At 49.7% G+C, this 140,376-nt stretch overlaps 7 protein-coding genes across 11 annotated transcripts; 4 read left to right on the top strand and 3 right to left on the bottom strand.

The window, feature by feature from the left end:
* Positions 1-1,761: 1,761 nt before the first annotated feature.
* On the bottom strand, positions 1,762-4,298 carry C17H8orf33 (chromosome 17 C8orf33 homolog). The gene is made up of 9 exons (XM_065895176.1): positions 4,272-4,298; positions 3,937-4,078; positions 3,529-3,531; positions 3,231-3,433; positions 3,103-3,142; positions 2,857-3,005; positions 2,573-2,657; positions 2,266-2,412; positions 1,762-1,901 (listed from the first exon to the last, which is right to left on the bottom strand). Exons 1-9 carry the CDS (start codon positions 4,296-4,298, stop codon positions 1,762-1,764), a joined length of 936 nt encoding a protein of 311 aa, XP_065751248.1.
* A 7,657-nt stretch (positions 4,299-11,955) lies between these two features.
* LOC136136961 (zinc finger protein 252-like) lies at positions 11,956-25,221 on the top strand. The gene is made up of 4 exons (XM_065895192.1): positions 11,956-11,988; positions 12,356-12,482; positions 13,164-13,277; positions 22,931-25,221. The coding sequence occupies exons 1-4, from the start codon at positions 11,956-11,958 to the stop codon at positions 25,219-25,221; spliced, it is 2,565 nt and encodes an 854-aa protein (XP_065751264.1).
* An 18,226-nt stretch (positions 25,222-43,447) lies between these two features.
* ZNF16 (zinc finger protein 16) lies at positions 43,448-52,148 on the top strand. Of its 2 annotated transcripts, XM_065895288.1 has the most exons (3): positions 43,448-43,607; positions 49,400-49,402; positions 50,383-52,148. In XM_065895288.1, the coding sequence occupies exons 1-3, from the start codon at positions 43,448-43,450 to the stop codon at positions 52,146-52,148; spliced, it is 1,929 nt and encodes a 642-aa protein (XP_065751360.1). The 2 variants fall into 2 exon arrangements, with proteins under 2 accessions (XP_065751360.1, XP_065751361.1); XM_065895289.1 differs by lacking the exon at positions 49,400-49,402.
* Positions 52,149-73,596: 21,448 nt separating this feature from the next.
* ZNF250 (zinc finger protein 250) lies at positions 73,597-84,879 on the top strand. 2 transcript variants are annotated; one of them, XM_065895303.1, is made up of 5 exons: positions 73,597-73,638; positions 73,840-73,966; positions 74,073-74,186; positions 75,843-75,905; positions 83,555-84,879. In XM_065895303.1, the coding sequence occupies exons 1-5, from the start codon at positions 73,597-73,599 to the stop codon at positions 84,877-84,879; spliced, it is 1,671 nt and encodes a 556-aa protein (XP_065751375.1). The 2 variants fall into 2 exon arrangements, with proteins under 2 accessions (XP_065751375.1, XP_065751374.1); XM_065895302.1 differs by having other exon boundaries at positions 73,825-73,966.
* Positions 84,880-105,087: 20,208 nt separating this feature from the next.
* ZNF34 (zinc finger protein 34) lies at positions 105,088-116,565 on the bottom strand. 3 transcript variants are annotated; one of them, XM_065895299.1, is made up of 5 exons: positions 116,506-116,565; positions 109,695-109,730; positions 109,279-109,405; positions 108,770-108,880; positions 105,088-106,713 (listed from the first exon to the last, which is right to left on the bottom strand). In XM_065895299.1, the coding sequence occupies exons 1-5, from the start codon at positions 116,563-116,565 to the stop codon at positions 105,350-105,352; spliced, it is 1,698 nt and encodes a 565-aa protein (XP_065751371.1). In that variant the 3' UTR covers positions 105,088-105,349. The 3 variants fall into 3 exon arrangements, with proteins under 3 accessions (XP_065751371.1, XP_065751373.1, XP_065751372.1); XM_065895301.1 differs by lacking the exon at positions 108,770-108,880; XM_065895300.1 differs by lacking the exon at positions 116,506-116,565 and having other exon boundaries at positions 109,279-109,360; positions 109,695-109,727.
* A 1,464-nt stretch (positions 116,566-118,029) lies between these two features.
* On the bottom strand, positions 118,030-120,198 carry RPL8 (ribosomal protein L8). Its single transcript, XM_065895338.1, has 5 exons — positions 120,052-120,198; positions 119,830-119,971; positions 119,364-119,582; positions 118,451-118,566; positions 118,030-118,222 (listed from the first exon to the last, which is right to left on the bottom strand). Exons 1-5 carry the CDS (start codon positions 120,187-120,189, stop codon positions 118,064-118,066), a joined length of 774 nt encoding a protein of 257 aa, XP_065751410.1. The 5' UTR covers positions 120,190-120,198; the 3' UTR covers positions 118,030-118,063.
* A 474-nt stretch (positions 120,199-120,672) lies between these two features.
* ZNF7 (zinc finger protein 7) lies at positions 120,673-135,224 on the top strand. The gene is made up of 9 exons (XM_065895175.1): positions 120,673-120,844; positions 123,944-124,147; positions 124,244-124,442; positions 124,556-124,648; positions 124,846-125,030; positions 125,143-125,256; positions 126,921-127,088; positions 131,444-131,560; positions 133,236-135,224. The coding sequence occupies exons 1-9, from the start codon at positions 120,673-120,675 to the stop codon at positions 135,020-135,022; spliced, it is 3,039 nt and encodes a 1,012-aa protein (XP_065751247.1). The 3' UTR covers positions 135,023-135,224.
* Positions 135,225-140,376: the final 5,152 nt, after the last annotated feature.

The raw sequence follows: 140,376 nt of genomic DNA, 5'->3' as shown, positions 1-140,376 counted from the left end.
GGATGGATCTAGAGTCTGTCATACAGAGTGAATTAAGTCAGAAAGAGAAAGACAAATACCGTATGCTGACACATATATATGGAATTTAAGGAAAAAAAAAAACTCATGAAGAACCTAGGGGTAAGACAGGAATAAAGACACAGACCTACCAGAGAATGGACTTGAGAATATGGGGAGGGGGAAGGGTAAGCTGTGACAAAGTGAGAGAGTAGCATGGACATATATAACTACCAAACATAAAATAGATAGCTAGTGGGAAGCAGCCACATAGCACAGGGAGATCAGCTCGGTGCTTTGTGACCACCTAGAGGGGTGGGATAGGGAGGGTGGGAGGGAGGGAGATGCAAGAGGGAAGAGATATGGGAACATATATATATATGTACAACTGATTCACTTTGTTATAAAGCAGAAACTAACACACCATTGTAAAGCAATTATACTCCAATAAAGATGTAAAAAAAAAAAAAAACACAGGAACCTGATTTATAGCCAGTTGGTCAGAAGTATAGGGAACAACTATAGGACTCGTGACTGGCATGTGAAGTGGAGGGGGGGTCTTGTGGGACTGAGCGCTTTTCCTGTGGAATCTGATTCCATCTCTGGGTAGACAGTGTCAGAATTGAGTTGCATTCTTGGACACGCTGCTGACATCCAAGAATTGCTGTTGGTGTCGGGAACCCTCAACACAAACACACACACACATTGGAACTGGATCCACGAACCTCTTTTGCAGAGGTGACACAGATTTTTGGCCTGATCAACTAGTCGGGCAGTAGTGCCATTCACTGAAAAGCAGAAAACAAATGGAGATTTAGGGACTAATCGGATGTTTGGGACATGTCAAGTTTGAAATGCCTGTGAAACAGCAAAATAAGAGATGTTGAGTAGGCAGGTGGGCTCCAGGTATCTATCTAGTCTGGTCTGCAAGTTTGGGAGACACCACCAAAGATGGCACCACAACCACTGAAGAGGATTAAGCCCCCTTGAAAACCCAACTTAATGCAGAAGGCCTGGGACTATCACCTGGAGCAGCTGACATCAGAGCTTGTCCACTGAGGCTCAATGTTAGTGTCTGGCTGGGATTCTTAGGGCAGGAAGCTATCTGCTCCTCAGAACAAAGCCTGGGCTGCTGGGGGCTACGATGGCTCCCCAAGGATGCTACCTGCTCAGGAATGAAGGCAATACAGACAAAAGACCAAGCACTGGGGTGAGAGCCAGGACCCAGCAGTGCCATACACCACCTCATCTATATAGACAGTTAACACACGCTTTCACTCTTCCACTTTTGTGAGGGATACTTTTATTATGGCAATAAGACACAATGGCATGGAGCTCTACACCACCTGACAGAACATCCTCCCATAAGTGAGCACCAGTGCATAACTATGTCACTTCCCTACTAATCCTTATTACCAACATCTACTTAGTCTGCTCCTAAGCCTGTTAAAAGAGTCCTTCTACAACATGCTAAACACTCACTTCAGTTTACTGTAGAAACTTCTGAACGGACCTCCCTCTTCTGGCAGGAGAGACATTTCAGCTGAAAACCTATAAATGGGGTCCTGGACTTGTCTGACAGTCAGGTCAGTACCCAACATGCAGGTCTTGCATCTTCCCAACAGCCATGGCACCAGATTCACTGACCAGCCAGGGAGAGAGCAACCCCACATCTGTCTGACAGAGCATTCCTGGAAAGCTCTGCACTCAAGACAAACCCCTGCACCAACTGCAGAGGAGGACCGTTCCAGAATGGGGAAGAGGCTAAAAGAAATTGAACCTAAACTCTTCATCAGGAGTGTCTAGGGTGTCCTTGGCTCTCCCTGTTAGACGAGGCCTGCAGACCCTTCGGCTCTTCTTTCTGGCCGCCTCACCTACAGGCTGCACCTGGACTGAGTGGGCAGCTGTAAGGGAGGGGAGAGACTGTATCAGAATTGAATGATAATGGCTAATGCTAACTGTGCCCATACAACTCTATCCCCATTGTAAAAATTAACTGACTTACTTCTCAAAATTATAAGGTATCACACCCCCTTGAGAATCACAGAGAGATTCACTAACTCTCCTGCCCCTGCCTCCCTGGTCCAAGCCCAAGTTCTGTGTTCCTGAGATCCAGGCTTTCTCTCTCCCTGCTCCCTGACGCTCCTGAGCCATCTTCTACCCCCGCCAGCCCTACTGCTCTGGGCTTCCTCCTTCCACTGCCCAGGCTCTTCCTCCCCGCCCCCTTGAACTAGGCAGGTGTGCACCAACCAGTTCCCAGGTCCTCACCGGTCCTGAGAGCCCGCAGGGCCATGCACCACTCGGCTTCCATCTGAGCCCTGTAGTCCCCGAACAAGGAGCGCATCAGCTGCCTCTTCCGGGGCAGGGGGGTTCTTTGGCTGCGCAGGATTCGGATTGCCCCAAGAGCTTGCTCTTCTGCAAATGAAAACACAGGACTAGTAACCTTCTCTATCCTCACCTCCAACTGTCCTACCGCAAAGGTAACGATTCCACCCCTTGGGAGCACCTGCTGGCCACAGGACTGTCACCGTTCACCCGCCCCCGCCCCCCGCAACTCTACAGACAGGCCCCTCACTCTGCTTAGGGGTGGGTCTCTGCATCTTCAGCCCCAGCTCCAGCTTTTCCACGCACCAGGCCAGTTCCCGGGCCAGCTGCTCCGCCTGTGGTGGATCGGGGATAGTGGCTGTGAGAGGGTACCTGGACCCCGCGGCCTCCAGCCCCATTCCACAGGAACACAAAACTCCCCGTCTCATCCTCTCCCCGCTTTAAATCCGCAAATCCGAGACTACACCCACCGGCGGATTCCCACCCAGAATGCACCCCGAGGCTCCACCCTTCCCGACTAAGGCCCGCCCTTGCCTGGGCCTCCGCACTTAGGGGGGCTTCCTCTGAGGCCGGCGTTTCTGTGGCTTTCCCGCCTCCATTCGCCGCAGAGGCCCCACTCCGGGTTTTCTTCTTCTTCTTTTGTTTCTTGGCCCTGGAGGCAGCGTCACTGTACGTAGGGTGCCCTAAGCAGACAGACTTGATAGGGCCTTACAGTGGAAGGACTCGGGGCGCCAGGAAGCGGCGGAGGGAACCGGGGGCTGCGGGGTGCGCGGGCAGTACCTGGGGCTGCCGATGTCTCCCGAGCAGGATGTCCTGGAGCCTGGAGAAAGGGGGACAGTACGAAGGTCACGAAGAGCCACCAAGGGCCCAGGGCCCCGACACCGGTGCGCCCTCACCGTAGCACTCACCGCCATGCGCTGCAGCCGCAGCCAGACCCTGAGGAGGGCTTCAGGACCGACGCCGAATTCGCTCCCCGCGAAACACGTCTGCGTAGCAGAGTTCCGCAGAGCGCGGGCGGCGCGCTGGGCGGGCCCGGGCCTTTCGGAGCGCGGTGGGCGGAGCGTGGTGGGCGGGGCGCGGCGGGCGGGGCCCGGGCCTTTCGGAGCGCGGTCTGCAGGAGACCCTCCCCAACACTGACAATGTTGCAGGTACTGCTCTGGATGAAAGGGCTACGCCTACACAAGGGAATGTGCCCTTAAAGCTCACCTGCTAGTGGGGAGGGAAAAGCAGGTAAACAGACATGAAAAGCTGTCACCCAGAGCGGCGCTGTGAATAACAGCGGCCCCAACGGGGCGCCGGGTGATCAAAGTCCTGCGAGGAGTAGCAGCCCTGGAGGGTCTGGTCCGGCAGCGGAAAGGAGGGCGGGGCCGAGGTGCAAGGCGAGGTGGGGGAGTTGCAGGGCCCTGGACCGCAGCGGGAGGCGGCTTCTGTTGTAAGCGCAGTGGAAGCACTGGGGGACGTTCATCCATCCGAGGAGTGACGCGGCCTTACCCAGATGCTGCTGTGTGGTGAGGGCCCAGAGGGGCTGGGGTAGGGGAAGGGAGGACCTGGAGGGGATTCAGAAACAGGAAGACCCCGCGCACCTGCTGGCGTCCCGACGTGGGCACCATCTACCTGCCCTTCTGCGCTCCCTGCCCAGGGCCGCCCCCCCAACCACGCGCCGCTCCTGGCCCCGCATCACAGGCGTCAGGAGGACCCGGGTGCCGTGGTGCTGCTTGAGAGGACAGGAGTCTGAGGTGCTGCTGTCCGATGATTCCTGTCAGTGAAATCGGCGTTGTTTCCTGAGGCGAGGGGATGGGAGGTCTCAGAAGGTAGAGTTTGGTCATCCCAGTAGTTAGTCCCGGGTTGGTGAAAAAGTTCCTTAGGTTTTTATGTAAAAACAAAAGACATATTTTTCATCTTCACCAAGAACTTTATTGAACAACGTATTCACCGTTTTGTTCCACTACCTCCTGCCATTTTTCAGGCAACTTCATAATTGCGTCTTCCCCAAAATTCTTATCTTTTTGAGCAAAGAACTGTTCCAGGTGCCTTTTACAGTCTTCTGGGAATGGAAATTTTTTCCATCAAGAGAATTTTGTAAAGACTGAAATAAATGGAAATCCAAAGGTGCAATGTCTGGTGAATACGGGAGCTGAATCAGAACTTCCCAGCCAAGTTGTAACAGTTTTTGCCTGGTCATCAAAGAAACATGCAGTCTTGTGGTATCCTGATGGAAGATTATGTGTTTTCTGTTGACTAATTCCAGACGCTTTTCGATGAGTGCTGCTTTCATTTGGTCTAATTGGGAGCAGTACTTGTTGGAATTACTCGTTCGATTTTCCAGAAGGAGCTCATAATAGAGGACTCCCTTCTAGTCCCACCATATACACAACATCACCTTCTTTAGATGAAGCCTAGCCTTCAGTGTGGTTGGTGGTGGTTCATTTCACTTGCCCCACGACCTCTTCCGTTCCACATTATTGTACAGTATCCACGTTGCATCACCCATCACAATTTGTTTTAAAAATGGAACGTTTTCATTATGTTCAAGTAGAGAATCACACGCAGAAATATGGTCAAGAAGGCTTTTCCGGCGTAACTTCTTGTGGAAGCCAAACATCAAAGCGATGAACAGAACCAAGCTGCTGCCAATGATGTTCAACGCTTGATTTGGATATTTTGAGTATGTCGGCTCTCTCCCGTGTGGTATAACGTTGATTGTTCTCAATTAATGTTCTCTGTTTGATCGCTATCAACTTGAACTGGTCTACCCAACCATGGAGCATCGTCCAGCGAGAAATCTCCAGCACAAAACTTCGCAAACCACTTTGGACACGTTCGATCCGTCACAGCACCTTCTCCATACACTGCACAATTTTTTGTGTGTGTTTCAGTTGCGTTTTTACCTTCCTTGAAATAATAAAGCATAATATGCTCAAAATGTTGGGGGTTTTCTTTCTTCTCCAATATTAAAATGGCTACACAGGGACATCCCTGGTGGCTCAGTCGTTAAGAATCCGCTGGCCAGTGCAGGGGACACGGGTTCGAGACCTGGTCCGGGAAGATCCCACATGCCGTGGAGCAACTAATCCTGTGCACCATAACTACTGAGCCTGCGCTCTAGAGCCTGCAAGCCACAACTACTGAGCCTGTGTGCCACAGCTACTGAAGCCCACTCACCTAGAGCCCGTGCTCCACAACAAGAGAAGCCACCGCAATTAGAAGCCCATGCACCACAACAAAGAGTAGCTCCCGCTTGCCGCAACTAGAGAAGGCCCACACACAGCAACGAAGACCCAACACAGCCAAAAAAAAACCTAAATAAATAAATTTATTTAAAAAATGTTTTTAAAGTAAAATAAAATGGCTACACAAAAATTCACCAATTTTGATAAGTTTTTTTAAGTGTATGCTGATATGACTGCTGTTGCAATACAATCTAACAAAATTGTTTCCAATGAAGTTAAAGACAACTAAGCACTACTATAGCCATCTTACAGAAAAAAGCAAATGAACTTTTTGGCCAACCCAAATAGCTAATATATTAGCTATTTACTGAGGTGTAACAAATTACCACAAAACTTATCAGATTGAAAACAGCAATCACTCTTTATCTCATAGTTTCTGATGGTCAGGAACCTAGCAAAAGCATAGCTGGTTGGTTCTAGCTCAGGCTCTCTTTGAGGCTGCTTCACCTTTTGGAGGAAGACCAAAGACTTTTTAGACATATTTAAAAACAACCACAGTTAGGATGTATTTCAGTCCTGGGAGACTGAGGTTTTGGTGGTGAGTGGACTCCAGACCCTAAGGGGCCTCTCCCTGCCTCCTTTGGCTGTGAAACCCTCTATGACTTGGCCCAAAACTGCTTCCTACAGAAGCCTTCTCAGCCCAGACATGTGTGCCTGAGCACAGGCCTCACACCAGATGCTTCCCCTTCCACAGCCTCTATTCCCAGTCAGCCACTGAATCCAATCAGTTTATCTCCTAAGTAATCTCCACCCCTACCCACCCCCACCCCCCAATACACACCATCTCTGGCCTGAACTGCAATCAAGTCCTCACTCATCTCTCTGCCTGCACTTTCACTCTCTTCTCTTTTTTGAACCACCCTGTGGTGAGAGTGGTCTTTCTAAAAACAGAAAACTGTGTTGCTCTCCTGCCTAGAAATCTTCTATTTCCTCCAGCATAAAGTCCAAGCTCCTTTCTTCCAGCCAGCACATGCCCCGTAAGTCATACAGAGGCAACTATTTCCAGACCTCACTCTGCTCTGGCCCTGCTGATCTGCCAGCCTTCCGAGCCTCACCCCCCACCTCTCCTTACAGGCCCCTGCAGCCCCCACGGCCCTCTGCCCAGCCAGCCACCTCATTTTTCTTCCCTGACAGTACTAGCACCTGTTCAAACCCCCAGACTCAGACAGTAGGTCCTTGAAGAGCTCTAGAGAGGAAAGCATAGACAATCTAGTCCTCCATGTCTCTAAGTCCCCAAATCTCCTCTACATTGCCTCCCACCCTGGCATGTAATAAAGGCTCATAAAATGAACAGCAAGTCTTCATCTAGCTGTGCCTGGCTGTCTGCACCTCCACAGCCACTGCAGGAATCATGCCTAGCATTTCACTCTCAACCATCATGGCTGCTTTCTGTCTCTTGAGACACACTAGTCTCCACTGACACAGTCTTTCCTTGGCCTACTCCCCTGGCCTGTTTAGAAAATATACTATATATTTCATATGTGCAAATACAAATATTTACATACAGCCAATTCTCATCATCCATGGTAGTTCTCTAAAGTAGCTGAGAACACTGAATTAGGGAATAACAAACCGTTGCTCCTAGGGGAAATAGAGTTAGCTTCCTCGGAGCCTCTGGTCACGACATTTTCATCAACCAATCAATACATAACCTTGTTTTATGTGTGTTTCTGCTTAAAGATACCTTATTTGATATATACTGTTGATTCATAAACACTGAACTCAGCCAACAGCACTATGGCTTGTGCTGAATGAAGTTCATCTAGCACGCTTCCTCTATAAAGGCATCACATCACAGCCCTCTTGCACTTAGGGACATTAGACAGCACTTCAGCACTATGCTTGAGGGCCATTTTAAACAGTGAAATCCCCAAGAAAAAGCATAAAAATACAAAGTGTGGCAGTTAATATACAGGCACACCTCAGAGATATGGCAGGTTCGGTTCCAGACTACTGCAATAAAGTAGATGTTGCAATAAAAGTCACACGAATTTTTTTGGTTTTCCAGAATATAACAGTCTGTTTACTTACACTGCAATATAGTCTGTTAAGTGTGCAATAGCATTATGTCTAAAAAACAATGTGCATACGTTAATAAAAAATATTGCTAAAAAATGCCAACCATTGGGCTTCCCTGGTGGCGCAGTGGTTGAGAGTCCGCCTGCCGATGCAGGGGACACGGGTTCATGCCCCGGTCCGGGAGGATCCCACATGCCACGGAGCGGCTGGGCCCGTGAGCCATGGCCGCTGAGCCTGCGCGTCTGGAGCTCTGCAACGGGAGAGGCCACAACAGTGAGAGGCCCGCGTACCGAAAAAAAAAAAAAAAAAATTGCCAACCATCATATGAGTCTTCAGCAAGTCATAGTCAAAACATCAAATATCACTGATTGCAGATCACCATAACAAATATAATGATAGGTGTGAAATATTGCGAAAATTACAAAAATATGATACAAAGACATGAAGTGAGCAAATGCTGTTGGAAAAATGTGCTGTGCTATCAGTTTCTGTCTCATGTATTTTGATGCTCTGTTGTTAGGTGCATACACGGTAAGGATCCTTGTGTTTTCCTATAGACTTGATCCCTTTATCATATTTAATACCCCTTTTTCTCCCTGATAATTTTACTTGCTCTGAAGTCAGCTTTGTCTGAAATCGATATAGATACTCCAACTTTCTTTCCATTAGTGTTAGCATGGTATGCCTTTCTCCTCCCTTTATTTTTAATCTATCTGTGTCTTCGTGTTTAAAATGGGCTTCTTATGGACAATATATAATTATATGTTATATGTCTTATTTTTTTTTACCTGCTTTGACAGTTCAGTCTTTTAATTGGTGTATCTAAACCATTCACTTTTTAAATTTATTTATTTATGGCTGTGTTGGGTCTTCGTTTCTGTGCGAGGGCTTTCTTTAGTTGTGGCAAACGGGGGCCACTCTTCATCGCGGTGCGCGGGCCTCTCACTACCGCGGCCTCTCTTTTTGCGGAGCACAGGCTCCAGACGCACAGGCTCAGTAATCGTGGCTCACCAGCCCAGTCGCTCCGCGGCATGTGGGATCCTCCCAGCCCAGGGCGTGAACCCGCGTCCCCATTGACAGGCGGACTCCCAACCACTGCGCCACCAGGGAAGCCCTAGACCATTCACTTTTAAAGTGAGTATTAATATGGTTGTTACTGTTTTTTATTCATTACACTTGTTTCTTTTAAAAAATCTTTCCCGCTTCTCCTGCCTTCTCCGGTTTAATTGAGCATTTTATCAGATTAGATTTTTTTCTCCTATTTAGCATATCAATTATACTTCAAAAAAATTTTAATGGTTGTCTTAGAAGTTTGCAATATATATTAGGACTAATGTAAGTCCACCTTCAAATAACACTACACCGCCTCACGGGTAGCACAGGTACTTGTAACCCAGTGTCCCGATTCCTCTCTTCCGTCCCTAGGACACCGCTGCCACTCACCTTACATGTGCGACAGTTACCCAATACACTGTCACGAATATTCAATATTACTCTGAAAAACAATGACCTTTTATTTTGCTTAGGAGTAAGACAAGTAAAAGATTTTATTTTACCTTCACTTATTCCCTCTCTGATCCTTTTCCCTTCTCTGGGTAGATCCGAGTTTCTTGTGTCACTTCCTAATTCTCTGACGAACTTCTAAAACCTCTCCCGAGACAAGTGGGGCCAGTGGCATAGAGTCCTCTGAGCCGCCTAGAGCGACCCGACAGAACCCTAGGATCTGATTGGCCGGTAAGCTGGCGACGGGGCGGAAGTTCCTAGCGGACGTTTCCGGCCTGGCGGGTTAACCCTCGCCGGCCTGGTGTGTGGGGTACGTGTACCTTTCTCGGCGGAGCCGAGGGAGTCCTAGCCTCCCCTCGCGCTGAGGTGCCTGCGGCGCTGCGACAGGCGGGACGGCGCGGGGCTGGCCGAGCCGAGGGAGCGCCTGTTCGTGTGGCCTGAGGGGCGGGCCGGGCGGAAACCCGCGCGGGGGTGGGGTCCGGGCTACCCCGGCGCGGAGGCGGGGCGGCGGACAAGAGCCAGGCTTCACGGAGGAGGCGAAGTTTAGGCACGGTCTGGGGATGCACCGAACCTGTGCTTTTTCTCAGATGAGAGAGAGTACCTTTCACTCATTAGGGGTAGGTTCAGTGAAAGGATGAAGTCGCGAAGTCTGTGCAGCGAGGGGACGTTGGTGCACATCCCGGCGCTGAACAATCCCAGGGCCCATTCATTCGCTCGGTGGGCGCCCAGTACGCACTGCCTTGGTGATGATTAAGATTTACTGGGTTTTGTTTGTGGTTTGCGAACACTATGCGAAGCACTTTATACATTTTTCTCACTTAACTCAAAATAGTCACTTAAGGTAAGTGGTGATGTTCTCATTTTATGGTCTGTGGAGAAACACGTCACTTACTCGAGACCCTTCGTTAGGAGGTGGTGTATCTGAGATTGGAACTCAGTCTGGTGGAGCCCAGGGCCTATGCTTCTAACAGGAGTGTTACGTGCCTCCCACATGAGGCTGAAAGGGGAGGCAGAGTGCATTTGGAAGGACCACTTGTGCACAGCACGCAAAGGGCGTGAGCACCAGGGACCTGTCAAAGGCAAGCCCTGGCTGAGGACCGAGAGGCTGCCTCTGGCCTGGGTGGCCTGAGGAGGAGATTCCGGGATGGCCCAAGAGAAATGAACTGGGCATTAATAAGCTTGGGTTCAGCTGTCAGTTAGAGCCCAACAGAGGCTTAAGTGACGAAGGCAGGGCAGGCAGGGTTTGTTCTGGGTTGTGTCTCTGAGGTTCCCTGGGTTTTACCCTCATGGTCACACTAGACAGAAGTGTTTCTCCCTGTTTCTTTTTTATCATCAGGGAGGAAAAGCCTTTTCTAGAAGCCTTTTTGAAAACTTCCCTTACATCTTGTTGACCAGAAGATGGGCCTAGGGCCAAAGTAGCTGGGGCCAAGGAAAGCGGGCACATTTCTACCTGAATTAAGGGGTCTGTTTGCATGGAGCAGGCTGTGGGGGCAGAGGCTGACTGTGTATCAGAGGCCAGTTGGGAAGGTTTTCATGGGAGTGACACCCCGTGTCACCTGTCACCCTAAACTATCACCAGATCTGTGGTTCTAAATGTCATATGTATGCTGACAGTTACCAGTGTATACCCAGCCAGCTTCAGCCTCTCTCCTGAAATTTGGACTTGTGGATCGAAATGCCCTCATTCTCCACTTGTAGGTCTGATAGGCATCTTGTACATAACATGTACAAGACAACTTTTAATTTTTATCCTTCAGATATACTTCTACAGTCTTCCTGGGTAATTGGAGATTTCATCATCTCAGGTGTTTGGGCCAAACATCTTGGTGTTTCATCCCACATCTAATTTGTCAGCAAATCCTATTGACTGTACCTTTGAAAGGTATCTGCAGTCTGACTGCTTATCACCTGCTACCACCATCTGGTCCAAGACACTATCGTCTCTAGCTGTGTTATTGCTGGGACCTTCCGGTTGGTTTTCCTGCTTCTACCCTTACACCCTCCTCCCTGCCCCCTAGTCCATTTTCAAAGCAGCAGCCGGAGCAGCCGCATGTCAAGTCATAACACTCTGCCCAGACCTTCCAGATGCTCCTAATCTCATTCAGAATAAAAGCCTAAGTCCTGTAGCCCTAAAGTTACCCCACCCTCCTCTGTCTTGCCCTCCCCTACTCTGCTTCAGCCCCTCTGACCTCCTTGCCCTTCCTTGAACACGTCAAGTATGCTTGCACCTTGCAACCTTTGCACTTGCGCCTCCCCATGTATCAGGATGTATCTCCCCTGATACCTACTTAGTGCCGGCCCTCACTCCATCCATATCTGTTTTGATGTTACTTTATCAGAGGTGCCTTCCCTGGCTGCCTTTCGTGAAATGTCTCCTCCCAGTAGTTGCTGCCCTCGTGCTGCGTGTTGTTTCTCTTCCTTATCCCCTGACACAAGCATCATGTCTGTCAACTTCCCTACGGCTTGTGCACTGCTGTAGAGTAGGAGCTTGTTCTTCTTGTCCTCAGCTGTTTGCCCGCTGCGCAGGATTCTCCTGGGTGGGCCTGAGATGCAAACCGTCGTCTCCCCTTGTCAGGTGCACCGCCGGGGACCTGGCTTTCGCGTGTGGCCTTGTTATGCTGTCATACTACGGGCTGCTGAGGACGCTTCCTGGGGGGCAAGGGAATATATAGTCTCAGGCCACTGGGTGCTGAGACCATTGTTCCTTCTTGGGGATTTCAAGTAGCCTACAACTGGGTCTCTGCTGCCACAGACCTCTTGAGGTACAGGCGCGGAAGTCTCAAGTTGCTGTGGGGAGCAGAAGGCGGGTCAGGCTCCATCACACTCTTCCCTTTTGCTACAGCTCTGCCTGCCTCCTCGGGACAAGCTTGGAGACCCAGTGATGGCCCACAGGCAGCTTTTTCCTGGGCCCCAGGTGAGTGGTCTTCGTGGAGACGCCTCAGTGTGGCCTCAGCCCTTTCCTGGCTGGAGTATCCACGGTTCCCTCTGAGGCACTGGTCTCAGGGTAGTTGGCTCCCTGTCTTCATTGATGTCCTCAACCCTTGGGTTCAAGTCCCTGAATTGCACTCTGGACTGTGTCATCTCACCCCTGGACTGGGCACAGAGGAGGGCAAGGAATGGGCAGGTAAACACGAGTCAGAATGGTGTCTGCCCCAAAGAGCCCGCTCTTGTGGGGAAGGCAGTCTGGTGCATGTGCTCAGAGGGGTTTTGCCCATCCTGAGCCTAGTGCCTCCCTACCCCCAGGCCTGTCCTGGGGTTGCAACAAGATCTTGTCATTCCAGGTCTTGGTTTTCTTCGAGGAAGTGGCCGTGCTCCTTTCCCAAGAGGAGTGGGGCCATCTGGGCCCTGCTCAGAAGAGGCTTTACAGGGATGTGATGCTGGAAACCTATGGGAACCTGGTCTCGCTGGGTGAGGCTCTTCCCAGGAGCTCAGCTCTGGACTTCCTGCTCCATGAATGGCTCTGGGAACTGGGACTGGGGCTGGGCTCAAGGCTCAGAGGCTTCTCACCCCCTGGGGCCAGACATGGGGCATTTGTGACCCTGGGCCCAGGCAGGCCTGGTCTGGGCAGAGGAGGGGACAGGTGGTGCCAGGGACTCCCCCAGGTTCTTTGTAGGAAGTATGGGAGAACATTATTCATTGAACGCCAAGTATATTCATATCCCCTCAGTTAATCTTCATGCATCTTCGAGGTTGGTGGTAGGATACATAGTTTATAGGTGAACCTGAGACTGACAAATATTCCTTCATTAAGTTCACACAGGCTGTCAGGGCAGATCTGGGCTTTGCATCCATTTAGCTTCAGAGCCCTGCTTTATACCTGCCTTATACTTAGTTTGCTGTACATCAACACCTCCTCTACCATGAGTCTTCTGCCATGATGTGTTCAGGCCCCAAGTCTGTCCCTTAACTGTGACCCCCAGAAAAGCTGGGTTTGACTTTTCTTCAGCTGGGACAGAGGCCTACTTCTGTGTCCATGCTTTGGAGACCAGGTGGCAGGCAAGGTCATGACAGCACACAGACGCTGCCCATGGGGCCATCCTGCCCTGGACCTGGATGAGTTGTCAGTCTTGCTTTCTTTCTCTGGAGCAGGACTTCAAGGTTCCAAACCTGATGTCATCTCCAAGCTGGAGCAGGGGGAAGAGCCATGGGCCCCACACTCACCAAGAATTGAGGGGAGCTGGATTTGGAGACGCAGGCGTGCAGGTGAGTCTGCAGGAACACCCCCACGTTCTCGTGCGCCTGCTGGCAGGTGCCACCACTTCACCGGGCCAAATTGCGTCACCACTAGAGCTTTGCTTTCCTTCTCCACCTTCTTTCTCTTTTTTGCTATTAATGGCCCCTATTCTGTGCCCCTGAATGGGGTCATGTTTACCCTACCCTAGAAGATGCTCTTTCAGTTCCTGAAAAGAGCTTGGGTGTCTCCCTAGCAGCTGCCTCCCTACCCTGGCTGCCTCTCAGTCGTTTCCATGTCACCCAGTCCTCAGGCCTTGCTGGCCAGCTCTGCCTTGGCTGCTGGAGACACCACTTAGAGAGTCCACCTGGAGGCTTGCCATCCTGCCCAGACTCTCACCCCTGCTGTTCACTCAGAGTTCCCAGGCTGATTCTGGGCTTCGGAGAAACGCGTGACTTAGGGCTGCTTCTTGTGTGGCGAAGGATTTGGGCACGTACATAGTAAGCGGAGCAGAGTTCCTGTGCTCTTTGCTGCATGGCAACTAACATTGCTTGGCCTGTTGTGCATTCCTAGCACTGTGCTGGCACAGTGAACTTACACAATCCTCCAGCATCCCTGCAGAGTCGGTGCTCAGGAAAATGAGGCACAGAGAGGTTCAGTTGCTAGCCCGAGGTCACACAGCCAGCCAGGGACAGAGGTGAGTTGGATCTCAGGTGGACTGGCTCCCTACCACACGCCTTTTTTTTTTCTTTTTAAAAACAGCTTTTTAAAGGTATAATTAGCATATAATATGCTATGCATATTTTTTAAACTTTTTTAAAAATAAATTTATCTTATTTATTTTTGGCTGCTTTGGGTCTTCATTGCTGCGAGCGGGCTTTCTCTAGTTGCAGCGAACAGGGACTACTACTCTTCGTCGCAGTGCACAGGCTTCTCGTTGCAGTGGCTTCTCTTGTTGTGGAGCACAGCCTCTAGGTGCACGGGCTTCAGTAGTTGTGGCACGCGGGCTCAGTTGCTCCACAGCATGGGATCTTCCTGGATGAGGGATTGAACCTCTGTCCCCTGCATTGGCAAGCAGATTCTTAACCACTGCGCCACCAAGGAAGTCCCTGCTGTACATGTTTAAATGTACAATTTGGAAACATTTTTGCATATGTATGCACCTATGAAACTGTCCACTATGGTAGAGATAGCAAACATATTTATTACCCCCAAAAGTTTTCTCATGTCTCTTTGTAATCCCTCCCTCTCACCGCTTCCCACCTCTATCCTGAAGCAATTACTGATCTTCTTACTGTCACTATAGATTACATTTTCTAGAGTTTTATATAATTGACATCATGGAGCATGTATTTTTTTTTTGCCTGGCTTTTCTTGACTCACATAATTATTTTGCAATCCATTCATGTTGTGTGTCAATAATTCAGTTCTTTTTTATTTCTGATAGGTATTCTGTTGTATGGATATACCACAATTTGTTTATCCATTCTCTGTTAATGGACATTTAGATTGTTTCCAATTTGTGGTTAATACAAATAAAGCTGCCATGAACACTTGTGTACAAACCTTTGTTTGCTTGGCCATACATTTCCTTTTCTCTTGGAAATACCTAGGAATAAAATGGCTGCATTAGGGCTTCCCTGATGGCGCAGTGGTTGAGAGTCCGCCTGCCGATGCAGGGGACACAGGTTCGTGCCCCGGTCTGGGAGGATCCCACATGCCGCGGAGCAGCTGGGCCTGTGAGCCATGGCCGCTGAGCCTGCGCGTCCGGAGCCTGTGCTCCGCAATGGGAGAGGCCACAACAGTGAGAGGCCCGCGTACCGCAAAAAAAAAAAAAAAATGGCTGCATTACATGGCAGGTGTTTATTTAAACTTTTAGGAAACTGCCAAAGTGCTTTCCAAAGCAGTTGTACTATTTTACATTCCCACCAGCAAGGATGAGAGTTTCATTTCCTCAACTTCCTTGCCAACAGTTGGTGTGCTCAGTCTTTTAATTGTAGCCACTGTGATGGATGTGTAGTGGTATCTTATTTTTAATTCCCCTGATGATTAAAGATGTTGAGCATCTTTTCATGTGCTTGTTTTCCTTCTGGATTTCTTCACTGGTGAATGTCTGTTTAGATCTTTGCCTATTTTTTAATTGTGTTTTTCTTTCCTTATTGTTGATTTTAAAAGAGTTCCTTTCTAAATACAGGAATGTTCTATTTACAGGTCCTTTATCAGATATATACTTTGCATGGATTATTCTCTCACTCTGTGCCTTGTCTTTTTATTCTCTTAACAGTGTCTTTTGAAGAGTAGAAGTTTTAAATTTTGGTAAAGTCCAGTTTGTTAATTTGTTCTTTCATGGATTGTGCTTTTAGTGTCATATCTAAGAAATCTTTGCCTAACCCAGAAGATTTTCTTCTTTGAAAAGAAAATTTTATAAGTTAAAATTTTTGTGTGTTGCATTTAAGTTTTGATTCATGTTGAGTTAATTTTTGGTGTGACGTATGGATCCAAGTTTAATTTTTTACAAGTGAATGTCCAGTTGTTCCAGTACCATTTGTTGAAAAGACTATCCATTCTCCACCTGCACTGCCTTTGTACCTTTGTCAAAAAAATCAGTTGTCCATGGGAGCTGCCTGATGGTCTAGCGGTTAGGATTTGGCACTTTCACTGCTGTGGCCTGGGTTCAATCCCTGGTTGAGGAACTGAGATCCTGCAAGCTGTGTAGCACAACCAAAAAAAAAAAAAGAGTTGTCCATATATATGTGAGATTATTTGGAGCTCTCTGTTCTCTTCCGTTATTCTATTGTCGATCTTTATACTCCGACACCACACTGTTGTGGATGCTTCATTAAAAGTCTGGAATCAGGTAGCATTTGTCCTCCAATTTTGTTCTTCATTTTCAGAGTTGATTTGGCTATTCTAGATCCTTTGTATTTTCATATGAATTGAAAAATCAGCTTATTGCTATCTGAAAAAAGTCCTGCTAGCATTTTTGTTAAGATTGCATTGAATCCATAGATCAGTTTGAGGGAAATTGACATATATTGTTTTCTAACCCATGAACAAGATGTATGTCTCCATTTATTTGTCTTAATTTCTCAGTAGTATTTTACACTTTTCTGTGTACAGGCATTTTACGTCTTTTGTCAGATTTATTCCTAAGTATTTCATATATTTTTTACACATTTATTGAAGTATAGTTGATTTACAAAGTTGTGTTAATTTCTGCTGTACCGTTATATATATATATATATATATATATATATATATATATTCTTTTTTTTAATTAATTTATTTTATTTATTTATTTTTGGCTGCATTGGGTCTTTGTTGCTGCATGTGGGCTTTCTCTAGTTGTGACGAGCAGGGTGTACTCTTCGTTGCAGTGTGTGGGCTTCTCACTGGGATGGCTTCTCTTGTTGCGGAGCACAGGCTTTAGGCGTGTGGGCTTCAGCACATGGGCTCAGTAGTTGTGGCTCACGGGCTCAGTAGTTGTGGCTCACGAGATCTGGAGCGCAGTCTCAGTAGTTGTGGCGTACGGGCTTTGTTGCTCCGCGGCATGTGGGATCTTCCCAGACCAGGGCTCAAACCCGTGTACCCTGCATTGGCAGGCGGATTCTTAACCACTGCACCACCAGGGAAGCCCTCTTTCATATTTTTCATGTTTTTGTACATGGTATTTTTTTTTAATTCCAATTTCCAGTTGTTTATTACTTATAAATAAAAAACAGAATTGATTTTTGGGTGCGTACCATGGGAACAGTAGGCATGTAGGGGAATGGGCCCATGATGGCAGGAAGGAGTTAGGGGTAACAAAGTGCTAGAAATAAACAGGTGGTACCATGGCCTCTGTTTCTCTCACCTGGATTTTCCCTGATAAAACATAACCAGTTAAACTTACTTTTAGGGTCCCTCTTAGTTTCTCCACATACAATGCACCACCCTCTGTGGGGCACACAATCTGTTAAACATCATCCCCTGGTGACCCTTTTTTCTATCTTGTCTTTCCTCCTTACCTGGACTAAGAAGTGGTTCATCTCCCAGGAGAGGTCTGATGTCTGAGCCCATAGTGTCCAGGGGAAGAGAAACATCAACCGAGACAGAGGTGTCCAAGGAGAGGTAGACAGGACCACGTCAGGCTCTGTTGGATTTCTTATCCTAGGAGGGTGAAAAGCTATGGAATGTGTGTTTAAAAATAATTTATTTTTGTGCAGTGAACATGTGTCATTTTAGTAGAACAACAGAACTGATCCCTGTAGAGAAGTGTGGTGACAAGAATAAAACATCACCCCAAATCTTGCCTTGCAGAAACGTTCATTCTCGGCATTAGGTGACAGTATTTCATGGACCCCAGATGCATTGGCTCGACCAGATAGAAGTTTGTCTCCCTCGTGTAACAGCGTCCCTGTTTGGTGGATTCTCAGTTTGACATGCTTGTTAGGAGGCCAGCTCGTCTGTCTTATTTCTCCGCCACCCTCTAGAGCGACATGCCTAAACACTCACCTCCAGGTTTAACACTGGGTTATGGGAGGAGAGAGTGGAGGAGGCCATTTCACTGCCATGGAGTCTATGACCTTGTCTGTGACCTTGAAGTTGCCCATGTCACTTCTACTCACATTCCACTGCTGAGAATTCAGTTATGTGGCCACAGCTAATACTGTTATTTTCTTAGTGGTTGTTCTGGAACTTACCGTGTACATCTTAACTTATCAGAATCTACTTCTGGTTTATACTAACAATTGCAGTGACTATAGAATAGTTATTCCTATAGAACGCCATTTCCTCTCCTTCGTTTTTGTTTTTTGTTGTTGTTTTTAAATATTTATTTATTTATTTGGCTGTGCCAGGCCTTGGTTGCAGCATGCGGGATCTAGTTCCCTGACCCAGGGAACCTGGGCCCCCAGTCTTAACCACTGGATCACCAGGGAAGTCCCTCTCCTCCCTTTTTGTGCATTGTTGTGTATCTGTGTGTGTTATAAATTCAACAATACATTCTTATAATACTTTATATAATTTTATGTCTGTCGTGGGAACTAAAAGAAATGAGACCAGCATATATGTACACAGTTTGTTATATCATCTACTTTCTTATTTACCATTTCTCTTCATTTGTTCCTGTGCGTTTAAGTTACATCTGCTGTCGTTTCCTTACTCCAGTGTATCTTTCCTCTTACCCACCTCCTTTGTGCTGTTTTTGTCGCGTGCAATACATTTCTATCTGTGATATTGTGATTTATAAGAAGAAGTATGTATTTGGTCCTCATCCCGTTTCTGGCACAGAGCTCCTAAAACCCTCGGAATTTCCGAAGTAATGAGAGTAGTGAAAATTGCTCTGTTGTTTTTGAAAATGCCCTAGCAGTCCAGTCCAGTAAAATCTGCGCAGCAGTATTTTTAAAAGTCAGTCTTGGAGGTTTGTTGTGACTCAAGGAGGCTGGATGCAGAAAGGAATCCCCCACCCTCTCAGCCACACTCACCAGGAATTTCACCTCTTTAGGTTGGAGTTGGAGGGGATGATAGGTGCTGGTGGCCTAGCCTGATGAGATGTGGGGAGCTTCCCCTGGGAGCTGCAGGGAGAGGGAGCCCCTTCTTGGCCCCACCCAAGAGGAGTAGAGCATCTGTCATGCTGAGCTGGGTGGGTGGAGGTGCGGCGGGTTAGGGCTCACATGCCACACACTCTTGCTGCTCTTGCCAAGTTTTAGTAGATTTTCTTGAAAAACCGTTTCTTCATTTGCTTTTTGCTCTTGGGACAATTTCCAGAGACATTAAAATGGTTGTTAGTTGGGGTTGGGTTTTTTGTTTTGTTTTGTTTTAATAGTTCTTGCCAGCTTTGTTTTGCTGTGACTTGGATCCATGGAGTTTATTACACTGTTATCAAAGTGGAATTTCCTGACTTTCAATTTTGAAGAATATTTTTGCTGGACGTAGAATTCTAGGTTGGCAGTTGTATTCTTCAGTACGTTAAAAATATCGTTCTGTCTGCCATCTTCCACTTCTGAAGTCGAAAAGTCAGCCTGCGATTTTATTTTGCTTTGAAAGTGATACATCTTTTTCCTCTTGCTGCTTTTAACATTTCTTTTTTTGGTTTTCAGCAGTTTGGTTATGTTATACCCATGTGTGATTTTCTTTGCATTGACATTACTTAGGGTTCTTCGAGCTTTCTGAATCTATAGTTTATAGACTTTTGTCAGTTGTAGGAAAATCTAGGCCAAAATTTCTCAAATTATTTCTTCTATTCCTTTTCTCCTCTCCTCCTGGGATTTTGAGAATATACACATTACACTTTCCACCTTGTTGCACCTGCTTCTTATGCTCTTTTCTGTATTCCCTGTCCTATTTTTTTCCTTGCTGTGTTTCAATCTGAATACTTTTCAGATATTACTTAACGCACCTTTCAGTTACATAATCCTCTGTTTTGTTACCTGCTATCTGCCAATGTACTGTCTTGTCTGTTGAACTCTTAATTTCAGTTTTCATTTGATTTCTAGTGAATTCTCTATCTCTTTGTTTTCTTACATATACTAATCATGGTTTGTTTGTTTTAAGCTGGTTCTTGATAATATCTGAATTGCCTGTGGGTTTGCTTCAATTGTATATTTTTCTCCTGGTTTCTTGTCGTTTAGTCTTTTTTTTAAAACATGATTTCTGATATTCAGTTGTATCAGTTATTATAGATTAAAAATTATAGAGGCTTTATGTGATGTTACATTCTTGAAAGAGGATCAAGTCTCCTTCTGGCAGACAGATAAAATGCCATTGGATCACCTTCGCATGTTAAGGGGTTGGTCTTAAGCTTTGTTAGGGCTGGTCTGATACTCAGAGGAAAATTCCCTACTCATTGTTCCCCTTTGAGGAATGTTAGGGACCTGGTTCATTATTCTGAAAACCAGTAAATAAAAGAATCAAGGATTGATTCTGCTTTTACTAAATGGGTTATCCCTCAGGATAACTAGACAATTCATGAGTAAAAGTTTCTTCATAGAAACGTTAAGGGTTTAAAAAAAAAGGTCAAACCTGAATCCTGAGATACCAGCTAAAAATTCTAAATACAGAAGACAACTAATCCTACCACCTCCTTCCTCTAACCCTGTACAAAGAACACCCAGCAGTAAAATATCTTCTACCTAGGGCAAAAACAAAGGAATTGCCTCAAAAAACCAAATAGCCCTAGGTAAAGACTTGCAAATTTTGGCATTTGGGGGTGCCCTGGACTTATAGCCACCATCTTATTCAAATGCCCTTCTGATTCATGAATACCCTCATTCATAGAGTTCCCAAGTATCTTTTTATTGCCTCAATTTAAAATACAAACAGGCATCAACTATAATTCAATTTTTAAAAGAACTAAAAAAATAATAAAAGTAAATTAAAAATAAACTAAAACACAAACAGACAACCAAGGATCCCTGACATCTGAAGCAGTGTGAACTGGTGTGAGCCGTCGCTTCTTTTTTTTTTTTTTTTTTGGCTGCTTTGGGTCCTCGTTGCTGCACGCAGGCTTTCTTTAGTTGAGGTGAGTGGTGGCTACTCTTCGTTGTGGTGCACGGGCTTCTCACTACAGTGGCTTCTCTTTGTTGCAGAGCACGGGCTCTAGGTACATGGGCTTCAGTAGTTGTGGTGCGCGGGCTCAGTAGCTGTGGCTCGCGAGCTCTAGAGCACAGGCTCAGTAGTTGTGGGTCACGGGCTTAGTTGCTCCGCAGCATGTGGGATCTTCCTGGACCAGGGCTCAAACCCGTGTCCCCTGCCTTGGCAGGCAGATTCTTTTTTTTTTTCATAAGTGGTGGTAGGGGTTTATTTATTTATTTTTGCTGTGTTGGGTCTTCGTTTCTGTGCGAGGGCTTTCTCTAGTTGTGGCAAGCGGGGGCCACTCTTCATCGTGGTGTGCGGGCCTCTCACTATTGCAGCCTTTCTTGTTGCGGAGCACAGGCTCCAGACGCACAGGCTCAGTAGTTGTGGCTCACGGACCTAGTTGTTCTGCGGCATGTGGGATCCTCCCAGACCAGGGCTTGAACCCGTGTTACCTGCATTAACAGGCAGATTCTCAACCACTGTGCTACCAGGGAAGCCCCGGCAGGCAGATTCTTAACTGCTGCACCACCAAGGAGGTCCCGGAGATGTTGCTTCTTGACTCATAGATCACTCTGTTCTGTGGTCTCTTTTTTTCGTCACATTCTTCATTCTGTTTCCTACCTGGTGAAATAGCACTTCTTGACAAGAATCATCTTTTTAAACTCTGGTCCCAGGATGTTGAAGACTCTTAACTCCTCAGATACTCCTGACAGAAGCCACAGGAATTCAGGACCTTTACCATCCGCAACCTGCCCCTTCAGACTGCTCCTAGGTTTCTAGAATGAAGTATTGTTTGCTTTTTACCTTTCAGACTTGAATGGTAAAAATCAGTCCCTTTGAAGTACTGGGCGTAGTTCTGCAAAGACAACTTAGCCCAGTGTTAGATCCCACCCAGTTAATATTTTCAGCTCAGTCTCTCTGTTCTGGCTAAACAGTCTGAAAGTGACAGCCCTAATAATAACCACTGTTTACAAAAGAGAGAGTCCATTGTGCTTTCACAGTCTCTCAAAACTGTGAGAGGCTACCCTCTCACAGGTCTCACCAGGTTGTCCTTCCACTGGTCTTTGTAGCCACGTGATTCAGTGCTTTTGGCTGGGTGGTTTTGTTTTTGGTACATTTCCTTTCACTGTTCAGTGCTTTTGGCTGGGTGGTTTTGTTTTTGGTACATTTCCTTTCACTGAGTCTCAGAATTCAGTTGTGTCACAGTTTTTACAAATTTTCAGGTACTTTTATCCATTGGGAACATGTGGTGTGGACTGTTGTACACATTTGGCTTTTTTGCCTTGTGCTATACCTGCTATTTGAATGGGTAGGTTGCTTCTTTGTTTCTATTTTCCATGATTTACTTCTGTGAAACCAACTTGTCCACATCAAATAATTTTTCCCATTATGTGTTACTCAGTATGCCCTTCATTCATTATATATCATTTGTGATACATTTACTTTTCAACAAATGTTTGAATTCCTGTTATGTATAAGCCACGGAAGATGCCTTTTTTACAGAGTGTGCAGCAGTGACATCAGTGTAGGTGCTGACCATCCAAGCCTCCACCACTGACTTCCCTCCTGACTTCCCCATCTCCCTCCTTGCCTTCTTTTTTTTTTTTTTTTTTTTTTTGATGTGGACCTTTTTTTTTTTAAGTCTTTATTGAAGTTGTTACAATATTGCTTCTGTTTTATGTTTTGGTTTGAGGCATGTGGGATCTGAGCTCCCTGACCAGGGATGGAACCCTCACCCCTTGCATTGGAAGGTGAAGTCCTAACCACTGGACCACCAGGGAAGTCCCCCCTCCTCACCTTCTGAGGGCGCCTCTCCCTCAGGTCACACCTCGAGGTTCCTGCTGCATCTGTGCCTGGTTAGCCCATCTGAAATGGAGGCATTTCACCTTGGGTTTCTTCCCTCCCTCCCTCCTTCCCTCCTTCCTTCCCACACCAGCTTTCATTGCTCTGAGAGCATGCTTCTCTCTCCTCACCTTCTCTTTTCTCTTCCCAGTAAGGTCATTTTTGGTTTTGCATTCTGAAAATCCAAATCCTCCTAGGAGATAATTGTTTCATATAAATGTTTCTATTTATGCTCTAAGTATTTCCCATAGTAAAACATGAGTAACTCTTTTTTTTTTTTTTTCAGGTTATGTTTCTAGGAAGGAAAAAAAAGAATTGACTCCAAAGCAGGAAATTTCTGAAGAAATGGAATCCCAGAGAACAAAATTAGAAGAGCATGTAAGGAATATTTCCAAGGAATCTGATTTTGAAGAGATGACTAAAACTGAGGGAAAGCTAAATAATTGCTGGGGGAAATATGCAGTGGAGGGACTTAAGAAGGATTTCCCCCAGAAGAGTAATTTCAGGCCAGTGACAGTGACACATGTGAAAACCCCCTTGGGGGAAAGAGGTCCGAAATTCAGTGCAGCTGAGGTAAACTGCGCTGCAGACGCAACTTCTGTCAGAAACTGCAGACTGTCTTCAGGGAAAAGTCTCCACCAGTGTGTGTCATGTGTAGAAAACTTCCAAACGAGTAAGGACCTCACTAACCTCCAAAGTTTCTGTGTAGGAGAACAAGCCTGTCAGGCAGATGTGTTTGTGAAAGTGCCCGGGCAGAGTTCAGTTTTCAGTGAGAACCAGAGGATTAACAGTCCAGAAAAAGCCTTTGAAAAGTGTGCTGTGTGTGGAATAGCTTTTGGTCAGAGTAGAGCTCTCATTCAGCACCCGAGAATTCACAGTGGAGAGAAGCCCTGCAGGTGTGAGGAAGGTGGCAGAGCTTCGCATGCCCGTCCCTACGCCATGCAGCACTGTAACACTTACACTGGAGAAAGACCCTGTGAGGCTAACGAATGTGAGAAAGCTCTTAGCACATGTCCGTCTTACATTCAGCATTGTAAAGTTCACACTGGGGTGAAGCCCCATGAGTGCAGTCAGTGTGGAAAAACCATTAGTCATAGCTCTAACCTGATCCATCATCAGAGAGTGCATAGTGCAGAGAAGCCATACATGTGTGTGGAGTGTGGGAAAGCCTTCCAGAGACAGTCACACCTCACTCAGCATAAGAGAACCCATTCTGGAGAGAAACCTCATGACTGTGCTGAGTGCGGCAAAGCCTTCAGCGCACGATTGTCTCTCATTCAACATCAGAAAACTCACACAGGAGAAAAGCCCTATGAGTGTAATGAATGTGGAAAATTCTTTAGCCTGAACCGAACCCTTATTGTTCATCAGAGAATCCACACTGGAGAGAAACCCTATAGGTGTAATGAATGTGGAAAATCCTTCAGTCAGCACTCACAAGTTATTCAACATAAGAGGGTTCACACTGGAGAGAAGCCTTATATCTGCAATGAGTGTGGGAAATCCTTCAGTGCTCGCCTGTCCCTCATCCAGCATCAGAGAATTCACACTGGAGAGAAACCTTATGGGTGTAATGAGTGTGGGAAAACCTTCAGTCAAAAGGGACACCTTACTCAGCATCAGCGAATTCACACTGGAGAGAAGCCCTATGAGTGTAATGAGTGTGGAAAAGCTTTCAGCCAGAGTTTTAATCTCATTCACCATCAAAGGACACACAATGGCGAGAGGCCCTATGAATGTAACGAGTGTGACAAATCCTTCAGTGTTCTCTCCTCCCTTGTTCAGCATCAGAGAGTGCACAACGGAGAGAAGCCCTATGAGTGCCACAGCTGTGGAAAGGCCTTTAGTCAGGGCTCACACCTAATCCAGCACCAGAGGAGTCACACTGGAGAGAAGCCCTATGAGTGTAGCGAGTGTGGGAAAACCTTTGGACAGATATCCACCCTAATTAAGCATGAGAGGACACACAATGGGGAGAAGCCCTATGAGTGCGGCGACTGTGGGAAAGCTTTCAGCCAGAGCGCACACCTCATCCGCCATCGAAGAATTCACACTGGGGAGAGCCCTTACACGTGTAGTGACTGTGGGAAGGCCTTCAACGTCCGCTCCTCCCTCATTCAGCATCTCAGGGTTCACACTGGCGAGAAGCCTTATGAGTGCAGTGAGTGTGGCAAGGCCTTCAGCCAGCATTCACAGTTTATTCAGCATCAGAGGGTTCACACTGGAGAGAAACCCTACATGTGCAGTGAATGTGAGAAATCATTCAGTGCACGCTTGTCCCTTATCCAACACCAGAGAATTCACACTGGAGAGAAGCCCTATAAATGCACTGAATGTCAAAAATCCTTCCGACAAAGCTCTCACCTCATTCGACATCAGAGAATCCACAGTGGAGAGCGACCTTACATGTGTAGTAGATGTGGGAAAACTTACAACCAGAGAATATCTCTTATTAGTCATGAGAAAGTTCACAGACTCCACGGTGGAGAGCAAACCTGTCGGCGTGACGAGTGTGGGGAGCTCTTTGGCGCACAGGCAGCGTTCATGCAGCACCGGAAGGTTCATAGTGGAGAGTGACTCACTCTGTCTGATACATTCTTCACAGTTTTACAGCAGGAGAGTTCTACTGATAAGAAAGCTCACTTTATGACTTTCCTTTTGGAAATTCAGCTCTTAAGGAATTAAACTATCTCCCAATGTGCTGTTCACTGAAGGCAGGCTGCTGAATTATGTGGTAAATGTTCCAAGGTAACATGCCTTCTCTCAGACCCAGAGGATGGCTCTCTGCTTGAGTGTTTTAAATGAATGCAACTTAAATATACTTTCCTAGATCATGTTTTTATAGCACCAGACCTTAGTGTACAGTTAGGTGTTTCATTTGGCCCCTGTCTTTCTTTTCTTTCCTCTTCATCATCTATTTCAGCTTCAGGAAAAGTAACTGAGATCCTTGAACTTTCGAGTGTGATTGGGTTGGGGTTTTCTTATTTGTTTGTTTGTAGGGCCTTTTCAAAATGTTTTTGTTCTATTTTGAGGGATATGATACCTTTAACTTCAAAGGGGTTGTCCCTTTTCAGCATCCAGTAATCCACAGAGGTGAGAAGGCATATGAGTATAAGTAGAGTTTGTTAAGGAATGAGGTGAGGCTTGTGTGTAGATTCAAACTGTTGAGGTGGTGCTAGGAAGTCAGGTGACTCATGTAAACTGGGGTTTCCTACAGGGTAATTTGAAAACAAAAAACCCCATGAATTGGAGGGGTGGAATAGGCATAAAGTAGACATAGGCTCGCATGGGACCTGGGACACAGCTTACAGATTCTGTTGGTATATTCTAGATCCACTTCTGAGGGAAAGGAGGTGAGTGGTTGGAGCTGTTCCCTTTCACTGGGCGGCCTCGCACCAAGCAGACTCTGGTGAGGAGGGCAGGTCCTCCTGCTGCCAGAGGACAGGACTCCAGGTGAGGCAGGGACATGGCATTAAGCACCTTTTCATGGGTAGGTTATCGTGCAGGCTGTTTGTCAGCCTTGGACCCCTGTCTGCATGCTGTAAACATGCTTTTGTCCCTCCTGGGAGCTGTATTAGTCAGTGGTATCTCAGTGCCTGTGGTCCTCCCACCTGATGCTTGAGGTGATGCTAAACCTCCTGGGAGCTGATTTCCTGAGCACAGTCTTCAGAGTGGCTGCCCCTGGTTCATCACGTGTGGTTCACTGCAGTGTCCTCAGAACCCCATTCTCCAGAAGTTTCTATGGCACTTCCTTCTGTTTTTGTGGAGGAAAGATTAGCATCAAAATGGGCTGAAAAAGGGTTATAAATATGAGAGATTCAGCAGAAGGAGTCTGTGAGAGACAGTTCTAGAAACAAATCTGGGAATTGAAAGTGGCTGTTGAGAGTCTGATGAGAAGCTGGTACCGTGTGTGAACCCTTGAGAAGGGGCTAACAGGATCTGGCATGGGCTGCAGTGGGACGGTGCTTTATAAGGCAGGGTAAGAATAAGGCAGGGTAAGAATGGAGTAAAAGAGGAGCAGTGGATTGCTTAATAGCTGGACATTCTATTCCTTTATAGTATCCTTTTCAATAATAAGTTTATTCCTATTTTCCTGCTTTATTAAAGAAACTTTCTCTTAGAAGTTAACTGACCTTTTTTCCTTATGTTGACTTGACCTATGGCTCAGGTCTTATTTTCCAGGCTCTTGTCTATATAGCAGTAGTATTGGTCTTCACTCGTTTTAGAATTTTGAGGAGCTGATTGAAAAATCTGCCTCTTAATGATACTTCTCCTAAGCACACTTCACCACAAATAGCTTTGACATTTTTTAAAACTGGAATTAACACACTGTGATAATAATGGTTATCATGTGCTAGACAAAAATTCTGACTGAGTCAACAAACCTTTACCTTTTTACCTTAGTATGTGCGAGGCACTGTGATGAATGCTTCTCCTGGGTTTTCTCATTTAATCCTCACATCACTTCAGTGAAGCAGGTACTTTTATTAGCCCTGTTCCACAATGAGACTGAGGCAGAGAGAGGCTGCTCGGGGGTGGCTCTGGTACCACATGGCTCTGCCGCCCACAGTTGTGGATCCCCCACTGGGCACCTGCCCCAGGCCCACACCCGCTGCACCCCCAGCACCCCAGGCAGGGAGCTTGCAGTCCTGAGGCTGACCCATCTGACTAATTCTGGCCCATTGAAGTTGTATGTTTCACTTAATGTGGTTTGGTGGATAGGTCTTGTAGATGTGTCATCAATGAAGGAAAATGGGAAAATGGTCCAAAGTTGGGAGCCTCTGGCTTGTGACTTTACTAATCATTGCCCGATTGCCGTGTTCCAAAAAGAGAGGGCATGTCTGTCTTTTCCTGAGGTGACTGGACACCTTCATCTCCTGAGCTGTGTCAGAAGCTCCTCCCATGGCTCTCCTGGCTTCAGTCTGAGATGGGGCCTTGGAGCTTTTTATCCAGTTACACCTTCTGCTGTAGAGAAAGGACTTCTGGGAGGAAGGAAAAGAAGTTCCCTGTTCTTGCTCCAAGGATCTCCTTGGCGTCCTTGCAAGAGACACAAGGACTCGGAGGCTGTGGCAGTGTCTTCCTCGCAGCCATACAATTAGAAAGCCAAATCGGGAGGAAATATGTGGGGTTTTTTTCTTTATACATTCATCTTTACATACGGTGGACAGATTACTTAATTGAGAACCTCAGCTTTTATTCTAATTCTCTGTTTTAGGTTGTGTGTCTAAAACGTCTTTATGAGTAATTCCTGCAGTGAGTTTGGATTATGTCTTAGTTTTCGGTTAAATGTTTTACCCAAATTGTACTGAATTTTATTTACATAGCTAATGTTGTCCATTTCATTCATAAATATCCCTGTTAGCCAGTCTTACCTAGCTGGGCGATGGCATTAGTATTGGTTGGAGCCAGACTGTCTCCTGACGGTTCGAAGCCTCTCTGTGCTGCATGGTGAGGAGCACAGGGCGCCCATCCACCTGGTGCCGCCTGGCGTCTAAACCCAGCCGATTACCTGTGGTTGAGAAGGGTATTTCGGTTTCCCCAGTTGATGCGAAGAAGCTGTTTCTAAAGGAGTTTTGTGACAGTGCCAGCAGATGTACAACCTTCCAAAATCCCCCCTGTGGCCCGGGCTTTCATCACCTGAAAGGTACTAGAAACAGGGAGATGAACAGTGGCCAGGACAGTTTTGACATTCAGGAGGTTGAGCTCTGGTCAGCAGACATCGTACCGTCTGTCTAGCACTCATCCCGAAGACACCCCTATTCCTGCTGCTCTATTTGGTCGGGCTCGATACCCTCACACGGGGAAGAATAAGGATATTTTCAGGCCCCCCTGGAGCCGCTGTTCTGGTGAGGTGACAGGTGTTCTCTCTCACCTACCTGCTGCACAACAGGCGGGTGAAGTCTCCTGCCTTAGATCTCCATGTATTGGTAGTTCTTGCCACAGGCTGTGTGGGATTATGACTGGAAGGAACTCAGGGCAGTTAATACTTGGAGGAAGACATTGTTTACTACTCATTGAACTAGTAGAGTTGGTTGCAGTTTGGTTGATCTGCTCCCCATGAAACACTTTTGTAGCCTAACTGGACTTGGGGGCCGGACATTGGCAGTAGGTGGGGTTGGTGTGGGGGTGTTGAGAAGGGCCCCTACCTTCAAGCTTGTGCGGCAGGAGCTGCCCAAGGACTCAGCCTTCCTGGCAGACAGCCGTCACTATGAAGGTGTGGGTCATGGGGCCCAGCCAGGACCTGCTCCCTGTGTGGGTGTCAGGAGTGTCGTATTTGTAAATCCAGAGTTGTTTTGTTATTTCTGGTGTCTGCCTATTGCCAGAACATGGGATTATTAGGTAAAATTCCCAGAGACTTCGGGCGGCCTTTGCTGTCGGGAGAAAGGACGCCCAGACAGTGGGGGCAGGGGCTGAGGGGTCACAGGAGCCCTTCACTTTTCCTGTGTCTGCCTGTCTTATGGTATTTCCACTGATGCCTTGGTGTGGTGGACTCCTGAGGATGACCCATGTCCTTGACCTCCACCACTAGCTCTTGAGCCACAACTGCAGATGTGAATCATAAGGGGACCAAGATCTGCTCTTTCTGCTGTAAACGGTGGTCTGCCCATAAGTGCCTGTTAATGTGTTGTGTGTTCCCCTGCCAATCCTACTGGTTTATCATGTGTAGTTGACATTTCTTCTTTCCCCACTAATTCTAGGTTTTACTTGAGTTTCATGCGTTTATTCACAAGCATTGAAAGGTAGCGGGTGGATTCCATTATTGCTTATGTTCATGCAAGAGTGGGTAGCAAGTGACTCAAGCTGCTGCCTTGAGTCTGAGGACCTGAGTTTCCAGGCAGCGGGACTGCACTGGGATGTTTTCACTTTAACACTGCATACGTGCAGCATCTTCTGTATATCTGAAGATGGGACCAGAAGAAAACTGCAGGATGGAAATTGGAGGGCTTAGTTGTGGGCACTACCTAGTTGTAAGTAACAGACACCTACTTAAGATAACCTGAGCAAAGAAGGGAGCACCATCTGTCAGGATCCAGGGGGGTCTTACGGGGCCCCAGGTGAGGAAACAGCTGCAGTCAGGAACTGGAAAGGTTTCTGGATTTCCCACCCCTGGATTATATCCTGGTTTCCCTGCAGACCTGCCTTCTCAGTTTAATAGTGCACTGGGCTGAAAAACTGGCTGCCACCACAGTTACTGGGTTCACATCTGCTTCTTCCAAGAGACCTGCCAGAATAAGGCTGGGAACTTAGTATTTTAATTCATATTCTAAGGAGAGGATGCTGTCCAGTCTCTGGTCTGGTGTCCATTCACGTACCCATAAACCTGTGGGACTCCAATGAATGTGGCCATGGGTGCAGAGTTTGGGGAGTGGACTCTGGCCCACCTGGGTTGGATGTCAACACCTGACCAGTTGGCTGTGTCCAGAGGGGCAGGATGGCTGCTGGGGCTACTGTATTTGTTGAGTGGACAAGAGCAGATCCTTGAATAGGGCATGGGGGCATTATAGAAGGCCATGTACGTAGCGACCTAGGAAGGGATAGCTGGAGGACAGGAGGGCCTTGTGAATGGGAAAGGGGCTGGAAAGGAACCTACTGCTCTTAGCAGAACTTATGAGCCCCCAGCCAGCACCAGGCTCTATGGGAGAAATAGGCACCAGAATTGGCCTGGGCAAGTCCTGCCCCGACCTTAGCAACCTGCTCTGGGGACTCAGATAGTCCTAGCAGCATCGGCTTTGGGCTTGGCCACGTCTCCAGGTGTTGGAGCATTGTGCCAGGTGTGGCCTGGTCTGGACAGAGGGTTAGAGTGAGTGCAGGGGGTGGGGGGACAGGGGTAGGTCTGGGATGGTGCACAAAGATGCTGACACAAGGGCATCTGGACTGAGGTTCCAAGTCCCTAAAATGTGGGCTTGGGGTGGGGGGGGCATCTCAGCTGCTCCTGAGTCTGTGAGCTCTACAGAAGAGCTAGGGTTCAGCAGTTGTGTTCCAGGCCTGACTCCTGGAGACATTCCTTCAGCAGTGGGCAGAAGTGCTGGCAGATGCCCTGTCCCTAGCATGCGGGCTGCACCACGTGGTCTAGCATCCACCCCTGTGTCCAGCCTCCAGGATTTCCTGCCTCCGCCACCAGCCTCTGCTACAAAACCTGCTAAAGCTTCTCCACTGCTCAAGGTATTCCCACAACCGACCTGTATGAAAAGATGGGCAAAGCTCATTAGTAATCGCGGGCCTGCAAAATGATATCACTGTGAGATGCTGTATTACACTCACCAGATTAGCAAAAATTAAAAGTTTGATGACGACAAGTGTTGCAAAAAATGTAGAGCAACAGTTACTCTCACACACTGTTGATAGGAATGAAGTTGGAACAACACACTGGAAAATACTCCGGCACTGTTAACAAAGATGCAAATAGCCCACAACCCAATTCCACTCCTACACACACACACAGCAGAGACTTGCGTGAAAACCAGGAGATGTGTCCCAAAATGTTCATAGCAGCCGTGTTTGTAATAGCAATACCTGATAACAATCTAATGTAGGTGGAGAGAAGACAAAAGGTTTTATTCATACATACAATGGAAAACTTTATCAGAATGAATTACCCTCAGCTACCCGCCTCAACATTCTTGAGCTGTCACCTTGCAGTGGAATGTGGGTTTTCCTAAATACACACCAATTTTGATTGCTTCTAGCAACTGAACCCCAGCGTACCCAGGGGATGAGTGCAGTGTGACCTGAGAGGGAATGCCTCATAGCAAAGAATGGCAAGACTTTGTCAGTTTACTATCAACAGAAACCTGGGTAATGTAAATGGGAATAGATTCTAGGGCTGTTAGACTAGAGGAGAGAAGGTACTGAATTTGTTACATGGCAGATGGCTAATTCAGGGAGCTATCTCAGCAGTGACTGGCTTATGGAAGTCTGTATGTGGTGTGGCCTGCATTGATGAGGCTGGTATGTCAGATCTGCCAGAATTCACAGTGCAGGACAGTCAGAGGCTCGGGCGATGGGAATGCTGAGTGGATGCTGTGGGACCTGTCCACCCACCCCTGCCTGTGTCCTCCAGGAGAGTCTAGAGACACTTCTTTCACCCAGGTTTTGAGAAATGCGTTGGTGATGGACGTGCCAGCATCCATGAAAGACTACAGTGGCTATTTTCTATAGGCTGGGAATGATGGTAAGAGGGGCTGTCATGAAAATGGTTTCCACGCTCAGTGGGGGTGGTCAAATAGCAGACAGTAGCATGTAACCCTTTCAAAGACAGGGCAGTCATGTCACTGTAACAGGCCCAGGGCCAGAGTAGTAATAGAATTGTTTGACCACATGTTTTGGCCCTGGATAATGGTGATGGTGACTGAAATAAGTAGGCAGCCTACTAAAGGTTATATCAATACTAGTGAAAAAAACATTAAATCTGGTGAAAAGACACCTGAACCTCATGAAAGAAGAGGCAAGCTTTCCCTTGGGGAAAGACCCTGATACTCTCCCAAAAATTTATACTATGTTTTATTCTCTCCCCCAAAGGGAATGTGGCCATTTGATGGGGTAACTGTACATTAGAGGACAGGAAATACTCACACTTTTCAAGGATGTGAAAGTAAAAATTAGCTCGGACTCAGAAAGAAAAAATCTGGTAAACTGTTCATCAGGCTAGAATAACAGACACAGATAAAAAAAAAACCAGCTTCAGAGTTAATAGGAAACAATATTTCTCCCAAAGAGATGTGCAGCTACAAAATGTAACATTCTACCTCTGCTTTCTTGCTCGTGGAGAAACTTTATTCTGTAACATCAGCAAGTGTTGGAAACGACATCAAGAATGAAACACCCCACTCTTGGTGGATCTAAGTCACTGACACAGAGGAGCAGCCTTGATTTACAGCTGGAATCGGATAAGTTTTGGACACCAAGTTCCACATCTAAATTTTGTGGTTTCCAAGGAAACAGGAGCTTAGGTCCATTTCACAGTCCAGACCTGAGGATGACCCACGATGACTCAGCCCTGCCTTGCCTGCCTATCAAGACAGTGCTCCGCTTAGATTTCACCTAAACTCCACCCCTCCCCAAGTCCTGTAACTCTGTTTTCCTTTCTTTGGTGAGACACTTGCCGTTCGTGTGTTTGTCGCCCTCACTGTAATGGATCTATAACCCTGACTTTGTCAGAGTATAAGTGGTCTGAGGTTGATTGGGCTATGGCAGGGGTTACTGGACTCTGGCTCTGAATTGATGTTAATTCAAAATCTTGTTCAGCAGCCAGTGTAGGAGCTTAGGGAGTCAACGGGCAAATGAAGTTTTAGCTCAAGACCATCTCATGGTAGTATCGGAGGGACCCAAAAATCACCCCATGGTATTTACCCAGATCAAGAATACATAGGAGGGGTACACACACTGACCATGTCAGAATCCTCACGTGAGTTCTCTGGCTCACAGAGCGAGGGCTGTTATGATAGGAATATTTGGATTAGACAGGACAGGAGGTGGGTCCAGCTCCCCCCTTGTATACTGGATTACTCTGAGCAAACTAAACTCTCAGACTGTGCTTGTGGGCAAAATGGGGATAAAAATACCAATCTCTGAAGGACTATTAGGGGGTTAGGTAGAACCAAGTTTACAGAGTAACCAGTGTGCTGCTCAGAACACAGCAGGGGCAGAGCAAAGCCAGCTGTCTTCCCTGCCACGCTTGTCAGAGCAGCAAGAACTGTAGAAAGAGCATATCGCCTTTGGAGAGGGACAGCCTGGGTAATAATCCTACCTCTACCTCACTGGCCTGTTTTCTCAGGCCAAAAAAGAAGAGGGGGTGGGGGTGTGGGGCAACTCGTATTACAAAGAGATTTATGTGTGATAACCCATGGAACGTTGTGGCATCATTTTTTCCCAGAGAGCACTCTCTTACCTTAACAGAGAACTAGTATCGTTGATTCATGGGTTCATGTAATCACAAACATATATAATTAGTACCTATTGTGAGTATGGTTCTAGATGCTGGGGACAGAGCTGTGAATGAAACAAAATCCCTGCCCTCATAGAGCATACATTCTAGCATGGGAGAAAGATGGTGAGCAGATAAATGGACGGTGGTGAATGGTCCAACATTCTGTTTTTCTATGAAGAAAAATAGAGGGGGGAAGGGAGTAGAATAGCTGGGCATGGAACAGAAGAAGTAAGGTATCCTTTCCATCTACTACGGCTGAAGGAACACCTCAGGAAGCTCTCATCTTAGAAGAATACAGCAAGTAGCTGCAGGGCCCGGCTCCCCAGGCCCTGCAGGCTGCGTGCCCTGGGATGGGCACAGTTGTTTTCCCCTCAACACTGTGGGGCCTGCTTGAGGGTGGGGCCTGGTCTTTATTTGCTTCCATATCCTAAGCATTTCATGTAGACCAGTGGTCGCTGCGTGTTTCAAACACTGGCCAACCATGGAGAAATCTCAAGTCACTCGTTCCCCACCTCTTACTTCTAACTGCACACCCTTGGGAAGAAGTTAGGGGATCAGATTTCTGGGTTTGGGATCACAGGCTTTGATCTAGTACACCCAGGCTCCAAGGACTGACAGCTCCCCTAGGTCCCGGGAGCTAAGGGAGAACAGGGCAGTGGGAGGGAGTGCGGGCTGCCCAGAACCCACCTCTACCAGATCCTCCCTGAGGCAGCAGACCTGCCAGTCTTCCGCATGGCATTTATTTTGAGAAAAACTAGAGAACCAGGCTATGGCAGCCCTGAGACCCAGGAAGCAGCAGAGAATCAACGTGGAAGCTGGGAGCCCCATGGAGCTTCCGTTCAACCCACGCGTTCATTCTCATACCTCCAGGTGCTTGGCCCATAAAGCCCTGGGGGAGGTGGGAGAGGGGCCGGAGCCAGGCTGTCTCAGGCATGCACACGTGTGGGCGGCAAGTGCAGACAGTCTTCCGTGACATCCCGAACCAAAAGAGCCAGGGCCAGTCTAGCAGTGAGGCTGGGTAAGGTCAGCAGGAAGGGCGTGGAGGGCAGTGAGCTGAGGGGAGTCCGCACGAGGGCATGAAGCACGGGCCCCAAGGTCTGAGAGAGACAGTGCATGCACCTGCAGTGAGGCTTTGGGACGGGCACAGGGGGGCTGCTGGGGAGCGGGAGTCTAGTCCTCAAAATGTGGGGCTGCTTGAAGACAGCATGGTGTTGGCCACGGGGAACACTTGAGGCCCCAGGTGTAGAATGGGGTGCCCTGGAGAGGAGCGGTGGAGCTGCTGCTGGCACAGTGAGGGAGCCAACTCTGCGGTGTTAAAGCAGTGAGGGGCCTCCGCAGGATGGACATGGGGAGTGAGCAGTGACCCCCCCGGGGTCGCATCAGGAAGGCTCCAGAGGGCTTCCCTGGTGGCGCAGTGGTTGAGAGTCCGCCTGCCGATGCAGGGGACACGGGTTCATGCCCCTGTCCGGGAAGATCCCACATGCCGCGGAGCGGCTGGACCTGTGAGCCATGGCCATTGGGCCTGCGCGTCCGGAGCCTGTGCTCCGCAACGGGAGAGGCCACAACAGTGAGAGGCCCGCGTACCGCAAAAAAAAAAAAAAAAAGAGAAGGCTCCAGAGAACACCCCCAAGGCATCAGTTGGCCACTATTTGGCCTGTTGAAACCATGGTGATGGGCTCCCCCTTTGAAACCGAGAAGGTGGCCCTGATGATACCTGAATCGCCTTTATGACCATTCTTCCCATGTCTTGCAGAAAAGTGCACATCATAGCTAAATAGCTCTATGGTTCAGTCCTGCGGGATCTCAGAAGTGTTTCTGCTCATATGATCCCATGATCTCTTTACTGAGTAATAACCTAGCCACATCCTAGGTTATTACGTGGTGTCCTCTTCCAAATGTACTTTCTCATTTTTTGCAATATGGACAGGCTGAGAATTTTCCAAATCTTTACATTCTAGTTCCTTTTTGCTTAACGATGCCTCTTCAATTCACTTCACTCCTCTCACATTTTACTCTAAGAGTCACTCCTTCAACACTTTGCTTATAAATCATCTCAGCTAGGGACTTCCCTGGTGGTCCAGTGGTTAAGACTCCACACTCCCAAAGCAGGGGGCCCAGGTTTGATCCCTGGTCAGGGAACTAGATCCCACATACCACATCTAAGAGCCCACATGTCACTACTAAAGATCCCGTGTGCCGCAACTAAGACCCAGTGCAACCAAATAAATATTATTTTTTAATCTCCTCAAAAAAAAAATCTCCTCAGCTAAAAATCCAGTTTTATTGCTCAAGTTCTACTTCCCACAAACACAATTCAGCCAAGTTCTCTGCCGCTTTATAACCATGGTCACCTTTCTTCAAATTTCCGATAGCATGTTCCTCTTTTCCATTTGAGGCCTCACCAGAATGGCCTCTACTGTCCATATTTCTACCGACATTCTATACATGATTACTGATGTATTCTCCAAGAAGACGGGACCTCTCTCTACAGCTCTCCTCTTTTCTTTCTTTCTTTTTTTTTTTTGCAGTGTCTTATAAGGACTCTAGTTCTGTGTCTTATAAGGACACTAGTTCTGTCAATGGCCACGCCCACATGACCTCATCTAAACCTAATTACCTCCCAGAGGTCCATCCTCCCGATCCCATCACTTTGGGAAGTTAGGCTTCAACATATGAATGTATGTTGGGAGGACACAAACATTCAGTCCATAACAACTAGTTCTGATTTCTTCATTTTTTGCTTTTATCTAGTTTTATGTTTTGGTTTTGTTTTTTAGCAATCAACCATTTAACAGAAATTTTCAGGCTTCACTATATAGTTTGTCTTGTGAAAAGCAATTTTGGATAGTTTTTATGGCCCATTCTTATTTTCAGTTTTTTCCCCCTTTCTTTTCCTTCTAAATTTATTAAATAACTTCTTCTCAATACATTTCTTAGTGGTCTATTATGTATTACAGTAAAAACGCCACCATCTCATGAATTAGTTTAGAATTAAATGATTTTATTGCAAGGTTGATGAAAAACACTACTTTTCAGCCAATCTGAACTGTCACAGAAAAACAAAGGTAGATGTGCTGACACTGAGAGGGACAGCCAATGGTCCTGAGGTGGTGACTTTCTAACCACCAGCCTACACCCCACCCCTGACCAGAACCTGAGGCCCACTGGAGACGGGGTTTGGGCAGAGACCTGGTCAAAGGCTCTATGATCAACCATATTCTATTCAAACGTGCTTTTCAATGGGCACATTATGGTGGGTTTTTGTCTTGGACATCTATCAGCTTTTTCCTCAGTTTTCTGATGTTGCTGCCTGGTTTTGGGTTGACTGTGTTATTTTCCCCTGTGGTGGACATGCAGAGCCTGCTGGTTCTTCCTGACTGTCTTTGCATTCTCCCTGTCCTTTTCAGACATGAAATTTTACCTGACACTTGCCCATCCAAGCAAAGGTGATGTTTCCAAGTTGCAATGCTGTGAGATGTAGCATGTGGGTCACAGGCAGAAGCGATACGTGCGTCTTCAAGGTGTCACCTTGTCCTGTTCCCACTGGCTGAAATGGTGACTTAGCTCTGGGCAGGGTGGAGCCCTCAGGTAGAAGGGGCCTGTGCCCCTCCATCTTCAAGAGGACAGCCACCACAGCCATGTGGTCTATCACAGGAGACAGAAACAGCCCTCTGTCTCACTGAAGCCAATGTTAGTTTTGAGCCTCTTTACATCAGCTGAGCTTTATTCTAACTAATCCAGTACTTGATACCTGGCAGTAGGTAGGTGCTGAAACAGAACCTACTACATGTGCAGTTGGCTTAATGATCAGGCAGTTAGGGCAGAGGTGTTACAGGTAGAAAGCTGGTAACCCTTGCTATGCATGGAAAAGTATTTGGTATGACCCTTGCTTATGATGTATTAGGAGTAGACAACGTGTGACTAAAACTATAACCCTAGAGAAATTGGTTCAGAATTGTTTGGAATGTTGGCAAGGGTTGGTTACTTCTTGCCACTTTCAACAGAGCCCCCCTAGAGAGACTCAGGCTGCGGGAAGGCAGACGGAGGTACAGGTGGAGGAGAGCAGAGATGGACAAGGGGAGTTTCCCTCTGCCTATGGCCTGTGATTTGTGCTGACCAAGTCTCGTAAGCAGGCCTGGCATTGCAGGTGGTCTCAAGGTACCTTGAGCTGGAGAGAGAGAGGAGGAGGGCAAGCATCTAGAGGGCAATAAATAAAAGACAAGGGACCTCGGGCTTTAACCTGTGACTAGATGGGGCCTTTGCATGTGGAACTAAATGGAAGTATGCAGACAAGAAGCTGACCCAGGCTTCCAACTGTCAATGAGGAGGCCCCTGTAAATCTGGACAGTCCCAGCCAGGGCAGCCTATTACCTCCCTCCGCAGGTGGGCAAGAGGATGGGTCATGGACAAGGAAGGCCCCCGGAGGGCCAAGTCAGACCTGATGAGTCCCAGGGCCCATAGAGCTCCTCCTGGAGCTGATTCTGGGTACCGGGTGCTGTCCTGGAGCTCCTCCCTCCCAGGGAGAGGGTCTCCAGCACTCATGTGGAGTTGCCCACAGGAGACTCTGCACACCCTGCACAGAGATGAGGGCTAAAGTCACTTATACGTGTGAAATCATTGCATTTAAAATACCTACCAGGGACTTCCCTGGTGGTGCAGTGGTTAAGAATACACCTGCCAATGCAGGGGACATGGGTTCGAGCCCTTGTCTGGGCCCACATGCCGCGGAGCAACTAAGCCCGTGCACCACAACTACTGAGCCTGTGCGCTAGAGCCCGCGAGCCCCAACTACTCAGCCCATGTGCCAAAACTACTGAAGCCTGCGTGCCTAGAGCCCTTGTTCCACAAGAGAAGCCACCGCAATGAGAAGCCCAAGCACCACAATGAAGAGTAACCCCTGCCGCTTGCCGCAACTAGAGAAAGCCCACGCGCAGCAACGAAGACCCAATGCAGACAAAATAAATAAATAAAATAAATAAATTTATTTTTTAAAAATATATATATTTATATATATAACATATATATTTATATATATGTTATATATATATATATTTATTTATATCTACAGGGACTTCCCTGGCAGTCCAGTGGTTAAGACTCCACGATTCCAATGCAGGGGGTGCAGGGTCGATCCCTGGTTGGGGAATAAGATCCCACATGCCACAGCGTGGCCAAAAGATTTTTTCTAATAAATAAATAAATATTAAAAAATAAAATATCTACACAGTCTGCACAACAACCCCACATCAGACTTTTCCTCGGACCCAGCCAGCATAGTTTGGACACTGCTATGTTGCCCATCCTCTTTCTCCACACTGCAACTTGGGTGTCAGGGGGCAGGCAACTTGCCCTTTAGTTATAGGACCTGGTGGAGAGGCTGCACCTTGTCCAGAGGGACTCACCTGAGCTGCATCAGAGATGGGATGGGACTTGGGTTGTACTCTTGGCAAGGGCTGCATACTGCTACAGCAGGCGGCCACGTGGGAAAACTGGGAGAAGCAGCTTCTTATCCCTATTATGTGTTCTCCTCTTCCCCTCCGAGTCAGCAAGTGGAAAATCCTCAGCCAAGGAACGCCGGTCCCTGATCACTGCATAGGGGAACCTGCCGTACAAACTTGAGTGCTCTTTGTTAATTCCCCAGTATTTCATAGTTTTTGTTGCTATTGTGGAAGATATTTCTTTTTTTTTTAATATTTGTTTATTTAGCTGCACCGGGTCTTAGTTGCAGCACTCGGGACCTTTTTTTAGTTGCAGCATGCGGGATCTAGTTCCCTGACCAGGGGTCGAAGCCGGGCCCCCTGCATTGGAAGCATGGAGTCTTAACCACTGGACCGCCAGGGAAGTCCCAAGAGATTTCATTTTTGTTACATTGCCTGATTGGTTATTGCTGGTTCGGAGAAATGTTCCTTTTTCTAACTTCTTAAGGATAAATGCTTTTGTCTTCTTTAATAAAGAAAAAGTATTTAAGGCGATATAGTCATATATATTTTTCTATGAAAATATTCAGTGGATATTATATATTTTACACTTTACACTGGGTTCCGTAGGTGTGAGAATGAAGTGTTTTGCTTTTCATTGCTTTATAAATAGTCTGTAATTTTCCAGCTAGTATCATTTTTGATTCAAAGGTTATGTAGATAGCGTTTCGTAAACTCCAATAGTTAAAGAGTTTTGGGAGTCAACTTTTTATTATGTATTTCTATTCTAATTTTGGTAGTTTAAATGCATACTTTAAAATATTTGTATTCTTTATGTCTAACTGTATAATCAATTTTTGTAAATGTTTCATGGACAGTCCCACTTAAGGAATTTGAGTTTTTCCATCTATCTGTCGAATCATTTACTGATTGAGGGATTCAGTTTCTTCCACGTGCATCATCATGTTTTCATCAAGCAAAACCTGTTCCGATTCTAGGTACCTGTGTATCTAAGTCCCTAGTTCTCCCTGCATTTATAATCGCTTGTCTTTTTTTAGGTAGTTGCCACCCTGGTTAGTTGCACGAACCGACTCTGATCGCGGGGCTCCCGGCGGCTCCTGGCACCTCGCGGGGGTCAAGTATGGATCCACCGAGTCGCTCGTCCTCCCGCGGTCTAGAGCGGCCACACTGGGCTGGGCTGGGCTGGGCGGGTCCACGAGCCGGAAGTCGAAGCGGGACTTCCGGGGTCCGCCTAAGGGCCGAGTGGCCTGGGGCCCGCGGCCTTCCTCTGTTCCCGGAGCGACTCCCGGAGTTGGCGATTGCCGCGGTGGCGTTTCGGCGTTGCTGACCGCGCTCCCTCGTGACTCCGGTGCCGCCGCGGTGGGTGCCGGCCCCGGGAGGCCTAGGCTCGGTGCGCGGGGGTCCGTAAAGGGGCGTGGGCGGGTCACAGCCTTCGAGGGCCCCTCCCGAGAGGGCGTGCGAGGGGCGCCCTGCAGAGGGTGCGCGGCGGAGCCGAGCAACCCCTGACCTGGAGCCGGGCTGCGGGACCGCGTGGCGCGGCTGCTACAGTGCGACGGGCAAGTGTGCACGAATAGTGTCCTGACGCGCGGGGTTGGGGCGGAGGAAGGGCCTCAGGAATTGGTGCGAACGTCGGAACTGTACGGAGCCGGGTGAGAAATGAATGGGGTTGTCGCTTGGCACCAGATGTCCTGCCTGGAGGCCCAGTTGGTGGTGGATTCGCCCTCCAGATGGAGAAGGGGCTCTGGGGATGGGGAGGAATTTATTCTCCCCCAAGGGAGTGGGACTGAGGCTGGGTCATGCCCATCCCGTGGATGCCTGCTATGGACAAGTGGCTGCTGGTCTTCACAGTTGTATCTTTGCTTAGCACCAGGTTGAGCCCTTAGCCAGGAGAATCAGCTTCCAAGCTCACTGGTGGAATCCAGTTCCCGAGGTTGCTTTTTCCTTGCTGACTGTTCTTAGCTCTTGGAGGCCCCACTCCTTGCATATGACCCGTGCATCTGAGTCAGCAACGGCTCATGTGATTAGATTGGGTCCACCAAGGTAATCCAGGCCCGTAAACTTAATTTCCTCTGCAAAATCTCTTTCGCTGTGTAGTGTAGGTTCTAGGGATAGGATGTGGACATGGGTGAGGAGGAGCAGTCTGCTACCACTGATCAGTCTGTGTCCTCCTAGGCAAGATCCCACAAATACTGAAGTGAGAAAAACAAAATGTAAAATGAGCTTAGTTTTCGGGGCTTCCCTGGTGGCGCAGTGGTTAAGGATCCGCCTGCCAATGCAGGGGACACAGGTTCGAGCCCTGGTATGGGAAGATCCCACATGCCGCGGAGCAACTAGGCCCGTGCGCCACAACTACTGAGCCTGCACTCTAGAGCCCGCGAGCCACAACTACTGAAGCCCGGGCGCCTAGAGCCCATGCTCTGCAATGAGAGAAGCCACTGCAATGAGAAGCCCACACACCACAACAAAGAGTTGCCCCAGCTCACTGCAACGAGAGAAAGGGCGCATGCAGCAACAAAGATCCAACTCAGCCCTAAATAAATAAATAAACAAATAAAAATCTTAAAATGAGCTTAGTTTGGTACAATTTATAATAAAAAGGCAAAGAGAGAATACACATATTTGTTTGTGTAAGCTTAGAGTAACCAGGAAGGACACGTTGGAAACTGGGAAGGAGTGTGGCTGGCTGGGAGATGTTTCACCTTAAGTCCTCTTTAACCTTTTGAATTTTGAGCCATATGACTGTGCCCCTATTCAGAAACAGGGATGATAACTTGAAGATTTTAAAATAAAATGAACTGAATAAATGTTACAAATGATTGACTCTCCCCTTGGAAGAAAGTGAAGGTTCGCCCCTTGGAAGCATCATCTTCTCTGTCTGCTGCTACATGGATGAGTGCCTTGAGTCAGTGCTTTCCTTGCTTTGAATCTTATGCACCATCCCTCTGAGTGCCCACGCCAGGTGAATCTTCCTAAGATGTTTCATTAGTTCTGTCTCCCAATGTAGAAATGTGGCTGATGTCTCACTTTCATCAGGCAGTCAAGACCTCTTATAGTCTGTCCTCCAGCAACTGTCTCTGAGCTCTGTTCACACCTCTGCCCCATCTCACCCTTGCCTTCTTCTACCTTTCTAGCCAGGCATGGCCTAAACCCTCTCTTCTCTGGGCCTGGTTAAATGCCCGCCTGCCCCAGGCTCCACCCCTTCTCTGCTACCTGTGCCCAGAGCACTTGCCCATCTCACTGATGCATTTGCTATTATCTGTCTCCCCACTGAAACCCATGAGGGTGATGGTCACATTGTCCCTGGAATAGATGCTGGCATATAGTGGGTGTTTTGGAAACACGCTGGCATATAGTGGGTGTTTTGGAAACACTGAAAGCGTGTGTCCCAAGAGGAGAAATTCAGTCCAAGGGTTGGCAGGCAGTGTCTACAATGGGCTTTTGCCTCATCTTCTCTACCCTTGAAGGGCAGACGGGTCACTGGTACCTGCTCATGGTACAATATGAATAAGGGGCTGAGGGATGTTGCCCCACTCCCAGATGGGCTGCTGGGCATGGCATGGTGCATTTGCTCAGAGACAGGGTAGTGGGAGGGGTGGAGGAAGTCAGTAACTTGGTCCATGTGGGGAACCCATCATGTGTCTGGGTGGGAATGTCCTGTCCCTTGCTCAGAGAGACCACTTAAACCTGGAGATGAGCCAGGTTTGAGAGTCTTCACGGGATAAATGATGTTGATGCCTCAGGACTGGACAGATTAACCAAGGAAGTTGGTATAGATACAGAAGTGAACCCTGGAGCACCAACGTGAAGAGGGAGATGAGGAGTCTGGGAGGGAGCCACTGGTGCAGTGGGAGGACAGCCCAGGAGGTTGGGGATGGGGACACCCACTCTGGATGCTGCCAGGGGGACACAACTCAGTGCTGACCAATAGGGTGGCACTGTGATGACTTTGTGCATGTCTGCAGCTCAGGCTACCCCTGGCAGCCCAACCTTTGGAGTTGCTGTTCCCCCGTGAGTGGGTCCAGTGGTCCACCTTCAGAGCATTGTGTCAGGAACAAGCCCACCACAGCAGGCACAGGCTCCATGGGAGCTGCTTTCCTCTTATCAGGTAAAGCTTGGGCCCTTCCAGGTGGTGCCAACAAGGCACTGTGTGCTCACCTTGCTCTGTGGTCAGCATCTCACCATTTCCCACCTGTGGCCCTGGCTTGTGAGTCTGTGTCCTCGTGGCTGGCTGACCCTTCCCTTGGTTCCAAGATCAGGGAATGTGGCATCAATCACCAGGCCTTCCAGAGGTCTCAGGCTGCAGGGGTGAAGGAAGTGACCCCTACCTGGTGGATGGGTGAACCCCTGGAGTTATCCCCTCTGCACATTCACCTGTGTCCTTGCTGGTCTCCAGGTCCCAGCCATGCCCAGCCTCAGAGTACGCCCTGAAGAGGCAGAAATGGAACCCTCAGTCCCTGGACCATCTCCTTGGACCCCCAGAACACAGGCCTGTGTGAGTGATGCTCCCGCTGTGACCCACCCTGGATCTGCACTTCATGGTCCCTTCTGCTGTGGTGACGCTGAGCCAGAAGCCACCCCCCCTCACCATCAGCAGCCAGGTACTGGGTGTGAGTTCCCCACCGATGCCCTTGTTCTGAGGAGACTTTGTCTACATCACCCTGCACTTACCTCAGGAGGTGTGTGTGTCACCATTAGGGGCAGAGTGCCTTGTGGACTTGAGGGGCCAAGGCTGGAGGTCAAGGGGCCAACAGAGGAAATTGGCCTGGCACCTGGCTGCCCTGGTGCCCTGAGTGGGACACTGCTTTCCTCACCTGACATAGAGGGGTGTGACATGATGGTCACCAGCTGAGCCCTGCCTAACTTACTCACCAGGCTGGTGGTAGTCCGTGCCCTCGGGTCTCTGCCCTAATCCAAGCCTTGGCCCTGTTCTATTCACACTGCCCAGCTGCTCCCATCCCCGTCAGATACCAGAGAGTCCTTCCTGGACACCACTCACTAACTCACCTCTTCTGTGGGCCTCTCAGCAGTGATCAGGATGGTTACTCACTGTTAGCTTTCCTTACTGGGATCTGATGGTGGCTGTTTTACAAGAAGACACTCTTAACTATGTGGGACCTTTTGTCATACTCAGGACATCTGGCCAGAGTACCCTGTTCAGACCCTGTGTGGCCAGGGAAGGTTGGGCTAAGGGCAGAGATGGCACAAGGCAGTCCTAGGTGTGTTGGAGGGAGGAGATGGATAGAGGATGAAAAACATGACAGAGCCAAAGAAGTGGCCCTGAGGGACAAAGCCTGCTGCCAGATGGCCAGGGGTATACCAGGCAGAGAATGGTGAGTTAGGCCAGGATTCTTGCTCCAGGAAAAAAAGATTGATGGTAGCTCATGTTTTAAAAACCATTTTGCTGGGCTTCCCTGGTGGCGCAGTGGTTGAGAGTCCACCTGCCGATGCAGGGGACACGGGTTCGTGCCCTGGTCTGGGAGGATCCCACATGCCACAGAGTGGCTGGGCCCATGGGCCCGCTGAGCCTGCGCGTCCGGAGCCTGTGCTCCGCAACGGGAGAGGCCACAACAGTGAGAGGCCCGCGTACCACAAAAAAAAAAAAAAAAAAAACTAACAAACATCCAGGACCAAGTGGCTTCACTGGTGAATTCTAACAACATTTAAAGAAGGATTAACACTAAGTTTTCTCAAACTCTTGCAAACTATAGAAGAGAAAGGAAAGTCAAATAAAGACATCACAGGAAAAGAAAATTATATATTAAGACATTTTATGGCTATATATGCAAAACCCTCAACAAAATGCTAGCAAACTGAATCCAGCAGCACATTAAAATATTATATCCTGTGACCAAGTGAGATGTAACCCAGGAATACAAGAGTGGTTCAACATAAGAACTAATCAGTGTCATTTACTGCATTAATGGAATGAAGGAGAAAAGCTATAATCATCTCAATTGATGCAAAAAAATGTATTTGATAAAACCAAATACATTTTCACGATAAAAACACTGAGGGAACTCAGTACAAGGCAACATCCTCAACATGATAAAGGGCATTCATGAAAAACCTATAGCTAACATCATACACATTTGTGAAAGATTAAAAGCTTTTCCCCAAAGATCAGGAAAATATGCCTGCTTTCACCTGTGCTATTCAGTATTGTACTGGAAGTTGTAACCAGAGCAATCAGGCAAGAAAAACAAATAAAAGGCATTCAGATTGGGAAAGAAGAAATAAAACTACCTCTGTTTGCCTAAGGCATGATCCTATATATAGAAAATACCAAAGAATCCATTAAAAAGCTACTAGAGCTAATAAATGAATTCAGCAAAGTTGCAGGGTACAAGTCAACACACAAAATCAGTTGTGCTTCTGTACACCAACAACGTACAATCTGAAATGGAAATTAAAACAATTCATTTATAATAGCATCAAAAAGAAAAAAATCTACAAATAAATTTAAACAAGTGGGTGAAAGATGTGTTGGCTGAGAACTGCAGATCATCACCAAAAGAAATTAAAGGATACCTGGGACTTGCCTGGTGATGCAGTGGTTAAGAATCTGCCTGCCAATGCAGGGAACACAGGCTCAAGCCCTGGTCCAGGAAGATCCCACATGCCACGGAGCAGCTAAACCCATGTGCCACAACTACTGAGCCTGTGCTCTAGAGCCCACGAGCCACAACTACTGAGCCCACATGCCACAACTACTGAAGCCTGCGTGCCTAGAGCCCATGCTCCGCAACAAGAGAAGTCACTGCCATGAGAAGCCCATACACTGCAACGAAGAGTAGTCCCCGCTCACCACAACTAGAGAAAGCCCATGCACCGTGACTAGAGAAAGCCCGCGCACAGCAACAACAACCCAATGCAGCTGTAAATAAATAAATTTATATATTTAAAAAAAAAAAGAAAGAAAGGATACCTAAATAATTGAAAAGACATGCCATGTCCATGTTTCGGTCTTAATAGTGTTATGATGTCAGTGCTATCCAGAGCAACCTACAGATTCAATACAATCCCTGTCAAAATTCCAACAGCCTTTTTACAGAAATGGAAAAGTCAGTCCTCAAATTAATATGGAATTCAAGGGGCCCCAAATAACCAAAACAAGCTTGAAAAAGAACAAAGTCTGAGAACTCATTTTTCCCAGTTTCAAAACTTGCTACAAACCTTCAGTAATCAAAACAGTTTGGTACTGATGTAGGATAAGCATACAGAACAATGGAATAGAATTGAGAGTCTAGAAGTAAGCCCATACATCTGAGGCCAATTGATTTTCAACCAGTGTGTCAGGACCATTCAGTGAAGAGAGAGAACTCTGTTAAATAAATGATGCTGGGACAAGTGGATTTCCATGTGCAGAAGAGTGAACTTGGCTCCCTACCTCATGCCATATGCAAAAATTAACTCAGAATCATCCAACTACCAAATTCAGGAACTGAAGTCATAAAACTGTTAGAAGAAAACATTACATTTTCATAACGTTGGGTTTGGCAGTGGCTTCTTAGATACAACACCAAAAGCATGAACAACAAAAGAAAAAGGTAAATTGGACTTCATCAAAATTAAAGACTTCGGGGCATGAAAGGACATTATGAAAAAAGTGAAATGACATCCTACAGAATGTGAGAAGATCTTTGCAAATTGTATATCTGGCATAGGTCTAGTACCCAGAATATATAAAGAACTCTTACAACTCAACAACAAAAGACAAACAAGCCACTCTTTAAATGAGCAAGGGACTTGAATAAACATTTCTCCAAAGAAAATATACAAATGACCAACTAGCAAACAAAAAGATGCTCAAATTCATCAGTGATTTGAGAAATGAAGTCAAAACCCGAGTAAGGGGCTTCCCTGGTGGCGCAGTGATTGAGAGTCCGCCTGCCGATGCAGGGGACACGGGTTCGTGCCCTGGTCCGGGAAGATCCCACATGCCACGGAGTGGCTAGGCCCATGAACCATGGACGCTGAGCCTGCATGTCCGGAGTCTGTGCTCCGCAACGGGAGAGGCCACAACAGTGAGAGGCCCGCGTACCACAAAAATAAATAAATAAATAACCCGAGTAAGATTACCACTTCACACCCACTAGGATGGCTGTAATAATAAAGTAAATAATTAACAAGTGCTTTCAAGGATTTGGAGATAACTGGAACCCTCATACATTGCTGGTGGGAATGTAAAATGGTGCAGCCACTCTGGAATGCAATTTGGCAGTTCCTTGAAAGTTGAAACATAGCATTACCATATGACCCAGCAATTCCACTGCTAGATATATGCGCCAAGAATTCAAGGCAGATACCCAAACAAGTACATGTATATCGTGTTCATAGCACTATTCACAATAGCCAAGAGGTGTAAACAGCCCAGACATCCATCATTGGATGAATGTATAAGCCAAATGTGCTTTATCTACACCATGGAATATTATTCAGTCAAAAAAGGGAGTGAAGCTCCCTTATTTACACCTGCTGCAGTGTGCCTCAAAAGTCACATAATCATATGATTTCATTCATATAAGATGTCAGGAGTAGGTAAATCCGTGGAGACAAAATGCAGGTTTGTGGTTACCAGGAGCTGGGGGCCAGGAAATATGGAGATAAACTAGTGCATAGGGGCTTTGGGGTGATGGAAATGTCTTGGGACAAGATGAAGATGTTGATCACACAACATTGTAAGTGCACTAAATGCCACTGAATTGCTCATTTCAAACAGTTAATTTTTTGTCTGTCAATTTCACCTCAACAAACTATTAAGTAAAATGAAAACAGAGCCCCTGTGGGAGATGGGAGACTAACGGAGACCCCGCCCGAGTCTGCGGTGCTGCTGGGGTCTGTGTGGCAGACGGCAGGGTGAGCACTGGAGAGCCACAGCTCTGCCCCTCAACAGCCACAGCCACACGTGTCGCTCACAAGCGTGGCTTTGACAGGGGTACTTTTTCACAAACATGGAAGCAACTAATCATAAAGGTCTTTAGTGTTGTCTCTCAGGAAGTCTAACAGGTTTGCTGTGTGCTGGAAGGGCTCAGAGTCTTCACCCTTTTCTCCATTTGGTGTCACACTTGTGGGGGCAACACAGTGCAAACAAGTGTATTTGTTTTCAAATCTTTTCCTTCACCATTAAACCCAATTTTTTTAAAGATTTTTCTTAAGGAAAGCCATATTTCTATGACTTTATATTTCCTTTCAAAAGAGGAACTTTCATTATTTTTCCAATAGTTCTTATGTTGCAGAGGAGAATTGTATCCAGTTTAGCAAATCAAAAATGCCGTCTCATCATCCTCACCTCACTCGCTCTTGTTTCCTGTCTCAGTAAACTTCTTCCAGGTTGACAGTAGCTCTGGCTCAAAAACCAGTTCCTATTGCCACCACTTCCTGAGCCACAGTAATGACCTTACCTCAGTCAGGGTTCAGCAAGCCATGGCCTACAGGCCAGATCCAGCTAGCCAGTTGTTTGGGGCCTGCAAGCAAAGAACGGTTGAAGGTTTTTTAAGGATTATAACAAAGCAGACCATATGACAGAGACCGTGTAGCCACAAAGTCCAAGATGGTCCCTCTCTGACCCTTTATGGAAAAGCTCCGTCCCTTCCCCACACGCAACCAGGAGAGGGTGGAACCCCGCGGATCAGTCATGGGGTGCAGCAGGGGACATAGTGAACCCTGTGTCATCCCATCCAGACCCTTGTTTCCTCCAGTGACCTCCCTGTCTGTCCTGCAGGGGTCACTGTGCCTCCCCCCACCACCGTCAGTCAGTCCAGCAGCCTGTGGACATTACCACAGGTGCCCAGGGGCTGGGGCTCTGGGAGAAGATGGTAGCCCGCGTGCAGCGAGTGATGACAGGCCTGCATGAGGGTCAGCAGGAAGGCGAAGCATGGTGCCTGCATCTGTGTGCTGGCCGCATGGCCAAGCTCCAAGGAGGGGGTCCTGGCAGAGACTCTATGCAGGGGCTTCCAGCTGGGCCGTGGGTCAGGTGACCAGAATGTGAATTGTCACCACCAGGCACATGGGCATGGTAGGCAAACAGGCTGCGCGTATGGCCAAGCTGGGTCTGCACTGAGACCCAAGCATAACAGAAGCCTCCAGTTGGGGTGGGGGAGACAGACTGCTATTGTGGTGGTAGATTGAAGCTCCAGGTGGGGAGAGGCAGTTGTCTTGAGCTGAGGGGTAGGTCAGAGGGCAGTAGGCCCAAGGAGGCTGGGGGTAGGGAGGGGTGTCCTTCACCCACCCACTCAGCACCACTGGGTGGCCCCAGCCCTGGGACATGGAGCCCTGTTGGGGGCAGTGGTCAGAGAAGTCCTCTCCCGTGAGGTGATTGAGCCAAGACCAGCAGAAGGGAAGGGAAGGAGGGAGCGTGAGGACCATCGGGGAGGGCAGACCCCAAGGGGAGCGGGTCCCTCCTGCTCAGGAGAAGCGGGAGCAGAGGGGGGAGGTTGTCAAAGTGCTCTTGTCACCAGACTGCTGTGGGCGGGAGGGGAAGGTGGGAGGCCAGGTTAGCTGCTCCCCATCCAGGCAGGAGCAAAGGGTGGTTTGGCCTGGATGTCTCAGGTATAACGAGAGAGAGAGATACAGTAGAGCAGAGTTTCCTTGTCCTTCAGGTGTGAAAAAGGGGGTGCCTCCCGGTGTGACAAGCAGCCTTGTGCACGTCTCTGTCACGGAAGGATGGATGCAGCAGCTGAGCCCTGGTACCAGCTAACAAAGTGCAGTCACAGTGCAGGTACCGAGAGGTACAGGTTGCTTTGGCAAATGGGGCACGGTCGCTGAAGGCTTCTCTGTCAAGTGGGATGGAGTCTGACATTCCAGAGTCATCACCATGCAGTTGGAGCCAGTTCTGCTTCCTTGAAGGGAACGGGCCCTGCACCTTCTGGCCTGGGCCCAGGCCCACACCTGTGAAGCCAGTGGTGGGCGCCCAGAGAATGAGAGCTGGGCCAAGCAGCTGACTCCAGGCTTGTGCATCTGGAACAGGAGGCAGGTAGAATGTCTAGCAATGCAACGTGCAGGGAGCTGTGTTTTCCTTGAACAGGTGGGAGGGTGAGTGCCTGGGTTTGTGACACGCTCCGAGGTAAAACCAACAGGACCTGCTGATGACCTGCTGTGGGTCAGGGGAAGGACAGCCAAGGGACTGCCTCAACTCAGGCCAGGATTTTGGGTGGCCTTAGTCGGGAGACTGCAGGTGCTTTCCTGAGATGTGGAGTCTGGGGGTCAGGTTAGGGTTGGTTTTCAGTTGCCGTGCAGCCTGGTCCCCTCAGCTCTGCCAGCCCCTCACAGTCCCCTCAAGAGACCTGGGACCACCACCCACCTTGGGTCCCATGCTCCCAGACTTGTCTGTGTTTCCCTGTTTCCTTCCATGTGACTTCCTGTTTGTCATTTCAGATTGGGACCCCAGGACTGAGGGCAAGGAGTTTCTTCAGAAGGAAGAAGCTTCTGAGGATTTGGAATCACAGGCAGAAACATCAGAAAACCATGCCAGTGATGTTTCCCAGACTCCTGAGCTTGGAGAACTCTGTGACGGTGCATTAGAAAGAGACTGGGAGGTCCCTGAAGATGAGAGACAGGCGCAGTCCCCCTGCTGGGAGGGGGACTTCACACCAGTGCAAGTGCTTCTCAGGAGCTCCTCAGGAGAGAAAGAGGTGGACTGTGACAAGGTCAAGAGAGGCTTCAGTCTGAGCCCAAGCCCAGTGGCATGTCAGGGAGCCCCTGCAGAAGAGAGGCCACATCCGCACGACACGCATGGCCAGAGCTTCCCACACAGCATGGACCTAATCAGCTGTGAGGGGCTTCACGCAGCCGAAAGCCCGTTCATATGCAACGAGTGTGGGAACACCTTCCAAGGAGGCCCCGATCTTATTCAGCATCAGACAGCGCACACTGGACAGAAGTCCTTCATATGTAATGAATGTGGAAGGCCCTTTAGCACACATTCAGACCTCCTCAGGCACCGGCTTACCCACCGCGGAGAGAAGCCACACGTGTGTACTGAGTGTGGAAAGGCCTTTGGCCAGAGCTCCAGCCTTAAAAAGCACCAGAAGTCCCATGTGAGTGAGAAGCCCTACGAATGCAGTGAGTGCGGGAAGGCCTTCAGGAGGACCTCCAACCTCATCCAGCATCAAAGAATCCACTCCGGGGAGAAGCCATACGTGTGCAACGCCTGCGGGAAGGCCTTCAGGCGGAGCTCCAACCTTATCAAACACCAGAGGGTCCACACAGGGGAGAAGCCCTTCGAGTGTGATGTGTGCGGGAAGGCCTTCAGCCAGAGCTCACACCTGAGGAAGCACCAGAGGGTCCACACCGGGGAGAGGCCTTACGCGTGTAGCGAGTGCGGCAAACCCTTCAGCCGCGTGTCCAACCTCATTAAGCATCACAGGGTCCACACGGGGGAGAAGCCCTACAAGTGCAGTGACTGTGGGAAGGCCTTCAGCCAGAGCTCGAGCCTCATCCAGCACCGGAGAATCCACACTGGAGAGAAGCCTCACGTGTGCGGTGTGTGTGGGAAGGCCTTCAGCTACAGCTCAGTGCTCAGAAAGCACCAGATCATCCACACGGGAGAGAAGCCGTATGAATGCAGCATCTGTGGGAAGGCCTTCAGCCACAGCTCTGCGCTCATCCAGCACCAGGGTGTGCACACGGGCGACAAGCCCTATGAGTGTCGCGAGTGCGGGAAGACCTTCGGTCGCAGCTCCAACCTCATCCTGCACCAGCGAGTTCACACTGGAGAGAAGCCCTATGAATGTACTGAGTGTGGGAAAACCTTCAGCCAGAGCTCAACTCTCATTCAGCATCAGAGGATCCATAATGGGTTGAAACCCCATGAGTGTAACCAGTGCGGCAAAGCCTTCAACCGGAGCTCAAACCTCATCCACCACCAGAAAGTCCACACTGGAGAGAAGCCCTACGCATGCATCGAGTGTGGGAAGGGCTTCAGCCAGAGCTCGCACCTCATTCAGCATCAGATCATCCACACCGGCGAGAGGCCCTATCAGTGCAGTGAGTGTGGGAAGTCCTTCAGCCAGCGCTCGGTCCTCATCCAGCACCAGAGGATTCACACTGGGGTGAAGCCCTATGACTGCACAGCTTGTGGGAAAGCCTTCAGCCAGCGGTCAAAGTTGGTCAAGCACCAGCTGGTTCACACCAGGGAGTGAAAAGAAACCGCATGAGGCTCCACCCCAACTCCCCTGGCAACGTCCCAGCCTCTCCCATCCCGAGACTTGAGTTGGGCTCTCTCATTCCCTCCACTCCACAGCCACTGCCCACAGCGGCCATTGTCCACAAACCAGAGACCCTCCTGTGAGACAGGCTCCTCCCCCGACTCCCCTGCCGTTGCTCCTGCTGCGTGTGACCTCATTTCTTTTCGGTTTGTTTTTCCAGTTTGTTATCAGACTGCCGTATTTGTTAGAAGGGAAAAGATTATAGAGGCTGCATACTTAGGAAGAGAGTTTATTACTGTAACGGAACATAACCAAGGGAGTAGACTGACATTCAGTTTGAGATATGACCACAGCACTTCTTTTGTTTGGTCACTAGTCATAAGAACTGAGTTCGCTGTCAATGGCTGCAGTTGGCATTCTGTTTACATAAAGTCAGGTCAAGAGTGTTTCAGGTCTAGTTGCTGTCACCCTCTCCCAGAGGTGGTGCATACTCATCACCACCAACTCCTCACCCCTCTCCCTCCCATCCCATAATGGGATTCCCCCACTGCCCCCTTTCCTTGGTGCCTGCCTGCAGTCTGAGGTCGTGTGTTCTCACTCTGCTGTGCCTCAGGCCCCCGTGGCCACTCAGGGCTGCAGCACATTTAAACGTGAGGCTCTTTCCCAAGCTCCAGTCCTGGCCTCACCCACAGAGGTCCATTCTCTCCATGCCCCTCCTGTTCACCCCACAGGCTCCCAGGCTGTTTTTTCCCAGATCCATCATCAGACATTTATGGGGCACTTAGGTGCCCCTAGGAGGTGGGCACTGGTCCCATAATCCCCAAGCCGGGGGAACTTGGCCCAGAAGCAACACCTCTACCACCTGGGAGGCCTTGACCTGGGGGTGTTATGGGATGGATAGGTTGGGGTGGGGAGCACCTCCTGCATTGCTCCAGGAGAAAGGGTAGCAATGGGCAGGTATCGTCAGGTTTGTACTTAATGGTGGGAAGGTAAGGTCTTGGCTCCTGTGTTTTCAAGGAAGTAGAGGCAAGGCCAGCAGTGGCAGATGCGGAGGGAGAGGTGGTGGGAGTTTGGAGAGAACAGAGTGTGGAAGGGTTGACTTGGATGCACAGGTGTGTCCCGTGGGCTTGGGCAGCATGGGCTGCCCACCCTCGCCCCAGAGACCCTGCAAAGCAGCTGGCACTGCTGCCCTGCAGAGGCATCTGTCACACCCTCCTCTCCACCTCAGCCCCTCCCGCAAGGCAACACCCCAGTGGGATGCAGCTTGGACGGCAGTCCTGCCCTGCCACCCTCCAGCTCCCCGCCCCGGTCTCTGCCTGAGGAGACCTCACTCTCTCACTGTAGGGCAGCTCCTCATCCAGCCTGGATTTGATGACTCCCATTTTCAGTAAGTACGTGCTGTGCACTTGCTCTGTGCCATTCACAGTGGGGATACAGCAGGAAACAAGAAAGACAAAAATGTCTGCCGTCGAGGAGTTTGCATTCCAGCGGGGGAGGGAAAATTGTCTAACAGTTATGATTGCTGTGATGAAAAGTAAAGCAGGAAATGGGGTCTGGGTATTTTGAGGGTCTCAGTCTTAAATGGGGGCAGAGAAGGCCTCAGTGAGACGTCGTGTGAGCTATGACCTGCAGCAAGGGAGAGAATGACCCAGGCAGGTGGGTTAGGGTTAGGGTTGGCAGCAGCAGGGGGCCTGTGGGCCAGGGGCACAGTGACGAAGAGAGAGCAGACAGGTGAGACCGTGGGCGGGCCCCACAGGCCTGCAGCTTCTACTCTGGGTGGAATGGCAAGATGTAGACGGCTTGGACCTGACGTGCATCTCAGGAGGATTGTCTGCTGTGTGGAGAAGAGGTTGGCGGGGCAAGCGTGTGCCCCTCTCTCTGTCACTGTCTTCTCAGCTCCTTTTCCCCTTCCCCGGCCTCCAAACCGCTAGTGATTCCCGAGGCCGAGGCCCAGGCGAGCAACAGCTGCCACCTCTGGGAGACAAAAGGTCCACAGGAAGGGGCTCCTCTGCTCCCTCAGCCCTGCAGGCGGCTGGGGAGAATTCACCTGATTTTGTGCCATCTGCAGCCTGAGAAATTTTAATTTCAGGACGTCATGTTTTGAAAGAGGAATGGTCTTGAAAAGCAAATGTCCATCAACCACAGCCTGTGTCTTCCCTTTTGACTTTCATGGTGTCCTTGGAAGTGTATTCCTTGGGGAGTAAGGGCTGAGTCTGTGAGATCCATAGATAAAGTCACTGACCTCGGGCCTGGGTGCCTCGTTCCCGGGTGGCCAGAGCCTGGCCGCAGCCTCAGGGAGTGGCTCCAAAGGGGTACACATCTGTGCCCCTGGGAGAGTAACAGCCATGATTTCAAATAGACCTTCCCCAATTTGACTTTTTAAATTTAAAATCAACATCATTCTAGAAAATGCAAATGTTGAAAAGGGGGGAGAAAAGGGAACACTCTTGCACTATTAATAAAATAGTGCACTCTTGCACTCCAATAAAAAAATTATTTTTTTAAAAAAGAAAAGAAAAGGGGGAAAGATATCATACATAATTCCACCACTTAACTCATTCTCTAGGGACAGCAGTGCAGGGCTGAGACTTGGTCCGAGCAAGAAGCAGAGATGGGGAGCACAGCCACTGTCCAGAGAGCTACCTTGACTCCAAGCAGGGAGGTGAGCAGTAAGTTTCAGGTGGACAACATACTGATTCACAATTATTAAAGGTTATACTCCATTTATAGTTATTATAAAATATTTGCTGTATTCCTTGTGTTGTACCGTAGATCCTTGGGGCTCATTTTATACCTAATGGTTTGCACCTCTTACTTCCCTACCCCTATACTACTCCTCCCCCCTTCCCTCTCCCCACGGGTAACCACTAGTTTGTTCTTGACATCTGTGAGTCTGCTTCTGTTTTGTTATGTTCACTGGTTTGTTGTATATTTGTAGATTCCACACATAAGTGATATCATACAGTCTTTGTCTGTGTCTGACTTATTTCACTTAGCAAGACACCCTCCAAGTCCACCCGTGTTGTTGCAAATGGCAAATTTTCATTCTTGTGTATGGCTGAGTCGTATTCCATTGTATATACAGGCCCATTTTTCTGGGGTCTGACTGTTGACAGTGTTTAAGCCTCACCCCTCCTCCCCCGACCCCTGTGCCACACTGATGGGGAAGCCCGGGCGCCCCTCCCTCAGGGCCAGCAGAAGGTTCAGACCACCCAGGCGCCTGCTGGAACGTGGGGGAGGGGCTCCCCCAGCCCCACCACAACGACAGTAAGCACGCAGGCCAGTCTCCTTTGCCCGTGCTCTCAAACCACTTTGGACCTTCTTGGGAGCCCTGCCCTGCTGACCTCAGGTAAGTGGTAAGCCTTTTCCTGCACTTGGGGTGTGTGTGGCATCATCAGTCTTCACACCAAACCAAATCTTCAGTGGGGGGTGCCCAGCCACCTCTCCAGGTGACCATGAAAGTTGGGACTGGCATTGTGAGCAGGAAGCCCATGCGGTGACATCACCCGGGAGTCTCTGCCCTTGCTCCATTACTAACCGGCCCGCTGGCTGCAGGCCGGCATCACTCAGCCGTGCTGCACGTGTTGCATTGTTGAATCCAGTGGAGCCTCGTAGAGTTAGCGGACCGAAATCAGCAGTTTTCCTCATACTTAATTGGTGTTTAGGGACAAGAGTATGGAATGGGGACCCTCCTTAAAGTGGCCTTGGGTTGTGTGTCGGATCCCAGACCTACCTCTATTTGAGAACAAAGCTGCAACTGACTAGGCTCAGGGGAGAGACTATGCCCCATGCAAGATACAAATCCATTGGGTGGTGACTCGTGGAAAAGCATAGGTGAGGCTGAGGTCCACACTCCAGGGCAGAAGCTTGCCAGGACCCTTAAATGCTGCCACTGCTGCTGCTTCAGCCAGCATCTGCGTCACAGTGAAAACCCTCATGCTCAGGGTTCTAGAGAAAACACTCCCGGCACAGCCAAGGGATTAATTCAAATCCAAATTAAGCCTAGGGTCCTTAACCCATATCAAGCAGCCATTGCCATGGGGAAGCACCTGACCTGATGATACTGACTGAAGTCTCCCTGAAGGAAGAAATTTACCAATGTGAGTGCAATAGAGAGGACCCCCTTGAAGTATATCCAGACCACACACACCCCCAAAAGAGAAATTGTGGACAAAGAAATTCACAATTTGACCCAACTTGACATTCAGAATTTACTAAAAGAACTTACATAACAAAAAGAGAAAAGGCTTTTGCGTCTTTACGACATGGATGCTGAATTTACACCTGCTGAAACGCACCAGTTGGCAGACCTTCATGGACTTGATACTGGGTGTCAATTTTCAGTTATACCTGGGGATCCCACCAAGTTTATACAAGGGCCCCTACAATCATAACAGTCAGTGAATACAAAATAGAGGACAAATAGGTATGTCTCGCCCTAACCATCCGGAGTACTGCCTTGCCTAAATTGGTCATAATCCTGGCACCCACTGCCCTAGAGTATTCCATAGTGAGCACGGATGCTCCGACCCAACGAGTAATACAAAGTGGCTTGAAACATGGGACCCAGTTAAAATTACTTCATCCAATCAGCAACTGCTAAGTATTTTGCTATTATCGATTTGGCTAATATGTTCTGTTCTGGGCCTATTTCAGTAGTCCCTCAGCCACAGTTTACCTTCACCTCTGAAAGGACACAGTACACCTTTTCTGGGATCCTCATGGGTACCTTGGCAGATGAGGTATCAGCTGCGTGCACCTTTCTTCAGGAGCACAGGTGTGACATTACATTGATGACATTCTCCTCCAAGGAGAGCCATGTGGCATCCATTCATTTGTCATTCACTCAGGACGTAGAAACACAAAGGGCCTCACCAGAAAGGAACACAGTGCAAGGTCCCGCCACCTCTGCTCAGTTCCTGGAAATGATTGGTTAACCAAGGGCAGATCCATCCCTGATACTGTCAAGAAACAGCCACTGACCTTCTCACCAACATCTCTCAGGTCTTCTGGGAGTTCTGGAGGCAACATGTCCCTCATTTACAAATTTTACTTAAGCCCATTTATCCTAGTACTTGCAAATGGGCCCATCTTGAATGGGGCTCCCTCCAACAGAATGTTCTAGAATTTGTGCAACCTCAGGCATGCCCATTAGTGTCCCCACCAAGACCGCTCCATGGAAGGGGCTTCAGCCCTTCCTTCTATGCCTCCTGGAGTCTCCAGACCACTCATGACGGCCCCAAGTTGTCCAAGGGCTTCTGATGCCAGAAACTGACTTCTTTGCCCCATACAATATGCCATTAGAGCTGCAGTTGCTGGCCACTAACTGGGTCCTCCTGAGCCTGTGACCCTCTGTACCCAGGTACTCATTATGCTCTGGGTCATACAAGCAGCACCCAACAAGCTCAGCAGGGCTGCTGAGGCTGCCTTGGTACAGGATGGAGCCAAACCTGGGCCCTCTGGCACACTCCACCTGTAAGAGGGGTGGCCTCACCTGTCCTCAGTCCCTTTCCAGATGCCAGGCTGCTGGAACCCTGCCTACCTGGAGAGCCCCCTGGGATGAACTGGGTGAACAGCAGTGGGAATTCAAAAACTATAGGAACAGAAGTGCCAACCATCATGGGAGATGGAGTTCAGAGGGGAGCTGCTCCTCATTTCTTAACCAGGATGATGCTGATACAGGACCAGACCAGAAGGTCAGCATGATTGACCAAACTTCGGGCAGTTTTCTTAGCACCCAATGGCCTGGCTAACAAATGGCCCCATCTGCACATTTTTACAAACTCTTGTGCTATTGCCTAAGAGTTGCGCCCTATGGTGTAAAAACTCCAGGGAACTCTTGCCTCACAGATACCCCAAAATATCAATCAAGGTCACTAGATGTCTCTACCTATGCTCAGGCCACAGTACAAGGCCTCACCAGGATGCCCTCATCCCCTCTGGAGTCCCAGGTTTTACTGAGAATGGCCGAGGCCCTCGTCTCACTTCTCTTAAAGAAGGCGTGCCCCCTACCAGCCTCAGGCTGCAGTCTTACTTAAACAAGCTCTGATTCAACTGAGTGAAACATGGTGTCTCTGTCATCAGACGACAGGGTGAGTTGTGACTAGCAGTTTGGCTCCGTTGTCTGATGTTTGCTGACAGCTTTGAGACCTCATCCTCCTTATGCTGTGCCCACATCTGGACAAGCTGAAGAGAGAGCCAGGTGCTCTGTCCTCTGATGCCAGCAGGAGACTGAGAGCACGCAGGCCTTCGCCTATGCTTGGGGACCCTCCCACCAGCCACATCTGCTGACCTCAGTAAGGACCTAGGCCGGTGACCTTTCTTGCTCTCTCAGACCATCTCAGACCTGTATGAGAGGCCTTCCCCACTCTCCTCAGAGACCTCCATTATGTAAGTAGTAAATCTTTTCGTACCTTAAAAATAAAGAAAACAATAGAAGCCACCCCTCAGCCCCCACATCTTCCACTCTGCTCTGGCTTACGGACATCAGCAAATTCCTCTGTACTATGACTTCTCTGGAAGTTCCCCTCAGCTTCTTGTTCTACTGAAGCCTGGCTACCCTGATTGCACAGGTCCCCTGAAGCCCTCTCCCTCCCCCTCGTGCCACTGGAAATAGAGATCGGGAGGATGTTCTCCTGCTCCAGACATTTCTACTTCCAATCAACAATGCCAGCTCCTTAGAGAACAACAGAAAAAGCAGCCCTAACAGCTGGTAGCTGGCCTGGTACCACCTGTGCCACAATCTCCACGTGCTTGGCAGAGTCCTGGGAGACCTCCTCCATGGATCCCACAGCCCGTGCCCCACAGGTGATGGGTATGGGGGAAAAGAGAATCTCCCTCAACACCCACGGGCCCTCCACACAAGGAGAAGCGGAGAGACTGGAGCACAATGTCCAAGAGCAGAAGAGGGGTCCACAGCCATCCCGAAGCTTCCATGGATCTGGAGCCAACTCCAAGTCTGAGCGGAGAGCAGGGCCTTGATGGCTGAGGACAGTGCAGGCCACGCCAGGGCAGCTGTGGCAGCAGGAGAGTCCCCGCTGGACCACTCACCTGGGACTTGGCAGACAAGAGCCAGGCAATCAGTACTGGCCCCTGGGCTTCCTTGGAAGTAACACAAAGGCGTGGGGGCAGCCTGGCTCCGAGGTACCCCATGTGGCTTGTTCTGTGTGCAGGGTCTTCTTCTGTGCCCATGAGCCAGGCTGTGAGCCTTTTCAGACGTTAGAACACACATTGACTGGGGAGACAATTCCCATCTGGAAATTTGATATGAGAGAAAGGTGGCATCTCAAAATCCAGGGGAGGGGCTACCCTGGTGGCGCAGTGGTTGAGAGTCCGCCTGCCGATGCAGGGGACACGGGTTCGTGCCCCGGTCTGGGAGGATCCCGCGGGCCGCGGAGCGGCTGGGCCCGTGAGCCATGGCCGCTGAGCCTGTGCGTCCAGAGCCTGTGCTCCACAACGGGAGAGGCCACAACAGTGAGAGGCCCGTGTACCGCAAAAAAAAAAAAAAGGGGGAAATCAAATCCAGGGGAAAAGACTAACCTCATAATGTAGTATGTAGTAATGGGACAACAAGATAGCCATTTAGAAAAAAGATAAAATTAGACTTATTCTTCACATCACTGAGCAGAATAAAGTCCAAATGGAACAGAGGTTTAAATGTAAAAGAACAAGTACTGGATGAAAACATGAATGGATTCCTCTAGAACCAGGAAGTTAGGGAAATTTTACTACAACTTGAAATCAAGAAACAATAAGGGAAAACATGATAAATTTGACTACATAGAAATAAATTTTTGTGTGACCGAAACCTGTATAATCAAAGTAAAAAGAAATATGGAAAATTGGAGGAAGTGTTTACAACTTATGTTATATATAGCACATATAAAATTAAGATATAAAAGGTTATTTAAAATTAGGGTTTCATTTTCAACAAAGGGTGCTGGAATTATTGAATAACTATATACCAACAAAATGAATCTCAGTCCTTACCCCACATCATATATGAAAATTAACTCAAAATGTATCATCAATGAAAATTTAAAGCAGAAACTTCTAAAACAAAACATAGAAAACCTTACTGACCTTCACTTTAGTGACAATTTATTAAATAGGACATAAAAGACAGAAACTTTCAAGGAAGGAAATCAGTGAATAGGACCTTGTCAAAATTTAAAACATTTGCTCCTCAAAACTAAATGAAATGAAAAGGCAAAGCATAAACTGGAAGAAAATATTTGCAAAACATATATCCGAAAAAAGACTTGTACCCCATCCTATAAAGAAACCCTACAACTCAATTAGAAGACAACCCAACAACAACAACAAAAAAGGCAAAAGACTTGAACAGACACTTCACCAAAGAATATATACAGGGACTTCCCTGGTGGCACAGTGGTTAAGAATCCGCCTGCCAATGCAGGGGACACGGGTTTCAGCCCTGGTCTGGGAAGATCCCACATGCCGTGGAGCAACTAAGCCCGTGCGCCACAACTACTGAACCTGCGCTCTAGAGCCCATGAGCCACAACTACTGAGCCTGGGTGCCACAACTACTGAAGCCCGCACACCTAGTGCCCGTGCTCCACAAGAGAAGCCACCACAATGAGAAGCCTGCGCATCGCAAGAAAGAGTAGCCCCCGCCCGCCGCAACTAGAGAAAGCCCTCATGCAGCAACAAAGACCCAAGGCAGCCAAAAATAAATTAATTAATTTAAAAAAAGAATATATACAGATGGCAAATAAGCACAAGACTAGATATCCAACAACATTAAGCATTAGATCAATGCAAATTAAAACCACAGTGAGTCACCACTCTACACCCACTAGAATGGCTGATTTGGGAAACAACTGACTATACCAAATGTGAGCAGTATGTAAGGCAACATCACATCTGCTGGGGGATGTAAAGTGGTTAAAAACACTTTGGAAAGAGGTTGGCAGTTCCTTAAAAAGTTGAACATACATCTCTCATGCCACCCAGCCATGCCCCTCTAGATATTTACCCTAGAGAAAGGGAAACACAGGTCCACACAAAGACACATACACAAATGTTTGTAACAGTTTTAGCTGCAATAGCCAAAAACTGGAAAAAAATCCGTGTCTATTGCAGGTAAATTTATACATCACAGTGGATAAATGTATCACAATGTGGATACATTCTTACAATGTATCACAATGTTGTGGATACATTCGTACAATGGAATGCTACCCCCCACACTCAAAAGGGACAAACTATTGATACATGCAGCAATCTGAATAAATCTCAAAATAAATATGCTGAGTGAAAGAAGCCAGGCCCAGGACTTCCCCGGTGGTGCAGTGGTTAAGACTCCACGCTCCCAATGCAGGGGGCCCGGGTTCAATCCCTGGTCAGGGAACTAGATCCCACATGCATGCTGCAACTAAGAGTTCACATGCAGCAACTAAGGAACTGGCAAGCCGCAACTAAGGAGCACGTGAGCTGCAACTAAGAACCCCGCCGGCTGCAGCTAAGGAGTGCACGTGTCACAACTAAGGAGCCGGCGAGCTGCCAAAAAAAAAAAGAAAAGAAAAGCCAGGCCCACTCACGCCCAAAATAATAACTCCTCTAGGACCCCACGTATATAAGACTACAGAGAATGCAAACTAGGCTAGAGGACAGTAGATCCCTTGCCAGCAATGGGGAAGGGAATGCATTTAAGGCTGTTGGAGATACATTCACTGTCTCAACTGCAGGGATGGTTTCACAGGCATATATTTATGTCAAATTGAACAATTAAAATATGTGCAATTTATACCTCAATAAAACCTTTAAAAAAGACACAGCAGTCAAATATTTTTAAAAATCAATGTACTATCAGCCCTATAGTGTATTTCCCCCTAAGAAATTTCCATTTCTCTTCTCTGAACAGGGTATTTCTAAGTATCCTAAGTTGTACACATTAAGTAGGTTGAGGATGAATTGAATGATGAAAGTTAATGAAATCAGGTTAACAGAATATAAGTTAAAGGTGATTTTGAAGTCTAACCTTTACAACCATCTCTCTGGTATCAAATTGATTGATTGATTGATTATAACTTGTCAGGTTGCATCAGAAAAGACTGTAAGGGCTTTTTCTTTTTGCAATTTTTAACCTTAAACAAGTGATAATTTTGTGTTAAAAACAGAGTTTTTAAAAATCTGCAACTTATGTCACAAACGGTTAATATGCTAGGGCTTCTAAAATCAGAGGGAAGAGACCAACAAGTAAGTGAAAGTGGCACTTAAACATATGAAAAGATGCTCAACTTCACCCCCAAGAAATATGCAAAAGGAAACCACACCACGATGCCATTTCTTGCTTGGCAGAATTGGCAAAATACCAAATATGTGACAACGTCCTTGGTTTACAAGGCTGTGAGGAAACATCACCAGTGGGAATGCAAGATCCTACAACCCTGTGGGAGGGAGCTGGGCAACGTACAGCAAAAACAGATTACAAATGTCCACTTCTAGGCATCTACCCTAAAAGTAAACTGGCAAAACTATGAAAAGAGCCATATAAAGCTACTCATTACAGCATTAATTTTAATGGTATCAGACGTCCAGTCATAGCAGACTGGCTGAATACACGATGGCACATTCACAAGAGAGGCGAATGCAGCTGCTAAAAGGAGAAAGGGACATCCCTAGACACGGCTGAGGAGAGATTGTCAGGACACTGAAGGGAAAAACGCCAAAATGCAAGGCAATTGGGATAGAACTGCTGTTCATTGAAGTTCACTCAGATTTTTCAAAATGGAGGGAGAAACCGTAGCATTGATAAATGGCTACCAATAGGGTGAGGGCAGTACGAGGTTGATGGGAACAGGGAAAGAAGCAAGACTTTTGACTGTACTTCGTTTTATAAACTTGACTTTGGAACCATATAAGTTTTACACAATCATAAAACAAAATTATATCAAAATTTGAAAAATGTAAGTTTTTCAAGTTACATTTGCTTTTTCAAAGCAAAACCAAAATGAAACAAGTGAACTAGTATAGAGTTAGGGTCTTAACCCCACAGAAACAAAATTTTTCAATTTACTTTGAAGCAGAGTAATATCCCAAATGGGATATATCCCAACAACAAGAATAACTGCAAAAAAAATCTAGACTATTTTCAATAATCATACTGTTAATAATATTGACATTGTTATTCTGAAACCATTACATATAAATGATAAAGTAGATAAGTAATTGTGTTGAGATAATTAGGATCCAGGATTTTCAATATAGGAAAAACAGATACAAATGTAAAACCAGGCCTCTGGTGGGTGAATAGAGGCTGGGGCGGGGTCTTCCAATCTGCCTCCATCCTGGCCTGGGACTGAGTTGCGGGGTTCAGGGGGCAGGTACCGGGTGCTTTCTGATCCTGGTCTCCGCGGCTTCATAGCAGACCCTATCCTGCGATCAGGGCCCATGGGTAACCTGAGCCAAGATGGCAGTGAGTGCAGCTTGTATTAAAAAATAATAATAAACTAAATAAATAAAAGAAGTTAAAACCACCTAGCTCTAAATTTGAATTTGAAATATCACTGAATTCACGATTCTTTTTTTTTTTTTACATTTAAAGTTATGTATTCTAGCTCTGTCCTCTGAAAAGACCTAGAAGTAATGTCCAGCCTGGTGGCAATAAGCATCCCTAGAGCCCCACCCACCCGACCCCCGTGGCCTCCAAACACCATTTCCCACTCAGGTGGATTAGGGCTCCTTGAAAAAAACACAGATTCCAGCCTGAGGATCCAGGGGTATGGGAGCTGAGCCTAGGGCATCTTGTCATATCAGAAATCTAGGGAGAAATCAGTGAGCAAGGGTCTTGTGTCAAAAAGACTCAGGGCGAACTTGAAGAGGTTCGCACTGACCAAAGATGGGAGGATATGAGTATTAATTTTCAAAACTGTAATGAATTAAAACACATTAAATATATTAAAATTTTTGCGTTCAAATAATATAGAAAAAGAAGTACCTACTTGGTCAGCTCTGGAGAATGCTAGAAAACCAAATCATTATTCTGAAAGTTAGTAAATAAAGGGAATAATTAAGCATTTAACTTGCCTTTTTTCTATGGACCATATTTCAAGGCAACCAAACACTTGATATGGGGAAGTTTGTCTTTACAGAACTGTTCCCACAAATGCAGAAGGGATACCAATAGGAGAATGTCACCGTCTTGCAAACTCCGAGCAAACTGCACCCAGGCAATGACTGTCAGTGGAAATACAAGCACCCACGTGTGAGTATTCTTGCCCCCACCAACCTGAATCCAATTAGTCTCTATAAGTTTGCAAGAATGTCTAAGGACAGAGGGCACAACGAGAATCCGAATGGCAAAATCCCAAGTGTGAGAAACTCCACAGAACACATGACCTGATTTTAATAGATTTCAAAGAGGATAAAAAGCAGTGGGAGGAGGCTATAGATTAAGAGACTCTACAGCCTGTCGACCAAGTGCATTGTGCATTTGTGTACCTGGTTTGGACCCTGATTCACACAAACCATTTATCAAAAATGAAAACGTCTGAGACAAATGGGAGAATTTGGACACTGGATATTTGATAACAGGGGATAATGGTTGCTATTTGGGTATGATAATGGCTTCGTAATTACCTTTTGTAAGGGCCCTAATTTTTTAGAGACAGATATGGAAATGATGGGAAGGAGGTAACTGGGTAAAGAATAGGTGAGAAGAGATTGGCTGTGGGTCAACCACTTGTTCAATTGTGTAGTGGACATGTGGTTTCATTATACACTTTCCCTACCTTTGTGTGTCTCTGAAATGTTCCAGAATAAGAAGCTAAAAGGAAAAAAGAAGGAGTGAGGGGGAAAGTGGGTCCCTGCAGAGGGGCTCCTGTCCCCCTCGCCTGCTTCCCAGCAGCCTCACCAGCTGAAGTCATCTAATTTGCATGTTGATGGTGTTTCCCCACCGGGATGTGAGCTCCAGAAGGAAGGAGCTCTCTGCTTTGCCTGCTGCAGATAAAGGAAATTGGGAGACTGGAAGCCTCTGAGTAGCGTGTCACCTCCTCCTGGACAACACGTGTGGACTGTGGAGGGCCCCGTCTCCTCACACCCTCCTGACATCCAGCAAAGGACCCGTTTGAGACATACAGGGGTCGTTTCCCAAGCGCAGTCAGACCTGTGCGTCAGTTCCCAGCATTTGCTGGAGGAGAAGAAGTGTCCCTTTGTGACGTAAATCGATATGGCTGGGCCGGTGTGGTGGTGTTTGAGGGTGTTCACTTATCAGTGTCATTCATCCCTCCATTCACTCATTGCCAGGCCCTCTTCCAGGTACTTGGGACACGCCAGTTCACAAAATGAGTAGAATGCCTGTAGCACTGACGTGCCAGAGGGGTGAGTGGGAAAGGGGCTCAAAAGAGATTTAATTTGCATTTCCCCGATTATGCATCATTTTTTTTTTTTGGCCACACTGCACAGCATGTGGGATCTTAATTCTCAACTTACTTTAACAAATAGGAGAGTATGTGTTCATGCACACATGTGCATGTGTTGTTTTTAAGTATGTACTGTATAAGGGCTCACTCAGAGAGACAGAGCCACTAGGAGACAGAAATTATATAAACAATAAAAAATATGTACGTTACAGGGATTACACCTCACGCAATTGTGGGACGTAATCAAGCAATTCCTATCGGCTCTTGTATTTGCATCTGATGCTGGAGCAAGACAGGGTTGGAAAGGGAAGATGGATGTAAAGTGAGGAAACCAAGCACAAGCTGTGGTCATGAGCTGGAGCGTCTAAGGACAGACAGAAAAGCCTTTGTTTTCTTTGATGATGTGGGTGTCCTGCAGAAGGAAGGTGGAGCAGGTGTAGGCCTGTTGCTATCTTGTGCCACCCAGTGAGCCGGGGACATTGTGCGTGGCAGTGGCACCTGCGTGGACCTTTCGTAGCTCACACCACCTCTGGACACCCTCTGTAATTCACATATTGATTGTGTACTGCCTGCTTTCCCCACTCACAGGCAAGGTCCACAAGAACAGGGACTTATTGGGAATGTTGCTTGTCTTATTCATTCATGTAGCCCCAGCACTTAGAACAGTGCCTAGCATGCAACAGGCACTCAGTAAATACCATGCTTGTGAAACACAGAGACACAAGTGGCAGAGCTAGACACACACACAAACGCTAGTTGTTGAATTGCTAAAAAAAAAAAAAAAAAAGAGGCAAAATATTAGCTGTTGAATCTAAGGGAAAGGTATGCAATATATTCATTGAGTTATTCTTTCAACCTTTACGAACATTTTAAAAATAAGTTGTGGAGGAGACAAAGAAAGCAGGGTGTGCTGAGAAGGTCCTCGAAGCGTCAGCTGGGACCAAGATTGCTGGGATAGAGCTCACTCCCTGTTGTTAAAAGGTAAACTGAGGCATGTTAAAATTTTTGAAGAGCTTATTTGAGCAAACTTAGAACGGAATCGGGTAGCGCCAAACCAAAAGAGGTTAGGAGCGCTCTGCCAACGGGAGCTAGGGAAGAGAGTTTTATAAAGAGGCAGAAGCAAAGCAAGGAAGTTGACGGGCCATAACTTAAGCAGTCGCCTTATTTGGAAAGCCTTGCTGGGGGCTCCTTAAGTAGCTACCAAGGCAGCAGAGCCACTGCAGCCTTATGGCCTCCTTGTTTAATTACGTTAACACTGGCAACTGGCCAAAACCACCTAGGACGTAGAGCCAAATCGGACGACCTTGGTCCTGAGCTTCAGTCCCTTGGCAGAGGGGACTCTGCTCCACAGGGGTGTGCGTGCTAGACGAGTTCCCCGTGGGAAGCTGACCTCACTCTCCGCGGAGTGGGAACCCTGCCCCTGATGCCGGTGCCTGCTACCCAGAGAATTACTGCCACATCCTCCCCGACTTCCAGCCTGAGGCCTCTTCCCAGACCACTTCTCCTCGGGGCACCGGCTCAGCCTGGCCAGTCCTCCCAGCCTGCCGAGCTCTTCCCTAGCCCCAGCCAACGTGCCACTTGGAAGGACACCAGCCCGTCCTTGGGGGGCCAGCGGGTGCGGTAGGAAGCAGCAATGACCACCTCTTCCTTCCGCCCGCGCTAGTCCTCCACGTCGGCCACAGCGTCATCCTCGGACGCTCCAGCCCCGGACCGCGCGCCGCCCCCGAAGTGCGCAAAAACCAGCGCAGGGGGATGGGGAGGCGGTCGCCGTCACACACGACGACCACCGCCAGCCCGTGCCAGTCCCCGCCTCGGCGGGGTGACACCTGCTGCAGCAGGTCGGAGTCCGGCCGAGACGGCAGACGGCCAGCCGGCCTACCACGGCCAGCGGTTAGGGGCCCACGCCGGAAGTGCGGCCTTGGGAGGCCCGGACGCGGCGTGGCCTCTCTAGGCGCGGTGGAGGCCGCGTCTCTCGGTGGCTCCGCAGCGCGAGTCACAGGCGTCAGTCAGGAGAAAGGCGCCGGGCAGGGAAGGCGGGACCCGCGGCGGACTGGGAAGTGTCGCGCTCTAGGAGTGGTTGCCTGGGAGGCGTGGGCGGGGAGCCCTGGGAGGCGGGGCGCTCCGGGATTGGCGGGTGCGCAGACGGGGCGGGGTGTCCCCTTTGTCTGAGTGAGGTGCGGGCGGCCGCTTCTGCGCGTGAGGCTGCGACAGGGACGGTGAGTCGGGGCGCGGGCAGCACAGGGAACCGCCGCTCGCGCGGCGGGGGGCCGGGACCCTCCTCGCGGCCGGGCGCTTCCCACAAGCGCCCGCTGCCCTCTCCAGGCGCACTTCGAGCCCCGCCCCACTCTCGCCTCCGCCGGGCCCTCCCCGCCCCGCTCCCGCGAGCGGCGAGCCCTGCCCAGCGGGTGGTCCTCGGCCCCGCGAGCTCCAGCCTCTCGCGGCGCCCGGGGGAGGGCCGGCGTCGTGGGACCGCTGTCCGCGGGGGTCGCTCTCAGCGTCCCGGCGGCCTTGGCGTCTCTCTGGGAAAAGTGTTTCCTCCCGAGTTCACCTCCCGCCTCCATTTTCCATCGAGGCTCGTTTCCCGGTTACTTTGTAAAAGCCCTTTTTCGTGAGCGCGACCAGCCTTTCCCAGAGTCCGCGGGTGTCTGCCTGCTGGAAGCTTGCCGGGGCGCTTCAGCAGGAGACGGCGTGCCGCCTTTTCAGCCGAGCCCTCGGTGTGCGCTGCCCTTGGCGTTTCCTTTCTCATCAGCTCGGTTCTTTAACCTACGTGTCTTCTCAAACTGTCATTTGACTCCGGTTATGGTGTTTTGTTCCGTTTTGAGATGGAAGATTTCGAGTGTTTAATGGTCAGATATTTACCCTCGAGGCTTTTGGCTTTGTGCTGTGTTTTAAAGGGCTTTCCCTATTCCAAGGTAAGTTTTTAAATAAATTCTTGTTTTTCTCTGGTACTTGTGAAATGTTGGCTCCATCTGGAATCATTTTGGTGTGGGGCAAGTTGGGAATCCAGCTTATTTCTGACACAACCTACTGAATAATTCGTTTCTCCACTGATTTGGAAAATCACCTTTGTCACGTGTTAAACTCTCCCAAGTCTTGGGCCCATTTCTGGGGTTCGTGGCGCTTTGATGTGCAGAGGTTTTGGTTTTCATGCGGCAGATCTGTGGATCTCTGCCCCCCAGACTTTATTCAGGTTCTTTTTATGATGTAATTTAAAAATTTATCTCTTATTCATTCATTAGCCGAATGCTTTGAGTATATGATATGAAATGATCTCATTTTTTTTCTGTCTTTTTTTGTTTTTTTGTCGTATTTTTTTAATCTCTGCTTTTGCTTAGCTTTCTGGGAGATAAGTTGAGCCTTGTGCAAAGATCTAAGTTTAGACCCCTTGTCCAAGTGCCGGTTACTGGACCATCTTCCCCGGGATCCGTTTGTTTATAGACGTGGCCCTGCTCTGCCCCTTCTACTCCAGGCCCGCTTGGCTCTCGGCACCACGGCTTTGTGGATACAGTGGGCAGAATTAGTATCACATTTCTAAGGTTTATTTTAACCTTGTTTCTTGTTGCCATCTGTGAGTAGAACCTTTTTCGCTGTGTATTGCCTGACTCCGTGTTGCTGGTGTGTAGGAAAGCTATCCGCATGGATGCATGTTTGTGATCATTTACTTCCGAAGGTTGCAGGGTTGCGCTTTGGGCTTAACGGGTGGCTCAGAAGTGCCTCTTTGGAAGGTGATTCCACCCTGGAGGGTGGGGCTCCGTGGAGATAAAGAAAGAGGGGGCAGGCCTTCCAGCAGGAAAACCTGGGGGTGAGGACGGTGAGGATGAGGGTGGCGACTCTGGGACTGGGAGTGTGCCTGTCATGCCTGTCACTGTGGGCGGGGACTTTGGAAGGAAGGCTCTTTTACATCCAGATCATCAGCAGTTCCAGCAAGAGCGATAAGTTACTAAAGCTTAGCTTACAAAACAAAATAATAACAAACGTTAAGTCCTAAGCTCTTTGCGTCTCTGCAGTCCCGTTTTTACTTCCTGTCCCTTAGTCACCGCCAGAGCCAGACCTCACTCGGAGGTCTCACTGCGGTGTGGCCACTGCTGCAGGGAATGTTGGCCTGTTCTGGTTTGTTTGGGTTATTCCTTGGCGGGAGTTCCAAAAGACGAAATTCCTGCATCTGAAGAATGACGGTGACCCGTGGGTGGGTGGGTGGGTCACTGTTGTGGGCACCCCCGGGGCGGGTGCTTTTTGTACTTGCCGCTGTGTTGGGGGCAGCGTTGCCTCCTTAGGCAGCTCCTCAGAGCCAGTTCTGACCCTTGGTGGTGGTGATTCCGGCTCTGGGGACCATCTAAACAGGACTTGTCCTGCCCACCTGTTCGCCCTTCCTGATGCCTGGAGCTCTGGGCATCGAGGTGGGGGTGGCCTGGTAAAAGCCAGGTTCAGTGCCCAGGTGGCTGTGTCCTCCCTGTGGTGTCTGTTAGCAGCCTGCAGTGCTTTTTGCACGTCTTTGCATCTGGCACAGACTTGTTCCAGGAGACCCAGACCTTATCTACCAAAGTGCAAAAAAAATGAAAAACTAGCTAGTAGCACTTTTTAAATTTGTTTTCTTTATTTTTTATCAGGATGTAAGTGTCTTATTCCATTTGTGCTGCTAAAACAAAGCACCACACACAGGGCAGCCTATAAAAACAACAGACGTTGATTTCTCACAGTGCGGAGGCCGGATGTCCAAGGTCAGGGGGCCAGCAGGGGTGGGTGAGGCCCTCTTCCTGGCTGCAGACTTCCTGTGTCCTCCCGTGGAGGAAGGGGCAAGGGAGCTCTGTGGGGTCTCTTATCAGGGGGACTCCACCTTCATGACCGAAGCACTCCCAAAGGCCCCACCTCATAACACCCTCACATTGGGCATTAGGATTTCAACACAGACATATACATTTGGGGGACACGGACATTCAGACCAGAGCAACAAGCACACTTCAGGATACTCCACGCTTTTTCCCTTTGGCAGTTTGCAGAGCTCATCCTAGGCAGAGGCCTTTTGCTTTTGTGCTTCTCTGGGACTCACCGCAGGTGGGAATCTTGTCGCCTTCTCCCTCTCCACCCCTCTGTGCCTCAGGCCCGCTGGGTTTGAGTTAATCCCATCGGGCGATGTGAGGCTTAGTCAAGTGCTTTCACCTGAGAGGAGGTGTGTCATCTCTCTGTCTTACTGGTGTGGACAAGGGCTCACACCCCCTCGTGGCCCTGAGGTCATTGTTTGTGAAACGGGAGCATCGTGGACACACTCCATATCCCATGCTTTTGCCAACCCGTCTGGCCACCGGGTGCAGTCTGAGTCTTGGTCTTAGCAGGTGCCGGACTGGTGTGTGGAAGGACTGTGGCTTTGGCAGCGGCACCATCCTGAAGCCTCTGCTTCTGAAGCCACACGACTCACGTGGGATTCGAGCTCAGGGGATGAGCCTCGAGCTCACTGTTTTAATTGAAACCACACACCTAGGCTCAGGACTTAATGAAGCTCAGGCTGTGTATGTCGGCGGTCCCTAACCTTTTTGGCACCAGGAGCCGGTTCCGTGGGAGACAGTTTTTCCACGGACGGGGTCGGGGCGGGGGGGTGGTTCAGGCGGTAACGCCAGCGATGGGGAGAGGCAGGTGATGCTGTGCGACCCGGTCCGGTACCCGTCCGCGGCCTGGGGGTTGGGGACCCCTGCTCTATGTCTCAGCTCAGAAGGAATTCATAGTAAGAGGCAAAGTGATGGGTGAGAAGTCGAATTATTTAGAGAGGTACGCATTCCTCAGAATGTGGTCCGTCTCAAAAGGCGAGAGCGGCCCTGAAATACGGGGTGGTTACTTTTTATGGGCCAGGTAGTTTCATAGGCTAACAAGTAGGAGAGTTGTTCCAGCTTTTTCAGGGGAAGGGCAGGGGCCTCGGAACTGTGGGGCCTGTTGGTGTGTCATTTAGCTGATGTACTACAGTGAGCATATAATGAGGCTCTGGGGGGCGAGGCTTCCACCGTCTTGGGCGTGGCTGGTTCTAACCAGTTTTTGTCATATCTGACATCTGTGTGTTCTTTAAGGATTGTGCTCTGCCCCCCTCCCCTCCTGGTCTCACGTCCCTCCCAGGAGGGCGTGCACTGCCTAAGGATGTATCTGCTGCATCTAAATATACCAGGTGACTTTCCCACCTGAGAAAGGGCCTATCGGAAACTCCCCCGCTTCCCCATTGCTGCGGGCAGCAGATGTTCGCCTTGCACTTGTTGCTGTTCTGAAGGGGGGAGTGTGGTCTCATTGCTCCTGTAATTTCATACACTTATTCAGCAAACATTGAGCCACTGGCTGCTCTGCTGGGGCAGGAAGGGGTGTGTGAGAGCGACGAGGCAGAGGACCTCGGTGAGAGGAGGGGCCTCGGCGACAGGGTGACATGTCCAAGCACCAGCCGAGGGGCAGGAGCCATCCCAGCCAAGGGGCGGCCCGGGCAGGGTTGAGCAGCCCCAGGAATGGTATAGGGGCGGGCTGGGGGTGGCCTTGGAGCCGAGAACAGTCACTGTGTTCCCATGGTGGGGCAGGACAGGACGGTGCTGCCGCGGCCCAGGTTCTGGATCATACGCAGGTTCCAGATCAGCTGGGGCAGAACCGGGTGGAGGGCGGGGTCGGTGTTCGATGTTAAGTGTCTGAGGTGCTAGAGGACACCCGTGTGGAGATGCCCGGTGGAGGGAAGGAGGTCGCCGGTTCCGCACAGCAAAGGGAGCCCCTGGACTCCACTGGACGTTCAGGCCTGTGCGGCGGGAAGCAGCTCAGGTCACAGGCACGAGCTCGGGCAGGAGCTGGCCTGGCCCAAGGCCTCGTGGCCGGCCACCAGCACCCACTGGGGAGGCTGTGAATGGGGCGCCTGTGGCCGGGTATGGTCAGCCCGTAGTACAAATGACTGTCCCCCTCTGCTGGGTTCCCAGAGGACCAGAGCTGTGCCCTTAACAAAGGTCGGTATCCGTTTTCGGGTGAATTCTGGGGTACTTTTATTCACTCCTTGAATTCTAATTGAAGACTCCGGTTGAAATTCTAATTAGAGTCGTGGTGCCTTTACACGCACAGACACGCACGCACACACGTTTTGGGGGAGTGGGCATTTCTGCTGGACGGAGGGGTGGGCGGTGAGGGCCAGCCTCTCTCTGCCAAGGCTTCTGCTCCCCAGAGGCAGCCACGGTCAGGAGTTCAGTGTGTATTTTCCTGAAAGTTGTGTGGTAAACGTATTCATCCACTGGACGTTTCACAAAGAAAGTGAGGTGGGGGCTCCCTGACATGCTCCCCCAGAGGCCCACAGTGTGAGGTGAGGCGTCCTGCTTGGGGAGATGCCTGCCTGAGGGGGCTGACCTCATTCTTGCGTCGTTTTTCCCCGAGCAATCTGCCTGCTGGGCTTCTGTGTCCCTGTTGCGGACCCGCCTCGGCCTCCAGGTGATGTCAGCCCCATCGCCCTGCCAGGGGAGCTCTTGGTCCCCACTTCTGTGTGGCAGTTGGGGGGTGACAGATAGCTTACTTGGCCTGGCATTTCCCCAGAACCTGCCCACTGTCGGGCCTCCCTGTCAGGTGCTCAAACCAAATCCCTGGGTCACTCTGGACTCCCACCAGAACCCAACCCCCGCTGGAGCCGCCACCGGGGCAGGACCAGGCGTGGCCAGGGCATCGATGGGCCACAGGAGGGCCTGGCACGGGGTCCCCACAGGAGTGCGGCCCTGGCAGGACTGTCCACGCCCAGCCTCTCTGGAGGCGGCCAGGCCCGGTGCCTCCCTGGATGACAGCTTGGCTCCTGTGAGGACGCGCTCACCCGGGCCTGTGTGCGCACTGCAGGCCGTGCCAGGTGAGCTCGGCAGACGGCCCACTGTCCTAGGGGTGCACGGCGTCCCCAGGTGTCTCAGGTGGGACCTTCCTGGGCCCGAGAGCTCGGGGTCCATCTGTGCGGCTCTGGGACTGGAGTCAAAGAGTTCACAGGGGGCCCAGCTGGGCCTGTCATGTGCTCCCTGCTCTTCCTCAGTCCCACAGGCTCCTCCGATTTCCATCTTCCTCAGATACCCCAGGGACCAGGTGATGGCAGCGGCCAGGCTCCTACCGCCACCGGCGGTGCCCCAGGTGAGTTACCCCGAGGCCCGCGCAGCGCCACGCCTGGGGCTTCTGGTGGCAGCCTAAGCATCACTGCATCCTGGATGCTGTGGCCCCTTCCTGTCACTGCCCCGCATCCCTGAGCCTATCCCCACACCCCCATGCTGCTTGCACCCACCTCATCTCGGATGGAGACACTCAGTCGACCTGCAGCAGCCCCTGTCATTCCAGGCCAAGGTGACCTTCGAGGACGTGGCCGTGCTCCTCTCCCAGGAGGAGTGGGACCGCCTGGGCCCTGCTCAGCGGGGCCTCTACCGACATGTGATGATGGAAACCTATGGGAACGTGGTCTCCGTGGGTAAGGCCCCTCTGCAGGCCTCGTCTGTCTGTGTGCTCTGCCCAGGGCGGGGTTAGGGTGCTCACAGATGCTGTGTAGACAAAAGCCCTTCCCTCCCCATGAGCAGGAATTCCAGGATCCAAGCCCGAGGTGATCTCGCAGCTGGAGCGAGGAGAGGAGCCGTGGGTCCTGGACAAACAGGGAAATGAGGGGCGCCGGGGCCTGGGCACTGGCCGCTCAGGTGAGTGGGGAGCCGCCTTCCTGCACCAAGGGCTGAGCACCTGCGAGTGCTGATGGGAAGTGGCCGGAGTGGCTTCCTTCTGGGGTCTTGATTTGGCAGAGGGACCCTGCGGGCAGGTGGGGCCAGGCAGGGAGTGAGCACAGAGGCGAGTGCAGCCTGGTGGTGGGTTGGGCCCAGGCAGAGCGGGGAGAGCACCCATGGTGACCGGGCCCCTGCCGGTCCCCGTTCTGATGGGACATCCAGAGTTGGAGGGATACCTGGTTGGTTGAGGGAAGAAGGAAGCACCCTCAGTGTAGAAGGGAAGTTTCTTAACCTGGTAGGTAGTGGTGCCGGGGCTATTTGAGATGGGGAGCCTACCATCCACGGCCATGTGGCGCCGTCCGGCCGTCCCACCCAGAATAAGGCAAGACAGACGGAACACAGCAACAAGGTTGAAGCTACAGAACTGGAAAGAAGTCGTTGAAAACCACATGATTTTCTCTTGTAAGATTGACTAGAATTCACAAGAGAGTTTGCTAGGTACAGAATCAGTTTTATTTCTATTTATCAACACCAAAGGTGTGATTTTTTTTCTAGTTTTATTGAGATATAATTGACATGACATTACAAGTTGAAGGTGTAGAGCATAATGATTTGACTTAAATATATTGTGAAATAATAACCACCATAAGTTTAGGTAACATCCACCATCTCATATAGGTACAACAGCAAGAGAGAAAAAACCTTTTATAAGATGTGATTTTCTTAAAGATAATATTTACAGCAACATCAGAGAGGTGATGTGTCCAGTAGTTAATCTAACAGACGAAGTACCAGACTTTATGGAGGAAAGTGTAGAAGGGAGGGTGCTGGCAGACGCGTCCAGTCCTGAGGGCAGTGGCCAGCAGTTGCTTTAGGGCGGGGTGGGGGTGGGCGACATCCAGTGAAGGACGAGGACAGGAGTCTCAGGGAACCTCAGCCAGCCTGCCCTGCAGGACGTGGCCCCTCTGGCTGTGAGGACAGCACGGCACCAATCCCATGGCTGCTCCACTCCAGGTCTCTAGGTACTGTGTGGAGGGGCACCAGGTGTTACAGACAGCCCGCCTCTTACTGACCCGCAGAATCAGGTGTCCTCAGAGAAGCAATGACTTCACTGGACCCGGAGGAATGCGATTTTCCAGGGAATGTAGGAGAGGCACAGCACCATGTTGAGCAAATCTCTGACTGCAGCTGCAGGGCCAGGAAACAGCTGCCCCACCAGGCCTGGGTCCCTGGTGGACCGGCTGTGCTTTCACCTGATGGAGGTCTTGAGACGAGTGCCCTTCAGATCTGATGCCAGAGAGACCGCTGTTCTCCAAGAGCATGGTGGGTTGGAGAGAGAAGCTTCCACACAGAAGCACCTGCTCACTCTGCCCCCCACCGCAGGCCCCAGAGGACGGGGTCTGAGAGGTGAGGGGTGTGCACAGAGCAGGAGCTGCCCGCTGCAGCCCGGGCCGCCACCATGTGCCTCAGCCTTACTGGCGGCTCCTCAAAGGGAGAAGCGTGTGCGCCTGCCTGGCCCTGCTGTCTTAACCCAATGAATTGCACTTTCGTCTTGTAACAGCAAATGAGAGGATTTTCCACTCTTGGGAGAGGCGTTGGTTTTGTTGTCCCTTCAACTCTCTGTTCCTTTTGCAGACAACTTCACGTGTGACCACATGACAGCTTGTGCGCAACAAGACAGCACGTCCTGTCCCTGGGGTGAGTGTGTGTCTCATCTTCTTTTCGATCCAGTACAAAATCCCTGACGTGTCTGGCCCGTGGTTCACAAGAACACGAGGAGGTTCCCAGGCTGCTGTGATGCAGAGCGTGTGTTCTCATTACACAGCACACACAATCTCTACAGAATGCCGGTGGGGGGGGTTAAATTAAAAAATTGGTTTCGATGGACTTGCTTTTTCCCCTTTATTTGTCTTGTTGTTGCTGTACACTTGAAACAACGATGAAGCTGCCATCCTGAGAGTGTGGGGCAAGAGGCAGCCCATCCCCGCATTCATGGCAGCCTGGGTCTGTTGTGCGCTGTGTTTGTGCCAGGGATGATGGAGGGAGTTACCTCCTGAAATGTTCAATTATTCTTCACCATTAAAGTTGTCTTTCTTGTCTTGTTACTCTGGCATCAGGCCAGAAGCCACCCATTCAGGAAGCTTCAAACATTAGAAGTGATACTTTTCCATGCAAATGAGTCATTATTTCTTTGACCTACCAGCTTTACTCTGTGATGATGAGGCTTATAAGTGAAAAAAAAGGAACTAAAACTTGTTTTCCGCTTAAAAAAAAACATAGTATAAGTTTTTAAGAACATGTAAAAACCTTATTAAACAGATGACAGTGAATGCAGATACTTAAATGAAGAACCTACTGAATACTGTTAGCATTTATGAGTATAGTGCACACCTAATAAATAAACTGCTCTGAAGAGAATAAAATATGAAGAAACACCCAATAAGAAAAACGGGCACAAAACTTGAACAGGTTCTAATAGAAGAGAACCAACGGAGAGGCCAGATGAGAAGGTGGCAGCCACCTACAAGCCAACAGAAGAGGCCTCAGAATGAAATCTACCTTGCTGGCACCTTGATCTTGGGCTTCCCAGCCTCCTGTTGTTTAAGCCCCCCAGTCTATGATACTTTGTGAGGACACCAAGCCAACTAAGATAACCCCAGGATCCCTGCCCTCTGATCCCTGGTCTACATGCCCTGCATAATCCCCAGGACTGTGGTTATGTGTTTTATGATTAGGTTATGTGAAATGGCACTGTTGCCTTTAAGGAACAGAGAATGCTCTAAATCTGGGTCTAGAGGTCAGAGACAAGTCAAATTCAAAGCAGGAGGAGGGAATTCCCTGGCAGTCCAGTGGTTAGGACTCAGCACTTTCACTGCCTTGGCCCAGGTTCAGTCCCTGGTCAGGGAACTAAGATCCCACAAGCTGCTCTGTGTGGCCAAAAATAAATTTATTAATTAAAAAAAATTTTTTTAAAGCAGATGGATTTGATGCATCATTGCTGCCTTAAAGATGCAGGTAGGAGGTAGGAGCAGAGAGTGACTCCCAGGCAGCATCCAGCAAGGAAATGGTCACCTCGGCCCTGCAGCTCCAAGGAGCTAAATGTTGCCAACAATAAAAAAGAGCTGAGAAGTGGATTTATCCCCTGAGCCTTCACACAAGATTTCAGACTGGCTGACACTTTATCTCAGCCTTGTGATACCCTGAGCAGAGAACCCATCCCCGCCATACAGAATCGTGGCCTACAGAACTGTAAGCTAATAAATACAGTTCCCAGTGCTCACACAAGGCTGGGAACACTGTCTCTTCCCACCAGCAAGAGTGGAAAACCTTGTAACTCACAAGGCATCATCAGGTAGACTACTGAGTAGGGTCTTGCCTCACTAATTGGGGGGGAATAACCTTAAACACTGCCCTGGTCAGATCGAACAGAGTTGAAAGGCAAGAACCATACAGTTTCCAAGTAACTTAGCCACATATTAGAACAAAGCTCAATAATGTTTATAAAAATACAGAAGTATCCAGCACCAAGCAAGGGGAAATCCATGATGTCCAGCATCTAACCAGAGATACAAAGAAGCAAGAAAATACAACCATGATTAGAAGAAAAACCAGTCAAGTGAAACTGACCAGAAATGACAGGGATGATAGAATTGGGAGACAAGGATATTAAAACAGAATAAGTTCCATATGTTCAGGGAGCTACAGGAAAAGTGTATTAGGTAGAGGCATGGAAGATTATTTTTTTAAACCCAAATCTAATTTCTAAAGATGAAAACAACGATGAGATGAAAAATTCACTGAGTAAAATTAGTGGCAGATTAAACATTGCAGAAGAAAGGATTAGTGAACTTGAAAACAAAGGCATGGAAACTTTTGAAAAGGAAACAGGACAAAGGCTAAAAAAGATTGAAGAATATCGGTGAGCTGTGGGAGAACCTGAAATAGCCTGATATATATCATTGATGGGAACAAAGCAGGAAAAATACTTGAAGAAGTGACAGTTGAAGTTTTTCCAAATTTGATGAAGATTATAAACTCAGAAATCTAAGAAGCTCAAGGGACCCTATGCATAATAAACATGAATAAAATTACACTAAACCACATCATGATTAAATGTTGACAACTGGTGACAGAACATTTTAAAGGCAGCCAGAGAAAAAGACACATCGCATAGAGAGAAGCAGGGGCCAAAGGCAGACTGACAGACTGTCCCTCCCTCCCTTCCTCCCTCCCTCCCTCCCTTCCTCCCTCCCTCCCTCCCTTCCTCCCTCCCTCCCTTCCTCCCTCCCTCCCTCCCTCCCTCCCTTCCTCCCTCCTTTCTTCCCTCCCTTCCCATGGGCTCCTTAGTTGTGGCATGCGTGGGGGATCTACTTCCCTGATCAGGGATTGAACCCCGGCCCCCTGCATTGGGAGCGTGGAGTCTTATCCACTGTGTAGGCGGCCACTTTCTTGCTGTGTGTTCACTTGAGTCTCTGTGCCTGAGGAGACATAAGGACACTATTCTCATCACTGCGGCCTGCCCTGATGACCTCAACTAGCCCTAAGCGCTTCCCAAAGGCCCCACCTCCAAATACCATCACACTGGGGGTTAGGGCTTCAGAATACGAATTTGGGAGGACACAAATTTTCAGTCCTTAACAACTTCCCTGTTCCTTCTTCTCCAATTTTATGATACTGTCCTAAGTTTTATATATGTTGTAAAACCACAATATGTAACTACTGTTTTTGCTTTAGACAGTTGCCTTTTAGAGTGACTTAGAAAACTTTTTCATAGTCTTTTATATTTACCTTCATTTTAACCATTTCCAAAAACTGTCATTTCTTTGTGCGATTCCAAGTTTCTGTCAGGTATATTTTTTCCCCATGAAGAATTTCCTTTAACATTAATGTGGATTTCATGGTTGGGAACTCTGTCCATTGGTTTCTTTCTTTTCAAAAAAGTATCTTTTTTTTTTGAAAGGTATTTTTTGCTGGGCACAGAGTTGTAAATTGACAAGTGTTTTCCTCTCAGCACTCGAAGGATGTCCGTGCATTGTCTTCTGACGTGAAGGTTTCTGATGATGAGTCTGCTGTATTTCTTACATTGGTTCCTCTGTGTTCTCTGTGGTTTTTTTTTCCCTGTAGCTGCGTCTAAGATTTTCTCCTCTTTGGTTTTTAGGAGTTTGAATAGGAAACATGTTTATGTTTCTTTGATCTTGGATCCGTGTTTTGATATCATCCGTTATTGTTGGAAAAATCCCAGCCATTATCTTTGCAGATGTTTTACTTCCTTGTCCTCTGTCTTCTCCTGGGATTCTAACGACGTGCAAGTTGGGCTGTTCAGCATTGGCCCACAGCTCTGTTTAGTGTTGTTTTTATTGTTTACTGTTCATTTTCCTCTGTGTTTCAGTGTGAATAATTTCTGTTGACCTATTTATAAGCTCCCTGGTCGTTTCCTCAGCTGAGTTGAGTCTAGTGAGCACATCAAAGGCATCCTTTACCTCTGTCGCTGTGTCTTGTGTCTGATCACGCAGGTTGTTCCAACACACGGGTCACCTCTGAGCCTGGCGTATTGCTGCTTAGCGTCTTGATTGTGTGTGTGTGTGTGTGTGTGTGTGCGTGCACTCACACAACCTTTTCTTTTTTGGTATCTCTTACTTTTTTATTGAATGTCAGCCATCACTCATGGGACAGCGAAAGAGGCAAACTGTCTGGAAGCACAGCCTTTCCTGTTCAACTTAGTGTGAAAGGCAGAGTCAGTTCAGTCAGGAGCTGGGCTGGGTTCTTCTGTGCCCATAGTTGCCTTCAGGGCGCCACCAGATGCAGATTCCACAGGCACTTCCTCATGCAGGGCGGGGGCGCTCAGTCTCCCGTGTGTCTCTGTACCTCAGAGGCTTCCTCCACCCGCAGTAGCCTGCTGTGGCTTGTTGCTCAGCACTTGTTAGACGTGGGGAAGCGGGGATGGAGCAACCCCTGCTGTCCTGGTCCGTCCTTGGGCTCAGCCCTCCCCCAGCTGAAGGAGGTTCTAACTGTCTGGGCCCAGGGTCCTTTCCTGACCCTTGCCCACCTCCACCCCCCAAGCACAGGGTAGTCTTCCCTTCCCCCAGCCCTGATTTTCATCTGTCCCCAGAGTGTCAAGTTTGCTTACCCTCCCCCAGTGACTCACAACTTTTGTTCCGTAGAGAAGGCTCCCCCCTCTTTCAGACCTGAACCCCCAAGGGAGGCTCCCTGTGCTACTACCCCCAGGGGCGGTCCATAGAGCTGCGCCCTCGTGTCCATGCTCCCAGGGGCTCGTTGTCAATCTGTTGAAGTTTTAGCTGGAGTCTCTGAGCCTCTTGTGTGGTGGCCCTGCCTTCCATCTTCCTCTCACCCTCCCTTCAGCCGTGGGCCATCCCACACACCTGTCTCCATTCAAGCACCTGTCTTTCCCTAGATTTCGCCTCAGTTGGTTATTTTTGTGACATTAGTTCTGTGATGGATTCAGAAAAGTTAAGATTTTGTAGATTGTCTAGCTTTTTCTTGCTGTCGGGGTGGAAGAGATGCTCTTTCCAGGTTTCTAGCCCCTGGGGGAAAGCCGTTAACAAAATGATATAATAATACGTGTTGTCTTAAATAATATAATAACGACATTAATGGTAGAAGAACATGGGAATCACAGCTAGATTGGTCAGTGCAGTCATGAGACTTCGCCAGATTGAGGTTGTGTTCTTCTGAGGGTCCCGGGGAGGGGCCCCCACTGCCTCTGATGAAGAGGCAGTGCTTGGAAGCAGAGGGCAGTGACTGTTTAGCAACTGGAACAAGGGCTTGGACACTGGGGTTGGAAGAGGAAGAGAAGAACAGAAGAGGGGCTTCCCTGGCAGTCCAGTGGTTAAGACTCCGCGCTTCCAATGCAGGAGGTGCAGGTTTGATCCCTGGCCAGGGAACTAAGATCCCACGTGGCACATGGTGCGGCCAGAAAACAAGGGAATCAGAAGAGAGGCGTGGGTCCTGAAGGCCCCCGGCTGCAGGGGGAGGAGCCAGGCTCCGTTCTGGACTTTGGACGTGGATGTGCTGGTGGCCCCTCCAGATGAAGCAGCCTGGCTGCAGGCAGACACCCACCTGAGCCCTGGAGAGCAGTGTGGGTGGGGAAGCCAGGATGTCCCCGTGTCGGGGGCAGCTGAAGCTCGGGGTGGGGCCCCAGCCTCTACACCACTGTGGGGGCCCCTCGCCCTCAGTGTGACTTCTTTAAGGAGCTCTGGGTAAGTCTCCCCAGCCCTGGTCCTGCCTCTTCCGAGATGACCCTCTGCTGAGGGTTTGCTGCAGTCGGGCTGCCTCCATCCTTTATTTTTTTTGTTTTTTTTTGCGGTTTTTAACATAAATTTATGTTTTTGTTTTTTGTTTTGTGGTATGCGGGCCTCTCACTGTTGTGGCCTCTCCCGTTGCGGAGCACAGGCTCCGGACACGCAGGCTCAGCAGCCATGGCTCATGGGCCCAGCCGCTCCGCAGCATGTGGGATCTTCCCAGACCGGGGCACGAACCCGTGTCCCCTGCATCGGCAGGCGGACTCTCAACCACTGCACCACCAGGGAAGCCCATTTATGTTTACTTTTGACTGCGTTGGGTCTTTGTTGCTGCCCACGGGCTTCCTCTAGTTGCGGCGAGCTGGGGCTACTCTCCATTGCGGTGCGCGGGCTTCTCGTTGCGGTGACTTCTCTTGTTGTGGAGCACAGGCTCTAGGCACGCAGGCTTCAGTAGTTGTGGTGCACGGTCTTAGTTGCTCCGTGGCATGTGGGATCTTCCCGGACCAGGGCTGGAACCCGTGTCCCCTGCATTGGCAGGCGGATTCTCAACCACTGCGCCACCAGGGAAGCCCCTGCCTCCATCCTTTTGCAAGAAGTATTAGCATTTGGTATGTCTAAGTCCCTCCAAGGTAACCATTTCCTGGATGTCACAAGACATCACAGGTCAAATCAAGCACATGTTGACCCCATTGGCACAAATCTCTTTCCAAACACTTCAGTCAAAGACTACCTTAGAAGCTCCCTTGCTTGGTGGAGGGACTGCTTGGGTTCCGAGCCCATTATTTTCCAAGGGTCCTGGTTGGGGTTTGAGGGAGCCCGTTGCACAGCACCTGTCTTCTCAAACCAAGTTCTGAGTGAATTAAGAAGTAAAACTTATATCGCAATAATGCTGTTACCACCAAAAAAGAAAAGAAAAGCTGATGGGACTTGAAAATATTCTTACTACGGAAAAAGCAGTTTGGTGACAACATGCCTGGTTGCCATTCAGTATGCTTCCTAATCAGAAACTCCAGAAAGACCTTTAACCACCAGATTCAGGCAGAGAGGGGCTTCTGGGTCTTCACTGTGAAGCAGAATGCAGGTCCCCTGAGCTGAGAAGTCCCAGAGGAGGGGAGGGAGAGGCAGGCGCCACGGGCACGCACATTCGTGCCATTCTAGCTCGTGATCTCCTGGTGTTTCTGGGATAGCATTTGTCAGTCTGCTTTCCCCAAGGGCTGCCGGCCCTGGCACCTGTCACAGGCCCCAGGAGTGTCCTGTGTGGCAAGGGAATGAGAGTTCCCTCCTCGGATCTTCCTCGGCCCCCAGGGCTTCTCACGCTGGCATGTCCCTCAGCGACCGCCGTTTTTAACACTGTCCCCAGCGAGGCCTTTGGGAAGCTAGAGGCAGCAGCACAGTGGGTGCTGAGATGGCCACTGGGAGGATCGTGGGAGAACTGGCTCCGTCCTGTCCCCCATCTCGTGCCATCACAACCCTGCCTCGGGCCAGCTCCACCTGCTGAGTGTCCTTGATGGACATTGCTCTGAGCAGGCCGTCCTCCAGGACAGTCGTGTCCCCTGGTGATGTCAGTTCAGCGGCTCTGTCTCCGAGATTTAAAAAAATGTCATTGGCACCCCCTGCTCCGCCCACTCAGCCTACAGAGCCCCTGACCTGACTGTAGAAACATCCCCTGGCGTTCTCTGCCACCCTCACTGATGCCTGAAAGCCCTGTCTTGTCCCCCAGGGAGCAGTCTTCTGGACACGCACGCAGTGCTCACGCATCTCCCTAGCAGCCCCCTTCCCACCCACCACGGTCCTAGGTGTGGTCCTGCCTCGATTCCACCTCCAATGGCCTCTGGACACTCCAGGGAGGGCGGGGCTGGGGTGGCAGTGGGCTCTGACCTCGTGTGCTCCTCACAGGGGCCCTCGGACTGGAGCCGGCCTTCTCTCCAGCCACACGGTTGGCCTGGGCACCTTTTGTGTCACCTGCTGGTGGCTTCTCAGCCACGGGCATTCAGGGGCCTCCCTGCTCCAGTGAAGCGCCTTCAGGGCGACAATTGCTCTGCAGTTTCAAGTGCGTTTAACACACTCACTTTGGTTCTGTTTTTTCAGGATGTGAAAACACGGAGCGGGACCAGAGCAGAGCCTTGAGTCTGAGGCCGCTCACTTCACAGGAAGCACCAACGGCTCTGAGGAAAACACCAGCCGAGTGGAGCGACCAGGGAAGCTGCGAGCCCGAGGAGAGCTTCTGTCTGAGTCCCAGCCACACCGGCCCCCCTGAAGGCCGGGCCTTGAGTCAGGGCATGCCTGTCGCTCAGCGACCAGCCGTTCCTGGCGGGGAGAGACCCTACCGGTGCGTGGAGTGCGGGAAGTGCTTTGGCCGGAGCTCCCACCTTCTCCAGCACCAGAGAACCCACACCGGAGAGAGGCCCTACGTGTGCGGCGTGTGTGGCAAGGCCTTCAGCCAGAGCTCGGTCCTCAGCAAGCACAGGAGGATCCACACGGGCGAGAAGCCCTACGCGTGTCACGAGTGTGGAAAGGCCTTTCGAGTGAGCTCAGATCTTGCTCAGCATCACAAGATCCACACGGGGGAGAAGCCACACGAGTGTCTCGAGTGTCGCAAGGCCTTCACACAGCTCTCGCACCTGCTCCAGCACCAGCGCATCCACACGGGGGAGAGGCCCTACGTGTGCGGCGTGTGCGGGAAGGCCTTCAACCACAGCACCGTGCTGCGCAGCCACCGGCGGGTGCACACCGGGGAGAAGCCGCACGCCTGCGCAGAGTGTGGCCGCGCCTTCAGCGTGAAGAGGACGCTGCTCCAGCACCAGCGGGTCCACACCGGGGAGAAGCCCTACGCCTGCGGCGAGTGTGGCCGCGCCTTCAGCGACCGCTCCGTCCTCATCCAGCACCACAGCGTGCACACGGGCGAGAAGCCCTATGAGTGCAGCGAGTGCGGAAAGGCCTTCCGGCACCGCTCCACCCTCCTGAACCACGAACGCATCCACACCGAGGAGAAGCCCTATGGCTGCTACGCATGCGGCAAGGCCTTCGTGCAGCACTCCCACCTGACCCAGCACCAGCGGGTCCACACCGGCGAAAAGCCCTACGTGTGCAGCGAGTGTGGCCACGCCTTCAGTGCCCGCAGGTCCCTGGTCCAGCACCAGCGGGTCCACACGGGTGAGAGGCCATTCCGCTGTGCACAGTGCGACAAGGCCTTCAGCCTGAAGGCCACGCTGATCGTGCACCTGAGGACCCACACAGGCGAGAGGCCCTATGAGTGTAGCCGCTGCGGCAAGGCCTTCAGCCAGTACTCGGTGCTCGTGCAGCACCAACGCATCCACACAGGCGAGAGGCCCTACGAATGTGGGGAGTGCGGCCGCGCCTTTAACCAGCACGGCCACCTGATCCAGCACCAGAAGGTACACGGGAAGCTGTGACCTTGGCCGCACGCGAACCTGCACTTGGGAACTTGGGCACCCGGCCCCAGGAAGCCTCCAGTCCAAGGGAGGTGCCCGTCGGCATCACCAGTATCACTGAGAAGGGAAGCACTGACATGTCTCTGGAAGAACTTCAGAGGATGCCTCATTTTTTTCTCTCAACTTCTTGAGGTTACACTGCAGAGTAATTACACAATTGTAGAGAATTTTGGTGAAGACAGTTACAATTCATTATTTAACATTAGTTTATTAGAGGTGAGGAAGTAAAGGAAGTTACTGTCACAGTAAAACTTCCTCACACCCCAAATAGAGGGTTTTTTCTTAGAACATTATATGCCTTTTTCCTAAACTCAACAACTGTTCTGAGTATTGCACTTAAAATTAGAATGTTGGACGATATTTTCAGTATTCTGTTAAGCACTACAATGCTGTGTGGATAAAACGACATAAAAAAGATTGTCACTAAGTGTCGTGATGTATTATGGCTGAAAATCCTGTGTGTGTGGAACCACTTGTTTTGTATGAAAACCGGGTGGCAGGGGGGTGGGGGGGCGGGACTCTAAAGATTAATTAGTGAGAAATGATGTAAATTTAGAAAACCCTTTATCTACTCCTTTAACTTTTCAAGATCAGAAGGGAGGTCCTAACTTATTAGTGAAGATTCAACTCAAAAATGGATCTTTTCCTCAAAACCTGTGCACAGAAATCATGGGATGTCTTGGGCTTCTGGGCCCATGTAGGCTTAGGAGGCCTCTTCACACTCAGAGCCCAGACCTTACAGCTGCTACACCACGTGGGTGCCTCTTTATACACTATGATGTTTCCCAAAAATAGTGTTACTAAAAAGACAGTTCTTCGGCACATACTTTTTTTTTTTTTGCGGTATGCGGGCCTCTCACTGCTGCGGCCTCTCCCGCTGCGGAGCACAGGCTCCGGATGCATAGGCTCAGTGGCCGTGGCTCACGGGCCCAGCCGCTCTGCGCCACGTGGGATCCTCCCGGACCGGGGCACGAACCCGTGTCCCCTGCATCGGCAGGCGGACTCTCAACCACTGCGCCACCAGGGAAGCCCCTGGCACATACTTTTAAAACAAAATTCTCAAAAAGCTTTTTGTTTAATCTTTCTGATATTTCTTTTGCTATGACTGAGGGTTTTCTTTCATTTTTTACTCCTAGTTCCAAGAGAGTCTAGTATTCATTGTCGTATACTGTAATCTAGTTTATTCATAATTTTTAAAAGTTTTTTCTCTCTATTCTCAGGAAAAATCAAGGACCAGAGTGTTGATCACTTTTTTTTTTTTTTTTTTGGCTGTGTTGTGTCTTGGTTGCTGCACGTGTGCTTTTCTCTAGTTCTGGTGCGCGGGCTTCTCATTGCAGAGCACAGGCGCACGGCCTTCATTAGTTGTGGCACACGGGCTCAGTAGCTGTAGCTCTTGGGCTCTATAGCACAGGTTCAGTAGTTGTGGCGCACGGGCTTCGTTGCTCCACAGCATGTGGGATCTTCCCAGACCAGGGCTTGAACCCTTGTCCCCTGCATTGGCAGGTGGATGCTTAACCACTGTGCCACCAGGGAAGTCCTAGAGTGTTGATCCTTAGGTCCACAGCAATCACTGATGCAGGTGAAAGCTTGTTTTCCCCTCTCTGCAGGCACTGCTGAGAGGAGCTTACATCACTCAGGTGTAACATGAGAGAGGAACTGAGATCACAGGGAAGCTACCAAACTTTTTGACTCACTCAGTCCATGACTGGCATCTGACTCCCAGTGCTACTCAGCTGAGCCCACCACTACTCAGGACACAATTCCTAATCGTGTGGAAGTCAGAGTAAGAAACAGTCATGTTCCAAGACAAGGCTGCCCACTCTCACCGCCTCTATTCAACACTGGAAGTCCTCGCCACAGCAATCAGACAAGAAAAAGAAATAAAAGTCATCCAAATTGGAAGGGAAGAGGTAAAGTTGCCATCATATGCAGATGATCTGAATACTACTGGGTGGGCCAAAATGTTCATTCAGCTCTTTCTTTAAGATGGCTCAGTAGCACCTAATTGTCTTTAACTTCATTAAAAACAATTTTGTTAGCCTGTATGTGACAGCTGTCATATCAGCGTGCATTTTAAAAAAGACTTGTATCAAAACTCTTGAATTTCTGTGTAGCCATTTTAATATCAAAGATGGAAGAAAAAGAGCAACATTTTCAGCATATTATGCTTTATTATTTCAAAAAAGGTAAAAACACAACCTAAATGCAAAAAAAGATTTGTGCAGCCTATGGAGAAGGTGCTGTGACGGACCGAACGTGTCAAAAGTGGTTTGCAAAGTCTTGTACTGGAGATTTCTCGCTGGACGATGCTCCGTGGTCGGGTAGACCAGTTGAAGTTGATAGTGATCAAACAGAGAACATTAATTGAGAACAGTCAATATTATACCACACAGGAGATAGCCAACATACTCAAAATATCCAGATCAAGTGTTGAAAATCACTTGCACCAGCTTGGTTATGTTCATCACTTTGATGTTTGCATTCCACATAAGTTAAGCGGAGAAAACCTTCTTGACCGTATTTCCCATGCAATTCTCTACTTAAACATAACGAAAATGTTCCATTTTTAAAACAAATTGTGATGGGTGATTGAAAAGTGGATACTGTACAATAATGTGAAATGGAAGAGATCGTGGGGCAAGAGAAATGAACCATCACCAGCCACACCAAAGGCCAGTCTTCATCCAAAGAAGGTGATGTTGTGTATGTGGATTGGAAGGGAGTCCTCTATTATGAGCTCCTTCCGGAAAACCAAACGATTAATTCCAACAAGTACTGATCCCAATTAGACCAAATGAAAGCAGCACTCATTGAAAAGCGTCTGGAATTAGTGAACAGAAAACGCATAATCTTCCATCAGGATAATGCAAGACCACTAGTTTCTTTGATGACCAGGCAAAAACTATTACAACTTGGCTGGGAAGTTCTGATTCATCCGCCATATTCACCAGACATTGCACCTTTGGATTTCCATTTATTTAGGTCTTTACAAAATTCTCTTAATGGAAAAAATTTCAACTCCCTGGAAGACTGTAAAAGGCACCCGGAACAGTTCTTTGCTCAAAAAGTTTTGTGGGAGCTTCCCTGGTGGCGCAGTGGTTAAGAATCTGCCTGCCAATGCAGGGGACACGGTTCAAGCCCTGGTCCGGGAAGATCCCGTATGCCGCGGAGCAACTAGGCCCGTGCATCACAACTGGTGAGCCTGTGCTCTAGAGCCCAGGAGCCACTACTGAGCCTGCATTCCACAACCACTGAAGCCCACACGCCTAGAGCCCGTGCTCTGCAACAAGAGAAGTCACCACAATGAGAAGCCTGCACACCACAACAAAGAGTAGCCCCTGCTCGCCGCAACTAGAGAAAGCCCACGTGCAGCAACAAAGACCCAACACAGCCAAAGGTAAATAAATTAAATAAATAAATTTATTTTTAAAAAAAGTTTTGGGAAGATGGAATTATGAAGTTGCCTGAAAAATGGCGGAAGGTAGAACAAAAGAGTGAATACGTTGTTCAATAACGTTCTTGGTGAAAATTAAAAGTGTGTCTTTTATTTTTACTTAAAAGCCAAAGGCACTTTTTCACCAACTGAATATGTAGAAGACCCTAAAGACTCCACACAAAAACTTCTAGAACTGATAATCCTAAAATTCATATGGAACTATAAAATACCCAGAATTGCCAAAGAAATCCTGAGGAAAAAGAACAAAGCACGGGACTTCCCTGGTGGTGCAGTGGTTAAGAATCCGTCTGCCAATGCAGGGGACACAAGTTCCAGCAACGAAGACCCAATGCAGCCAAAAATAAATTAATAAATAAATTTATAAAAAAGAACAAAGCAGGAAGCATAACCGTCCCAGATTTGAGACAATACTATTGGGTTGGCCAAAAAGTTCGTTCGGGTTTTTCTGTAACATCTTACGGAAAAACCTGAACTTTTTGGCCAACTCAATACAAAGCTACAGTAATCAAAACTGTGGTATTGGCACAAAAACCAACATATGAGTCAATGGAACAGAATAGCCCAGAAATAGGCCCACACACCCGTGGTCAATTAATCTTTGACAAAGGAGGCAAGAACATACAATGGTAAAAAAAAAAAAAAAAAAACACAGTCTCTTCAGCAAGTGGTGTTGGGAAAGTTGGATGCATGTATATCAATGAAGTTAGAACACTCTCACCATAAACAAACTCAAAATGGCTTAAAGTCTTAAACATAAGACATGACACCATAAAACTCATGGAAGAGTACATAGGCAAAACATTGCCTGACAAATCGTACCTGAGGCAGTCAGTCTCCCAAGGAAATAGAAATAAAAACAAAAATAAACAAATGGGACCTAATCAAACTTACAAACTTTTGCACAGCAAAGGAAACCATAAGCAAAACAAAAAGACAATGTACAGAGTGGGAGAAAATGTTTACAAACAACTGACAAGGGCTTAATTTCTAAAATGTACAAACAGCTCATACAACTCAACAACAACAAAAAAAACAACCCAGTTAAAAAGTGGGCAGAAAACCTAAACAGACATTTCTTCAAAGCAGAAATACAAATGGCCAACAGCCACGTGATAAAATGCACAACATCGCCAATTATTAGAGAAATGCAAATCAAAACTACAATGAGGTACCACCTCACACCAGTCAGAATGGCCATCATTAAAAAGTCTACAAATAACAAATACTGGAGACTGTGTGGAGAAAAGGGAACCCTCCTACACTGTTGGTGGGAATGTAAACTGGTACAACCACTATGGAGAACAGCATGGAGATTCCTCAGAAAACTAAACATAGAACTATCATATCCAGGAATCCTACTCCTGGGAATATATACAGACAAAACTCTCATCTAAAAAGATCCACGCACCCCTACGCTCATAGCAGCACTACTCACAATAGCCAGAACATGGAAGCAACCTCAATGTCCATTGACAGACGAATGGATAAAGATGGGGTCTATTTATATACAATGGAATACTATTCTGCCATAAAAAAGAACAAAATAATGCCATTAGCAGCAGCAATAGATGCAACTAGAGATTATCATACTAAGTGAAGTAAGTCATAAAGAAAAAGACAAATACCATATGATATCACTTATATGTGGCATCTAAAATACGACACAAATGAACCTATTTTTGAAACAGAGTCTTGGACATAGAGAACAGACTATTGGTTGCCAAGGGGGAGGGGGTTGGGGAGGGATGCAGTGGGAGGTTGAGGTTAGCAGATGGAAGCTTTTATATATAATGTTAATGTTTAATGGATAAACAAGGACCTACTGTATGGCACAGAGAATTATATTCAACATCATATGATAAACCATAATGGAAAAGAATATTTTAGAAAAGAATATATACATATATATATGTATAACTGAATCACATTGCTGCACAGCAGAAATTAACACATTGTTAATCAACTATATTTCAATTAAAAACATATATTGTTTTTTAAAAAAGGGGAAAAAAAGGTAATGCTCTGTTGTTGGAAAAAAAAAAGAAATGGTCATGTAGTCAAGATGAAAGTAAGAGGTCAGGTAGTTTCAATGTACAGGGATGTTTTTTTGGAAAGACCCTCTGTATCACAGGACAACTTGAGTTACACAGTGCAAATCGTTCTGATTGCTAAATCCTCCAAGTAAGTTAGGGTTTCCGGGGAAATCATTGCAAAATGTATAGTTTGCTTTCCCACCTTGCCAAAGGAAGCGCACTTAACTCTGTCATTCTGCCTTTTCTTGCTGTCAGCTGCACTGACCTGGGTGGCGAGCTGCAGCGCCCCTCTCCCTGAGAAGGAGCCTGGAACATGCATTTTTGCCACTTGCCTTTCCAAGAAGCAGGAGTAGCACGTGACCTGCTGGGACCTAAGGGCAGTCTGCCCCTTTTGGAAGTCACATCAGAGGTTGGAATGACCTTTGGGGTCCCCCTCACTCTGGTGACACCATTCTCAGCCATTATCTCCCACCTCTGACTTGTCAGCAGCATTCACACTTACTTTGGATTTTTTCTTTTTTAGTTCGAAGTCTTTATATTTTATGTATTTAAATCTTTCTCTTTATATTATTTCTCCTTACAGCTACCAAAAATCTGATGCTTAGTTCTCTTCAAATTTTCTATTATTTGGAAAATATTTTAGACCACCTAGAATTTGGTGTACTGTGTATAATCTGACATTTTCCAATAAAAAAGCAATGCCTGGAACCCATATTTACGCGTGGAGGAAGATCAGTAACCTTGGCTTAAGGGTCTCCTACACATCAGAGGCCGTTGGACACGAGTGGGCAATCCAACCAGGAGAGCCTGAGAAAGGCTCATGGGTGCCCATTCCAAACAAAACCGTGCCTCCCCTGCCAGTCGATCAGTGAAGGCTATGCTGTGATATGCAGAGCTGTAAAGGGATAGGAAAATGCATTGCCGGTGACAATACAGTCCACCTGTGTCGGGTATGGGGCCACAATAGCGTGACCGTCTCCTCTGGAGGAAGATGGCTGCGCACCAGGACATGGCTGGCAGGTGCCAGGCAGCCCAGAGGCTCCCTGAGGGGCAACGGCGCTCCTGGACGACAGGTCTGGAAGCTTAGTGCGCCGAAGTCCACTCGTGCATAGAGAGGCTGGAGGTGGAGGCCCAGGAGTCGGACTTGCCCGGGGGCAGAGGAAAATCAGAGCAGCGGTGGTGGGGACAGCACTGGGGTCTCATCTCTGGCCCATCTGGATAAGTTTGGGGAACACTTTTAGTTTCATGTGTAAAAGTTCCTGAGCTGAGAAGTGCCAGTGAGATGGTGTGCATTTCAGGGTCCCCAAGACTGCCCTCACCTCTGACACCACTCACAGGTTTCAGGCTCCCAAAGATCACTCTCAAGTTCAATAACTTTCTACATGGACACAAAGAACTCACCTTGAAAGCTGATATAACATGGTTACAGTGTGTTACAGGGAAAAGACACAGATTCAAATCAGCCAAGAGGCTGCATGGGGCAGAATCCAGGGAAAGTTCCAGATGTGGAGCTTCCATTGTCCTCTCCCTGCAGAGTCACAGGCAGCATTACTTTCCTGACACTGGTGTGGGACACAGTGCACGGGTATGGCAACAGGGAAGCTCACCTGAGCCTTGGCATCCAGAGCTCTTACTGGGGCTGGTGACAGCTGGCTGCCTACACGACCAACCTCAGGCTCCAGCCCCTCCAGAGGTCGAGCTGATGCCGTGCAGCCCAAGGACTCCACCATAGGTCATTGTTGGTGTAGACCACCTCGCATGGCCCAAGGCTGCAGGTAAACAAAGATAACTCTTCTCAGGCAGGACATTCCAACCATCCAGGAGCCCAGGACAGAGGCCAGCCCTCTCCTGAGGTGAGGGTAGTCTTTTCTGCAAAGGTGATTAAGAGTGGGTTGGAGGGACTTCCCTGGTGGCGCACTGGTTAAGAATCCGCCTGCCAATGCAGGGGACACTGGTTCTATCCCTGGTCCAGGAAGATCCCACGTGCCGCGGAGCAACTAAGCCTGTGCGCCACAACTACTGAAGCTCGCGTGCCTAGAGCCCGTGCTCCACAAGAGAAGCCACGACAATGAGAAGCCCACGCACCATTATGAAGAGTAGCCCCACTCTCCACAACTAGAGAAAGACCGCACACAGCAATGAAGACCCAACACAGCCAAAAAAAAAGAGTGGGTTGGAGCCCAGACCTGCCTGCAACTACTGTGACCTCAGGCCAATCACTTCCCTTTGTGAGCCTGGGGTTCTGTCACAGGGTCAGTGTGGAATTAAGTCACTGCAGGAAGACCAGCCCAGGCCTCAGTCCGTGTGGTCCACGTGCTGAGTTTGCGGGACTCTGGACAGGTGCAACCACCACGGGGGTTAAGGGGAGCCACTCACCCCCACGAGGAGGCGTCCAAACACTCTACAACCCCAGGGGACCCCGAGACCCACATAGGAAACTGGGACAGGCTGGGGCAGGCGATTCCCCAGGCAAGCATGAGAGGCCTCACGGCCCCCTCCAGCCACTCCAGCCTCTCAAGGAGAGCAGAGAGGCCATTCACCCGGGGGGCACCCATGGACTGGCTCAACCCAAGGACAGGGCTGGGAGAGCCCAGGTCCAGCTCCCAGCAGCCCTGTGGCTCAGATGTGATGTCCTGTCTGGATCTTTGCCCCAAGGGTGTGCACAGGGCCAGGCACAAAACCTAGTACGTGAGCACCAAACATGCACGCTGTGAGCATGACCTCACCTGGCCTCACCATGACCTTCAGGGTGGATGCCATGACCTCTTTCACTCGGGGATGCTTGAGCCTCCCCTAACAGGCCAGGGTCCTCACTGTCTGATTGTCTGAGCCCAACTGCTCATCTGACTCACTGCTAGCTGCCCAGAGCTGTTAACAATTAATATCTAACAAGCAGCCTGTGGTCTGGGATGATATCACCCGCAAACGCAGGCTGACAAATTGGTTCCTGATCTCGTGAGCTGAGGAGACAACAAGACACAGCACAGGAGTGAGCTGACCAGGTGCCCAGGAGCGGCCACCCAAGACGGCCCAGTGCCAACATCCAGAACCAGTGGGTCCCTCTGCCCGTGCTCCCTCCCCACCCCAAGACGGGCTGGACACTTGGCCCCTGTGAAAATGTGTCACCAGCTCGTGTGACCAGCCCTATTAAGCCAAAACCAAACAGCCAGGAAAACCTGTCAGACTGTGTCCTCTGGTTCTGCATGATGAAAACGACAGCGTACCTTTCTTTTTCCAGGTACGCTTCACCATTAAATGTTTCTCCAGACTGCACTGCCCCTCCACCCCTCCCTGCCTCTCCAGCCTACCCCCCCACCCAGGTCTTTGGGGCTCCCTTCAAGTAGGCCACAGTCCCTCGGGTGCCACTGGCTCAGGGGACATCCACGCCAGTGGAAGGGACCCCCCCCCCAGAGCAGGGGTTCTTAGACAACCCAACAAAAGATCATCTGGGCTACAAGCAGTGACAGGGTGGAGGGTCCCATTTAAACCCAAACTCAGAAATGCTGTTTCCTGAGTAATCAGTCAGTGAAGCACTGGCCACGGTCGTGCCCGTTTAATCTGCAAGCAGAGGTTAAAAGCACAACGTCCATGCGGGAAGGTGGAGTGGAAATCAGACTGTGCTCTGCTCAACTTTGCACCCTGACAGGCAGGCAGGCAGAGTTTTCCAGGGATTCAGTGCTGGTGACATTACGTATTGGGCACAACCACTCTGGAAAGCATTTGCATACTTACATCAGTGTCCTTTAAAACGTTTATCCTGTTCCTAGGAATGTGTGCTAAAGACACAATTTAAAAGAAAAAGTTAAAGGCCTGAAGTAGGCACTATGGAATAATATATGTCCAAATGATAAGTTTTATAAAACTAAAATGTTAATTAGGTAGACATTTTGTTACTGTTACAAAGGCAGTTATCAGGGAGTGATGTCCTGGAAGGGGAAGAGTAGGAAGCTCCAGGACTCTGTCTCTCCACCTAAAGGACCACTGAGCTGGCAGGAACTCTAAAGTAACTATTCTAGAACTCAAGTCTAGTCAGACGCTTGCAGCATCCAGGAGAGAGCTTGACGAAGAGGGTATGGAATTTCCGCAAATTCCAGTGAATCCACAGCTGGCCAGCACCTAGCACACCCATCACCTGGCCCGTGGCACACAGCCACGTGGATGCCGGCCTGCATTTCTGACACAGCTTTGCTGGAGGAAGGACGGGCAATAAGGCCACCATCCTCCGAACACGAGAACTGTGCTCTGGCGGTTGACAGCTGCTTTTGGCCACTGCGGGGCTGGCACAGGTTTCACTGTCATTGTTTTTGTTTTGTTTTGTTTTGTTTTTATAAATTTATTTATTTATTTATTTTTGGCTGCATTGGGTCTTCGTTGCTGCACACTGTCTTTCTCTAGTTGTGGCGAGTGGGGGCTACTCTTTGTTGTGGTGCACGGGTTTCTCATTGCAGTGGCTTCTCTCGTTGGGGAGCATGGGCTCCAGGCGCACGGGCTTCAGCAGTTGTGGCTCACGGGCTCCAGAGCACAGGCTCAGCAGCTGTGATGCACGGGCCCAGCTGCTCCACGGCATGTGGGATCCTCCTGCACCAGGGCTCGAACCTGTGTCCCCTGCGTTGGCAGGCAGACTCCCAACCGCTGTGCCACCAGGGAAGCCCATTGGCTGTCATTGTTTTAAACACTGGTTTCAAATGGGTAAAAGTGGCTTCCGGAGGAATTAAAAAGATACTTGTTTCTTCCCCTTTTGGGAACTAGATATTTAAGGAAATCTTTGTTAGGTCACTGGCTGACCACATGGAAAATTAAACAGAAACTTCAGGGACTACACTTTGAAAAAGTAAGGAAAAGTCACAGGTGGCTCCAACCCTCAACAAGCAAGATGCAGCAACCCCAAGGGGTGGGGGACTTACAATACAGAGTTGGCATCAAATGACGCTCAGGACGTGCCAAGCAGAAACTGTGGGACTGAAATGTACAACACTGAAATGAAAAACTCACTGGAGGGTTCAAGAGCAGATCTGAGCAGCAGAAGGAAGATCAATGAACTTGAAGATAAGACAACTGGTTTTTTGGTTTTTGGGTTTTTTTTCTTTTTTCTGTTGTGGTTGTTTTACCTTGTTGCAGTTGTTTCAACTATATATATATATATATATATATATATATATATATATATATATATATATATATATATATTTTGTTTTTGTTTTTTTGTTTTTTTTGCAGTACATGGGGCTCTCACTGTTGTGGCCTCTCCCATTGTGGAGCACAGTCTCCGGACGCGCAGGCTCAGCGGCCATGGCTCACGGGCCCAGCCACTCCGCAGCATGTGGGATCTTCCCAGACCGGGGCGCAAACCTGTGTCCCCTGCATCGGCAGGCAGACTCTCAACCACTGCACCACCAGGGAAGCCCTCAACTATATTTTTATTTTCCCTAATTCTATCTTTCTAATTTTATTTTATTTTTTATTCTTTGTTATTGTACTGCTCCTTTTTTTCTTTTCTTTTCTTTTTTGCCGTGCCATGCAGCTTGCGGGATCTTGGTGCCCAGGTCGGGCCCAAGCTCCTGTGGTGGGAGCTCCGAGTCCAAACTGCTGGACTAACAGAGAATCTCAGACCCCAGGGAATATCAATCAGAGTGAGGCCTCCCGGAGGTCTTCATCTCGGTACCAAGACCTGGCTCTACCCAACTGCCTGCAAACTCCAGGGCTGGATGCCTCAGGCCAAACAACAAGTAAGACAGGAACACAGCCCCATCCATCAAAAAGAAAAAAGAAACGACAAAAAAATATGTTACAGACGAAGGAGAAAGGTAAAAACCTACAAGACCAAATAAATGAAAACGAAATAGGCAACCTACCTGCAAAATAATTCAGAGTAATGATAGTAAAGATGATCCAAAATAACGGGAATAGAATGGAGAAAATACAAGAAACGTTTAACAAGGATCTATAAGAACTAAAGAGCAAACAAACAGTGATGAACAACACAATTGCTGCAATTATAAATACTCTAGAAGGGGCTTCCCTGGTGGCGCAGTGGTTGAGAATCTGGCTGCCAGTGCAGGGGACAGGGGTTTGAGCCCTGGTCCGGGAAGATTCCACATGCCTCAGAGCAACTAAGCCTGTGTGCCACAACTACTGAGCCTGTGCTCTAGAGCCCGTAAGCCACAACTACTGAGCCCGTGTGCCACAACTACTGAACCCCGCACGCCTAGAGCCCATGCTCCATGAGAAAAGCCACTGCAGTGAGAAGCGCCGCACACTGCAACGAGATTAGCCCCCGCTCACCGCAACTAGAGAAAGCCTGTGTGCAGCAACGAAAACCCAACACAGCCAAAAGTAAAATTAAATAAATATATTACAAAAAATACATTAAAGGGCTTCCCTGGTGGCGCAGTGGTTGAGAGTCCACCTGCCGATGCAGGGGACACAGGTTCGTGACCCGGTCCAGGAAGATCCCACATGCCGTGGAGCAGCTGGGCCCATGAGCCATGGCCGCTAAGCCTGCGCGTCCGGAGCCTGTGCTCCACAATGTGAGAGGCCACAACAGTGAGAGGCCCGCGTACCACAAACAAAACAAAAACAAACAAAACAAAAACAAACAAAAAATATATATATATATTTTAAAAAATATTCCAGAAGGAATCAATAGGAGAATAACTAAGGCAGAAGACTGGATAAGTGAGCTGAAAGATAAAAGGGTGGAAATAACTGCCGGGGAGCAAAATAAAGAAAAAAAGAATGAAAACAATTGAAGACATCTCAGAGACCCCAGGGACAACATTAAACTCAACAACATTTTAACTATAGGGGTCCCAGAAGAAGAGGAGAAAAAGAAAGGGTCTGAGAAAATCTTTGAAGAGATTATAGTTGAAAACTTCCCTAATATGGGAAAGGAAATAGTCAATCAAGTCCAGGAAGTGCAGAGAGTCCCATACAGGATAAACCCAAAGAGACACACGCCGAGACGCATATTAATCAAACTATCAAAAATTAAATACAGGGGCTTCCCTGGTGGCGCAGCAGTTGGGAGTTCACCTGCCGATGCAGGGGACACGGGTTCATGCCCCGGTCCAGGAGGATCCCACATGCCACAGAGAGGCTGGGCCCATGAGCCATGGCCGCTGAGCCTGCACATCCGGAGCCTGTGCTCCGCAACGGGAGAGGCCGCAACGGTGAGAGGCCCGTGTACTGCAAAAAAACAATAAAACAAATAAATAAATAAATACAAAGAAAAAATATTAAAAGTAGCAAGGGAAAAGCAACAAATAACATACAAGGGAATCCCCATAAGGTTAACAGCTGACCTTTCAGAGAAACTCTGCAAACCAGAAGGGAATGGCAGGACCTATATAAAATGATGAGAGGGAAAAACCTACAACCAACATTACTCTACCCAGCAAGGACTTCATTAAGATTCGACAGAGAAATCAAAAGCTTTACAGACAAGCAAAAGCTATGAGAGTTCAGCACGACCAAACTAGCTTTACAACAAATGCTAAAGGAACTTCTCTAAGCAGGAAACACAAGAGAAGAAAAAGACCCACAAAAACAAACCCAAATCAATTAAGAAAACGGTAATAGGAACACACATATCAATAATCACCTTGAATGTAAATTGAGTAAATGCTCCAACCAAAAGACACTGACTGGCTGAATAGATACAAAAACAAGATCTGTATATATGCTGTCTACAAGAGACCCACTTCAGACCTAGGGAAACATACAGACTGAAAGTGAGGGGATGGAAAAAGATACTCTATGCAAATGGAAATCACAAGAAAGCTGGAGTAGCAATACTCATATCAGATAAAATAGACTTTAAAATAAAGACTGTTACAAGAGATAAGGAAGGACACTACGTAATGATCAAGGGATCAATTCAAGATGAAAACATAACAATTGCATTTATGCAATGCAGCCAAAAATAAACAAAAAATTTTAAAAATGTATGCCCCCAACATAGAAGCACCTCAATACATAAGGCAAATGCTAGCAGCCATGAAAGGAAAAATCGACAGTAACACAATAATAGTGGGGGACTCTAACACCCCACTTACACCAATAGACAGATCATCCACACAGAAAATAAATAAGGAAAACACAAGCTTTAAATGACACAAACAACCAGACAGACTTAATTGATATTTTTAGGACATTCCACCTGAAAGTGGTAGAATATACTTCTTCTCAAGTGCACACAGAACGTTCTCCAGAAGAGGTCACATCTTGGGTCACAAATCAAGTCCTGGAAAATTTTTGAAAATTGAAATTATATCAAGCATCTTTACCCACCACAACACTATGAGATTAGAAATCAATTACAGGAAAAAAAAAACTGTAGAAAACACAAATACATGGAGGCTAAACAGTGCACTGTTAAATAACCAAGATATCACTGAAGAAATCAAAGAAGAAATTAAAAAATACCTAGAAACAAATGACAACAAAAACACGACAATCCAACACCTATGTGAGGACTTCCCTGGTGGGGCAGTGGCTAAGAATCCACCTGCCACAGGCTTCCCTGGTGGTGCAGTGGTTAAGAATCCACCTGCCAACGCAGGGGACATGGGTTTGAGCCCTGGTCCGGGAAGATCCCACATGCCACGGAGCAACTAAGCCCGCGCGCCACAACTGAGCCTGCACTCTAGAGCTGATGAGCCACAACTACTGACCCCATGTGCCACAACTACTGAGCCTGCACTCTAGAGCCCATGCTCCGCAATGAGAAGCCACCGCAATGAGAAACCTGTACAGCACAATGAAAACCCAATGCAGCCAAAAACAAATAAACAAAATAAAAACAAAAACAAAAAAACACAGATGAATGGATAAAGATGATGTGGCACATATATACAACGGAATATTACTCAGCCATAAAAAGGAACGAAATTTAGTTATTTGTAGTGAGGTGGATGGACTTAGAATCTGTCATACAGAGTGAAGTCAGAAAGAGGAAAACAAATACCGTATGCTAATGCATACATATGGAATTTTAAAAACCAGTACTGATGAACCTAGTAGCAGCGCAGGAATAAAGACAGACGTAGAGAATGGACTTGAGGGCACGGTGGGAAAGAGGAAGCTGGGATGAAGTGAGAGAGTAGCACTGACATATATACACTACCAAATGTAAAATGAACGGCTAGTGGGAAGCTGCTGCATAGCACAAGGAGATCAACTTGTGATGACCTAGAGGGGTGGGATAGGGAGGGTGGGAGGGAGGCTCAAGAGGGAGGGGATATGGGGATATATGTATGCATATAGCTGATTCACTTTGTTATACTGCAAACTAACAGAACACTAAAGCGTTTATACTCCAATAAAGATGTGAAGAAGAAAAAAAAATGACAATTAGAATTACCCAGTATAAGGAGCAGAAAGAAAAAATGAAGAAAAATGAACAGATCCAAGAAACCTATGAAACACTATCAAATGTACCAACATACACATTACAGGACTCCTAGAAAGAAGAGAAAGGGGCAGAAAAGATATCTGAAGACATAATGGACAGGAACTTCTGAAATCTGAGATGTGAAATATGCACGTCCAATGCCAAACAGGATAAACACACTGAAACAAATTAGAGTCAAGTTGTCAAAACCCAAAGATGGAGACAATTCTGAAAGCAGCAACCAAAGAATGGCTCCTCATGTACAGTGAAATAAAAGGGTATTAGATATTAACTCAATGCCACAAGAAAAAATAAAGAACACTAGTAAAAGGAACTGCATAGGTAAATATAAAAAGCTAGTATTACTATACTTTTGTTACAGCTTGTAATGTCTCCTTTTCCCACATGATTTAATAGGCAAATGCATGACAATAATCGTAGTGTGTCATACAAAGATGTGACCTGTGACAATAACAACATAAAGGGGGTACAGAGATGTAGAGTGTGTTTACACTACTAAACTAAGTCAGTATTATTCCAGCTAAGTTGTTATCAGCTTTTAATGTAATCCCCAAAGTAATGACTAAGAAAATAACTAAAAAATATACAGAAAAGTAAAGAAGGGAATTAAAATGATACACTACAAAAAAAAAAAAAAAAATCAACTAAGGACTTCCCTGGTGGCACAGTGGTTAAGAATCCACCTGCCAATACAGGGGACATAGGTTCGAGCCCTGGTCCGGAAAGATCCCACATGCCACGGAGCAAGTAAGCCCATGTGCCACAACTACTGAGCTTGCGCTCCAGAGCCCGCACATCACAACTACTGAGCCCGTGTGCCACAACTACTGAAGCCCATGTGCCTAGAGCCCATGCTCTGCAACAAGAGAAGCCACCTGCAACAAGAGGAGCCACCGCAATGAGAAGCCCGCACACCACAACAAAGAGTACCCCCACTCACCGCAATTAGAGAAAGCCTGCGTGCAGCAACAAAGACCCAACGCAGCCAAAAATAAATAAAATTTTTCAAAAAAAGCCAAGATTCAACTACATGCTGTCTACAAGAGACTCTCTTTAGATATAAGGATATCAAGGAAAAGTCCAACAGAGAGGGTTTCAAGTCTACAGAACATTTAAAAAAGAATAAACACCAACCCTTCTCAAACTCTTCCCAAAAACTGAAGAGGAAGTAATACTTCCTAACTTATCCTATGAGTCTAGCATTACCATGATATCAATGAGAGACAAAGACAAAAAACTATGGACCAATACCCTTATGAGTACTCATGCAAAGATCCTCAACAAAATACTAGGAAACCAAACTCAACATATTAAAAGGACTATGCATGGGGACTTCCCTGGTGGTCCAGTGGCTAAGACTCCACACTCCCGATGCAGGGGGCCTGGGTTCCATCCTTGGTCAGGGAACTAGATCCCACAGGCCGTAATTAAGAGTTCACACGTGGGCTTCCCTGGTGGCACAGTGGTTAAGAATCTGCCTGCCAGGGCTTCCCTGGTGGCGCAGTGGTTGAGAGTCCGCCTGCTGATGCAGGGGACACGGGTTCGTGCCCCGGTCTGGGAAGATCCCACATGCCGTGGAGCGGCTGGGCCCCTGAGCCATGGCTGCTGAGCCTGCGCTCCGCAATGGGAGAGGCCACAACGGTGAGAGGCCCGTGTACTGCAAAAAAAAATAAAAAATAAATAAAAAAAAAAAAAATTAAAAAGAATCTGCCTGCCAATGCAGGGTACACAGGTTCGAGCCCTGGTCCGGGAAGATCCCACATGCCGCGGAGCAACTAAGCCCGTGCGCCACAACTACTGCGCCTGCATGCTAGAGCCCGTGAGCCACAACGACTGAGCCCACGTGCCACAACTACTGAAGTCCACGTGCCTAGAGCCCATGCTCCGCAACAAGAGAAGCCACTGCAATGAGAAGTCTGCACACCGCAAGGAAGAGTAGCCCCTGCTCGCAGCAACAAGAGAGTGGCCGCATGCAGCAACAAAGACACAACGCAGCCAAAACTAAATAAATAAAATTTATAAAAACTAAAAGAGTTCGCACACCACAACTAAAGATCGCGCATGCCGCCACAAAGATCCTGCATGCCACAACTAAGACTTGGCGCAGCCAAATTAATTAATTTTTTTAATCCCCATTTAAAAAGGATTATGCATGATGACCAAGCAGGATTTATTCCCCAAATGCAAGGAGGGTCAACATATGAAAATCAACCATTGTAATACATCACGTTAATAAAATGAGGAAAAAACCCCACTTAATCATGTCAACTGAGGCAGAATACTACCCAACGTGATCTACAGATTCACTACAATCCCTATCAAAATCCCAATGACATTTCTTTGCAGAAAGAGAAACACCCATCCTAAAATTCATATGGAATCTCAAGAGACAGCCAAAACCACCTTAAAAAAGAACAGGTAGGGACTTCCCTAGTGGTCCAGGGACTTAAGACTCCGTGTTCCCAATGCACAGGACCCTGCTTCAATCCCTGGTCAGGGAACACAATCCCACATGCCACAACTAAGCATTCTCATGCCCAACTAAAGATCCCACATGCCACAACTAACACCCAGTGCAGCCGAATTAATTAATAAGTTAGAGGACATACACTTCCTGATTTCAAAACTTACTACAAAGCTACACTAATCAAAACAGTGTGATGCTGGCATAAGGACATATAACCAATGGAAGAGAATAGAGCCTAGAAATAAACCCTTGCATGTACAATCGATTTTTGACAAGGGTGCCAAAGACCATTTGTTATGAACTGAATGTTTGTGTCCCCTCAAAATTCATAAGCTGAAGCTCTAACCCCCAATGTGACTGTATTTGGAGGTAAGGCCTGTGAAGTGGTGATAAAGGTTAAATGAGGTCATAGGGTGGAGCCCTAATGCCATAGGACTGGTGCCCTGATAAGAAGAGGGAAGTGACACCTGAGATCTTTCTCCACCAAGTGAGGACACAATGAGGCGGCTGTACTGCAAGCCTGGAAAGGAATCCTCACCAGGAGCTGAATCAGCCAACACCTTGATCTTGGACTTGGTTTGGTTTTTTTTAATTTATTAATTTATTTATTTTTGGCTGTGTTGGGTCTTTGTTGCTGCACGAGGGTTTTCTTTTAGCTGTGGCGAGCGGGGGCTACTCTTCATTGAGGCGTGCAGACTTCTCATTGCAGTGGCTTCTCTTGTTGCGGAGCATAGGCTCTAGGCACACAGGCTTCAGTAGTTGTGGCATGCAGGCTCTAGAGCACAGGCTGACTAGTTGTGGCACAGGGGCTTAGTTGCTCTGTGGCATGTGGGATCTTCCCGGACCAGGGCTCGAACCCGTGTCCTCTGCATTGGCAGGCAGATTATTAATCACTGTACCACCAGGGAAGCCCAATCTTGGACTTCTTAGTCTCCAGAAATGTGAGAAATAAATTTCTGGTTTTTAAGCCACCTGGTCGGTGGTATTTTGTTATGGCAGCTTAAGCTAACACACCATTCAGTGGGGGGGGGGAGAGACTTCCAAAAATGTTACAGGGAAAACTGGATAACCACACACAGAAACGTTTAAAGTTGGACCCTTATCTTATACCATATATAAAAATTAGCTCAAAACAGATCAAAGACTAAAACATAATACCTAAAAATATAAAATCCCTTAGAAAATGTAGGGGCAAATCTTCAAAATCTTGGATTTAGCAATGATTTCCTAGATATGACACCCTGAGCACAGGCAACAAGAGAAAAAATAGATAAACTGAACATCATAAAAATTAAAACCTTCTGGCATCAAAAGACACTATCAAGAGAGTAGACAGACAACTCATAGAATGAGAAAATATTTGCAAGTAGTATATCTGATAAAGGATTACTATGCAAAATACGTGAACTCCTACACCTCAACAACAAAAACAAACAGCCCAATTCAAAAATGGGCAAGGGATTTGAATAGACATTTCTCCAAAGAAGGCACAGAAATAAATGGTCAAAAAGCACATGAGGGCTTCCCTGGTGGCGCAGTGGTTGAGAGTCCGCCTGCCGATGCAGGGGACACGGGTTCGAGCCCTGATCTGGGAGGATCCCACATGCCGCGGAGCAACTGGGCCCGTGAGCCATGGCCGCTGAGCCTGCGCGTCCAGAGCCTGCGCTCTGCAACGAGAGGCCACAGCAGTGAGAGGCCTGCGCACCGTGATGAAGAGTGGCCCCCGCTCGCCGCAACTAGAGAAAGCCCTCGCACAGAAACGAAGACCCAACACAGCCAAACATAAATAAATTTAAAAAAAAAAAAAGGTTGAAGCCAGATTGTAAAGCCATTAAAAAAAAAAAAAAGCACATGAAAAGATGCTCAATAACATTAGTCATCATGGAAATGCAAAACAAAACCACAGTGAGTTACCACTTCACACCCATTAGGATGACTATGAACAAAATAATGGAAAAATAACAAGTATTGACAAGGATGTAGAGAATCTGGAACCTTCGTGAATTGCTAGTGTGGATATAACACGGTACTGCCATTGTGGAAAAGTGTGGCCATTCTTCAGAAATTTAAACATAGAATTACCATATGATCCAGCAGTTTTACTCCTAGGATTATACCCCAAAGTACTGAAAGTAGGGAAAAGTACAAGTACAGATCTGTATACCAATGTTCATAGCAGCATTATGCACAATAATCAACAGGCAGAAACACCCAAGTAATCTATCAACAAATGATGGGTAAACAAAACATGGTATCTACAAACAGTGCAGTTATTATTCAGCTGTAAAGAAAGAATGTTGTCCTGACACCTGCTACAACACGGATGAACCTTGAGGACATTATGCTAAGTGAAATAAGCCAGGACATAAAGGGCAAATGTTGTATGACCTCACTTATATGACGTACTTAGAATAGGCAAATTCTCTGAGACAGAAAAATGGAAAGGGGGAGAGTGAAGAGTTACTGTTTAATGGGTGCAGAGTTTCTGTTTCAGATAAACCAGTTTGGAAACAGATTTGCTGATGGCTATACAATATTGTGAATGTATCTAATGCCACTGAATTGTACAGTCAAAAATGGTTTAAATGGTACATGTAATGTATATTATTTTACCACAATAAAAAAGGCAATTATTAATTCTATTAAGTGATACAGAAAAGTATGAACAATATGCCAATTTTTTAAAATTTACAATGTGTAAAACAATGTAAACACATAGATCTCTCCAGTGTGAGTTTTCTAGGAATGAGGAAACAAGCTGCACAGAAAGCACCACAGTACTTCTCTTGAGGATGCTGTTTGGTGTGTCTGGACGAAACCTACGCCGGGCGCAGTGGTGGTGAGTTCTCTTTGTCTAAGGGGAAGCTACAGGAGTTTCTCCTGTTTGCTTACGTTTCTCACTCGATTTCTCTAAAGTGACCATGCACTGCTTCTGTTTTAAGACTTTTTTTAATTAGACAGAAATGCCCTTTCACCTGTGACAACACTATGTGGACAGCAGGTAAAGGGCTGGGTGGGTCACATGCAGGAAGTGCACAGCAGACCTCAGGGGCCTCCCCCAGTCATGGGGAAAAGTCTTCCCGGAGGTGAATCCTCTGATGCTGGGACATGTTGGAGCTGTGCCGGAAGGCCTTGCCACACTCGCCACACGTGTACGGCTTCTCCCCGGTGTGGATCCTCCGGTGCTGCAGGAGGTATGTGCCCTGGCTGAAGGCTTTCTTGCAATCAGTGCATTTGTACGGCTTCTCTCCGTGGTGTGACCTCTGATGGTGGATGAGTCTGGAACTGTTGTGGAAGGCCTTCCCACACTCACCACACTTGTAGGGTTTCTCTCCCGTGTGGATCCTCTGATGCTGGATGAGGTGGGTGCTCTGGCTGAAGACTTTGCCACAGTCATTACATTCATAGGGCTTTTCTCCGGTGTGGCTTCTCTGATGTTCAACAAGCTTGGTTTTTTGGATGAAGGCTTTCTCACATTCATTACATTTATAGGGTTTTTCTCCAGTGTGAATTCTTTGATGTTGAATAAGGTTAGAACTCTGGGTAAAGCCTTTGCCACATTCTTTGCACTCGTATGGCTTCTCTCCAGTGTGAGTCCGACGATGTCGGATGAGGATTGAGCCGTCACTGAAGGCCTTCCCACAGTCGTTGCACTTGTAGGGCTTCTCTCCAGTGTGGATCCTCTGGTGATAAATGAGGGACGAGTAGGCACTGAAGTGCTTCCCACACTCACTACACTTGTAGGGCTTCTCCCCAGTGTGGATCCTCTGATGCTTCATGAGATTGGGCCTCTGATTGAACGTCTTCCCACACTCATCGCAGCGGTAGGGGATCTCCCCGGAGTGCATCCTGCGATGATTGATGAGTTCACAGCTCTGGTGGAAGGCTTTCCCACACTCGTCGCACTTGTAGGGCTTCTCTTCGCTGTGCAGCCGCTGGTGCTTGGCAAGGTTAGCACTGTACCTGAAGGCTTTCCCACAGCAACCACAATAATGCAATTTTTTTCCAATAGGAATTTTGTGATCTTCTTTAACAACTAAATTTGCACTGAAAACTTCCCCTAAATCACGCACCATATTTGTTTTTTTGGACCTGTGTACACGCTTATGGTTATTAAGATACGATCTCTGTTCAAAACTCTGCTCACATATATCGCATTTGTGAGGTCTCTGATCAGGGAGAGGGCTTGACCCCAACCTGAGGTTTCCCCCAGACTCCAGGCCACTCTCCTTGTTGGCCAGTGTGACTGGCCTGGGGCCTCTCTGCTCCACAGGCCCGTCCATGCTCCCCTCTGGCTCCCTGACATGCTCACAGGCTTCTCCCGGCTCAGGTCCCTGGAGAACACTCCCCCTGAGTCGGTCCAGTTCTTCCCCATAGAGCATCTCGCCTGAAGTCAACTCCTGATTCTCAGTCCTGGTCCCATGAGCTGAAACAACAAATGGAACACCTCAGGGTCACCTGTTCTGACTCTGGAAGGAAGGTATAAAGATGCTGCTGACCACCTGTGAAGTACCATCTCGATCATCTCCAAAGTCACAAAAACACCATCTCCAAAGTCTTGCAGACATGAAAGCCTGGAGCCCAGAGGCTTAAAAGCCTTGCCCAGGGCTGCAATCTCGCGGCAGCACAAGCATCCGCCCAACTCTTAACACCCACACCATTCCTGCCTGCCTTCTGCCCACAGAGCATGCTTGGTTGGGATTGCAGGATACCTGTCCTCATCTCACAAAAGGACAGAAGATGGAAGCTTCATAGCATCATGGAAACCAGAGCAAGGAGGGGTCCCAAAACTCATGAAGGATATCTGACAAAGAAATTAAAGCTGAGCGAGTGTAAGGCTGCCTAACAATAGCTAATCCACCCCAAAATCCATGGTGGGAAAACCAGCTGCCTCCCCAGAAGGGCAGAGAGCAGAGCTCATGCCAACTGAAGAAGAGAGGGTAGAGCACACAGAGGCTGGGTCCCTCAGCCCTCCCTAGCAGGCCACGCCCATCCCCAGGGCTCTTCCTAGGGGCCTCAGAGGCCGGGAGCCACCAGCACCTTAAACTCAAGATGCAACACGGGAGGCCCTCAAGTCTGAGGCCCATGTCTCCACCCTTTCTTCCCTGACGAGGCACACAGTGACTCCACTTGCAGGAATACACTCACCAGAAATGCATTCTCTGTGAGCCAAGACACGCACACACACACAGCCCCAAAATGGGGACAACCAAATGCCCTGCAGAAGTACAATGGAAAATACTTGTGGTATGTTCACGACAGAACAGCGAACAGAGTGAACAAACTCCATACAACATGGCAGGCTCACCACATGCAGGTGCCCCATAGGAGTCAGACAGAAGGGCCGGTGGGGAGCAGTGAGAAATGACGGAGGAGGCCCTGTGGGCTCCCAGGGAACTAGATATGTTCTCTATTTTGATCTGGATGATGGATTTTCGTAAAAATCGACTGAGCTGTAAATAGGGTCTGTCCCATTTCTGTAAGTATTTATATTTGAATAAATAAATTTACAAACGCGAAATTCAAGTTCTTTGAGCCAATAGTTCCTTCCTAGGACATCAGCAAGACACCTGCAAAAAGTCACTTACCAGCGTTCTCTGTGGCAATGAACCCAGAGGACACCATGCCCCACAGCACACCATTCCCCACAGCACTTCCACTGAGAGCAGTGACCGCAGCTCATGTGCACAGAAATAGAAATGCATTCAGTGAAAAATCCAGCGACCCTTCAATGCACACAGATCACTGCATTCCTGTTAGGAAGCGATGTCTGTGTGCAAGTACAGACCAGACTTCACTGGAAAATGGACAGCACGTACACACCGGAACACATTTGTATTTGGGTGCTGAAATCTGGGGTGATGTGTACTCCCTCCCTTTCCTATAATGGCCTGTAATCATCTAGTAGGTTAACTTAGAAGAGGGCAAACGAAGCGATGTTCTCCATCGCTATGGCCCCGCCTGACGGTCTGACGCCCCTCGGAGGGCATGAGCCCTGGACAGCAGGGCTCCATGGAGTCCTGGGGGCCTGGCCTTCCTTCACAGCACACCCGAGTGCCTTCCCCTCTTCTCCTCCACCAACATTGCCCCCTCTTACCCTCCTAGAAGATTCAGCTCAAGAATCACCCTATAAATAAGCAAAAAGGATATACTGTGCTGCACAGGGAAACATAGCCATTACCTTGTAGCAACTTTAAATGAAGTATAATCTGTAAAAATACTGAATCGCTACACTGGACACCTGAAACTAATAGAATATTGTAAATCAACTATACTTCAACTAAAAGAAAGAAAAAGTCACCCCACTGTGGCACCCAGGCTGGCAAAGGTGACCCGGGTTTCAGCAGAGGCCACTCCCAGGGCTACTGCACTGGCCATAATGCATCCTCCTCCAAATTCATGAGTTGGCTGACACTACATATCGTGGACTCCCACACATGCTTGTTCAGCAAGTGAGTCAGGGAGTCAGCCCCCCTACGCACCTGAGCCATCGATGGTCAGTCGCTCTCTCCCCTGCACGTCCGGGACCCATGGCTCATCCCCTCGCTCCAACTGTGTAATCACCTCTGGCTTGGGGCCTGCAGGTCCACCTCCTGGGAAGGAGACGGGGCCTGGGATTGATGCCAAGGACACAGTGTGGGCTCAACCTGGGACTGGCGGGGGAGAGGACACACAGGTACAGGGGGTGATGGGAAGTCTGGAAACTCCCTGGAGAGGTGGACGTGGTCATGAAGATGAAGATCTGAGCACAGGGGACTCTCTCCACCAGGAGGTGCACCTACATTGGGCCTGGGGCAGGGAGGCAGTCTTATCCGGTGCTGGCGAACCCAGCCCCACCCAGGGCCCTCCTCTGTGCAGACCAGGCCTGCCTGGGACGAGGGTCAGTGACACCCATCTCTGGGCCCAGGGGATGAGGCCCCCAGCCCAGCCCCTGCTGAGCCCTGAGCCCCCAGGACTATTCCCTGAGTTGCATCCCAGGAAGGGGCCTCACCCAGCGAGACCAGGTTCCTGTAGGTTTCCAGCATCACATCCCTGTAGAGGCCCTTCTGAACAGGGCCCAAACGGCCCCACTCCTCCCTGGAGAGGAGCACGGCCACGTCCTCGAAGGTCACTTCAGCCTGGAACAACAAGAGCTGCTGCAGGCCCAAGCGTGGCTCAGGCTGGGCCCGGGCTAGAGAAGCAGCACAGGGGTGATCACAGGCCTGATCCCTCAGCGTGGCCCTAGGGGGTGACCTGACCCCTTGGCTGCTGAGCCAGCTCACTCAGGGAGGTTGGGGGATTCCCAGGGTCACCCTTCCTCTTCTCAGCGCCCCACAGCAGAGACGCCTGACAGTGTTTGTTGAGGCCAAGCAGACAGGGAAGCCCTGGGAGAAGACCTCATGCCTTCTGGGGAAAACAGATGCTCACCTGGGGCAGGGCAGACAGATGCAAAGCTGCCATCGCCTAGTACCCTGGGCTTCCCGGGGATTGAGGCAGGAGCCAGTCACTCAGGTGCTGAGGGAAGAGAGAGGAACATGTGGAGGTCCAGCCTGGCCCCTCCTGCAGCCGCAGCCTCAGGGCTCGGCCTTCCGGGCAGACTCTGCTCCCTGCAGACACGTACAACATTTCAGGTCATCTGCCCCCACCTCCTCCCGGGCACCAAGTAGTCTCATTCAGGAGGAGGATGGAGACAGTCATTCACTTTATATGAAAGAATAAAGATAACACATTAAGGGCTGAGGAAAAAAAAGGAGTGAAAAGAAAAAAAAATCAATAGAAAGCATAAAGCAAAGTCAAAGATGAGGCAAAAAATACAAAACTAGTAGAAACAAGACCAATGGATGTGTAACAGTTAGAAATAAAAGGATTAAGCTCACCTACTGGAAGCACAAGACTCTCCAATTAGATACACAAAATGCACGTATATAACCTAAAATAACACAGAAAGGCTAAATATAAGACAGACGAAAGAAACACTAATTAAAATAAAGCTATAATAGCTATATTTACCTTTTCTGTATCTTTAAAGCTCTTTATTGGAGTATGACGTTTATACAGCAGAGTCGACAACCCGAACACACAGCTCGAGGGGCCCGGCCCACAGAACCAGGCCCTGGCAGCCCTGCCGCCGCTGCAGGCTCTGCCTCCTTGCCGGCCTCCCAGGAGAGCCTCTGCCAGGCTCCTGGCAGCACAGATCAGCACCCTGCGGACTCTGTCAGAGGGGTTATGCCTTCTGCACTCCGTGCTGCCTTCTTCCCCTTAGCACGGTGTTTGCGAGCTGAACATGCTTTGCTGCATGTGCCTTTGCGATGTTTATACCAATCAAAACAAGACTGAAAGCAAAAATCATTATTAGGAACGAAAGCAGACACCGGGTATTAATAAAACGAAAAATCCACCAAAAGCTGTAATTACAAACATGTGTATCTACAAACAAATCCTTGAAGCGTAGAAAGCCAAAGCTAAGTGCAGTGCCAAAGAGAAACGTGCAAACCCTCCCCTGGAATGAGAGATTTTAACACACTTCCCTCAGAAATGAGTGGACCAAATAGAAGATACTTAAAGCACAGAGAATACACTTTTTCAAAATGTACACTGAAATTGTAAGAAACAACACATACCACGCAAAAAAGAAAGTTTCAAAATATTCCAGGGACTTCCCTGGTGGTCCAGTGGTAAAGAATCTGCCTTCCAATGCAGGGGATGTGGGTTTGATCACTGCTCGGAGAACTAAGATCCCACATGCCACGGGGCAATTAAGCCCACGTGCCGCAACTTCTGAGTCCACACGCCCTGGAGCCTGCGCGTCACAACTAGAAGACAAAACCCACACACCACAACTAGAGAGAAGTCCACACGCCACAACAAAGAGCCCGCACACCGCAACAAAAGATCCCGCGTGCCACAACTAAGACCAAACGCACCCAAAAATAAATAAAATAAAATAAATAAATAATAAAAAATATGGGCTTCCCTGGTGGCGCAGTGGTTGAGAGTCCGCCTGCTGATGCAGGGGACACGGGTTCGTGCCCCGGTCTGGGAAGATCCCACATGCCACGGAGGGGCTGGGCCCTTGAGCCACAGCCGCTGAGCCTGCGCGTCCGGAGCCTGTGCTCCACAACGGGGGAGGCTGCGGCAGTGAGAAGCCCGCATACCGCAAAAAAATAATAATGATAATAATTAACAAATCTTAAAAAATGTGTGTGTGTGTATATATACATACATATATATGTGTGTGTGTATATATATATATAAAACACAAAAAGTTCCAAAGGCTGATATCATTTGGCAAACTTTCATATTGTTGTTCCACTAGAAATACCTGACTTAAAAAAGGACCCCCCCCTCAAGAAAAACATAGAAATGGAAATTAAGGTGGAAATGGAAACAGAGACTACCTAAGGGAAACCTCAATGCACTTATTTTAACAAAGAGATTGAAATAATAATCTAAGCGTTCAACAAGAAACTAGGCACAGAATAAGAAAGCAATTCAAGGAAAGAAGATGAAAAAAAAATAAAGTTTAAAGAAACAGAAAATAATCTCAAACTTGGTTCTTTGAAAATACTCATAAAATACACAAATGTCTGGCAAGTCCAATGTGGGGCAGGAGAAAAGGTGGGAAAGGAAATACTATTAAGAACAAAAAAGGGAACACAGCTCTACATACCACACATTAAGAGTGGTGGTTCTCAGAGTGCAGGCCAAGACCCTGGCACTCCTAGCACTCAAGTCTGTTTCATAACAACGCTAAGGGAACACAACAGAAGCATTAGCATTAGTCAGCGACAAGAGGCAGATGCTTGCTCCCTCACCCAGCTGCTATGTAACAGTGTACCAAAGACCCTAGCCAATGCATTAAGTCACAGAAAAAGAAATAGAAGCTACAGTTCCGTGGTTAGGACTCCGTGCTTCCACTGCAAGGGACACGGGTTTGATCCCAGGTTGGGGAACTAAGATTCCACATGCCACCACGCAACCAAAACAAAAAAGAAGAAAAAAGACAATCTACATAGAAAATCCGAGAGTATCAACCTAGTGTTGGGATGATAAAAGTTCAACAGGATTGCCATATACAAGGTCAATAGACTGATATCACTCCCATATACTAACAATCAGCAACCAAAAAAAACAGCATTCCTAACAGCTACAAAAACTATACAGCACCTACGAAATCTAACAAAACAAATGTAACTTTATGGACAAGATGATAAAACTTCATTGAAGGACACACACATAAAAAAACAAAACCTATGGAGAAACAGACAACGTTCATAAACAGGAGGGCTCAATATCACAAAAATGTCAGTTCTCCCCAAATGAATCTATTAATTCTGTACAAACAAAACTGCAACGGGACATATCATATCTGACCAAAATGACTCTAAATATCACAAGAGTAATGATCTAAGATTAACCAAGGCAATGCCAAAGAAGAACTAAGGCAGAGCCATGCCCTACCATATATCAAGTCTTATTATAAGGCTGTGGTAATAAAAGTGAGATACAGCTGTCCCTAGGTGTCCATGCAGAATTGATTCCAGGACCCCAATAGGATACCAAAATCTAAAAATACTCAACTCCCTTATATAAAATGGCATAGTATTTGCATATAACCCACACACATACACATCCCCCGTATACTTTAAATCATCTCTAGATTACTTACAATACTTAACACAATGTAGACGCTATGTAAATAGTTGTAGATACAATAGAAATACTATGTAAAGACTTGCCAGGTGGGTCTTCCCTGGTGGCGCAGTGGTTAGGAATCCACCCGCTGATGTAGGGGACACAGATTCGAGCCCTGGTCAGGGAAGATCCCACACGCCACGGAGCAACTAAGCCTATGTGCCACAACTACCGAGCCTGCGCTCTAGAGCCCGCGTGCCACAACCACTGAGGCTCACGTGCCTAGAGCCTGTGCTCCACAACACAGAGAAGCCACCGCAACGAGAAGCCTGCGCACCACAATGAAGAGTAGCTCCCACTCACCGCAACTAGAGAAGGCCCGTGCACAACAACGAAGACCCAACGCAGCCATAAATAAATAAATAAATAAATAAATAAAATTTATACAAAGTTGCTAGGTGTAGCAAATTCAAGTTTTACTTTTTGGAACTTTCTGCAATTTTTTTTTCCTCCAACACTTTCAATCCTCAGTTGGTTGAATCCACAGATGCAGAACCCACAGATACAGAGGGCTGATTGTAAGAGCACAGGAAAGAGGATAATGGAACAGATCCACGCATATATTAATGACACACTTGCAATGTTAAGAGCAATGCACCGTTCAATAAATGAAGCTGGCACAACTGAATTTCCACAGGGAAGTAAAATTAGATCCTGCCTTCCATGGCACACAAAAATATATTTCAGACAGGCTGAAGGCCTAAATGTTTCTTTAAAGTGTTTACAGCTATTATAAGGAAATAATACAGAAAACACACCATCCATAAAGGAAAAGTTGCTTAATTTTACTCCATCAAAAAAACCTTCTGTACAAGACACCACAAAATTAGAAGCAAACTGGGACTTCCCTGGTGGTCCAGTGGCTGAGACTCCGCGCTCCCAATGCAGGGGGTCTGGGTTCAATCCCTGGTCAGGGAACTAGATCCCACATGCCACAACTAACAGTTTGAATGCCGCAACTAAAGATCCCGCAGGTGACAACGAAGATCCCGAGTGCCACAACTAAGAGTAGCCCCCGCTGTCAGCAACTAGAGAAAATCCATGTGCAAGCGAAGACCCAATGCAGCCAAAAATTAAATAAATGAATAAATTAATTAATTTTTTAAAAACCCACAAGGAGGGGCTTCCCTGGTGGCGCAGTGGTTAAGAATCCGCCTGCCAAAGCAGGAGACACAGGTTCGAGCCCTGGTCCGGAAAGATCCCACATGCCATGGAGCAACTAAGCCCGTGTGCCACAACTACTGAGCCTGTGCTCTAGAGCCCGCAAGCCACAACTACTGAGCCTGTGTGCCACAACTACTGAAGCCCACGTGCCTAGAGCCTGTGCTCTGCATGCAACAAGAGAGAAGCCCACTGCAATGAGAAGCCCGCACACCACAACGAAGACCCAATGCAGCCAAAAATAAATAAAATTAATTAAAAAAACACAAGGAGATACCACTTCACACTTGTTAGAATGGCTACTCTCAAAAAGCAAAAGAGGAACTTTCCTGGTGGCACAGTGGTTAAGAATCCACCTGCCAATGCAAGGGACATGGGTTCGATCCTGGTCTGAGAAGATCCCACATGCCACAGAGGAACTAAGCCCATGCGCCACAACTACTGAGTCCGTGAGCCACAACTACTGAGCCCGAGTGCCACACTACTGAAGCCCGCGCGCCTATAGAGCCCGTGTTCCACAACAAGAGAAGCCACCACTTGCCGCAACTAGAGAAAGCCCGTGTGCGGCAATGAAGACCCAATGCAGCCAAAAATAAATTAATTAATTTTTAAAAAAGAACATCCTTTACCTTTTAAAAGAAAAAAGCAAAAGATAAGCATTGGTGAGGATTTGGAGAAAAGGGAACCCTTACACACTGTTGGTGGAAATGTAAATTGGTGCATCAACTATGAAAAACAGTATGAAGGTTCCTCAAGAAATTGTAAGTAGAACCACCATATGATCCAGCAATCCTACTTCTCAGTATATATCCAAAGGAAATGAAATCTGGAGCTCAAAGTGAGATCTGCACTCCCGTGTTCACTGCAGCATTATTCACAACAGCTAAGGCATGGAAACAACCTAAATGTCTGTCCATGGATGAAAGGATAAAGTAAATGTGGCAAAAAATAAATTTTAAAAAATGTGGCATATATATACAGTGGAATATTATTCAGTCATAAAAAAAAAAAAGGAATTCCTGCCATTGGCAACAACATGGATGAACCTGGAGAGCATTATACTAGGTGGAATAAGCCAGACACAGAAAGACAAACGCTGCGTGATCTCACTTATACGTGGTATCTAAAACAGTCCAAATCATAGACTCAAGGAGTAGAATGGTGGTCACCAGGGTTTGGGGATTAATGAAAATGGACATGTTGGTCAGAGTACAAACATTCAGTTATGCAAGATGAATAAGTTCTGGAGAGTTAATGAACAGCCAGGTAACTATAATCAACAATACTGTATTATATACTTTGAAATTTGCTAAGTAGATTTTTTTTTTTTTTTTAATTTAGACCGCTACGGGTCTTAGTTGCGGCATGCGAACTCTTAGTTGCGGCATGCGGGATCTGGTTCCCTGACCAGGGGTCAAACCCAGGCCCCCTGCATTGGAAGCGCGGAGTCTTAGCCACTGGACCGCCAGGGTTTTTAACAGTTTTCTTAAATTACAAAAAAAAGGGCGGGGGAGTGGGTGGGTTTGAAAAAACTAGCAAAAAGAGAACTGGCAATCCCAGTCCCTGACGTTTGCTAATCCATTCTCTGTACTTAAGTTTTAACGAAAAGGATTTTTTAATGCTACATTTTAAAAGCACAAAACAATGGGGCAAATAAAAAGGTTTCAGACCTTGAATAAAAGCCTCTAGAAAGAGAAACAAAAATTTGGCTACTGGGAGAAAGGCTTCCGTGGGCCAGAAGCAGAAGGGTGGGAAGAAAGGGAGATACGTCCGGTGGGGCGGGGTGCGGGACCCGCAGGGCCGCGGGGGAAATGCGGAGGCGGGCTGACGCTGGAGGTGACGGGAGTGTGCACGGGCATGAACCGCCCCCGAGCTGGAGACCCGCGAGGAGGGTACCGGGGGCGGAACGAGTTGGGGGCGGAGGGGAAGAGGGGAGCACAACAGTGCGAGGCCGGCGCGCGCGGCGCCTGGTTACCGGCGGCATCTCGCGCCGCGGAAGCAGCCCCTTGGGGCGACCCGGGAGGGGAGTCCGGTGGAGAGACCCCAGGGCGGGCTTGGGACCGGTGACGGAGACTCCGCGGCGGGAGAGGGGCCTGGCGAGGAACGACCCCGACCGGGGGAGAACAGTAGGGTTCGGGGCCTTGCAGTGGGACCCGGGGCGGGAGCTCAAGGTGTCGAGGAGAGGGTCCGCGCTCCGCGCCCGGGAGGCCCAGCCGCCGCCGCCGCCGCCCCCGCCCCCACCGACCCACACTCACCTCAGCGCCGCCCAACGGCAGCCTGCACGACCAGGCCCCGCCTGCTGCTCCGGCCCAGCCGACCGAAACCCGACCGGAAGTGACGTGGCCCTCCTCTCGAATCCCGGCGGAAGACGCCTTAGGGTCGCTCTGGGAAACGGACGCCGCGTCTCGGTGGTCGGCCGCCTCGAGGAAAGTAGAAGCTGCATCGTAGATCGGGAACGTTGCCACCAGGTGGCAGTCTGGAACCACGACCCCCAGGCTTCGCAGCGAAGGCAAGGCGGAGGCTTTGGTGACCAGCAGATTTCCAGTAATTCTCCTTTTCAGTGAAACTCAAGGCACTGCAACCAACAAAAGTTCGGGCAGGCCCTTTCCTTTGCAGCTAAAGGCAGAAAGCCACGCCCTTTCTCAGGGCCATGTGAAGAGGATACTTACTGGTCAAAGCAGCCCGTTTTAGTTTAACCCACTGCCCCCAGCCCCAACTCCTGAACCCCGCATGCCTAGAGCCCGTGCTCTAGGGTATAAATGGGGCCCAGTGTCCACTCAGGGTCTGAGCGGCCAAATGCTCCTGGAGCAAACTCTCCCTGTTGGCCAGTCCCCTGGACAAAGCCCCAGGCCACTTTACCCAGAAGGGAGCAATACTGCAAGCAGGTTATGGTTCAGGCGAACATGTCCAGTTCCCTTTCCTTCAGAAGGAACCATTGCCCTCCTCTCATGACCGAGGTCCTAGCCCTACTGGGTCACTGTCTAGGCGTGGGTGGCATAGGACACGTGGGGCCCCAGGAAGGCAAGACTAGAACTGAGGTTCACACTAGAGACAGGTATGAACCATGAAAACAAGTAGCCACCTGGCAACCAGTGAGGCCCTACCACCCAGGAGGAACCCTGCCAGTCTCCCGGAACAGCCAAGGGGACCAGTTCTCATGCGTGAGACTCAGGAAGGTGGCTGCCAGAGACTCCAGCCAGTGCCCTTGCACCCACTCTGTAAAGGTGCATCCCACCTCAGCCTGCCATCCACCCTTGCTGTCCCAATCGGCCTACCACTCACTCCAGTGGTCAGTTAGACACACTGGCTTGCAGCTCCTGCTTTCACATCAGCTCACAAGGGGTACCACTAGGGGCAGGGGGCTCTGGCTGGCCTCTGGGAAGCAAGTGTCCTGGTCCTGAGGCACTGATGGGCCTCCACTCCCATTCTGGTGCCCAGTCTGCCCTGGCTCTATCAGCTTTGACCAGTCCATCATTTAGTCTGGGACAAGGTGCTAGTAGTGGGCTATTGCCAAAAAGGAAGCCCATCTGTTGAGAAACTAGTCTGGTCCTTCCATTCCAAGGCAGCACCCCTGCTCTCCAGCCTGTGGCTCCAGGGACACCACTCTCTCACCCAACAGCACCCAAACCCTCATCCGGATTCTCCAAGTGCTCAAGACAAGTTAGTGAACGGAGGTCTGGGGGCTACACTCCTTGTGAGTGGGCTTCTCTGCTCCATGTGCAGGTGGTGGGGGATTCCAGGTGTCAAGATGTGAAGCAACCCAGCAGCCCCACCTTCTCTGTCCAAAGCTTCCACTGTTCACTAGTGCAACTACGTCATCTTCCTCCTTCCTCCCTATGTGGAACACCGGGGCACTCCTCCCAGCAGGGACCCTTCCCTCTGAAACCAAGGAAAAGCGCAGCTCAGCTGTGAAAAAGACAAACTTTATTGAGTCCCCAGCCCTAATTCTCTTTCTCCTGCACAGTCTTGGTTCCCCGGAGACGCCCAGTCCGGCGGGCAGCAATGAGACCCACTTTCCGGCCAGCAGGGGCATCTCTGCGGATCGTAGAGGGTTTGCCGATGTGCTGGTGGTTGCCACCTCCGAAGGGATGCTCCACAGGCTGCGGGAAGAGGGAAGTGGTGTTGGGGGTGGCCCCGACCTGCCTCACGAGGGCTTGGGGAAGGGTATAATCAACCAGCCTGTGCTTACAAACCATCACCCAGAGCCTCACAGTACAGATCCCCCACCACAGAGAAGAGGGAACACTACAGGTAGGAGCCTGTCCACCCCATCTCACAGCCCCAGTACACCGAATACCCCCACCACTGTCCATTTCTGGGCCACTTACATTCATGGCCACACCCCGCACGCGTGGCCAACAGTTCCTCTTTGCCTTATACTTGTGGTAGGCACGGCCGGCCTTCAGAATGGGCTTGTCAATGCGGCCACCTCCAGCCACCACACCTGTTGGAGACCAGGGACCTCAGGGAGATGTATCACACCCTGCCCAGCACTGGGGGACCCCCATCAGGCAGAGCATCCCCTGCTCGGTCCGTGCCAGTGTCCCACCCCCGTGTGTCATACAGCAGCACATGTTCCCAGGAACCTCAGAAATGCCTCGAAACCATCACCAAGCACCAAGTCCCCTTGCAGCCTATCAGCTGACAAGTTTCTTCAGGCGCTGCAGGGTCGTTAAGCCAGGGCTTTATTCACATCGTCTGGAATGCCTGCCTTGATCCACGGTTCTCCAGGAAGTCGTCCCCTTTGCAGGGTCTGACACTGCACTCCTGCAAGCACCTCCCCACCCCAAACAGGACAGCTGACCCAGCCTGCCACTTCTCTGCCATTGTTTTATCCTGTGAGCACATCCTCAAGAGCCTCCCCCATGCAAGACTGGCTTTGCCACATGGATTCAAAGATGTTGACAAAAACCAAAGTAAACAAACTTGGGTTCATGTGCTTTTTTCCTGGGTGCCTTTAAGGAAATCACACATATCTTGGTAGGATGTTAACGGGCAGGGATCACTTAAGTCCAGGTTATCCCCAAGCGCCGACAAGTCTGCCTTAAGAGTCTCAGCAGGTTCGGTCTCATTCAATACCCAACCAACAGTTAAGTAGGAACTGCTATGCCCGCTTTAGAGCTGTGCTCAAGCTTACACAGCCCACACTTCAGTGAAGCAGGCAGCTGGGTTCCAGGTCCCTATCTAGCTGCTGGCTGTCCACAGGAGACCCACAGCATTCAACTGCCACCTTCCACTCACCGACCACAGCCCTGTTGGCGGAAGAGATGACCTTCTTAGAGCCCGAGGGCAGCTTCACTCTGGTCTTCTTTGTCTCAGGGTTGTGGGAGATGACAGTCGCATAGTTCCCAGAGGCCCTGGCCAGCTTGCCCCGGTCACCAGGTTTCTCCTCCAGACAACACACGATGGTGCCCTCGGGCATGGTGCCCACCGGGAGCACATTGCCGATGTTGAGCTGGGCTGCGAGGGGAAGCAGCAGCAGCCGTCCGTCAACAGCGTAAGGTGGCGTCCTAACTACTGCTTGCCAAAAACAAAGCCAGCGCAGCACTCCACAGCCAGCCTCCTCCTACAGCTCTCCGGGCACCCACCGAGTATGCATGGCCAAGCAGGTCTGCTGCCTCAGTGTTCCTCCCCCGACCCAAGGCGTAAACTTCAAGGAACCGCAGGTCCCTACCCACCGCATCTTCCACCTAGGCGCGACACTCACCCTTCTTGCCGCAGTACACGAACTGGCCAGTGTGGATGCCCTCGGCGGCGATGAACAACTCCGTCCGCTTCTTAAAACGGTACGGATCCCGGAAGACCACCTTGGCAAGGGGCGCGCCGCGGCCCGGGTCGTGGATGATGTCCTGCGGGCCGAGGCGGCTTGAGTGGCGTGGGTCCCGCCGGGCGCCCCACGCCCCCACCCGCCCCAGCCCGCGCCCCGAACCTTCACGATGCCCTTGATGTAGCCGTGTCGCTCGGCGAAGTCCACGGCGCGCAGACGGGCGGCGCCCTTTCGGTGCTTCACATGCGCGCGGAACACGGACCCGGCGCCCTTCCTCTGCCCACGGATCACGCGGCCCATCGCGGCGGTCTGGGGGCGGCTCATGGTCAGCGGCCGGGCGGCCCAGGCACCCCCACCACCCCGGCTTCAGGGCTCCCGCTCCCCCGGCTCCTCCCTCCAGGTCTCGGCACCCTCCGCGCCCCCCTCCCCGGCCGTGCGACCTGGCGCCTTCTGCAGAGACGGCTGGGGTCCCTTACGGGCCCTAGGGCGCCGCATGGCGCCTAGATGGCACCGGATGGCACCAGGCGACACCAACACGTCCTACCTGCTGCCGGGCACTGCCGAAAGAGGAGACGCGGCCCTTGAGAGCCGCCTTATCTTCCGGGGCGGGGCCGAGAGCCCTTAACCTTCCGGCCAGGAGCGGCGGCCGCCACCGCAAGACACGCCGGGACTTGTAGTCCTCTCGCGGGCGCCAGTGGCCCCTCCCTCGCGCCGGGGCCTCAGCGCAGGCGAACTGAGGTGGTTGGTCCCGCAGTGCGCAGAGGCTCCGGTGGTCTGGCGGGGATGCTGCTCTCCCGCCGCGGGACCGTCGAGTGGGCGGGCAAGCCTACCAGAAAGGGAGCCTCCAGTAGGGCACATCTTTCGGGCAGGGGGCTTCTGGAGAAGTGGGAGGGGTCCTTCCAGAGAGGATCCCTGGAATTAGCAGAAGAGGCGGTGGATCCCCTGAGTGAGACCTGTCAGTAGGCGCGGACAGGGAGAGCTTAGTGACCAGGGCAGTGGGTGTGCAGGTGACGCCTGAGGAGGGAGAGCCAGCGAGGTAGGGAGAGAGTGAGGGCAGGTGTCTCAGGGAGCAGAGGGGCTTGCACTCAGGGCTCTGGGGTGGTGTGTTTGCACCAGTGCGGGCAGGTGGGTTTTGCAGGGGTGGAGGCCAGAGAGACATCAGGAGAAGGTGACAGGAGAGGGAAGGAAGGGTCCATGTGGCCACATGCTGAAGCCACAGGGGAGCACGAGGCGCCCGGAGAGACAGCCGACTCTTGGCAGAGATAGCTCATCCGGAGGCAGCACAGCCTACAGCAGGGCCAGGAGCTGATGGGCACCGGTGCCGCCCTGGGGCAGGGTGACGGGCTCTGGGGTCAGCTCGGGATAGGCCTGGAAGACCAGAAGGGCAGAGGAAGAGTGGGATGGAGGTGGGGACAGTGCTTGGACTTGTGGGCTGTGGGGTCCCTAGGATGGAGTATGGGGGGGCGGCCCTGAGAGAGGCAAGATGGAAACACCACAGACCCTGCCTTCAAGGGACTCCGGTCCAAGTGGGAAAAAAGTTGAGTACAGGGCAGGAGTCAGACGGGAGCAGGTGTGCCAAGGCCTCTCTGTGCTGGGCACAGGCCTGTCACCCGCAGCCCCTGCTGCCCACCTCCTCAGGCCCCCTGTGGCACCTCGTTCATTTTGCTCTCAGGACCCCAAGCCCCTGACCTCCTCAGGTAACATTTCCCTGGGGGCCTCAGGGAACTTATGCTTCTGTTCAGGGCTTGGGGTCTCCTGGTTCCTCCTGCCAGCTTTTGAGTCAAGCGAGGCTAAATCCAAAAGGTGATCCTGGAGGTAGCAAAGGAACCTTAGAGCAAGGCTTTGGTACAAACCAACCAATCCAGAGCCCACACTCCCAACTATCTCCTTTATGAGACTCACACCCCACACCAATGTTTCCCTGCCCTACATCACCCCAGCGCCAGGTATGGGACAACTAGAGACCAACCATAACTTGATAACTTGCAGCCTGCTGAAATTATTCAAACACATGATCCTCAGCTTACTCAGCGTGCCTGCTCTGCCTTGCCCATTCTTTCCTGCGGAAACCCCAGTGAAGGCTCTGGGCCACACCTTCCCTCCCCTCTTTTGCCTCCTCACCAACCTAGTGCTTCCCTGTGTGGCCCCGTGTGGTGTGCCCTGCCTCCCATTCCAGAGACCCGTAAGTATAAATGTCTTCCTTCACTTCCGAGTCTGCATGTCTTACCATCCCCGATTAAAAGAAACCCGAGGTACATTTTAGCACACCATGAGGTTCCTGAGTGCTCAGGGATGGTGATGGCCTTCAGGGGCTCTGTCTGTTCTGGTTCATTGAAAGTGTTATTGCTCTGGGCCATCTACTAGACTACAGAAAATCTAGTAGATGGCCCAGACTGGCCTTGGAAACACAGCTCTTTGAAAATAATTTTTCTTTTGGCCGCACAGCTTGCGGGATCGTAATTCCCTGACCAGGGATTGAGCCTGCACCCTTGGCCATGAAAACGTGGAATCCTAAGCACTGGACTGCCAGGGAATTCCCAAAAATAATTTTTAAACTGGGCTTTTCCCCTGGGAACACTTACAGCTTGGAATCCCAATTGCAGGCTGGAAATAGCTGGAAAGTAATCTGGGTTGGCCCAGAGAAAGGTCACTGTGACCATTTGGGGAACCATGCAGGCCCCTGACATTTTCAAAAAAATATTTATTATTTTTTAAATAATCTTTTAAAATTAATTTATTTATTGGCTGCATTGGGTCTTCGTTGCTGCGCACAGGCTTTCTCTAGTTGCGGCGAGTGGAGGCTACTCTTCGTTGCAGTGCGCGGGCTTCTCATTGCGGTGGCTTCTCTTGTTGCGGAGCACAGGCTTTAGACGTGTGGGCTTCAGCAGTGGTGGCACACCGGCTCAGTAGTTGTGGCTCGTGGGCTCTAGAGCGCAGGCTCAGCGGTTGTGGCACACGGGCTCAGTTGCTCCGCGGCATGTGGGATCTTCCCGGACCAGGGCTCGAACCCGTGTCCCCTGCATTGGCAGGTGGAGTTTTAACCACTGCACCACGAGGGAAGTCCCTAAATATTTATTATTTATTTATTTATTTAGGCTGCTCCGGGTCTTAGCTGCTCGTGAAATCTTTTTTTAGTTGCGGCATGCAGGATCTAGTTCCCTGACCAGGGATGGAACCCCGGCCCCCTGCATCGGGATCACGGAGTCTTAGCCACTGGACAACCAGGGAAGTTCCCCAGGCCCCTTACTGTTAATAGTCTGTTTGCTCAGGATGATGGGACTCAGCCACGGAGGCTCTGGAATGGCCTGCAGTGGGTAGAAGCAGTCTCCTTCACCCCACTCCCAGGCAGCACCCTCAGTGCCCTGGTACCTGCACCTCCCACACTGCCCAGATGTCTGTTGGGTGGACACTCTGGGCCAGGCTTTCGTGGTGGCTGAGATGGCTCTGTCCTCAGGGTCCACAGATCCAAGCATCAGCCCTGGCTCCCCCTCTTGCTCCCTGGGTCATCCTTACCTTGAGGGGGCCAGGCTAGGGCCCAGGTTTGCCAGCCCCTCCTAGCTCTAGATGGAGCAGTGTGAAGACCCTCCAGCAGGAAGTCTCCCAGTAAGTAGATCAGGACCACCAGTGAGCTCAGGGTACCTGAGCGCTTGGCTGGCGATTAAGGTTAGGAAGCAGGCATATTCCCAGCCCTTTCCCATTCTCCATTCCTTCCTTTATTCATACTTTGCACAGATGCTCTCTGAGCATGAGCCGGGAGGATGTGGGGACGGGAGAGTTGAGTTCGAGCTGGGAGGTGTGGGGTGGGAGCGCCGGGACCATGCCGCACAGGGGCCCAGGGAGAGGAGCTAGTTCCTCCGAGCATACTTGCTTTTCCCTTCCACCTCCCCTAGGAGTCCGTCCGGGAGCTGATTCTGACCATTTCCTTACTTTGGTTTGCACCAATTTCACAGTGGCTTTGCCTGGGACCCCGGGATTTGGATCATCGACAAGTCGGGTGTCAGGGCCCTCCCCGCGAAAAGCTCTGCGCATCCTTCCCCCGCCCTTCCCTCTCCAGGGCTGTCCAGTGTGAAGAGCTCCAGGGACCGGGGCCGCACAAAGCTGAGGCCTCCGAAGACGCAGGCAGCGTCCTCCCCAGGGCTGCAGGGACCTGGGGAGGCTCCTGCTGAGTCCCAAAGAAGTTGGGGTGCCCGCCCCTACACACAGGACAGCGTGGATCTGGGAGAACACCCAGAACAGGTGGCCCCGGGGGCCACACGAAGTTGGGGATGGGTGGGGGCGCAGCGAGAAGCCTTGACTTGACCTCGGGGCGCGCCGCCCTTCGCCTGGGGTCCCACCCCATCCGGTCTCTCGGCAGGTCCTGGGCTGTCCTGCTGCCCCGAGCCCCGCGATGCACCCAGGGACCCCAGCCCGGAGTCCCGGGTGACGACCCTCCCCTGGGCCTCTCCTTCTCCTGGTGGACCTCACCCTTTCTGGGGCCCTCCCAGCCTCATCTCTGAGCTGTCGGTGCCCCGCCGCACTGCGGTGACCTCCGCCTGGACCATCTGCCCCACCAGGTGCAGAACACCTGCTCTTTGCACACGGCTCTTCTGCGCCCCCAGCAGGCCGTTCCCCCGCACCCCGTACCCCCTCCACCCCGGACACGGCCTGGGTGGGGGTGTCTCCGTAGTCCTGGGGCCTCGAACGTGCCCAGCGGGTGCGTTCTGCTATGGAAAAACCAGCACATAGAACCGGTGCGGGGACCAGCGCCCTCGGACCTCCGGTGACCGGAGGTGCGCGGGATCGGAGAGCTTCAGGCTCTCCGCCTGCTTCGCCCGGGTCCGCTCCCCGCCCCCAGGCCAAGAGACACAGGGCCCAGACCCACGCCTTTCCTGGGCCCCGGCTCCGCCCTCCCCGTACTGTGACCCCGCCCTTTACCGGACTCCGCCCCGCCCTCTCCGGGCTCCATCCTTTCCCCAGCGATCTAGCCCCGCCCGTTCGCCGGCTCCGAGGCGGGGGCGGGGGCCGGCTGGGAACCACCGAGTTGGCCGAGCCTCCGAACCGCCCAGAACGGCCGGAAGGCTGCGGGGCAGAGCGGCCGCGGGCGGCCGAGGCCCATTTCCGGCGTCGTCCCGCGGGTGGGTCCTCGAGCGGCCCCGGGGAGGGTGAGTCGGTGCTACCGGCGCGGATTAGTGTCGGGGCGCCGCACGTGCTCTTCGCCTTCGGGCGGAGGAGCCGCCTACCAGCCCCAGCGTCCTCACGCCTCCGACTCTGTAGGCCCCGCGCTCCCCGGCCTCTCCACGGGAAGCGCGGGTGGCGCGGGCGGCTCTCTAGAGCCCGTGGGCGCCTGGCGGGGCGGTGGTCGAGCCTCGGCCGTCTTGCCGGGCAGAGGTGGGAGGCGGGAGGGGGAGTCCCGCAGATTCGGCCTCGCGGCAGCCTCGTAACCTTCCCGCCGGTTCTAGGCCTGCTCCAGGGGCATCCTTGCTTATCCTGCCTGCATAATCATCTCCCTCTAGGGCCCTCTTTTTCCCTCCCTCACTGCCCGTCGAAGGCCTAGACTTAGTGAGGCTGGCAAAAAGGGCTGTACCTTGGGGGAGTAAGATATGTATTTTCTCTGAATTCTGGTTGCCGCTAAGGGCCTGCGATTCTCTACAGGGGACCCAGGATACAGCACTGGCCAGGCCCAGGTGGGGACCCACCTGACAGTGGTCACTGCTGCCTTAGCCTTGCTGCCCTCACGGCCTGGGGCTTCGGCCCTCAAGCCGATTTGAGAGCCAAAAGCTCCCCTAGGAAGCCCGCTTCACATTCTGACCTCCCAGAGAGATGCCTGGGGAGGGGCCAAGTTTATATACTGGGGTTGGGGTGGGGTCCTGTGCCCACTCCTCTTGTCCCTGCAGTCCGTCCTTCCTGTTCCTGTCTATTCGAGCCTCCAGTCGCATCATGCTTCCTCTTGCGGCCCCACAGGCTCATTCAGCCCCGGTTTTTCCTGCCTCATGCCTTTTGCACACGTTGTTCCTGCTGCCTGCAGTGCCCTCCCCACCTCCATTACCTTAGCCAAGTTAGCACCTAGGGGAAGTGACCCATCAGACTAAGTCACAATTTCCTCGTTTAAGTGCTTTCAGAGTTTCTTGTGCTTCGGTGCTATTATCACAGCTGTAATTTTGCATTTGTTTTTGTGGTCACTTAACTCTCTTCTCCAGTAGACTGCTCCGTGAACGCAAAGTCTGTGTGTACTGTTCACTACTGTATCCCCATTGCTTGGTTGAGCACCGGGCACCCGTGGCAACCACCCATTACATGTTTGTGGAGTGATTCATACATACTACACACTCTGAAAGATGAATGGAGCTTCGGGGGGCGGGTACTCAGGTGCCATGGCGACTTTGGCCCCGCCCCAAGTCCCTGCCAGAGAACACCTGGGGTTGGAGTTAAAGGATGGGGGAACGTAGTACCACGCCCCTCGGTTAGCCTGGAAGTCAGGGGTTGGGGCCTCCAGGATACTGATCTCTTACCTTTTCGTAACTTCCAGCAGGTCTCTGGGCCGGGACACGCGGATCCCCACCCACGCAGACGCATGGTAGGAGTCTGACTCCCCCCCGTTCCCTCCCTCGTCCTGGGAGGGTCCCTTCCTCCTCCTTTGGGCACCCTCCCTGCCCACTAGGCCTGGACCTAGACCCTCCCTTGGCTCCACACTGTGACCCTTGCCGGTGTCCGGCATGCCCATTGCCAAGGTAGTGAGCAAACACCTGCCCAGACCGGACCCTGCCTGAGGCTCTCAGGGGAAGGTTGTATATCACCATAGTCTGGGTCCCTCCCCCTTCTCCATACTGTCTCTCCCCTTGATTTTCTTTTCTTTTATTATTACTACTGTTTTGGCCACACTGCGTGGCTTGCAGGATCTCAGTTCCCTGACCAGGGATCTAACCTATGCCCCCCGCAGTGGAAGTGCGGAGTCCTAACCATAGGACCTCCAGGGAATTCCGTCCTCCCCTTGATTTTAGAGCCAAAGGGGCCTGGTGACTATCTCACCCAACCTTGTGGTCCATGTGCCTGAGACACCCAGGGGTCCCTGGGGGACTGGTGTGTGTCCTTTCAGGAGGCTGTGACGTTTGGTGATGTGGCCGTGCACTTCTCACGGGAGGAATGGCAGTGTCTGGACCCTGGCCAGAGGGCCCTCTACAAGGAGGTGATGCTCGAGAACCACAGCAGTGTGGCCGGACTAGGTGAGGCTTCATCTGGACACCCTTAGCCCCTGCGTCATCGGTCAGCACCCACCTAGCCAGGCCTCTGTTATATATATTTATTTATTTATTGTTTTATTTTATTTATTTTTGGTTGTATTCAGTCTTCGTTGCTGTGTGCGGGCTTCTCATTGTGGTGGCTTCTCTTGTTGCGGAGCATGGGCTCTAGGCGTGTGGGCTTCAGTAGTTGTGGCACGCGGGCTCAGTAGTTGTGGGTCACGGGCTCGAGAGCGCAAGCTCAGTAGCTGTGGCGCAGGGGCTTAGTTGCTCCACGGCATGTGGGATCTTCCCGGACCAGGGCTTGAACCCGTGTCCCCTGCACTGGCAGGTGGATTCTTAACCACTGCGCCACCAGGGAAGCCCCGAGAATCCTTTTTTATCTTTGTCCACACACTGAGCCGTTTCCCCAGCACTAAACAATCCATCCTTTCCAGTTGATTTGTAGAGCTGCCTTTTTCATATGTGTGATGGTGTGTTTCTGAGCTCTGGTCTGTTATGGGGCAGCTCTCTGCTTTTTGTTAGGTTGTTCTGTTATTAGTATTACTTTTTATTGCTTTGACTTGTGGCATGTTAATACCTGGTGGGGCAGCTCTCGCTCTTTATTCTTTTTAAAATTTCACTTACTTACTCACGGCTAACAGAGTAGTTCTTTCGTGTAAGTTTAGAATAAGTTTGAGTTCCTTGAAAATTGCACTGGAATTTTTATAAGGGAGTGGTTTGAATTTGTAGATCGTGTGAGGAGAACTGGCACCTTTCTGTTAACTGTTCCCACCCAAGACTGTGCATTGTGTCTCCATTTATCTACGTACCTCTGCAGATGTTATTAGAGTGTGGGCATTTCCTCCACAGTGGTCTGGTGTTTGATCTTCAGTTTAGGTTGTTTTGTGAATGTATCATTGTTATGTTATATTTCTAGCTGATTATTGCTGCTATAAATGCTCTTGATTTTGGAGGATAGACCTTGTATTTGGCCACTTCATTGGACTCCCTGCTAGTTCTGGTATCATGTTCTAAGGAGGGGCCTGCAAGTGAAAGCTTGGTGTTTTCCCTCCTGGCCCCCATGTGTCCTGATCTTTAGCAATGGCCAGAGCGCCCGTGCTGTTAGGAGTGCTGTGGGCATGCTTGTTTTGTTCTGATTTTAAAGGGAATGCATGTAACTAAGGACAGAATTTGGCTGAAGAGTTTTGGTGTTTTGTTTTTTTGTTTTTTGTTTTTGGCTGCATTGCCGTGCGTGGGCTTTCTCTAGTTGCGGTGAGCGGGGGTACTCTTTGTTGCAGTGTGCGGGCTTCTCATTGTAGTGGCTTCTATTGTTGCGGAGCACAGGCTCTAGGCGCGCGGGCTTCGGTAGTTGTGGCTCACAGGCTCTAGAGTGCACACTCAGTAGTTGTGCACCGGCTTAGTTGCCCCGCGGCATGTAGGATCTTCCCGGAGCAGGGATAGAACCCGTGTTCACTGCATTGGCAGATGGATATTTCAAATTCTTTTCCTACATTAATTGAGATGTCCATATGTTTTTTTTTTTCCTTAGCCTGTTAGTCTAATAAGTTACATTGGCATATTTCCTTATATTCCTGGAATAAACTCTACTTAAGTCATGATATTTACATATGCATTCTGATAACCTTTTGGACTCAGGTAGTCAGTATTGTATTTTGGATTTTTGCATCCCTGTTCCTAAGCCAAATGGACTTGTATGATTTTTTGTTTGTTTTTTCTTTTTTGGTGAATTGTCATTATATAGTTTGACATTTTTTGCATATAAGTTTCATAAAATGAGCTGGGAAGCTTTTGCTGTCTTTCTTAATTTCTGGAAGAATTTATATAGGTGGAATTAATTGAACCTTCGAGTTTTTGGTTGAACTCACCTGTAAAACCACCTGGGCCTTGGGCCCTTGGGGAAGGAAGGTCTTTGACTAGAATTTACGTTTTATTAATGCCTCATGGTCTATCAAGCTTATGGATTTTCCCCTGTGCCAATTTTGTCATTTCTAGTTTTTGTACAGATAAATCTACTCATTCAGATTTTCAATTTTTTTAGCATGTATTTGTTGGTAATACTCTTTATTTTTAATCTCTATTATGTTTGTGTTTGTTTCCCTTGTTTGTTTTATTTTTTGGCAGCATCTTTTCACTGTGTTGACTGTTATTTTTTTTTTTAAATATTTATGTTGGCTGCACTGGGTCTTTGTTGCAGCACACAGGATCTTTTCGTTGTGGCATGTGGACTCTTAGTTGCAGCATGCGGACTTCGTAGGTGTGGCATGCATGTGGGATCTAGTTCCCCCACCAAGGATGGAACCCAAGCCCCCTGCATTGGGAGCGCAGAGTCTTACCCACTGGACCACCAGGGAAGTCCCTGTGATTGGTTTTGCCACAAGACTATGCTTTTTATCTTTTTGAAGAACCAGCTTTTGGGTTTTTTTGGGGGGAGGGGGTGCTCTTTTATTGAATCTTGCCCACTTTTGTTATTTTCTCCCTTTTTATTTATTTGTGTTTGCTGTGTTGTTTTGTTTACAACTCCTTGAATTTAATATTTACCTTTTCTGTGTTTATCATTCTTGTTTCTTTTTTTTTAAATAAATTTATTTTTTAATTTTAATTTTATTTCTGGCTGCATTGGGTCTTCGTTGCTGCGCGCAAGATTTCTCTGGCTGCGGTGAACGGGGCTACTCTTCGTTGCGGTGCATGGGCTTCTCACTGTGGTGGCTTCTCTTGTTACGGAGCACGGCTCTAAGCACAACTACTAGGCTTCAGTAGTTGTGGCACACGGGCTCAGTAGTTGTGGCTCGCAGGCTCTAGAGCGCAGGCTCAGTAGTTGTGGCGCACGGGCTTAGTTGCTCCACGGCATGTGGGATCTTCCCGGACCAGGGCTCGAACCCGTGTCCCCTGCACTGGCAGGTGGATTCTTAACCACTGCACCACCAGGGAAGCCCCCAATCATTCTTGTTTCTGGTCAACATATTTTAAAATGTGAAATTTTATCTGTAAGTACTGCTTCAGCTGCGCCCTACAAATTTTGACTTATAGTAAATACAATTTACTTACAGTAAATACCACTTAGTAATTCATCATTTAGTTTTCAGGTAGCTAATAGTTTTGAGCTACTTGTTGTGGTGGCTGTCATGTCCAGTTGCATTTAGATCAGGTGCAGTCTGTGGTATTATTCTGTGGTCTGTGCCTGACCCCCTTCCTGGCTGGCCCAGGGATGTTTCTCTGTGAGCATTGCACATGTGCTTGGTAAGAACACCTGTTTCATGTTGACTGTGGGTCAACTCAGGGTCCTGCCATCACCTGAGACTTCGACCTAGGCTCTCTCTGCCTGCCCTTCTCCATCCACACGGCTGGAAATCTGAGGTGTGCTCCAGCCAGAGGGCTTGGCCAGCCCTTGGATGGGCTGAGAGCACATCATACGGCTGGCCCACAGCATGGGTGCTGGCGGCCCCAGAAGGCAGGTGCCAGGTGGGTGCCCGCAGCTCTCCACCCCTCTGCCGAGGCCCCCCAGGGCTTTATGTGAGGACTCGAGGCTGGGGCTTCTGGGTGACCATTGGACTTCACACCTGATTTTTTTTTTTAATGTATTTTATTTTATTTTTTGGCGGCACCATGCAACATGTGGGATCTTAGTTCCCAGACCAAGAAATCAAACCCGTGCCCCCTGCGTTGGAAGCACGGAGTCTTTTTTTTTTTTTTTTTTTTTTTTTTTGCAGTACGCAGGCCTGTCACTGTTGTGGCCTCTCCCGTTGCTGAGCACAGGCTCCGGACGCGCAGGCTCAGCGGCCATGGCTCACGGGCCCAGCCACTCCACAGCATGCGGGATCATCCGGGACCGGGGCATGAACCGGTGTCCCCTGCATCGGCAGGTGGACTCTCAACCACTGCGCCACCAGGGGAGCCCAGCACGGAGTCTTAACCACTGGACTGCCACGGAAGTCCTCACACCTTCTGATTTAAAATCTATTTTGTTTGTTGATTTGTCATTGTTGTTTGTCTTGTTTTTTAACCACGTCAACCTCTTGGAGTGTCCTTGCTTTCGGAACTGAGGGACTGAGGGAAGTGCTGGCAGTGCCTGGCTTCTCTCCCCCTGGGCTAGAGCTGGCCTGTACTAGGCAGATTCGCGTGACATGGCTCCCTGGGGATCCTGGCCCTGTGTGGATGGAGACAGGGACGGGCTGGGAGTCCAGGAGTTCCCCTGTGTCCAGCCTCAGGAGGCGACAGACCTGGACAGAGAGGGCCCCTGTGCCCCAGTAGCCCCCAGCCCTTCACTCCTGGGAGCAAGGGAGGGCTGAGCTGCACTCCCAGCCACACCAATGCCATCTCCTCCTCTGCCGCCTCCACAGCAGGATTCCTGGTCTTCAAGCCTGAGCTGATCTCCCGGCTGGAACAGGGGCAGGAGCCATGGGTCCTCGACCTGCAAGGAGCGGAGGGGAGAGAGGCAGCCAGGACCTCCCAGGCAGGTGAGCCTTCCGGGCACAGGGTGAGAGGGCTGCAGGCGGGAGGCTGGAGGCAGACCCCAGGTGCCACCCACGTGGGCTTGCTGGGCTGCCTGGGAATGCCATGGGGTGGGTCCGGAAGTGTAGACCGGTGGTGGGGCAGCCTCAGGAAAGACTGAACTACAGAAAAGCAAGGGCACAAAACACCCATGCATTATGGCAAAAACGGTTTGTTTTTGAACCACTATTTGCTCAGTTTGTAATTTTTTGGGGGTGGGGGTGCTGCGTTGGGTCTTTGTTTCTGCGCACGGGCTTTCTCTAGTTGTGGTGAGCAGGGGCTACTCTTCATCGTGGTGCATGGGCTTCTCATTGCAGTGGCTTCTCTTGTTGCGGAGCACGGGCTCTAGGCACATGGGCTCAGTAGTTGTGGCACTTGGGCTCAATAGTTGTGGCTCACAGGCTCTAGAGCTCAGGCTCAGTAGTTGTGGAACACAGGCTTAGTCACTCCGTGGCATGTGGGATCTTCCCAACCAGGGCTTGAACCCATGTCCCCTGCATTGGCAGAACCACTGCACCACCGGGGAAGCCCCTGTAATTTTACTAATAGTCTTACTGAGCTCAGGTACACACATGTGGCTCTAAGGGGAGCACTAAGTGTGGCTCTGAGCAGCTCTCCCCTCCCTCCGCCAGTGCTCCCTCTGGAACTTCTTGGGGCCCTGGGTGACCCCAACCTCTCAGATAAGGCTCTAGGGCTGTGTTAGTGTCCTGGGGTTGCTGTAACAAAGCACCATGAACTGGAGGCTTAAAACAGCAGAGATTTACTGTTTCTCAGTTCTGGAGGCCAGATATCCAAAATCAAGGTATGGGCAGGGTCATGTCCTCTATGAAACCTGTAGGGGAGGATCCTTCCTGCCTAGTCTAGCTTCTGGGCCCCAGGTATTCCTTGGCTGGTGGCCACATTACTCCAAACCTCCATATGGAGGGCAGGCAGCATAGGTGGACCCTCCAGAAACCCATGGGAAGGAGGAGTCAGTATGGCCAGTGGGTGTGGCCACCTGGAAGCTGAGGGGCAGACTAGCAAGGGACGCGGCCAGGTGTGCGTCAGAGGGCGTGGCTTAGCGGCAGCTGGATGCCACAAGAGTTCAGGCCTGGGGTCCTTCGCAGAACCCACCCAGTGGACAGCTGGAGGCCCAGTTCTCTTGGGCTCACCACCTGTGTGCCCCTCAGCAGCTCTTGCACCTCATTTTTCTTGGTATCTAACATCCCCCTATTCACAATTTTCAGTCCCTCTTTCCTCCTCACTCTACGTCCTCTGCAACCAGGAGCCTCTGACCTCTCAGCTTAGCCCTGCCTCTCACTAAACCTCCCACCCTATCAAGCTCACTTTGCTTCTTTGTAGATTTTTCCTCATGCTAGTTCCACGTGGGAGGACCTTTCCCCCATGTAGGAGGGAAGCTCTTCGCACTCTGCCAAGTACACTGTAACTGAATGAGTGCATAAAATGAAGTATGAATGAAACTAGATTTTGAGAACTGTCAAAGGCATTGACTTCTTGTAGCGTCTTTCCATGTGCTCAACGCAGACTGTCTGGGAGGGGGCTTAGTCCCAGGGGTGATCTGCACCCCTGCCCCATCCTCCATTCTTTGTCCTTTCTCTGAGCACAGGGGATAAGCAGCAGTTTACTTCCTGTTCATTTCAGATTCTACAGTCGGGACCGAGAGTGAGCAGGCCTGTGAAGACATTGACTGTCTAAAATCAGAATCCCATGTGGTCATGGTCAAAACCCCGTCCCAGGACTTTCCCCAGAGTCCTGGCTTTGGAGACACCTCTGATCCCGAGGTCTGTTCAGAGATTCAGCCAACCTCCCTCTTCCAGAAAAACTGCTTGAATATAGGGACTGTGGCTCCCAGGGAGACCTTCGCTGAGGATGAGGCCCAGGGGTGTGGCGAGCGGGGGGGGAGCGGTGGCCACCTGGGTTGTCGACGTGATCAAAGTCAGGGGTCCTTGCGAAGATGTGACATCTGTGGTAGGAGTTTCCGATCTACTTCAGATGTCTCTCTGCATCAGGCAATTAATACACAGAAGAGACCTAACAGCTGCCAGGAGTGCCAAAAAAAATTACCTGATTGCTTACAGGGGAGACATCTGAGTACCTTGCATGGCGAGAAGCCGTATGAGTGTGAGGAGTGTGGGAAGGTCTTCAGGTTGTGCTCACAGCTTACTCAGCATCAGAGGATCCATACTGGAGAGAAGCCGTTTAAATGCACCGAGTGTGGGAAGGCCTTTCGTCTGAGCTCGAAACTCATTCAGCATCAAAGGATTCACACTGGGGAGAAGCCCTACAGGTGTGAGGAATGTGGAAAAGCCTTTGGTCAGAGCTCTAGCCTCATCCACCATCAGAGGGTCCACACGGGAGAGAGGCCCTATGGCTGCCGGGAGTGCGGGAAGGCCTTCAGCCAGCAGTCTCAGCTGGCCAGGCACCAGAGGACCCACACGGGAGAGAGGCCCTACCCATGCCAGGAGTGTGGGAAGGCCTTCAGCCAGAGCTCAACCCTAGCTCAGCACCAGCGGATGCATGCTGGGGAGAAACTTCAGCTCCCAAGAGCCCCGGATAGCCCCAGCCTGGTTGTACATCAGAGGTTGCATGCTACCGAGAAACCGTTTAAGTGTGACGAGTGTGGGAAGGCTTTCCGGTGGGTCTCCCGCCTTAGTCAGCATCAGCTGACGCATACTGGAGAGAAACCTTATAAATGCAACAAGTGTTCAAAAGCCTTTGGTTGCAGCTCACGGCTTATTCGCCACCAGAGAACTCACACTGGAGAAAAACCATTTAAGTGTGATGAATGTGGGAAAGGCTTTGTCCAGGGCTCACACCTAATTCAGCATCAGAGAATTCACACTGGAGAGAAGCCCTATGAGTGCAGTGACTGTGGGAAGGCCTTCAGCCAGAGCTCAAGCCTCATTTACCATCAGAGGATCCATAAAGGGGAGAAGCCCTACGAGTGCCTCGAATGTGGAAAAGCCTTCAGTATGAGCACACAGCTCACAATACACCAGCGGGTGCACACGGGGGAGAGGCCCTATAAGTGCAGTGAATGTGGGAAAGCCTTCAGTCAGAACTCCACCCTTTTCCAGCACCAGATCATTCACGCTGGGGTGAAGCCCTATGGATGCAGCGAGTGTGGGAAAGCCTTCAGCCGGAGCTCATACCTCATCGAGCACCAGAGGATCCACACTCGAGCCCAGTGGTACCACGAGTATGGGAATACCCTGGAAGCTTCTACCCACGTGAGCCGCAAGAAAGTTAATACTGTAAAGAAACTTCATAAATGTAATGAATGTGAAAAAATATTCAGATGGCGCTCGCATCTAATTATACACCAGAGAATTCACACTGGAGAGAAACCTTATAAATGTAATGAATGTGGCAAAGCTTTTAATAGGAGCTCAAGGCTTACTCAGCATCAGAAAATTCACATGGGATAGACCACTCACCTTTACGAATGTGTATAAATGTGAATAAACCTACAGCCTTAACTTATTATGGGATCATTTATACTGACGATTTAGAATGTTGTGAAAGATTGAGAATTGCTCTCTTAGGAGAGAGAGCATCCACGTTCACACGAGGTGTATGTTTATTTGCTGGCACGTTTGACCTTCAGTAAAGCCCATGTCCCTCACATCAAGGTGCACACGTGTAGCATTTCAGTTCACAGAGGAAAGACCCCAGGTCCTGCGGACGAGGAAGAGGCATGAGAAAAGCCCCATGAGCCCCGCCAGACGAGTGGGTTGAAAGAAGTTACCCAGGACGTCTTCCTTAAGCACCAGGTACTCAGACTGGCTTCAGCAGCAAGATATGCTCACTCGTGTCCGCGGGGCCCCAGGCAGCGTGGCTGGGTCCCCCTCACCTGACTCCCCCGGCAGGGCCTCTGGGGAGGAGCTGGCTCCAGCAGCAGTGCCCGGGCCCAGGGACACTGTCACTGGCCCACCCTACATCCAGAGCCCAGCTGCTTCGGTTACAAGGATCAGACGCGCAGCCCTCACTGGGATTCCCAGCCCGGACCTCAGCATTGCAGGAGCCTCACCTCAGTCCCGAGAACACCACCAGAGACTGGGATGTGTTTTGTTGGCTGCTGCTGGCCAGACGTCCTCAAAACTCCAGCCACGGGGACTGCCCAAACTGGGGGGTCTGCGAGCAGACACACGAGCCCGTGCCTTCTCACAGGCCTGAGGACGGTGGAGATGCCTGCTCACCAGGATCAGCGTGTCGGCGTGGTCTCGTGGGCCCCACAGGTCCCAGGGCAGAGGGCCCCACGGGTGCTGAGCAACAGGTGCGCGTGAGCGAGCCTGCTCCGCCCACATCACCTCCTCCCTGGGTTTTCTCTGCCAGCCCAGCCTGGAGAAACAGCCAGGGTAGGGTGGTCAGGGCCCTTGGTTTCTTGGCACGGGTGGAAAGAATGTGCAGGGGAGATCACCGCTCCGTCCACCCCTCTGGTGAAGCTGACTGACAGGCTGGGGCTGCGGAGTGGCTCACAGAGCATCTCATCAAGGCCTGTGAGCCACAGGATGAGGCTGACATGTAGCATTGAGTCCAGCCCTGCTTGGGGCCCTGGACTCGGCAGTGGTGACTCGGGACCAGGTGTGTCATTTGCACAGGCTGCCACCCAGGACCACCCCCTGAGACCTGCCAATCTTTGGTGCCATTGCCGATAATCACAGGCCAAGGGCAGCCTGTCACAGAAAAGCCACTTCTCCCATGTACGGACAGGTGAACCTGAGGGACATAGGTCACTTCAGGATTTATTGCAACACGACTTGGGTCACCATCACACTGGTTGGGTGAAGCCCAGATCGCCTTGTGCGACATGGCCCAGAATCAGCCCGTGGGTTTGTATCAAGGGAAACTGCTGCTCCGTGTGTACTGGAGGGCCTGGTGGGGCTGGGAACAGTGGAGTTCAGGGTGGCCGAGTTCACGTGAGTTTTCATTCTCAGCACGTGGACAGGGACTCAGCCCCACGGCAGCTCAGCCTGATCTGCCAGTTCGCCTGACAAAAGGTATGACATGTTCTCAGGTGCAGTGTTGTCTCGGGATGAGGCTCATCCCCCAACCTGCACCTTCGGGGGTGTTCCCGCCCTGGGCGGAGGACACCATGCAGTCATTGTGCCCCTGCAGCAGCTGTAACCCCATCTCCCCGGCCGTCCCCTGCTCCACCCAGAGCTTGTGTCTGAAGGGTCAGTGCGAGAGCGCAGGGACTTTTACAGACTGTGCAGAGATCATGTCCCCGCCTCGGCTGGTGTGCTCAACCAGGTGGTCACCGCCATCAGAGCTGGACAGGGTGGGCACATGTGAGTGGGCTGCATCTTAGGCTTTGTGAGCCACCCAAGGATGGGACAAGAGTCAGGGTCCTGGTGCACGTGCCACACACGCCCTCCACTGGCGCCTGGTGCCATCATGTGCTGGAAGGGCCTCCCGAGGCCCCATGCTCTCGCCTTCTGGCTCTGTGAAGGCTGTTTGTCACTGGGTGTGCCGTCCCCACAAGGGATTTGCCTCCTGGCCACTTTCTGGTAATGATGGACAAAGGGGTGGAAGACCTCTGGACTCCAGGTTCTGCACTGGGTAGGATGCTTCTGTTTTCCCCTAACAGCACTTGCAGGCTGGCCAAAAAGGGCCAGAGGGACCAGCCTTAAATCTGTTTCAGCACCTGGACTCTTTCTGGATCAGCACGGTCCTAAGTCGGGCTGGCTGACTGTGTGGCCTGTGGGCCAAATGCGGACCTGTGCCCACATCTGTGAGGCCTGGTGATCAGCCTGAAGCCACTGGGACCTACACGGCCCCCAGAACCTGAGCCAGGGTCAGTCCTGTAAATGCACTCATGTCCGGGAACTCAATCACAGACAGCCGAGGAGTAAGGCAGCTTGAGCTGTAGCCCATCTGACGCTCCGCCTTCTGGCTCCGCCTCCGAGGGCCCTGTGGGCTCCTGAGCGCTTCAGCTTTTGGTGCTGCTCCCGACCCATGGTTGCTCGGATCAGCGTCAGGGTTTTAATGTGCCTGCTTTTACCTTTTATCAGGCCACGAGCTAAGGGTGGGTTACGTTTTTACATGGCTGCGGGGGAAAGACTATTTTGTGACATTTGAAAATTATATTGAAATCAGATTTCAGTGTGACCAAATAAAGGTTCTTGGAACACAGCTGGCCCATTTGTTTGCAGGTTGCCTCTGACTGAGTGGCAGTCCTGCCTCGTTTCCTTGGGTAAAAACTTCATGCCTCCAGCCTTTGAGGGATTATTTTTCCTCTCCTTAGTGTGCTTTGTTCACTTAAATGTCCCAGTACAACCAAGAATTCAATAGAAATACATCTCAAGCTCTGCATTCCAGTCTAGAATATCGACTGCAGAAGTACAGGGTGAGGAGTCCTTTCTTAGCTGAGTCCATGTGAAAAAGATGTGTAGTATTCGTGTGTCACCTGGCGAGACATTGTGAGTTCAAACTACTGCACAGGTTTGAGATCCCAGAGCACAGGAAAAGCATCTGCACACATGATGTGCGCTGGTCGCTTTGCAGGGAGGGAGAGGAGAGGGCTGCCTGCCGGGTAGTGCGAGTTCTGGACTATTCTGCTCTACTTTCAAGCTATAGCTCCCAATTTGGGGCTTCAGTAAGTGCAACACTAAACTCATTTTAAGAATTTCCGGGAATTCCCGGGCGGTCCACTGGTCAGGACCCAGCTTTCACTGTGTGCGGGGCCAGGTTCAATCCTTGGGGAACTAGATCCCTCAAGACGCCCAACATGGCCCAAAAACAGAATTTCCAGAACTATTCCAGAGTAGATTTTAAAATACTTTGGGTTTCTCTTTTGGAGACAAACCCCTAATTTTGACCTGAAATTGCTTTTTGTCTCAATTATCAGATTAAGCTTTGATTTATGACATTTTGAGCATTCTGGAAGCTTCACAAATAACATGGGGTGTGTGTGCAGAGCCCAGGTGGGTTTTCACATACCTGTGTCCCCTTGTGTGTGTGGCTTGCACTCAGAGCCTGGGAAATGTTTGTTGAATGAATGAATGATGCATTTGGGGCACATCCAGGCTTTGAGGCGAGGCTTCAGAGGCCCACAGAAGAGAGAAAATTCTCCAGCAAAAAGAGTTTCCACAGAGATCTAAATAAGGTCAACACAGTTGTAATTTTCCAGGTGCAAACATCTGTACAAGGTCTTGTTCTTGCCTGGGGACAAAGGTGGATTGGGCTGGCCCCTGCCCTCAAGTCCAGGTCTGGGGTAGAGACTGACCGCAGATGAAGGTGGATGGTCCCTCTGCAGCCTGAGGGAGCCCTGCAGGCGCACAGGGAAGTGTAGCACTTAGAGCCACCGCCCACCCCCCAATTGGTTTTGTACGGCCCTGGAGCTGAGAATGGGTTTTAAATGGTTGAAACAAATTTTGTGACGTGAACTTAAAATCTCAGTGTCCACAGGACATTTTTATTGGAACATGATTATGCCCATTGGTTTAGATGTCTCTGGCTGTTTCTGAGCTACGATGGCAGAACTGACAATCATTATGACCTGAAAAGCTAAAATACTCTCTGGCCCTTTAGAGGAAATTTAGCCACTCTCGACGCACGTGAGAAGGGCCACCACTGCTGGCCCGCAAGCCTGTGACCCGCAGTTGGAGGGACCTTCTCAAGCTGGATCACGTCTGCCTCCCCGTACCCACGGTGAGGCCAGAATCTGTGAGCGGCCTGGAGGCTGGTGGCCCTCATCCCCTGGCTCTGTCCAGCCCCAGGAGCCAGCAGTCCCGGGAACAGCCTGCTGCCCACCTTCTCCGTCTCATGAAAGCCACTTACCACCTGTATGCCTTGTGTCACTGTTTGCCCATGTGTCCCTCCTTGAGACAGAAACATGAAGGCTCACAAATGAACAACCCAGAGTTTGCAGTATCAGAGCTGTCAAGAGCTCCTCCGAGGGCCGAGGCAGGGCTCTGCGACCCTCTCCTGGCTGAGCAGCTGGAGAAGCGGGGGAAAGGGCTGCCCCACAGCCGCTGTGGGAGGGGCAGCGCCGTCAGGGCCACCACCTCCAGCCTCCTGAGGATGGAGATAATGTTCTGGTCCTGACGTTCCTGACCAGTGACTTAAAAGGCACAGACGGTGCCTTCTGGGGGAGGGGGAGGGAAGCAGGTGAGCGAGCAGAGCTCTACACCCCCACTTGCTGGCTGGGACCCCCCGAGGGTGGAGATGGGAGCAGATAGCGCGTATAGACACGGTGACTTCAAGGGGCCCAGGGCCCTCCCACTCTGCCGACCCTCCAGGGCGTAGACCAGCAGGGTGGACACACCCACAGGGCTGGGGAGACAGAGCCAGACAGCCCCCGCCAGGAGCACAAGGACAAGGGGGTCTCTGCCGCCTGATGGGCAAAAGGGTGTGCAAATCCTGGTGCTGACTCACGGGACTCCCAGCCTCAGTCGGAAAAGCACCCCTGCCTGCCAGGACAACCGAGAGGATGATGGGAGGGTCCCTCGGGAAGGGGGTGTGTGCGTCCCTGCCAGGCACGTGACTTAGAGCCACGGCGTCGCAGCCACGGGGCCACTCCGTGGCAGCAGAGCTCGGAGCACCTGCTGGGGCACGTCGGCCGGGCTCGGACCCCAGGTCTCCGTTCCTGGTTGCACTGGCCCAATTTCGCTGCGGTAACTGGCAAGACAGACGCCCCCAAGCCCATGGCCCTCGACCCTAAACGTGTGTCCTCACTCTGGACACAGCAGCTCAGGGCACGGGAGCCGGCACCAAGAGCCTGCCCTGCCACTAGGTTCGCATGCCCACAGAGTCGGCGGACTAAGGACAGGTGGGGAGG

The sequence above is a fragment of the Phocoena phocoena genome, chromosome 17 (assembly GCF_963924675.1).
Source record: "Phocoena phocoena chromosome 17, mPhoPho1.1, whole genome shotgun sequence".
Lineage (NCBI taxonomy): Eukaryota > Metazoa > Chordata > Mammalia > Artiodactyla > Phocoenidae > Phocoena > Phocoena phocoena.
The sequence above is the reverse complement of the archived record's forward strand: the minus strand, read 5'-3'. Positions and strand labels throughout refer to the sequence as shown.

Coding starts and splice junctions, on each gene's coding strand:
- ZNF34 (XM_065895299.1), bottom strand. CDS start 116,565: ATGCAGCTTCTACTTTCCTCGAGGCGGCCGACCACCGAGACGCGGCGT. Junction 109,406..109,694: donor ATCTGTCTGCCCTGCCCCAG/GTGAGCATCTGT, acceptor TTGTTGTTCCAG/GCTGAAGTGACCTTCGAGGA. Junction 106,714..108,769: donor ACTGACCATCGATGGCTCAG/GTGCGTAGGGGG, acceptor TTGTTGTTTCAG/CTCATGGGACCAGGACTGAG.
- C17H8orf33 (XM_065895176.1), bottom strand. CDS start 4,298: ATGAAGTTGCCTGAAAAATGGCAGGAG. Junction 3,143..3,230: donor TGCGGCTGCAGCGCATGGCG/GTGAGTGCTACG, acceptor CCCTTTCTCCAG/GCTCCAGGACATCCTGCTCG. Junction 2,658..2,856: donor CCCTAAGTGCGGAGGCCCAG/GCAAGGGCGGGC, acceptor GATCCACCACAG/GCGGAGCAGCTGGCCCGGGA.
- ZNF7 (XM_065895175.1), top strand. CDS start 120,673: ATGCTGCTCTCCCGCCGCGGGACCGTCGAGTGGGCGGGCAAGCCTACC. Junction 120,845..123,943: donor GGATCCCCTGAGTGAGACCT/GTCAGTAGGCGC, acceptor TTCCCTCTCCAG/GGCTGTCCAGTGTGAAGAGC. Junction 127,089..131,443: donor CAGCAGTGTGGCCGGACTAG/GTGAGGCTTCAT, acceptor CCGCCTCCACAG/CAGGATTCCTGGTCTTCAAG.
- RPL8 (XM_065895338.1), bottom strand. CDS start 120,189: ATGGGCCGCGTGATCCGTGGGCAGAGGAAGGGCGCCGGGTCCGTGTTC. Junction 119,583..119,829: donor CGTGTACTGCGGCAAGAAGG/GTGAGTGTCGCG, acceptor TTCCCCTCGCAG/CCCAGCTCAACATCGGCAAT. Junction 118,223..118,450: donor TGCGGGGTGTGGCCATGAAT/GTAAGTGGCCCA, acceptor CTCTTCCCGCAG/CCTGTGGAGCATCCCTTCGG.
- ZNF250 (XM_065895302.1), top strand. CDS start 73,597: ATGGCAGCGGCCAGGCTCCTACCGCCACCGGCGGTGCCCCAG. Junction 73,639..73,824: donor CGCCACCGGCGGTGCCCCAG/GTGAGTTACCCC, acceptor GACCTGCAGCAG/CCCCTGTCATTCCAGGCCAA. Junction 74,187..75,842: donor CCTGGGCACTGGCCGCTCAG/GTGAGTGGGGAG, acceptor TTCCTTTTGCAG/ACAACTTCACGTGTGACCAC.
- ZNF16 (XM_065895288.1), top strand. CDS start 43,448: ATGGAACCCTCAGTCCCTGGACCATCTCCTTGGACCCCCAGAACACAG.
- LOC136136961 (XM_065895192.1), top strand. CDS start 11,956: ATGGCCCACAGGCAGCTTTTTCCTGGGCCCCAG. Junction 11,989..12,355: donor AGCTTTTTCCTGGGCCCCAG/GTGAGTGGTCTT, acceptor TTGTCATTCCAG/GTCTTGGTTTTCTTCGAGGA. Junction 13,278..22,930: donor TTGGAGACGCAGGCGTGCAG/GTGAGTCTGCAG, acceptor TTTTTTTTTCAG/GTTATGTTTCTAGGAAGGAA.